At 37.3% G+C, this 144,179-nt stretch overlaps 3 protein-coding genes and 1 non-coding gene across 14 annotated transcripts; 3 read left to right on the forward strand and 1 right to left on the reverse strand.

Moving 5' to 3' along the window:
• Nucleotides 1-24,105: 24,105 nt before the first annotated feature.
• LOC133796511 (DNA repair protein REV1) lies at nucleotides 24,106-84,391 on the forward strand. 11 transcript variants are annotated; one of them, XR_009875481.1, is made up of 25 exons: nucleotides 24,106-24,489; nucleotides 24,965-25,109; nucleotides 25,695-25,810; nucleotides 25,900-25,976; nucleotides 26,296-26,771; nucleotides 27,127-27,267; nucleotides 27,573-27,705; nucleotides 27,801-27,889; nucleotides 28,065-28,115; nucleotides 36,016-36,219; nucleotides 36,490-36,609; nucleotides 36,708-36,800; nucleotides 37,109-37,168; nucleotides 37,236-37,322; nucleotides 37,500-37,583; nucleotides 37,703-37,775; nucleotides 39,338-39,406; nucleotides 39,619-39,711; nucleotides 39,829-40,077; nucleotides 40,170-40,243; nucleotides 41,048-41,622; nucleotides 42,336-42,462; nucleotides 43,205-43,298; nucleotides 43,728-43,895; nucleotides 45,375-45,967. XR_009875481.1 is itself a non-coding variant. In XM_062234093.1 (24 exons), the coding sequence occupies exons 1-23, from the start codon at nucleotides 24,251-24,253 to the stop codon at nucleotides 43,253-43,255; spliced, it is 3,360 nt and encodes a 1,119-aa protein (XP_062090077.1). In that variant the 5' UTR covers nucleotides 24,107-24,250; the 3' UTR covers nucleotides 43,256-43,298; nucleotides 75,192-75,392. The 11 variants fall into 11 exon arrangements, 2 of the variants coding, with proteins under 2 accessions (XP_062090077.1, XP_062090066.1); XR_009875471.1 differs by lacking the exons at nucleotides 42,336-42,462; nucleotides 43,728-43,895; nucleotides 45,375-45,967 and adding exons at nucleotides 42,231-42,291; nucleotides 83,800-83,970; nucleotides 84,111-84,391 and having other exon boundaries at nucleotides 24,107-24,489; nucleotides 43,205-43,352; XR_009875478.1 differs by lacking the exons at nucleotides 42,336-42,462; nucleotides 43,728-43,895; nucleotides 45,375-45,967 and adding exons at nucleotides 42,231-42,291; nucleotides 83,800-83,970; nucleotides 84,111-84,391 and having other exon boundaries at nucleotides 24,107-24,489.
• Nucleotides 67,700-68,421, forward strand: LOC133819015 (uncharacterized). Its single transcript, XM_062252158.1, has 2 exons — nucleotides 67,700-67,970; nucleotides 68,144-68,421. Exons 1-2 carry the CDS (start codon nucleotides 67,700-67,702, stop codon nucleotides 68,419-68,421), a joined length of 549 nt encoding a protein of 182 aa, XP_062108142.1.
• Nucleotides 84,392-118,209: 33,818 nt separating the features above from the next.
• LOC133813324 (small nucleolar RNA R71) lies at nucleotides 118,210-118,316 on the reverse strand. Its single transcript, XR_009884348.1, has one exon. It is a non-coding gene; the product is annotated as a small nucleolar RNA R71 (small nucleolar RNA).
• Nucleotides 118,317-119,039: 723 nt separating this feature from the next.
• On the forward strand, nucleotides 119,040-120,946 carry LOC133819026 (uncharacterized). The gene is made up of 3 exons (XM_062252167.1): nucleotides 119,040-119,487; nucleotides 119,773-119,946; nucleotides 120,036-120,946. Exons 1-3 carry the CDS (start codon nucleotides 119,040-119,042, stop codon nucleotides 120,944-120,946), a joined length of 1,533 nt encoding a protein of 510 aa, XP_062108151.1.
• The last annotated feature ends 23,233 nt before the right edge of the window (nucleotides 120,947-144,179 follow it).

Raw genomic sequence — 144,179 nt, forward strand, 5'->3', positions numbered from 1 at the left:
AAGTTAAGCCTTAGTACAACTTTCCATCCTCAGAAAGATGGGCAGTTTGAGCGTACGATTCAGATCTTAGAGGATATGCTACGCGCGTGTATACTTGATTTCGGAGGATCGTGGAACAAGTACTTACCACTGATCAAGTTCTCGTACAACAACAACTACCAGTCGACGATCGGGATGGCACCTTATGAGTTGCTATATGGAAGAAGGTGCCGATCACCGTTGCACTGGGACGAGGTAGGAGAAAGGCAGCTTCTAGGGCCCGAAGCTGTTAGGCAAGCTCAAAAAGCAGTAACGCTTATTAGACAGCGTATGCTTGCTGCTCAAAGCCGTCAGAAAAGCTATGCGGATACCAAGCGACGCGATGTGGAATTCCAAGTTGGAGATCAAGATATCTCCTATGAAAAAGTGTCAAGCGGTTCGGAAAGAAGGGCAAGCTTAGTCCCCGATTCATAGGTCCTTTTAGATATTGGACAAAGTGGGAATAGTTGCGTATAGACTAGCCCTACCGCCAGCATTAGCCGATAGTCACAGCGTCTTCCACATCTCGATGTTACGCAAATATGTGTCAGACCCATCTCACATCCTCAAGTACGATACGATAGCACTCCAGAAAGACTTAAGTTACGAGGAACGACCGGTTAGCATCCTAGATAGAGGGATGAAGTAGTTACGGTCTAAGAGCCTTCCTATAATCAAAGTCCTATGGAGCAATAGTTCTGAACGCGAGGCAACGTGGGAGTTTGAGGAAGACATGCAAGGCCGGTATCCGGAGTTATGTGATAAGTAAATTTCGAGGACGAAATTCTTTTTAGTAGGGGAGAATTGTAGAGTCCAAGAACTTTACTTAGCTAAGATAGATAGTAGTATGATAGTATTTATAGCATTATCTTTGTTACTATGGATTTTTGGTTCAGACCGGGAATTATTTGGACACTCATAGTAGTACTTATAGATTTTCTAAGTTTAATCTATAGTTTAAGAATATTAAGTTAACCTAAGGTTTGATTAATGTGACTGATATTAAGGATTATATATTTTATACTATAAGGTTTAGATATCAACCAATAGGATTTTAAGCACATGTTATGAATGGTGATTAAGGATTAAAGATTTTTGAGGATTAAATATAATAAGGAGTAAAGTTTGAATGTTATAGGGTCAGTCAGCAGCTTTGAGTACGTTGAGGGCTTAGTCAAGGCTGTTTACTCCATTCAAACTTAGCTAAAAATGTGTAATTTCGTGTTTAAATATTCAGCGTGTGCCGATATATCGCAGCTATAGGGGGCGATATATCGCAGCACGTAGATACGGAAAACACGAGACGATGCACGGTCGCCTCGGGCATACTGGCCCAGGCGATATATCACCTACAGGGGGCGATATATCGCCTCCTTCAGCATGGATTCAAACTCTTTTGAATTCATTTCCTTTCAGCCATTCAAACTCCTTCAATAGTCCAGCATCTTTTGAACGAGTCTTCAGCCTCTGCTGAACGATTATTCAAGTGATTTTCACCTAAAAAGCCATTATTTTTATTCAAGTAAAATCAAGATATTTTCATTCCCAAACTCTATAAATAGGACCTAGTACCCAGCCATTATTCACCATTTGCTCTAAGTTCAGAAGCTGCTAGTGTTAAGAGTGTAAACACCTGGTTTGGGGAAAAACTATAAGCTTAAACATCATAAGCTTATCAAACACTTTGGGAAGTGAGTTCTATAGTATTTCAGTGAAGGTTAGATTGATCTTGCAATCTTTGAGGTAAACCCAAAACTCTAGTTCCTTTCTGTATTTTATGTTATTTCCTTTCTCAAAACCTTCTACTCAGTCCCCTAACCTTATTCTTATTTTGGTTAGGGAATCCAAGCTCTTAAGCATATAAGTCGGTAAGTATGTTTTTTTTATGGTTTAGTCTTTCCATCTCTTTCATTTCATCTCCTTTCTTAGACTCACTCTTTCTTATGGTTTTAGGAGTGTTCCAAAAGTCCCAATTCAGTCCATAATCCCGGTAACTTTGGTAAGGAAAATAGGCTAGAATCTATATGTTTATGTTTATGTTATCTTATGTGTTATGTTTTCATATGTTATGAATATGTTGTTGATGTGTATGTTGTAGGCTTGGGCATATGCCCTATTTGACTAACAAGACCCCAAAAAGATTGTGGGCATAAGCCTATTTAGCTGGTAGGACCCCACTAATCTCATGGGCATAAGCTTGTTTAGTCTATGGGACCCCAAGTAATAATGGCCATTATAATAAGTGTATGTTATATGTGTTATGTTAAGTCTTTATGTTTTCTTATGAAATTATGTATGTGACTTTGTGTTAGATTTTCCTTACTGGGCATTAGGCTCACTCCTTTCTGTTTATGTGCAGGAAAATAAGCTTAGAGGCGGAAAGATTCGTGACGCTTGGAGGATGTGTATCGATGATGAATGGAGTCAAGGGGCCGAGCGTTAATCGATTCGAGGATGTAGTTTCGGTTTTATGTCTTTTTATATGTATTTTCCGCACTAATTATGTAATGTTTTATTATTTTAAATTATGTTTTTGTTTTAAAGACAATGGGATCCCATATCCGTTTTGGTATTTACTTTGTAAATAACTCTTATTTTGCAAGTTATTCAATAAATTATGGTATTTTCGCAAATGTAAGTTCTTTTAAGGATTTTATGTATAGTTTCGTTAATGGTCCAAATAGTCTAGATTAGTGGGTCATTATAGTTGGTATCAGAGCATAATCCCGGTAACTTTGGTAAGGAAAATAGGCTAGAATTAATATGTTATGTGCTTATGTTGTCTATATGTTTTATGTTATTAATGTGTTATGATATGTATATGTGTATGTTTGTAGGCTTGGGCATATGACCCATATGGCTAACAAGACCCCAAATGGGTTATGGGCATATGACCTACTTAGCTAGTAGGACCCCACTAATCCCATGGGCATATGCTTGTTTAGTCTATGGGACCCCAAGTAATAATGGCCATTATAATAAGTGTATGTTATATGTATTATGTTAAGTCTTTATGTTTTCTTATGAAATTATGTATATGGTTTTGTGTTAGATTTTCCTTGCTGGGCATTAGGCTCACTCCTTTCTGTTTATGTGCAGGAAAATAAGCTTAGAGGCGGTAAGATTCGTGACGCTTGGAGGATGTGTATCGATGATGAATAGAGTCAAGGGGCCGAGCATTATTCGATTCGAGGATATAGTCTCCTTTTATGTTTTTATGGTTTTTATGTGTATTTTCTGCATTATGATGTAATGTCCTTTATTTTAAACCATGTTTTGTTTTAAAGACAATGGGATCCCAAAATCCTTCTTAGTATTCTGTTTATTTGTAAAATAACTCTTATTTTCAAGTTACTCAATAAATTATGGTATTTTCGTAAAAATGTAAGTTTTATGTATAGTTTCGATAATGGTCCAATTAGTCTAGATTAGTGGGTCATTACATTTGTCATCTGAACTGCTTCAGGACCCAAGTATTTCCTTTCACCCATCTCATCTTAGTGAATGAATGATCTACACTTCCTACCATACATAATCTCATAAGAAGCCACTCCAATAGTCGACCTGTTATTGTAGGAAAGCTCTATCAAAGGCAAATACTTACTCCAGGACCTTTCAAAGTCCAAAACGCATGCTTGAAGCATGTCTTCCAGTATCTGAATCATCCTCTCAGACTGACCATCCATCTGAGGATAGTAAACTATACTTGATTTCAACTGTGTACCCATAACTTTTTGTAAACTTCCCCTAAACATGGAAGTAAATGTGGGGTCCTGATATAACACAATTGAATTCGGAACCCCATGAAGATGCACTATCTCTCTCACATAGAGATCTGCATACTGGTCAACTGTATAAGTCATCCTCACTAATAGAACGTGAGATGATTTCGTCTATCGATCTATGATAACCTACACTAAATCATGTTGACCCACTATCCTGGGCAACCCAACCACAAAATCCATAGTGATGTCCTCCCATTTCTACTCTGGGATATCCAAAGGCTGTAATAGCCCCTGTAACGCCCTGGATAGCCAAGACCGTTACACTGTGTGTTTATAAAGGTGCAAGACTTGCTAATCAAGTCATTTAATTCAAAACGTGTCACTGAAACTGTAATGCCCCGAATTTCCTAATAAGGGTTAGGACCTTGATTAGGAGGTCGGGAGGGCCATAATTGAATTACGATGCTATTTAATGATCATATGCATGTTCATGTGAATTATATTATTATATGATAGTAAATGCATGCATATGGTTGTATTTATGATCATAAGGGTATTTTGGTAATTTGGCCGCTGTGGGCGTAATTGTGTATTTTGGGTGCATGGTTGTGATTAATTAATATAGCCATATTATAAGGTGGATTGGTTCGAGCTATTCGGCATGAGACGATCATGAAATGTAAGTGTTCGGTCTAGTCATATCGGGTTAAAGTTCGGGGCTTGGGGTGAGTCTCAGGGTCATTTTGATGATTAGAACATTACTGGGAATTAAAGGGTAATGGGATTTGATTTATTGGCATTTGAGAATATTGATAATAGCGGGAATTGGAGAGCATTAATTATAATTAACGAGATAGGTTGAAAAGGATGGTTTAGCCCTTGGGAAGGCTTTAGAAACCTTAAGTGACCTAGGGGCATTTAGGTCATTTGGCTTGGATTTATATGAGCTTTTAGTGGGCTATAGAAAACAGAACCAAAAACAGAGCATCATTATCCTCATCCTTCTCCCTCACCCGTACACCATTTTCTCTCTTATTTCCCTTTGGAAATTTTGAAGCCAACTTGAGGAATTAAACTAGGAGATCAAAGGTGGAAGCTTAGGGACTTGATTCAGCTATTCAAGGGGATTCAAAATCAAGTTTGAGGTAAGTTCCAGCCATTAGTTTTATGGTATACTCTGTTTTGGCTTTAAACTTTCAGCTTGTGATTTCTTGGTAAATAGTTGGAATTAATGGAAGTTTGGTTGATGTTTAGCTTTGGGTTTTGATGAGGGTGAGTTGTGGATGATGTTTAGTGGTTGAATTAGGTGTTAGGTTGAGGTTTGGGACTGGTTTGAGGGTTTGGTTTCGAGGAGAAACGCAGGGGAAGCAAGCTGGTGGCCTGCTGGTTTGCGTAAAGGGCCGCGGCCTGTGTGTGTTTCTGGGGAGGATTTAGCCTCTGTTTGAAGGTGAGCCGCGGCATGGCTAGGGAGGGTCGCGGCCCATAGAGGCATTTTTGGCCAGAAAAGGGTTTTTGACTTGGGGATGCTTGCCATAGGCCTCGGGGTTGATCCTACTACTTGGTTAAGTGTGGATTGATGTCCCGGAGGCTAGATTTTGGTTTGGGAACCTATGTTGATCATTTTTATTGATGGTATCCTATATTTGGTTATGACTAGGTGACCGCTAAAGGACTAAAAGTTGATCGTTCTCAAGGGTCGTTCTTTTAATCATTCTAGCTCGAATCTGAGGTAAGAAAATTGCACCCTGTGTATATGTGACATGCATGGTTATTCTTGATGCATGTTGGTTGATTATTAAACGTGACATGCATGGCTGTTATTGATGCATGTTGGTTGATTATTAAACGTGACATACATGGCTGTTATTGATGCATGTTGGATTGTTAAGTAGATGCATGTGATGCACAAGAAACATGTGATTAGGACATGCTTTGTATACTTAGTATGATATCGTTCAGAGCTTGAGCCTCTGTGTTGTGCATGGTCCTAATTGTACAAGTACCTGTTAAGTAAGCATGATGAATACCTTGTTTATGGATATTGGACATGTGATATATGTTTGGTGGCATGGCTTACTTGTGTATGGCACTGACTTATTAGTCAGAATCGGCAATGGTGTCAGATCCGTCTGTGAGGCTGTGACTTATTAGTTAAGTTCACAACGGGTTGAGCACTGGTCATGTTTCATTGACCTGAGGGTCAGAAACGGCATGAGCGTCGAGGATGCAGGGCCGAATGAAGATTAGATCTAATCGATATCAGCATTGAATGGCTCTATGACATTAATGCTGGACCGACCCTAAAGTCGATGAACTTATAAGCGCTTGCCTGGTCTAAGACCAGATGTTCAGAGCCAGGGCATATGGCCCCGATGACTGTTTGTCCCATGGCTAGGGGACGCTGTTCCATAGTTACGACTCTAGAGTCTGGAGGAAGGTTATTGTAATGCCCTGAATTCTCTTATGTGTTTAATGGCGTGAATAGTAGGCGGGGAGGGCCGTACTTGCTTAATTATGTTATCAATTGATAAAATGCATGTATATGTTGATTATATTATAATATGATGTGAAATGCATGCATGTGAGTCCATATTTCTAATTACAGGGGTGTGATGATAATTTGGCCCGTTGAGGGTAATTTGTGTATTTGGGTGCATGATGTGATTTGTGAATGAGATTCCATTATTATGGAGATATATTCGAGCTATTCGGCATGAGACGGTTATTTTTAGTGGATTAGCGGTTTTGTCATAACGGGGTCAATTTTGGGGTAATAGAAATGTTTATTTGATGATTTATTGGGAATATTTGAGATCATGGTGAAATTCTGGAGGTTTTGACTATAATGTCCCCGGGGGTGCTTTCGGGACCCCGAGAATTAGGTTTTATTTGAGGTTACTTAAGCTTGAAGTAGCTGTCAGATAGAACGTACGATAAGAAAACTTCCTGTTCTCCCTTTTCAAAGTCCGTTTTACCGTTTAAGCCTATTTGACGAAATCTTGAGTTCTAGGAGTCAGAATCAAGTGAGGATCGAGGCATAGCGATCCTAGGAAATATTAGAAGCTTCTTAACCGAAGGATTCGACAGAAAACAACCCAATTGAAGGTAATCGAAGTTTAAGTTTTGAGTTTTTCCGAGTTTCTAAGCTTTGAATTGATTTTGTGAATTGTTGAGTTTTTGATTCGTTTAAACCTTGGGTTTTGAGGGTTTTGATGCATGGGGAAGCTTGGGAACTTTGTTTTGATGATTGGGGAATGTTTAGGTATGATTTTGGAGGTTTTGGAGTGTTAAAAACGCGGTTGGGAATGGCCCAGGGTGAAGGGTCGCGGCCCTGTTCTTGGGGCGCCGCGACCCTGACTTGAAGAAGCAGGTGGAGAACTTGTGCTTGCTGGGCGCCGCGGCCCTTGATGGAGGGCGCCGCGGCCCTTGCCTCAGAGAACCCTGGGGGCCGCGGCCCAAGGCACTAGGGCCGCAGCCCTTGCCCTGTTTTCACCCCGTTTGCTCGTTTTGACCCCGGGAACCTAGTTTTAGGCCTTGGGAGTGTCCTTACTACTTGGATTAGTTTGGATTGATCTCTTGGAGGCTAGATAATGGTTTGAGAACCCTTGATTATCATGATTATTGATGGTGTGCTATATGTGTTATGATTAGGTAACCGCTAGAGGACTAAAAGCTAAACCGTTCTCAAGGGTCGTTCTTTTGTTCACTCTAGCTCGAATCAAAGGTAAGAAAACTGCGCCCCAAGTGTGACATGCATGGATATTCATGAGGCATGCTGGTTGTGTAGATATGGACATGGATTGAATATAGAATGCTTAGCATATGTTGCTCACTTGTGCATGGTACTGACTCATTAGTCAGATTTGGCAAAGGTGCTAGAAACAACTGTGAAGCTGTGACTTATTAGTCAGGTTCGGCAGTGGTACTGGGCACTGGTCACATTACGCTGACTCATTAGTCAGGACAGCCTTAGCGTGTTAATGCAAGCCAACAAAGATTAGATCTAATCGACTATCAGCATTGAATGACTCAAAGAGCATTAATGCCAGCCCGACCTCGAGGGTCGATGAATGAAATAAGCGCTTGGAGGCTAGTGGCTTACCTAACAGCCACCCTCCCACTTGAAACAGTGACATGCTTGTCAGTCACCCAGTATGGTTTATCAGAACCTGTTGAAGGCTAGTGGCTTACCTAGCAGCCACTCTTCCATTTGAATTAGCGACTTGCTTGTCAGTCACCCAGTATGGTTTATCAGGACCTCATGTGATGTTCACTCATTTTCTTGGAAGCTTTATGCTCAGTGTGAGTATAATGATAATCATTTGATAATGTTTATGAAAAGTGTTATGTTTTCTTGCTGGGCTTTGGCTCATGGGTGCTATGTGGTGCAGGTAAAGGAAAAGAAAAGCTCACCTAGCCTTGAGTGGAGAGCTTAGGTGGTGATGTGTACATATGCGGCTGCTTGACTACCACGGCCAAGGAGTTCTCAGAGGAACTAGGGGGTTTACCCTATTTTTGCCGCTTAGGTCGGCGGGATTGTAAATTTAAAACTGTAATGACCACTTTGTACTGAGAACAACTTGTAACTGTTTTGATTAGCTCTGCAGAGCAGTTTGTAATGAAAATCTCCATTTCCTTTTTATTAGTTTTATACCTTAACCTGTTAATTACACTTAGAGCACGTTTTTGACCAAAGGACTCGGGTAGCGAGTCAAATTTCTGATCCACCGTTCATTGTAACTGTTCTGGGGTAACCAGGGCGTTACAGTTATGTTGGTGACTAATCACCATGCACCTATCCTGTTAAAGCTAGTGAGAAGCTCACTTATCTATTAAGCCCTGGTGATCCTATCGTCACATTGCTAAGGGTGTTGTCCCCATATTAATGACTTTGATATCTGTTAAGCTCTGGTGATCCTATCATCACATGGCTAAAGGGTGCTGTCCCCACATTTGTGACTTTTTGTGATGGTCACCTATTTGATTGGACTGTTGGTCTTGAATAAGTATCGCAATCACTGTTGATATTATATCATGTTATACTGTGTTTTCTTGCTGGGGTTCGGCTCACGGGTGCTATGTGGTGCAGGTAAAGGCAAAAGAAAGTTGGACCATCCTTGAGTTGGAGAGCTTAGGTGATAAGATGTACATATGCAGCTGCTCGTCCGCCACGGCCGAGGTTTAAAGGGGAACTAGGGTTAAACCCTATCTTGCCGCATAGAACGGCTTGTTGTAAATATTTTTCTGTAATAGACTCTGAAATTATATTTTTGGGATCCCAATGTATATATTAAACGTTCTAGTGAAATGTTACATCTTAACCAAAATTTTTAATCCCTAAACCGCTAAACACACTTAGTTACACGGTTTTGGCCAAATGACTCGATTATCGAGTTTAGCACTGTTTACAAGGCACACCGTAACGGTCCCTGGAGTTGGGGCGTTCTAGAAACTATAATGGAACTAGGGTTAAACGATTTTGGTCTCAAAAGCTTCATTTCTTATAAACAAACATTCTTTTTACATGGGATCCCAAAAGTAGTAAAGTTAAAGACCGTTTACAAAAGATTCAAGATTTAAATACAGTTGCTAGCCACTCTAAGGCAAAATAGACGAATAGGCTTTTCTTGTCCTGTTCCATTCCTCGGCCGTGGCGGCCGATCAGCTGGTTATGTACATTCAGCCCCAAAGCTCTCCATCTCAGGACTAGTCCAACTTGCCTTTGCCTTTACCTGCACCATGTAGTACCCGTGAGCCAAGGCCCAGCAAGAAAACACAAAAACAGAGCATAATCATTAAGCAGATAATCAGATAACTCATGCAGTATAAACATGTACTCAACGGTCTAAGCATTTATGTTATTCAAGTAATCAGCATACCAAGTACAACACTTCATATCAATAATCAATTCAAATATGATAACCAGGGTTAATGCCCTTAGGTCGCACCCTCTATTTATCCCACTGACTCCGGCCCGCTTAAACCGAGCTCAGTGAATATTAAGTTGTCCTTAGCTACCAGTGGCCGAGCCGTGCCCTGTGCGCAAGTATTATTTACGGCACCCTTAGGTCGTTTATCACATGTCCCATGGCATAATACCATCTATGACATCATACCGATATAGGGAGCTGTTTAACGCCCAAAATGTGACAACCACTAAGCGGTGGTTGTAGTATAATCGGGCGGTCGATCCAACAAGAGGTAACCTAAAATCAAAAGGTTAGTAGAAAATAACACAAAAAGTTAGTAACAAGAAGTAAATAAAATTGTAAATGGAAAGAGGTTTGAGATTTTGGTATTGTATTTTTAATAAAGTGATGAAATGAGATAAGTGAAATAAAGGTAAGATGTAATCAAGAGTTTGAGAAAATGAAAGGTTTCAAGAATCATCCATATGCTAGTTTAGTTACTTGGTTACTTGATTTACAAAAAATACACAAGTAAATAGTTCACATCCCAACATTTACTTGGAAAAGCTAACATTAAAGTCCATAGTCTTTTCTAACAAAAGTTCATTTGAGTTATAAAGTTCTTTACTTTAAAAGCACAATGTTAATCTTATGAAAAATCTAAAAATGACAAAATACCCAAGGGCAATAATGCAATAGAATATTAGACATAAAATTATGTATCAATATTACTTTTACTAATTAGAAGCACATAGAAAGAGCATGACTCATCCTATATACTATTAGCATAAGTAAATAAAGATAATAAAATAAAGATAGAGATGAAAGAACATAAATAACTCAAATATATTACATTAAGAACATAGTAAATCAAAGTAGCAAAATAACATCACTTGTATATGGAATCATCCCTAACCTTCCTCGGAAGATTAGGTCATTATGCTCATGATTCTCACAAAATTCTAAGAAGAAAATATGAGAAGAAAGTTAGTGGAAATTTTGCTATAGTTTCTCTACTCTAAAAATTACATACCAAATGTGAAGAAAGTGTCCCTATTTATAGATGGAGGGAATGACTAAAAAGAAATTAAACAACAAAATGGGGGTTTACAAAATAAATCTGAAATATTAATAATAAAATATGATTTTGAAAAATCAAATTTTATTATTAATATTAACCTAGCTATTTTGGTGTATGGTCATTTTCTCCTTTTTCTAAAATACCACAAAAACATGAGCTTAAAAGCTCAAAATAGCAATTTACAAAGCCCAATACCCACAAAACATGGTTGGTGACACAAGAGGGTTTTGACCCATTTTCAGCCAATGAGGGAGTGCCACGTAGGCAGGCTGTTGGGAAGATTTCGAATTAGGCTTGCTGGGCCTTTGTTGGGGAGAAACTGGCTTTGGTTCACGTTGGAGGCTGCTGGGATGAAGTTTGTACACGTTTGGGCCTGTTGGGCCTTCGTGGGAATTGGAAGCTTGATGCTGGAAAAAAAAGGCAAGGCATGACTAAGATATTGAGGGGTTGATCGGGTCAACGGCTGGAGCAAAGGATCCAAGAGATTGAAGTGCTAGGTGATGTGGCGGCCTCGGGTTGGCTGGAAGGAAGACACGTGGCGCTGGCTGGAGCGCGCCACCTGGCACTGGAGGGCTGGCAGCTTGGGTTGTTGGGCTTGGGCCAACGGGCCTGAGCTTCATTTCTTCAAAAATGCCACTTTCTTCATTTTATTTTTCAATTTTAACTATTTCTCTATTCTCCCTTTTTATTAGTGTCCAAATGCAATTTATTTCTTGAAAATTAAACATAAATTAAATTAAAATTAATATTTTCAATTATAAAATATATTACAATAAATTCATGAAAATATTAATTAAAACTTAATTTATTTTACACTTTAGAATTAATAAATTTGCATTTTTGAGCACTAATCAGGAGCTCTTAGCCCCATCACAAACGCATAACTGAGTGCAATTTTCTTACCTTTAGATTCGCTAGCTTTGTTCAATTTGATCCTCAAGCACGATCCCGCCTGAGCCCTAGCGTACACCTAGTCACAGCCATAGATCAGAATCATCACCAAACCTCAAATCCAAAATCTAGCCTCGGGACCAATCCCGAGCCCTCGGGAAGCCCTAATTCCACCAAACGGGGTGGTGGAATCAAACCCCGAGCCCCCGGGCAAAAACCCTAAGAAATAACCTAAAAACCCATTTCTAGGAACAGGGTAGCGCTACAACGCCCTAAGGAGAGCGCTATAGCGCTACAAACAGAGCCAAAAGGCTCAGGAACTTTAGGACCTAGCGTTGTAGCGCCCAGTGACTAGCGCTGTAGCGCTAGTCACAGCCCAGCACAGCTTTTTCTCCTTCAAATTTTCCCAAGCCAAATCTTCTCAAAACTCAACCAAACTTCAAAACAAGCCTCCCAACATCCTCAACTCATCCCATAAGTCCCATCCACACAAAATTCAATCACATGCACCCCAAATCAAGGAAATTACCATAACTGAACCTAAAGCTCAGAAACTCAATAAGAACAACAACTGAAACCACATAACTCAAGTGACCAAGATCAGAGCTTCTTACCTTAAACAGAGAAGTTCAACCTTAGACTATCCTCCACTCTTCCTTAGCTTTCACTCCTCAAAGCTTCAGCCTCAATTTCCCTAGAATCCCCACAGAATTCTGCTTAGAAAACCAATTCAACACCAATACCAAGAACTGAATGTTATCCTCAAAATCTTACCTCAATTGATGAGCAACCTCAGCTAGTTTCCCCAACCTGATCAAGATCCCAAGTACACAGTCTTAGCCTAAAGCTCCTCTAGATTTTAGCCCCAAATCTCTAGAAGAAATTGATGGAGAAGACCCAAACCGTTCTTGAAAACTGCCCTGCTTTTCCCTTATTTCCTTTTCCTTCTTTTCTTTCTTTTCTTTCCTTCAGACCTCTACTACCTTCTACACAATCCACTAAGGCATAAAGCCTAATAATACTTATCCCTTATAAGCCAAATGACCACTTTGCCCTCCCATAATTCCTAAGCCTTTAAATCAACCTAGGGGCACTTTGGTCATTACACCCAACTCCCGCTAATTCCTCGAGTGTCTCTAATATTTACCACTTACTTCCCGACACCTAACTAATCACCAATTATATTTCTCAATATCAAAATAGACCCCAATATATTCTCTAAATTCCCAGAAATACCACCACGCTTGCCCCGAGCCGGGTATAAATCCCCGCCGTGACTTTTTCGCTAAACCGCTCACTAAGATCTCCTCAAGTCACAGATTACAAATATATCCACATAATAATGTGGTCTCGACAATTTATCACAAATATATACAGTTATGCCCTCAACGGGCCAAAATTATGAATATGCCCTTCTAACCTAATCAAGGCCTACATGCATACTAGTACACATAGTCATGCATCACAAATATTCAAATAATCATATAACATGCTTTTAATCACTTAATTCACCTATAATCCCGTTATGCCCTCCCGACACACTAATCAAGGCTCTTAAGCCTTATTAGCAAATTTGGGTCGTTACAACTATCCCCTCCTAATGAGAATTTCGTCCTCAAAATTTACCTGAACAACTCGGGATACTGATCCCGCATCGCTGTCTCAAGCTCCCAGGTCGCCTCCTCGACCCTACTATTCCTCCATAACACCTTAACAAGATGAATCGTCTTATTCCGTAGTACTTTATCTTTCCGATCCAAAATCTGAACCGGTTGCTCCTCATAGGCTAGATCTGTTTGCAACTCCAAATCTTCATACCCTAACACATGAGTCACATCTGAGACGTACTTCCGGAGCATAGAAACATGGAATACATCATGGACTCCTGACAACGATGGTGGCAAGGCTAACTTATAAGCCACCTGACCGATCCTTTCCAGGATCTCAAAAGGTCCAATGAACCTAGGGCTTAGCTTGCCCTTCTTTCCAAATCTCCTCACCCCTCGCAATGGTGAAACTCGAAGAAACACGTGGTCCCCAACCTGGAACTCCACATCCCTACGCTTGGGATCAGCGTAGCTTTTCTGTTTGCTCTGTGAGGCGAGCATCCTAGCTTGGATCTTCTCTATAGCTTCACTTGTCCTTTGAACCATATCTGGCCCCAAATACTTTCTCTCACCCATCTCATCCCAATGAATGGGTGATCTACATTTCCTTCCACATAACATCCCGTAGGAAGCTACTCCAATCATTGATTGGTAACTATTATTATATGAAAATTCAATCAACGGGAGATACTTACTCCATGATCCTTCAAAGTCAATCACACACGCTCTAAGCATATCCTCCAACACCTGAATCGTCCTCTCAGACTGTCCATCAGTCTGAGGATGAAAGGCTGTGCTGAACTTCAACTGAGTCCCCATAGCCTTCTGCAAACCACCCCAAAACTTGGAAGTAAAGATGGGATCCCGGTCTGACACTATAGACTTAGGAACCCCATGGAGATGTACGATCTCCCTCACATACAATTCCTCATACTGATCCACAGTATATGTCGACCTCACTGGGAGAAAATGGGCTGACTTGGTGTACCTGTCCACTATCACCCACACCGAGTCATGAAGCCCTACAGTTATGGGTAAACCTCCCACAAAATCCATCGTAATGTCCTCCCATTTCCACTCGGGAATACCCAAAAATTGAAGCAACCCTGCTGGTCGCTGATGCTCAGCTTTCACCTGCTAACAGGTTAAACACCTTCAATCCATCTAAAATAGTACCATTTCTGACATATATCTTTATTACTATCTTTTCTCTATTTCATTCTACTATTTTTATGTCAACCCTTTTCAAAATACACTTACTGACTTAGCCGTCGACTATGTTCCCATCTATTGTAGAAAACTTAATAATCGACCGAACAAGTAAATCAAGCCAGTCATCATCTGTAAGTATTCAAATATAATCGAACTTATTTAGAACATTACTGACTTGAGCGTCGGAGGGTCGATGGCATCGCCATCGACCACCCTTTGTTTTTTAGGAAATACATCAAGTCAAAAGGAACTCTGCAAGGCACTTGACATGGCTTGATAACAAGCAAACCAAAACATCCCACAAGACTCACACCCAGCACCATACAAGACCAAGCAACTTGAGCTTTCAACGCCGGCCATAATAGGTACTCAACTATGTAGTCTAAATCTTTAACAAGTACTTGCAAACGACTTAGACTAGGGGAATAAAAGCCAAGTGCCAAGACCGATCTACTCTAAAAATAAGCAGCATGTTATCGATTATAGCATAACAACATAAATTCTAATTAGAACTTTTTGGAGCAACCTGGTGTTCTAGTGAACACACATACACTTGTTCATAATCTTTGTATAAATAAGATGCAGTCTACCGATAATAAGTTAAACATATCTAGAGTATAAAAATACGAAGTCAATATAACAAGGTTCAACAACCAAAATACAACATATCCTCAGACCTCTAGTAGTTACTGTCATTTACAACAAGCAAAAGTCTAAGTATCTTGATGCAGCCCATCAATAGGATCAAATGCCTCTATCTCATGATCAATGACCCCTAGCGATTCAGGCAGTGGTGGGAGCAAACCCTTGTCACAAGCAGCTTGCTCAACTTCAGACACTATTATATGCTCATAAACAGCTATGTCACCATCAACATCCCAATCCTTATATTTGCCAACCTTGTACTCTTTCATGATTTCTCCCCTTGTCTTCAGGATAGCCGACTCCGCTATGTCACCAAGTTGTTCATAATACTTCTGAGCACGCTCCAGATGCATGTCACGATCAATCTTCATAGCCTCAAATTTAGCGATGGCCTTTTCTAGGCTCGCACCATGGTCAGACTTGTATATCTCAAACTCTTGACGAGTAACGGTATTCGTATCTGACAAGAGACAATTCCTACGAGAAAGCTCCACCTCTTTCTTCTTTAGGTATAATGCACCTTGAAGAGCGCGGTATTCATATCTGACAAGAGACGATTCCTACAAGAAAGTTCTACCTTTTTCTTCTTTAGGTATAATGCACCTTTAAGAGCCTACACAACAAACAAAAGATTAGCACATTACAAAATAAGCTAGGTAAACTTTCACAAACAAATTTTATTTACCTTGAATGAATTATGGATTGTGTAGTCCGAAACACCAATTAGCCCCAACTCACTCAAATGTAACTCATCCAGAGGAAACAAGAATTTTTCTACTTCGCCAAAAATAGATCCAAGGTTCGAGCAGACAGATATGTCCTTCGAGAATGAAAGAGCAATAGATCCCTCGTCGACCGGTTGGAATTCGGGACGCTTCCTCTTCAAGAGAGTCGGATCTGGTCCTTTGTACCTGGAATTCTTTCCCGTCTTCTTACGCTCAAGGAACTGCGCCTTGGCAGCGTTAGAGGATGGAACCTTGAAAGTCATATCCATCAACACTTTATCTGCAAACGCCCGTTCCTCTTCAGTCAAATGACGAGTAAATGAAAACAGGGATCCCAACCGCTCAATAGATCGAATGAGCGTCAAAAATTTTGACGAGCAAGGAATAATACCTTTAGGATCCCGGTCTACAAGCCTCCGCGGCACACTAACTCGCAATTCGTTCTCTTCTAAGATACGCTCCCAGTGACGCTCTGTCGCTGGTATCGCAAGTATGGATTCAGTCCTCTCCTTAGCTAGAATACCAGGTGCCCCCGTAAGGTTGCACTCCCGATCTACAAAAAAGAAAAGATAAGTCTCAGCATTAACTAGAACACAAAAGAAAAATGTTCAAACTACATACCAAGGACCTTCCAATAAAAAGGAATGTCACGACGACCCTTTAAACCAAAGATTAAGTCTCCTTTAGCAAAGAAGAACTTTTCCTTCCATCTCCCACGAACGTTGGTGGTGAAACCAGTAATCAGGTGGCTTCGGCGCCTTCGGAGATTAAACTGGTAACTACCTTTATATGTGTCATGCTCTTGCAGGGAGTATGAATAACGAATTTCATTCCTGCAACCTCCAAATTATGTCGCTTTGCTAAGTACTGAAGTGCTACAAGTAACCTCCACGAGTTGGGCATAAGTTGACTCGGGGAAATTTCGTAAAAATCTAGCACATCTAACACCAAGTCAAAGATTGGAAACCTAAGCCCATCCACAAATGTTTGCTCATAAAAACAAATCCAATCTCCCATGTTCCAGTCAACCCTCTCATATGACTCTGGTAGTCTCAATCTGATAGATTCTGGAATTTGGAAAGAAGACCTTATTCTTTCCAAATCTTTTTCCTTAAGTATAGTACAATGATTCAAGCTCAAGACATATTGAGGTCGCCCTACCCCTTCATCTGGAGTAGAATCAATCTCTCGTCTAGATAAACCAAACTCGCTACTTGGCACACCAGTAAGGATTGAAGACTCTAGTGGTGACATAATGTGAGTTAAATCCTCCATTTCGTGACATGAATGGACACCAATGATTGTCACACTACCATTATCCGACATACCCAACCTCTTGATACTTCCAATCGACACCTCAATGATAAATTTTGAAATCCCTAAACCAAATGACTTCATTTCAGTATACACAATTTCAGCCAACAACCAATCTCACTAGTAAACAAATTTTGCAAAAGCTCTTTCCAGCCTACCATATTCAACGTTAACAAATAGGCTCAATGCTAAAAGCCCACTACTAAAAGCACACAAACAACAAATTCCCATTTTACTATAACATCTAAAGATCAAAAGAAGGGAAAACCAAAAGTAAAATCAACATGGAACTAGAATTTTTACCACTCAAGAGCACCAAGAACATCAAGAACACTTCAAAGGTAAAAAGTTGAAGCTAGAGAAAAATTACCTCAAAGGATTCTTTTCTCTCATTTGCTCCTCTTTTACCCAAGTGTGAAAAGTGAATATGAGAATAGGAGTCTCATCTTATATAGGGTCCAAAGTAAAAGCTCAAAAACTTGTGGCAAGATCACATTGGTCCATTAGTCCAAGGGCGGGAAAGTTAAAATCAAAATAGCTGAAACTCAAAATTTAATTGAAACAAAGTCCACCAAAGTGCAGTATTTCAATCAATATAGTTCGCTGAAATAGGTCCTACTTTCAATCGACATAAATAAATTAACCAAGTACCTAACATAGTTCCAATTAACACTATATTGGACACTATAATGCCCTCCAGTCTACACGGTACCAACTAGAAACTCACTTTGTTTCAGTTGAGTTCAAGAATGACAAGACCAATGTGCTTTAGCTCATTTTCCAAATAATGCTAGTGAGAATCAAAAACTTTAAAAGCCATGAAAAAAGGGGCTTCAGTCGACATATACTTACAATAAAATAAGAAAATTCCAATACCCCACTGTCAACAATATATCATCAATTAAATTCTTAAGTTTCTAGCAACTCATCAGCAAGGAAGTCATTTTCTAACTCTTTACTTTTCAGTCGACAATGAGAAAACAAGCCTTCAGTCGACACCACCAAAAATAGGTCTCCTATACTATTGAGATATAAAAATATATATCTCCATTATATCAAGCACCAAGGCCAAAATCTCACTTCCAGCCCTCAATCGACACCCCATTTTCCAGGAAAATATCTATTATATATATTATGAATGAATGGATTCGTACCTTTCCGTCGACACAAAGTCAGTTGCCTTCAATCTGTATTTCTCCATCAGCTCGAACAATAAAAGATATGACTCAAGTTCAACCCACCTTACCGACAAAGGGAGAATGAGCCCCCAATCGACACCAAATTTTTTAAAAAAGAAAAGGATAATCAAATCCCCTTTTGTATAAAAGCACTCACATATACAAAGCAAAGCCCTTGTGTAGTTGTGCCCCAGTAAACATTTAATGAATGACTCAATTAAAGGTCCAAAATGATGTGCTATCATCAAATAAAGTAAGGCTCAACATTGTGATGTCAACAAATGAACTATTACACATCATCACAATTAATTCTTTTTGCTTAATTAAATGCCCGTACGCACTATATATATATGATTAAGTGAAAATATGGCCCACATGAAGACATGTTAGATAATTGAACCAAAGATTAAAGAGGACTCATGACCCAGCACGTCAATCACATTAAAAGCTTGTACCAAGTGAACATATCACTTAGATCTATATGATAAAATATAATGGGTTTCCAAAAAACTTGATAAACTTTACATGTTTTCTTGTTCATAAAAAATGTACATGTAACGTCTAATAGTTGCATATTATGGCACTCCAAAACATAATCAAACTCTCTAAATAAAAATACTTTTAGTTAGAGAGTGGGGGACAAACTGTAGTGGCGAAAAATGGTACTAGAGGCCCACGGCTCAAAGAATACATTTTCAATCAAATAGAGCAACAACCTACAAACTTGGTAAAATGGCCCAAGAATAAATTTGCTTGGGTTCGTAAGCCCAGACCTATAGATATACAAACCCATTTAAGCAAAAATGCCAGCTACTTGAGTAGACAAAGTCAATAAGTAATTTGAAATCTTCTCCAAGCAATTGACTTTACAAGACTCGGTCTACACTCTCCTAACTGCAAAATGGAGAGAATCTCGGAAGACGTGTCACTCTATGCATCATTCGACCAAGCATTACGAAGAAAGGGTTGTTCAGTCTCCAAATGAGATTCCTATTTAAGAAAGAGATCATTCTCAGAGAAGGGAAACAGACTGCACACTAAACTCTCTTAATTCTCTCAATTCTTACTCTCTAAGCATTCTCTTTTCAATCAATCTCCGGCCTCCCGACGATGACCTTAGCTAAGTATTCTACTCTTATTACCAGCCTACTTGTTACGAACTATTTTACTAACTTGACCGACGGAGTCTCTTTGGCCTGCACCACTCTGGTGTCCCAAAGACTTTACAGCCTTTTTTCCCTTTTTGTTGTGTACAGGTTGCCGGTGCCCACCTTCGATCGATTCAATTGTAGATTCGTTCGTCTACAATACATATCATATCTTTATCCTCATAGCATAAATATAAAGATTCTATCTAACTTCCTTACCTCAGGTCCGAGCAAAGCAAAAAAAATTGAACAAACTTCACAACGAGCCTATAATCATAATCAAATAGTTCTCTTTAGCATCACATGGGATTTCTCGTGCCCAACACATATACCCCATGTGTGCATGGGCCATGCACACATGGTGCAAATTATACATAATTTCCAAACATGCACATTTTTCACATAGAATCACAAAAGAATAATGTCAATTCTACCTATTATCCATGCATGGTTTCTAAGTAAAAATTATATGTTTGAATAATAGGCATATATTTGAACGTAAAAGTACATTTGCATGCGACATGCATACATGGAAGCATTATTAAAAAGTGACGTTAAAAACGATAATTCCTATATGTTCACTTCTAACATTTTCAAGAAAACTCAGCAATATACTCTTCTACCATTATCTACTTAAGTCTCAAAGTTGATTAAACAAATTCAGTTAACCCCTTTAAATTTCTCATAAAATAATATTTACATTTATTATTTTAAATCGCTTAGAAACAACAAAACTTGAAATTATTTAGAAGTGCTTATAAAATTTCATGTTTCCTTTAAAAAATAACATTTTCTAACATAACAAAATTACAAGATTTGGTGTGAGAAAATATAATTTTAAATGTAGGAAAAATATATTTTCACTTGTATTATTTAAAACTTAATTTATGTAGTGTAAGCTCATTATTTTTAAACAAAATAATTATTTTTAACTTAATAACCTAAACTTTCAGCAACTATTTATTTTGTTTAAAAGTCAAAAGTGAATTTAAACCCAAATATATTCTTTATTAAAAATAAAGAAAACCCCACTTATTAATAATGTGAAAATTCATGATTACATTTTAAAAATATCATTTTAATAAACACATAAGTTAGGGTATTAATTTATTTCAATATAAACACATTATTTTTTTCATTTAAAAGACATTTCTAATTTTTACCGAGACTTCCAGCAACAAATTAATCACTCAAAATCATAAACTTGGATTAAAATTTATATTTTCTTCATAAAATATAAAAAACAGTAGATATTAATTGAGTAAAAATATCATTTTAAATGTGAATTAAAATACCCTTTTATTTACATAAAATCAACATATTATTTGGAACATCACTTATGCATGCAAATCATTATTTCACCAATTTTATCCACCAACTATACACAAAACCAACAAGCATATTTAATCATGAAATTCATCTTTACATCATGCTTCTCAAAACTCATACTTATAACCTACATGCTCAATCAACACAAATCCAAACACAAACCCTAGCATGCACCTATTAACATATTTTCACCCTAAGATAGAAACCCTAACACCATCTAGATATTTAAATCATAGGCAAATCTCAATATCAACATACATAAGGCATGCTACAAGAAAACCCTAGGCCGAAACCCACAACATACTTTCATTCCTTATTGTTTTCCAAAACCCAAGAGATTCCTAGCATGCTCCTAATGTCACAATTTATCACAAGATAGAAAAAGGATTAAAACTAACATGCAAAGAGATAAGAGACCCTAACATGTTCCTATTTTCAAAACAATGAACAAGTTCATAGAACACCAAGAGAAACATAAACAAAACCCAACATGAAATCTTTACATATGCCTTGGCCGAAACCTACATGAACATAAACATAAAACACCAACAATCATCATATTTTAGTAGATCAAAACCAAAACCCTTGTCAAACTTAATCATACATCTTCCTTAAATAACAAAGTAATCATAATCATAAAATCACCATGCATCATATTCAAGTATCTCAAGAACAACCCAAATCAACACATAACAAGGATTCAAATAGACATCAAAACCTCAAGATCCTTTCAATATAACAACAGAATTAAAAACAAGGTTTAGAGATCAACTACCTCCTTGATAGAAACCAAAACCCAAAATGGTCACCACATTCAATCAACCCCTAGGTTTCGAAATCCACAAAAGAAAGACATAAACATTAACATGAAAACTAAATTAAGAAGATGAGAATGTAGAAGAGAGGATTAAACCACCAAGAATCAAGACACTCACCTAGGTTCGAAATCTCTTCCCCTTTTTCTTTCTTTCTTCTTATCCTTCTCTCTCTAGCTCACGCTCACTCTCTCATTCTCTCTCTCTAGAATCTGGCAGCCACCAAGAGCAAAATGCTCTCTTTTCTTTTCTTTCCTTCCTTTTAATCTAACCTAGTAATAACTAGTCCTAATGGGGATGGGTAAGTTTCCCGAACCATTTCTCCTAATTAAGCCTAAAATCAATTATAATAAAAAGAATAGATAATTAGAGAAATGTCACAATTCCCTTACCCAAAATAGCTATAGTCTTCCAATTTAAGCTATTTGATTGAAAAAATAAATGGGAATAAAAATCTTCCCCTTTCCCCTTTCCCACTCTTGCCGTCCACCTCTCTATTTCCTCTTTCTTTATTTTTTTTTTCTAATTAAATAAAATAAATCTAATAAAAGGAAATAATAAAAAAAATATGCAGAAAATCTATTGCATGCACACCATACAACCATGTACATGCACACACACAATCACTAAGGTGCATCCCTACTTACCATGTACCTTGGTATATTCAATCAAAAACTCATTTTATTCACAAATTAAATTAATAAAATAAATAAAATAATTAACAATTAAATTCACACAATTTCTACCAAGCACTTCAAACAATAAAAAAAATAATTCATCATACTTAACAATTAAACAAAACAAAACACAAAACTAATAATAAAAAAAAAATTTGGTGCGCTACATGGATCTTCGTAGCGGCTACCACCAAATCTGTATTCGGCCTGACGATGAATGGAAAACAACCTTTAAAACGCCTGAAGGACTTTATGAATGGCTTATAATGCCATTTGGTTTGAGTAACACCCCAAGTACTTTCATGCGCTTATTGAATGAAGTTTTAAAACCTTTATTGGCCCCTTTGTTGTTGTTTACTTCGACGATATACTCATCTTTAGCAAGTGTCAGGAAGAACATATGGCTCAGATTTTCCAGGTTTTACAGGACAATAAACTCTATTTGAATCTGAAGAAGTGTGAGTTTCTTGTCTCTCAATTGCTTTTTATTGGGTTTGTCATTAGTGACAATGGTATTCATGTTGGTATGCACAAGATTGAAGTTATCCAAGACTAGCCCACACCTAAATCAATTACTGAGCTACGAAGTTTTTATAGTTTAGCAACCTTTTATCGTCGCTTCATTTGTAATTTTAGTTCGCTTATGGCACCATTGACAGATTGCTTAAAGGGTGGCAAATTTCATTGGGGAGCCTAACAAGAAGAGTGTTTTTGACTTATCAAGCATAAACTTTGTCATGCACCTGTCCTTGCCCTTCCCAACTTTGACAAGCATTTTGAGGTCGAAACTAATGCTTCCATGACCGGTATTGGCGCTGTTTTGTCACAAGATGGTTGCCTAATGGAATTTTTCAACGAGAAATTGAACGATGTACGCCAAAAATGGTCTGTCTATGAACAAGAGTTGTTTGCCATAGTTCGTGCTTTGCATCATTAGGAACCATACCTGCTACACCAAGAATTTGTCCTTCATTGTGATCATCAAGCCCTCCAATATCTTAGTTCCCAGCGGAATTTGAGCGGGATGCATGCTCATTGGGTCCTTTTTTTGCAAAAATTCATGTATGTGTTCAAACATCAATTTGGTCACCATAATAAAGCTATTGATGCTCTTAGTCGGCAGTCTCATCTTTTGACTACTTTGAACACTGAAATATTGAGCTTTGATGACTTCCCTTCTTTGTATCAAGATGACCATGAAATCCATGCTATTTGGTTGCAATGTCGCGATGGTGGTGTTTTCAAAGAGTTCCATCTCCATGCAGGTTACCTTTTCCATGGCAACCAACTCTGTATACCTCGTATCTCATTATGTGAACATCTTATTCAATAAATCTATTTTATTTATTACGTGCCTGCTGCACCCTGAGCAAGATAGTTAAACTTGTGTTTTTAGGGGTACAATAGTATATATATACAAGTATTATATGCTCAAATTATGTGTATATAATATATATATTTTTAAAAATATAAAATAAAAATTTATATTATTTAAAATATAATATCAATTACAAACTATTAAAATTGATTTATATATATATCTTACTAAGATTTAAAATAGAATTATAATTTATAATATTTTAAGTATTAATGATATTTTATTGTATATTTTTTGTAAAATATTTTTATATATAAAGGTAATTTAATAAAAAAATTGATTTAGAGTAAAAATAATTTGGTATATAATAAAATTAATGTTAAAAGATAATGATAATTTGATTAAAACATAATTTATAAAGGTGAGTAAAAATATTTTAGTCAAAATAATATAAATTTCATTCCATTCTCTTAAATTCCATACTTAATTACTGATTCCAATGTTTCAACTAAACGAAACAAAAATTTTGATTCCTATTACCAGTTCATTCCTATTAGCATTACCACTATGTTACTTTTGCCCACCTTCGTTGGCGTCACCCAAATGAATATGGGATACAGTATATAGTTAGGATATTCATATTTGCCGCTTCATTTGAATGACAAGACAAACCTTCATCAACACTCTAACAATGAGTTTAGACTCGGTTCGCTCGGCGGGCTCTTCCGGCCAAAAGTCTAAGCGAAGTCTGAATCCCTCCTGTTCCGATCTCTCCAGTAACAGTAAGAAGCAGAAGAAAGAGACGAACCAGAAAACCCTAGGTGCTGCTTGGGGCTCCAGTTCTCTCTCTTCCTCTCGCTCTTCATTCCGTAAATCCCCCTTCTCCGATTTCGGCAGGTCATTTCTCTTCTGTTTTCTTCTTATTCTTATATTTTTGTGTTATGATTCATTAATATTCCTTATTCTAGAACTGGAGTCAATTCGAAAAATTGTTTGGCCATGGATTGAACGTTCATGATCCCAAAACGGGAAATGATTTTAAAAATTACTCTGTCTAGTGGTCTTGGTTCAATTTCTCATGGCACATAGAAATGTGCGAGTGCTCTGCTTCCTATAGATAGATTGTTGGAAACAATTTGCATTTTTGTGAGTTTGAGGGTTTTCTGGGACATAAAACAAAATAATTAATCGATTTGAAAATCATGTGTTTCTCATAAATTTTGGTGGCGATAATTTTATTTATTTATTTTTTTTTGTGGGGATTTTAAATTTTAGTTTATGTTTATTTTTTAAATATGTATTTATTTATTTTATGCATTGTACTGGAATTTGATTGGTATTGGTGAATGCCTAATAATAAAATCTGATGCAGCTATATGGTAGAAAAGAATAAGAAACTCCATAATCAGTTCAATGGAGTGGCTTCAAATTCTTTGAACAGTAGCTCCAGTTCTGAGCAATCAATATTTAGAGGAGTTTCTATCTTTGTTGATGGTTTTACCGTTCCCTCCAGTCAGGTTTGATTACTTTCTGCTTACATTTCCATTCTTCTCTCTAAAATGCTGAGAAGTGATAATAGAAAGAAGAATAGGGAGTGGTTTGATTTTAAAAAACATTTAGATCTTAACATCATTTATTTCGTAATTTAAATTGATTCACCGTGTGCTATTGGACTAATTTAAGTGATTTATTGTAATTTTTGTTGTTCTTATCACCGGAGAGGCCAATGTTTTTAATAAAAATTATACTAATAAATATACAAAATATATAAATGTATATATTTTTTTAAAATTTTAGAGGGGCCAATATACATTTTTTTACATATTTGTCACCATTTTATTTTTTCAAAAATACATTGTACTAAAGATATAGATAAAGAAAGCTAGGGGAGCCATGGCCACCCGAGTCTCCCCTAGCTTATCACTATTATCATATTTCTATGTTTTTTTCTTCATCCTTTTAGTGAGAAGGGGATGTTATGGCAGGATTAAAATATTGAATTGGATTTATTGAAGCTTCAGCTTCCCCCCTCTCTTGATTTCCTATGATAAATTTGTTAAATGTGGTTCTATCTCCTTGTAATTGTAAAATTAACATTTCAGGAACTGCGGGGATACATGTTGAAGAATGGTGGAAGATATGAGAACTACTTTTCAAGGCGTCGTGTCACCCATATTATATGTAGTAATCTTCCCAGCAGTAAACTAAAAAACCTGAGGTATATCTATCTACATGTTCTTCAAACCTCGAAATATATGAACTATACACCTTATATATATCTGATCTTTTATTTTGTGATTCCATCAGGTCTTTCAGTGGAGGGCTTCCGGTGGTGAAACCCACTTGGGTTGTAGATTCTGTTGCAGCTAGCAAACTCTTGAGTTGTAGGCCCATTATTTCATTTTTCTTAATAACTTCTAATTTAGATTCATTTTGACATGATCAGTTTTGCTCCATTTAGCTTTAATATCAACAAATTAGAATTGCTTTTAAGATATTACGTAGTAATCATGATCTAGGGGTTGGATGGAGCAACATAAGGTGGCTTAATTTGAAGTATGTATTTTTTTTTTGTAGAGATACTTAAGGGTAGGAACTTCTCATGTACAAGTCCAGATTATTCTGTTGTGCTTGAGAGCTTTGAGTTGCTCCCTCTCTCTGTTATTTGTTATTACACTAGGTAATTCATTTTTATGATTCCAGGGGTCCCTTACCAACTGGTCCAGCTTGCTGACAACCAGCCAAGGTTGTCAGCTTTCTTTGCTACTAAACTCTCTGTCGAGGATTCTTGTCTTGTTAATTATGACAATGAGCTTACATCTAATAGAGGAAGTCTACTAACGGAGGAGGATTATTTATCTGAAGTTGGTGAAGAAACTGAATACATAAACCAAAATGGAGGAGAGTCTGATGATACTGCACATCAAAAGATTCAAACACTAATCGAGAAACCAACTATTGGAAGTGAAAAGTCTTTGGAAATGAAAATAGCACATACATACAACCTTGATGCAGAAGATGATAGCAGTGTGAAAGATTCTGTTCAAGGGGGTCCTTCTCAGCCCTCTGCCTCACTCAACAATTACTGCTTAGAGGCTTCACCAAACTCACCAGCTATTGGGTCTTATGGGTGTCATTCAACTCTCACTGATCCAAATTTTGTGGAAAATTATTTCAAGGTACTGATCAGCTTGTTTCAAACAATGTCTGCTGATTATTAGCCTCAACCCCCCTCTCTTTTGTTTAAAAAGCTATATTACCTCTTGGACCTCTGCTAGAAAAGGTAATTTATAGAATGCTGTGCCTCACGAACCTACATGCGTAGCTTAGATTTATTAATCTCTCTCTCTCTAGTTGCTGCATAGCTGCATTAGGTACGGAGTACTATGTAAATTCTGATGTTGCTGGATTATCTGGAATCCAGAAGTTCTTAGACATATACCAATAAAAAAATAATTATGTTGGATCTCCAAGTATAATGTTCATGTAGCTTCTGCCTCACACATTTACCTGTCTGAACTTTGTTTTCTGCAGAGTTCGAGGCTGCACTTTATAGGAACCTGGAGAAACAGGTACCGTAAGCGTTTTCCTTGCCAGTCTAAATGGATCAAGAATACCAATTCAAATCCTTCTTCAGCTGATTTGCTCAGGACAGCTATTATCCACATTGACATGGTACTATTAACGTTGAACCATATTCATTTTTATATTCTTTTTAATTATGAGGGTGGGGATAATGACTTCGTTGTACTTACTGTTCTGAAAATTTGTCTGATTATTTTTGCCTTGCTATTTATTCATAGTTCATCATGTTAACAAGTTGAACAAGATGTTCATGATCAAACATAAAATAAATTGTATAAAACACCATAGTGGCTAGGTTATTTGGGTTTGAAGCAATTTTGGAAATCCAAATATTAAAAGCTGCCAAGGCAATTTGGGTATTTGAGGAGTATAATAATCATTATTTGATGTTGCAGGACTGCTTTTTTGTCTCAGTTGTCATCAGGAATGATCATAATTTGAAGGATAAGCCTGTGGCTGTATCCCATTCGGACAGTCCCAAAGGAACTGCTGAAATTTCGTCTGCCAATTATCCTGCTCGTGTTTATGGTAGGGTTTTTACCAAGTTATCTCAGATAAAGTTACTTGTGCAATATATTCTGGACCACATTTGATATAATCAAAATTTTACTTGTACTTTTCAGGAGTAAGAGCTGGAATGTTTGTTAGAGATGCCAAGGCTCTTTGTCCTCACTTAGTCATTTGTCCCTATAATTTTGAAGCATATGAAGAGGTGGCTATTCATTTAACTCTATCATACTACACTACCTTCGAAATTATTCTCATGGTTATCATTAACAAATCTGATTTATGTAGGAGTGCTTTTTTTTTTGCCATGGCCAGTATTTGATATGATTCATTCATTTGTAAATTATTTTCATTATTTTATATGTTGATAATATCTGCAGGTTGCTGATCAGTTCTATAACATATTGCACAAGCATTGCAAGAAAGTACAGGTCTGCTTCTGGAAACACATCCTCTACATGCAGTTCATATGTTACTTTTTATTAGTGTTCTTTTTTAATCTAAACAACCTATGAAGAAAATAATTCTCTTATTTTATTATGAGAAGAATAGTATACATTTATAGGGCTGTACAGAATAAATGAAATAAATACTGTGGAAATACTAGTTTACAGTTGTATTTACAACTGTCAGATTTATTTCTATAATAAGATGATTGGGTATTTGTTACCCAAATATGATTTAGTTGTATTTTATTTATTTATGTTTTCTGTTATTGTAATTGCTAGGTTTATGGGATCACATTTATAGCATTGATCCTAGGGTTTGTATATATCTTTATATAATAGGAGTATGAACGTACAGTAAAAAGATATATAAAAAAAAGAGAAGAATTTCAAGCTTCTCTCTTCAAGCTCTGTTTATCCACATGGTATCAGAGCATTTTCTTTAATTTAGCCATGACAAAATATGGTATAGCCACCAACAAGGAAGCTACAGATGTTACCTCTGAAACTACAAGCAGTCGTGAGATTTCTGTCAACAACCATGGGACTTCTGACTCAAATAACCATGGTATTTCAGAGGGTTCTCTTTTGCCTATTACAGGACACAAACTTAATAGGCACAACTATATTTGATGGTCACATTCAGTCATGATGTTTGTAAGTGGCTGTGGCAAAGATGACTAGCTCACAGGGACTGCTATCCAACCAGCAAAGGAGCATTCAACATTTAAAAGATGGAAGGCTGAAAACATGGTTTTGTCATGGTTAATCAATCCCATGACTAATGAGGTTGGAGAAGATTTCATGCTCCATGAAACTGCTCAAGAAATATGGGAATCAGCAAAGGAGATGTATTCAGACAAGGAAGATACTACAGATGTTTTTGAGATGGAAGGCATAATTCTGGATCTACGCCAAGGAGACCTTTTTGTCACTCAGTATTATAGTCTCCTCAATCGGTATTGGCAGAGGTTAGACTTTTTTGAGAAACATGACTGGGACTGCAGTGGTTGTGCAGTCAAATACAAACAGATTTTGGCAAAGAAACGTATTTACAAATTTTTATTGGGGCTAAATAAAGACCGCGATGAGGTGCGTGACAAGATCTTAGCAACCAAACCTCTCTCAAACATGAGAGAGGTGGCTTCTGAAGTTCGTTGAGAAGAAAGTTGCAAGAAAGTCATGTTAGGTCCCAAAACAACTCAGCCTCAACCTGAGAGTTCGGCTCTTGCTGCTCGTGGTCAACACTTCTCTTCCAATAATAACCAGGAGGAAGGCCTTGGCGCAATCACTGCAAACGACCAAGTCACACAAAGGAAACCTGTTGGAAAATTAATGGCAGGCCTGCTGCTTGGAAGCCAAGAGAGAGTCGTGGACATCAAGCTTTTGTTGAAGAAAAGGAGGCTAAACTTGAACCAAGTTTATTTAGCAAGGAACAACTTGAATTACTCAAGAAAATGATCAATCAACCTAACCAAGGTGCATCATCTTCCAACAATGTAATTAGATTCGGTTCTTTGGCTCCAAAAGGTTATTTTCTTACTGCTCTAAAGGTGAGAAAAGAAAAAATAAATCAATAGATTGTGGACTACAGAGCTTCAGATCACATGACCGGAGATGCTACAATATTTCAAAATTACAAACCTTGTATTAGAAACATTACAGTTCGTTTGCTGATGGCTCTCTCTCAAAAGTGGTTGGCATAGGCTCCGTTATGATTTCTCAAGATATTATTCTGGAATATGTTCTTTTAGTTCCTAATTTGGACTGTAATTTGTTATCTATTAGTAAACTCACTCGGAATAAGAATTACGTTGCTAATTTCTCTCAAAATGGTTGTGTTTTTTAGGATTTGGATTTGGGGAAGACGATTGGTAATGCTGAAATGTGTTCAGGTCTCTACATTCTCAAGGTTGTGAATCATCCTGAAAGACAACCTCGCACAACAGTTTGTGACAAAAAATCCTATTTTGTTTCTGTTTCAATTTCCAATAAAGATAGTAATGTTATGTTGTGGCACTATCGCTTAGGTCATTCAAATTTTATGTACCTCAGTAAATTTTTTCCCTCTTTTGTTTAATAAAAATTCCAAGTTGTTCCAGTGTGAAATATGTTAGTTTTTAAAACACATTCGACACTTCTTATCCTATGGTGCCTTATAAGTCAACTCATTTTTTTCAATGATACACAGTGATGTTTGGGGCCGTCTAAAATAAAAAATATTATAGGTTCTAGATAGTTTGTTTCATTTGATGATGATCATACTAGGCTTTCTTGGATATTTTTATGAAAGAAAAATCTGAAGTAAGCCAAATTTTTATAAATTTTCATCATATGATTCAAACCCAATTTCATGTCAAAATCCAAATTCTGAAAACTGATAATGCAAAAGATTATTTCAGCACTTGGTTCGTTTTTATTAAAAGAGGGTATTATTTATCAAAGTTCATGTGTTGATACACCTCAACAAAATGGGATAGTTGAGAGGAAAAATAGACATCTTTTAGACATTGCGAGATCACTCATGTTCACAACAAATGTTCCAAAATTCTTTTGGGGGAAGCTTTTCTTACCGTAGCCTACCTCATTAATAGAATGCCAGCTCGGGTTCTAGGTTTTCAAACACCTTGTCAAGTTCTTCTCCACTCTTACCCTAACACTCGTCTTCTCTCCATTCTCCCACCCAAGGTATTTGGTTGTAATGTTTTTGTCCATAATAAACAACCAAACCAAAATAAATTTGATCCAAGGGCATTCAAATGTTTATTCTTAGGGTATTTGATAGACCACCATTGACTTATGTATACACTAGGAGGGGTAGGAGAGGTATTGGTAAGGCTACTTTAGGGGATAATTAGTTGGGGAGGTTAATAAGGTTGTTATGTGGGTTTGTATGGTCTGTGGGTGAGGTACACGGTAGTAGCATGGTTATTAGAATATAACCAAGGATGTGAGCCTTTTTGTAGTCTGTCGAGTAATTGGTGGGTGTAACCCTTCGGGGAGAGAACTAGGCTCTCGAAATCCTAGATATCAATACAGAGGCAATCATTTTCTTTCCTATTTTCTGGCTGTTTTCACTATTTATGCAGGGTTAACTTATCAAAGTTGTATCAGAGTTTTCGGTCTACATGGAGCCAAAGAAGATGGATTCTCAAGTTGAGCTTTGGGATGAGAAGTTTGAAGTTGTCGAAGCTGAGTTTCAGACGGGACTCACGGAAGTTTGATCTGATTTTCAGCAATTGTCGAAGGAGATTGAAATGCTAAAATCAGAGGACCAACACTTGGTTCACAAAGTTACCAAGTTACCCTATAGAAGAGTACAGTAACTAGAGGTGGACTTTCTGTCATCGATTGAACCAGCCCAATTGGCGTCTGTGAGCACTACTACCTTTTGTTCATTCGTATTTTTTAAATATAGTCCTTTCCCTGGTGTTTGCTTCAAGTATCTCAAAATTCTATAGACAACATTAAGATGTCCTTGAAAGATAGTGTGTGAAAGATAGATAAGCTTGCCAACCAACTGCCAGTATCTTCCTTTTGTCAACTAGATCTTCTTCGAACATTTTTGTTTTGTTCCTAAGTTCAATAAGAGTTTTACTAGGCTTGCTTCGTAGCATACCTATTTCTTTCAAGAGGTCGAGAGTGTATTTTCTCTTAGAAACAGAAATACCATTTTTGCTCTTTGCAAACTCCATACCTAGAAAATACTTTAATGCACCCAGGTCCTTAACCTCAAATTCCCTTGTCATCATTTTCTTGATCAGATACATTTCTTCGATATCATCACCAGTAATAATAATATCATCGACATAAACTATTAAGATGGTTACTTTTCCTTTCTCAGAGTGCTTAACAAACAGAGTATGATTAGTTTGTCCTTGAATGTACCCAAGATTCTTGACCACTTTTGAAAAATGATCAAACCAAGCTCAAGGAGAGTGCTTAAAGCCACAAAGTGACTTGTTGAGTCTGCAGACAGTATTCTTATTGAGAGTTTCCTCAAAACCTAGGGGTTAACTCATGTAGACCTCCTCTTCAAGATCACCATTTAAAAATGCATTTTTTACATCAAGCTGATGTAATTCCCAATCTAAGTTTGTTGCTAGTGAGAGTAAGACTCTGATGGTGTTGAGCTTGGCAACTGGAGCAAAGGTTTCAGTATAGTCAATTCCATAGGTCTGTGTAAATCTCTTGGCCACTAAACGTGCTTTGTATCGCTCGATAGAGCCATTGGATTTATATTTGATAATGAACACCCATTTGCACCCTACAATACTTTTATCGTGTGGTAGTTCCACTAGGCTCCAAGTGTAATTTTGTTTAAGAGCTTTCATCAAGAGCTTCTTCAATATTCCTGGAAATAAGAACACTTGACAAACTGGAGGTGAAAGCTTTGAATGAAGATGACAAATTAGAATAAGAAATAAACTTGGAGATAGGTTGTTGGGTACAAGACCTAGTCCCTTTTCTCAATGCAATAGGGACATCTAGATCAGATTCAGAATTTGAGTAATGGTTACTTGACACATTTGAGGATAGAAGTTCCATCACCGGATCGGGCTCTTGACTGTGGTGAGGATTCACAACTTGGTTATTTCTTTGAGAGGCATTTCTTCTAGTGTAGACACGTAGCTCTTGTTGTTGATTCAATTCAGGAAGACTTGTCCTTGTTTCTATGACTGGTTCATGTTGGTTGTCTAGAGCAAGATCAGATGGAACTGGAGTAGAAACAAGAACGAATGAATCATTGGGAAGAGAAGTAGAAACAAGGACAACTGAAATATTAGGACAAGACAGAGGAGTTGGAGTAGGTTGATTCAGCGGTAACTCTAACTCTAGGGTGTCCTACAACCATTGAGCTTCATGCTCTAGAGAAGGATGCTCCCCCTAAAGCGAGGGGGCGGATAATATAGAGTATCTTAAAAAAACTAACATCGCATGAGACATGTCTTTTTGGTGAGAGGACAATAGCACCGATAACCTTTTTGAGTTGGAGAATAACCAATAAAAATTGACTTAATAGCCCTAGGGTCAAGTTTGCTGCGATTATGAGCATGGATATGAACAAAAGCGACACAACCAAAGGTTTTGACAAAAAGAGTATTAGTGGAAACGTGGGGATAAGATTGGTGAAGTATTGAGTATGGTGTTAGAAAGTGAAGGGGACGACTTGGTAGACGATTAATAAGGTATGTGGCTATTAAGATAGCATCTCCTCAAAGATACTTTGGAATATTCATGGTAAACATGAGGGCATGGGCTACCTCCAACAGATGGCGATTCTTTCTTTCAGCGACACCATTCTGTTGAGGGGTATCAACTAGGGGTGAACATTTGACTTGAAAAACCCGAAATCTGAGCAACCGACTGATTCGAGCTCGAAAAACCCGCTTTTTTTAAAAACTTGTTGAATTCAGGTTAAAACTGATCTGATCCGACATGTGTTCGGGTTTGTGTTTTGTTGTAATCTCAGGTTCGGGCGTAACCCGAAATTTGAACTTAAAAATTCGAACTTTGAAAAATATTTAAAAATAATATTTTATCTATAATATCTTAACTACATACATAAAAACGATATACTTTCTCTTATGTGATATAACACTGACACTAGTTTTTACTTTTTTAATTTTTTAATATATTTTGAAAAACATAAAAACTTATCTATCATCATTTAAGACTTTTGACTTTACTTTTCAATTTTTCATTTTCTTTTTTTTTTAATACATTTTGAAAGCATAAAGCCAAAAAAACATTAATTACTAATATTTTAATATTTTTTTTTCTCACTTTCTCTCTCTTTGTTTACGTACATGCCGTCAAAAGATCATGCCCCAATTTTTTTTTCCTTCTTTCTTTTGTCTCTCTAAACTCTCGCTAGTCATCCTCCGTCTTCTCCACTTTCTCTTCTCTGAAACTTTTTTGTTCTTTTTTCAGAGGCTTCTTGACAGAAACTTTCATCCCCTCTCCTGTTCCAAGGCCAAAACCTCTACCGTCTTTGCATGAAGGTAAGCTTTTATTTCAGTCGTCCACCTTTCCCCTCTCTCTTTCTTCGTAGGCAGCAAGGTTCGACGATCATTAGTGACAGTACAGCTGGAAGTAAATGTTGGCTCGTGCTCTACTAAGGATCTAGGCTTGTAGAAACTATCAAATTTTTGGGTAAAACAATGGTAAAAAAAAAATTGACAAAAAATGGTATTTTTGAAAATCTGTCAACAAAGCCCACAATAGACCCAAACCCAAAGGCAGATATAAAATCCATTACTCGACCACACCCGACCCGATATAACTCGAAACCCGAAAATAAAGAAAATCCAAAATTTATTCGGGCGGGTTCGGTACACACTTTTCAAGCCCGAAACCCACAAAACCCGCCCGATGTGCAGCCCTAGTATCAACATACGAACTTTGATGGATAATTCTACTCTGTATAAGGTATGGTCCTAAAGTGGAATTAAAATATTCCTTGTCATTATCCGTACGTAACTTACGAATGCTGGTCTGAAATTGGGTTTGAATCATATGATGAAAATTTTGAAAGACTTGAAGGGTCTCAATTTTGTGTTTAAGAAGATAAACTCAAGTGATACGTGTGTGATCATTAATAAATGTTATGAACCAATATTTACCTTGAGAAGTGTTAACTTTGGAGGGTCCCCATATGTCACTATGGATTAGGGAGAATGTAGTCGTCGAAGTATAGGATTTTGGAGGAAATTTTTTTTGAGTGTGCTTTGCAAGTTGACAGATATCACAGCGTTAAGAAACAGAACTTTTATTAGTAAATAACGAGGGAAACAATGTTTTAAATAAGAAAAACTTGGGTGACCAAGTCTATAACGCCGCAACATTATTTTGCTATTATTGGAAACAGAAACAGAAGCAGAACTAAACATAAGAGGTTGGTGTCTCGATGAATGTGGACTCTGAAAGAAATAAAGTCCATCATGAATGTTAGCATTGCCAATCACCCTCCTCGACGATAGTTTCTGAAATTGACAAGAATTGGACACAAATTTAGCAACACAGTGATTATCAAACGTAAGTTTGCTAATAGAAATCAAATTACACGTCAATGACAACCAATTTAAGGAGAAGACCAGTAGATAATCTAACGGTGCCTATGCCTGCAACAATAGATAATGAACCATTGACAATTCAAACATTAGATTTAGTAGGACATGGAGTGTATGAATCCAATAAATGATGATAACTAGTCATACTGTTGGATGCACCGGAATCAATTATCATGGTACCTGAGCTACTAAGGAAGATAAAGTAGAATAGCAATTACCAAAGTGAGCAACACCACATGAACTTAAATTGGGCATAGAGGGCAAAGCATAACCCAAATAGGACTGATTGAGGAGTTTGTATAAGTGCTCAACTTGTTCTTTGCTGAATGACGGTGGAGCTGTATTGGTCGAAGTATTACCATCACTGGTAGATTGAGTTTGAGATTGAATTTTTGAGAAAGAGGAGTTGGAAAACTGCCAGATATTGACAGGAAGAAGTTGCTAGCCGGAAAAGGAGAAAAAAAAATTGTGAACAGTACCACCGTGAACAGTGTTTTTTTGTTTGTTGAGAAAAGGGCAGAAAGAAGAAGATTGAAAAAAAAAGTCCAATGCTGAACTACTCTGGCTCTGTTACCATCTAAAAAAACTATGAAGAAATTTTATTATGAGAAGAATAGTATACATTTATAGGGTTGTACAGAATAAATAAAATAATTTCCAAATCAACTAAATCATATAAACAAGGAAAGTACATAAAACTCTACATATACCACTACAGCTATAATCAAATCATTCTGATTTGATTTTATTCCAATTTTGATTTCCTTATCATATCTGTCTACATTTAATATAACAGTTAATTCTAAATGTAGGCTGTCAGCTGTGATGAAGCATTCTTAGATGTTACAGACTCAGAAGGTAAAGATCCTGAGATTTTAGCTTCAACTATAAGAAAGGAAATTTTTGAGACAACCGGATGCACTGCAAGTGCTGGCATAGCTGGGAATATGCTTTTGTCTCGCCTGGCCACCAGAAATGCTAAGCCAGATGGCCAGTGTTATATTCCTCCAGAGAAGGTACTCAATATATCTTGATATATGACTTGAATGGCCTGATTAACCAGTGGTTCAACTATGCTGTAGTCTCTATGTCACAAATGTAATTTATGTCATGATACAGTAAGGATGACAGCTTTGTCACACATTTTATTTTCTCATTTCATCATCTTGTAGTTGGTAGTGGTTGCTGTATTTTTTTTAATCTGTATTTAATAAATGTTATTTCTAATGATTAGTATTTTGCAGAATATTATGTAAATACCTTCATGATAAAGTTTTTGTATTTAGGTGGATGATTACTTGCGTCAACTACCAATTAAGGAACTTCCAGGAATAGGACATGTCCTACAAGAGAAGTTGAAAAAGCGAAACGTTCATACCTGTGCACAGTTATGTTTAATCTCTAAGGTATTTTCTAGATGGTTTTCAAGAGGTCTGCTGCACTATTTGAGATTATTCTATGATTAGTAATAAATGATTTACTGCTTGGGCTTCTACATCCTCAGGAATGTCTTCGAAAGGACTTTGGAGCAAAAACAGGGGAGATGTTATGGAACTATAGTAGGGGAATAGATACTAGACTTGTTGGGATGATTCAGGTTGGAATAAACATGATTTCAACTGACTAAATATATATGCATAAAAATATCTGGTTTGCCTCCTAAATTTGTTGTACAGTTCTCCAAGTCTTATTGTGGCCGTCCTTTCATTTTGTTGCTTTTCACATAACTGAGAAATGGACAAGTTGAAAGAAAGGAGTTAGGATTTCTTAACTGCATGTTTATCAAAGCAGTGTCATTCTGTTTTCAAACAATACCTAGGAGAACAGCTGATTATCAATTTAGCTTCAATCTTTTGATATGTCTAATATGTTTTATCTTTGCTAAACACAATTTGCAATATGCAGGAAAGCAAGTCCATAGGAGCCGAAGTGAATTGGGGTGTGAGATTTAAAGATCCAAAAGATGTTAGTTTACTTACTATATCACTTTTAAGTTTTTTGTGTTGAAAATTTTTGACACTCATTTTTCTAGAGTCAAAACTTCCTTTCAAGCCTTTGCAAGGAGGTCTCATTGCGCTTGCAAGGATGTGGAGTGCAGGGCCGCTCATTTATCCTTAAAGTATGTGCTTTTTCTCAAATTTCTTCTTAGTCATTCTAATCATTAATCACTGGATGCAATAAAGATGTTTAATAGGAGGACTTATGCTCTTTAAATTTACGAGAGATTTGTTATTTCTCTGTTTATGGTGTGACGATAAACTGACAGGGGTATGGTATTTGTGATTTGCTATATCAGATTAAAAAGAGGCGAAAAGATGCAGAAGAGCCTGCAAAGTATTTGGGTTGTGGAGATTGTGAAAATTTGAGCCATTCCCTTACGGTAAAATGTTTTCCTTACACAAAATATGCAAATAAGTGTGTTGCAGTGTATGCACATAATTCTGGTTTCTTTATTTTTATGTTTAGACTGAAATCTAACATCTGTAGGGGCTTATATAGGTTCCTGTTGCTACTGATGATGTGGAGGTGCTTAAGAGAATAACAAAGCAGCTATTTGGGCTGTTCAACATAGGTAATATTTTAGCTACAACATGAGGTGCATTGTTAAAGTTATGGGTAATTAGAGCACCAGAGCTGTAAATGTTGGTCAACCTAGGCTAAAAATGGCCTGTTTGACTAACAATGTGGGCTGGGCCATGTGGGCCCACATTTTGAAAATGCAGGCCCAACAAGATCCATTTGGGACGTGCTGTGCTCTTAACGGGCTTGCACCATTTTTCACATGTCAGTCTATTTTCGTGCTTTAGGGCTCAAATATTGACCCATTTCCAAGCCCATAGTCCTATGTTTGATAAGCCTTTGATAATCCTATGTTTGGTATGAGTTTTATCTTTTTTTAAGCCTTGAAAAGTTAATCTAGTGGGAATTAGCTTACTTTATGATAGGGTAATCTGAAATCCTTTCAAATGAGTGGGTTTCAAACATTCTCCTCAATCACAATAATGTAGGACCACATATAATTAAATTTAAATATTTGACGTAATATATTTAATTAATCAATAAATATAATGAGATTTTATATCTATTAATGAAAAAAATATATATTTTGACAATTAATTATATTATTTGATTTTCTTTTTATGTATAATTATTTTTAAAATTAAATATTAAACTGTTTTTCTTTTTATTGAAATTTTTAAATTAATTTTTCCAACTAAAGAATGTAGTTCAATTCCCAAGAGTCTAATATAATTTTCCATGTAAAATCAAAATTAGTTAAGTTTTCGGACATCATATTCTTCTACTTAATATTCTCATTAATGAGACAATTTTGAACTCCCCATATCAAATGAACCCAAGTTAAATGCACATTTTTGTTTAAATTATATATTTGGTTATTTTTATATGATTTTCAACAATTTTTTTTACATAAATTCATATTGAAGATGTTTATAATTATTAATTTTTAGAGCTTGAATAACTACCTATATACATTCAAATTTGTAACTCAAATCTTAAAAATAAATAAATCTATATGGTTTTAATTTTATAATTTACAGTTTTAATTATAGGACTATAAATACTCAAAGTTATATCATACTTCTATTATCATTATAACTTATTTACAAATAAATATTTATTATCATTATTAATGTCAAATTATCATGTTTAATGTGGATTTTTTACCTTGCTTGCTTTCGGGCTAGTTGTTCGTGCTTCCTTGCTGTGCTTTTGGGTTTGTCTTGTTGTACTGTAGCGTGCCTCTTACAACATTGTGTTGTGCCTAGACCATGCACATCTTTTTTCGTGCCGTGTTCGTGCCTTCCGGATTCATAGTGTCAAAGAAGCAAAATAATTATGTAGACTGATCTTCCATGTAGATATGGGCACTAGTTATTACTGCGTTTTTTTTTGTCTTTTTTTATTAGGAATGCAAAATGGATTATTATTATTTATGCTTTTGCTCAAAAGCAAAAATTTATAATTTCCTAAGGAAAAAAAGTGTGAAAAGAAATGATAATACCGTATTTTTTAATTGTAGTGCCAATGGTGTCATGGAAAGAGATAGTTTTCTACCTTTTAGTTTGTTTGCTTTCACACCTTACATTGATCTGTTCATTATTTTATACCCAGATGTTAAGGAGATTAGGGGTATTGGCTTGCAAGTTTCCAAGCTTGAGAATGCAGATTCATTTAGGCAAGGTACGTTGCTGAATCGTAATTGGTGGTGTTACCATAGCTATGCTCAGTATGGTTACAACATCATATGAACTTAGTCATTTTGGACAAAAAATTTGTTGTTGTGCTTTTGGCTTTTAGTTAGACAAAAACAGTATTGTGTTTTTTGAGACTTATTGGTAGTGATTAATTTCTCTCTGATGACCAAACTGGGCATTATTTTTATTGTTTTAAAGGGTCTGAGAAAAACTCTTTGAAATCATGGTTGAAATCTTCCTCGGTAAGTTCAGAGAAATGTGATTATGTACCAGGCAAGAAGACATTAGTAGGTATGTGAGATTTTTCTTCTGATTTTATCATTCCTTACCTATATGTATATTATAGGCAGTATAGGTACAAAGACATTTTGTTCTTGATCAATTAACTGAATGATGCCCATGTTACAGATTGTGAGGTACTGAGATCTGATGGAATTTGCGGACAGTTATATGAAGAGACCCTTGTTACGAATTCAGTGGATAGCAATCCCTCTAATGGGGAATCTAGCTTTAACTCAAATTCAGCACCTCCACCTTTTTCTCATCTTGATTTTGGAGTTGTAGGGAATCTTCCTCCAGATATTTTTTCAGAGCTAAATGAAATTTATGGAGGGAAGTTAGTTGATTTTGTTGCTAAAAGTAACAGCAAAGGCAAAGGTACCAGCCTTGCAGAAGCTCAAATTTTCTTGGTTATCATTTGCCTTTTTCAATTGTGAATGCTTCATGTTTTTGTTCTCATGTTTATTCAGGAAAAGTGAATGAGGGAGAACGGCTTCCCCTTCACAATCTGGTGCATAAAGACAAATTATCAAGTAAAGATGAGGTAAACTTTTCCACTTTGATTCTTTCTTCCTTGATTTGGCTTACGTATCTAGGTTGTGGCGTAGTCAGATCCTAAGCAGAAATTGAACACAGAAAAAGAAAAAAAATATGAATAATTTTTATTTTGTCCCTTCTCTTGTATATATATTAAAGAAAGAATACAAGAGCTTTTATAGAAAATAAGATAGATTTAAAATCTGACCTAATTTTATAAAAGAAATAAATTAAAATAAATCGTACAAAATCAGGTAACAGAATAGCACCATATCAGAAAAAAATTAAATTCCTTAACCAAGACTTTCCTATAATATTCCCACAGCTTCTTGATAGTTTTTGTTATTATTGAAGCCTCTTATAGAAGCAGAGGATGGTAGTGTTACCCCATTTAGGAGGGTGTGTCAGGGGGTTTAACATGTTAGGGGTCAGCGAGTGTCATTGGGAATGTGAAAAGAAAATGTCAATGTAGGCCATTATTTATGCTCCTTGTTTGTAATTTTGAATGCTTATATGTCTGTACACCAGAAAATTTTGCCACAAAATATTGCTGTCTGGAAGTGATCCTATGTTTTTGCATGCATGGGTTGCAACTTGGCTATATAAACCTAAAAGTTTTGTAGGATTGTCTTTCCTAGATCTCAGTAGAGAATGGGAGAGTTTCTTGTATTAGAATAGAATGCTTACATTCTGGTCTAATGTTGCTTTCATTTAAAGATACTTTCTGGGAGATCTCGTATGATTTCCCAAACTTTGTATTTCATTAATTTTTAATACAAAGTTGTTTCTTTTCAAAAAAAAAAAAAAACAGCCACAACCAATGCCTTCTGTGGGAGGATTGCATAATTTTCCCAGGCCAGATCTTGAGAATGCTGATATAATGCCTTCATCTTTGAGTCAAGTAGATACATCGGTGTTACGACAATTGCCTCAAGAACTGAGAGTTGATATACTTGAGCCGCTTCCTGCACACAGGTTACAAGGACTTCCTTTAAATTCTTCCTTGAGCCCTTATTCAGAACATCCATATCCACTAAATTCATTAAATATCAACGAGGCTGAAAATAATCTTGAGTCAACTGATTCTATGTCAAACAATGACCTCTGGGTCGGAAGTCCTCCCAAGTGGGTTGATGAATTCAGCGAGAACAATTGTGTAATATTGAATATACTTGCGGAGATGTATTACAAGTCAGGATCAAGTCGAAATTTATCTTCAATTCTACGATGTACTACTTTGGAATTTCAGCATATTATAGATGCTCCTGGGTATGAAGGTTGGGATGAAGCTTTACACAAATTTTCGGAGGTTGTCAAGCAGTATGTCAAATTAAAGATTGAGATGGATATTGAAGAGATCTATATTTGTTTCCGTCTGATACAAAGGTACAAATGGATTGCTAATTAAATATCAACCTGCAGGATAGAGCCATTTGTTTGTATTGACAGGTTTTTAAGTTAATTTTTCATTTGAATATATTGCATTTCAGTTCAGTATGTTTTTTTTTTCGTCCACTGTTATATGTTCTTACAACCACTAGAGGTTTTCTTTCCCATCTGTAGGAAAATCAATTTTGAACCTTTTATATTAATCTACTGTCACATTTACTGACATATCATTAATACCAAAAAATATTGAATTCAGCTTTCCATACAAATTGTTAGTCCCCACTGATAAGTTAAAAGAAAACGTACCTGTTAAATAGACTCCCGTACATATATAGATATTTATATATATTAGTTTGTGTTTTGGATTGCTCAAGGAGAAAAGAAGCTTTGGCTTGTCCACTTTTTTTTTTTTTGTATATTATTCAAGTTCCAATAAATATTTGGTAGGGATTTCTCATCAACCATTAGTGTATTGAGGGTTACTTTCATGCTACTGGCTTTAGAAGCGGTCATGTTTTACCTTATTTCAGCGTGGTCATGTATTACCTCACTCATGAATAATTTACTTTTTTTCCCTCACAGATCTATATTATTAATGTCTCCAGGTTCATGTTGAAGTCAAAGTTTCTCTTACATGTTTATGACTCTGTCTTTCCATATCTTCAGGTAAGTTGATAAATAGCATTGGTTCTTTTTTATAATATGTGTAGGTAGAGATGCATCTTTGTGATGTTTGGCCTGGTGGTCTGGCCTGTTCTCGTGAGCCCATGCTGGGTAGCTGGTTAGAACGACCTGACACTACCCATTAATTACGTGGTCTGTGGCGGGCTAACTCATGTAAGTAGAAAAGTTGACCTAACCTATCCCACACATCGGCAAGGATGCTGAGCCAAAAAGTGTTGGCTCGTGGGTCTGCCACGATGGGTTTGTCCGTGGTAGCTATAATATTCAAATATGCATTTTTGAATAGTTCGATTCATCGTTCAAATAGTCAAAATTCTTTGAAAGAACTCTTTCAACGGTTAGATTTGGGTATCAATAGATATTTTTCTACTTTTCATTTCTTATTTCACACTAGTTTCTTTGTTCTCCTAAAACTCTCTTTGCAAAAATATAATGGCTGTACTGAATATTTTTCTTATGTCAATCATCTTTCTCTGCAAATTGTCATGGTTCAGATTGTACCATTAGGGTGAACTTCATGTTTTTGATTCAATGTTGTTCCTTGTGATTTCTACCACACTTGTTGTATTCTTCGTAGCAATGATAATTTAACATATTACTGAGGCCATTCTACCTCTTTACATGCCTAAAGGCCTATCCCATCTCGCATTATATGTGCGGGCAAGGCCGGTCCAGTCAGCCCTACTACAGTGTCAAACCAGGGCTGATCCATCTTGGCACCATAGCAAGATGGGCCTTGGCCTAAGTCCACATTTGCATCTGTAGGAGATCAGGCCACCTTCAATTTTAAATGTTTTAGGTGTATTAAGAAGTAGATTACATTATGTTTACCTTTCTTTTTGCTTTTTATTGCACTCACTTTGTTTTCAATTTTCTTTCTTCAATAATTCGTTAGGCATCTGTTAGTGAAAGCTATGGAGGAAACTTGCACTTACCCTTTGGTTAGTGCTTGAATGTGATGCATCAACATCCCAAGTGGAGTTGGAAAGGTATTTTATAATGAAACTCTAACATCCTAAGGCTGGGTTGTTAGTCCCTTTGAGGTAAGTTTCTTGATGTTTTTTTTTAACCTCAAGTTAATGGTCAAATGTTTTAAGAGATTTCTTACTAAATTAGGTGTTACAACTCTTATTTAATTACCGGTAATTGTGTTGGTTTCCTAGATTTGTTTGAGTTTTCTAGATCTAGTTACTTGTTGTTTGGGTTCCCTAGTTTTCATGATCAAGGCTTTAATTAATTTTTTTAGTGGTTGGGTTCTTTGTATCTTTTGGTTATAAGAGAAGCAGCATGTGTATGGTTTCTCACCCCGAAATACATTAAGAAATTTGCAGAAACACATTTTCTTTATTTGTATCTTCTTTTGGGGTCATTTGATTTGGTATTCAGAGCTGGATTCTGACAATGGCTATGGCAAACAGGATTAAAGCACAAAAATTTGAAGAAAATGTGAGGCAACTGAAAAAGACAACAAAGAAAAGTCTGTCAGATTTATAAAAAATGGTGGCTGTTGTGAGATTGAAACTTGACTAGTTGTCGACAGGAAGCGAAAATTCTAACAACAAAAGCAACGATTACTAATAATAGATGTGAGTTGAACAGTTCTTTGAATGGTAGGAACTTTGTTCAAGCTCAATTCTCTAATGTAAATTATCCCAAATTTGTGATGGACAATAGTACCAAAACGAGACCTTATTTGATGGGAAGGCATTTCAAGATAATGACCAGATTTGGAAAAATTCTTGAAACCAATTCAAGAAATGCAACAAGAGTTTAGAGAAGCTCGAAGGGCCACTGCTTGATTCAACCGGTCAAGAACTTGGTGGTGGCTCCAATAGAAGGTGCAACGACAAGACAAATCAGAGTGACAGTGGTGAACGGTGAAGAATGTGGCATGACGTTGGCTCAAGGCAAGGGTGTTACTTGTTCGCTTAAAATGGGGTCTTTAGTAGCAATGTTGATGGGGGCGCCTGTGTAGGATTGGGCAACGACAACGACAATCAACGTGGTGGGCTGAGAGGCGTTCATGTTAAACACCAAGTGGTGGTGGCTGGATTTGCCAGGGTTTAATGTGTGTTTAAAGGGTCATTTCCAAATTTTTGGATTTTAATGGTGATAGATATTTCACACTAGATCAACTTACAAGTGTTGAGAAATTGGAGGCTGCTGTAATATGTTCTAAAGGTGATGCACTTTCTTGGTTTCATTGACTGCATCATAGGAGTTTGAGTTGAAGTTGGTCAGGGTTGAAGGTGCTAATGTTGCAGCGATTTCCACTATTGAAGGACGGGAACACATTGCAAAAGCTGGTCACTCTTAAGCAAAAAGGTTCTGTGGTGGCTGAGTATAAAAGACAATTTAAGGTGTATGCAATACCTTTGAATAATATTTTTGATGAAGTCCTTGAGAATGTATTTGTTAATGGATTGAAAGAAGAGATAGAGGGAAATTACAACTGTTTGAACCGGTGGGAGATGAGTACACAAGCATGATAGAAGGGAGAGAAGAGGGTGTTGAAACATCTAATGAACCCGTAGAGTTGTCTTTAACTTGGTAGGATTGTCCAATCTTCAAACGATTAAGGTACAGGGAATGATTAAGGATCAGCTGGTAATGGTGCTTGTAGATTGTGGGGCTACTCACAATTTTATCTCTTTAGAGTTTGTGAAGAAATTGAGTCTTACGATATGTGCAATGAGAGAATGTGAAATTCCCATGGGAAATGGATTGATGGTGAGGAATAAAGGCACTTATAATGGTACGGTTTTGAGAATTCAAGATAATGAAATTCAAGAGAATTTCTTGTCTTTGGAGTTGGGAAGTGCTGATGTGATCCTTGGAATTCATTGTGATAACTCTAGAAATTAGAGTTAATTCTGTGGGTTCCCTAGCTGAAGATAGTGTGTTTTAAGAGTAATAACTAATGTTTTGAATGTGTTGTGCATTCTTTTGAGTAGTTTAAGCAAATGTTAGTCTTGGGTGAACTTTTGAATTGAAGAATATTATTTTTGGTTAAATTGGTAATGGAAATGCTAAAAGTTGACTTAAGGTTCTGATTGTTATCACAGGGTCAAAGAATATATATATAAGAATTGAAAAAGAGGCGATGAATATGTTGGATTCCTGCGAATGTTGTAGCATCTCTGTGACAACTGGAAGAAATCAGCAGCTTAATGAGACACATGTCATCTCTGTGACAACTGGAAGAAATCAGCAGCTTGATGAGACACATTTCATCTCTGTGACAACTGGAAGAAATCAGCAGCTTAATGAAACACATGTTTTGAGGAGTTAGTAAGCCCAACAGTAAGACAAGCTGAAGAGGTGTTGAGGAAAGTGTCATACTATCCTTTTGTGCTCACCTAAACATCTTTGTTGCCCTAGAAAAAAGATAAAAAGAATTAAGTAGTCAGCCCCCAAGGATGTAAGAGGAGAACAAGGAGAGATGTCAGAATAATTAGGATCAATTAGGAATCAATTAAGTGTAATTTTAATTTAATTACTCAAGATTTCAGTTTCCTTTTTGGTTGTAATTCTCTTTTTTTTTTGAGGTTGTAATTCTCCTTGATTTAAGGAGATTTAAGGAAAGTTAGGGTTGTAATGTGCTATTTATACATCTGTTTTTCATGAGTAAAATAAAACAATATTCCATGGCCATTTATTTACATGGTATCAGAGAATATAGGTGAGCCATGGAATATAGACGAGCTATGACTGGGCAGAAAACTAACCCCTCGCTTCGGCACCAGGGGTAAATACAGGTGACGATTTCAGTTTGACTAGTGGCTTCGCCACTTTTGAAACGATCCAGTCTGCGTTCCAACCTCACCATTGACAAAATGAAAATTCCTCACAATTATGCCACCGATACATTTGGCTCATTCTCTTTCCAGTTGATGAATGACAAATTGAATGGTCATAACTACTTTGAATGGGCTCAATTCGTGAAGCATGCCATATGGCAGAGGAAAGCTTAACCAACTAACCGGAGAGTCACGAAAACCGGCAATGGGAGACCCAACAATCATTGATATGGTGATCAAAAAATTTGTTAGTCATGGCTTGGCTTATAAATTTAATGGAACCAGCCATAGCAAAACCCCATATGTTCTTTCTTGCTGCCAAGGATGTATGGAAGGCAGTATGGAAGATGTATCAAGATGTTGAAAACTCCTATCATATTTTCGAACACAACAAAGCCATGGAGCTCCAAACAAGGAGATTGGGTTGTTATGTGTAATTTTGGAGAATTAATATTTTTCTTACCTTTCATTAAGAGCTGAATAGGCATATAAATATTACTAAGGGTTTAACAACTCAGAAAAATAAAAGCCATAAAAATAGGATCTGTCTAACAATACTAACACTTAGTTCCTAGACTTAGGGTAACAACCTAAGACCGATTATACTAACCCAACTTTACACAATTTAATTCACACTCCCCCTCAAGTTGGCATATAGATATAAAAAATACCCAACTTGTTTACAAGAAAATCAAACGTTGGTTTAAACAAGCCTTTTGTTAAGATATCAGCAGTTTGATCTTCGGACTTTACAAACGGGATACAAATCACCCCTTCTTCCAAAAAATACTTCATCTCTCCTGGATCTTTGATTTCAAATTCTCTAGAGAGCTTATTTTTCATTGCCTCTAGTTCTTCTAGATTGTCTCCGGTGAGAAGGATATCATCTACATAGACAATAAGGACTGCAATCTTTCCATTGTTTGAGTAACGAGTGAACAAAGTATGATCTAATTGCGCTTGAGTGTAGCCTTGTTTCTTCACTACTTGAGTGAACCTCTCGAACCAAGCTCGTGATAATTGTTTCAACCCATAAAGTGCTTTTTTCCAATCTACAAACTTTAGTTCCAAATTTGTGTTCAAAACCTGGTGGTGGAAGCATATACACCTCTTCTTCCAATCTCCTATTCAAAAAAGCATTCTTCACATTGAACTATCTTAGAGGACAGTCTAAATTAGCTGCAATAGACAACAAAATTGAAACAGTGTTAAGTTTAGCTATGAAGCAAAAATCTCGGTGCAATCAATACCATAGGTTTGTGTAAACCCCTTGGCCACCAATCGAGCTTTGCGTCTTTCTAGAGTTCCATCTCCATTGAATTTGGGTGTAAAAACCCACTTGCAGCCGACTATTGGAGCACCCTTGGGAAGATCTTCAAGTCTCCATATTTGTTTTTTCTCAAGTGCACTCTGATAGACCTCCCCTCACTTGTGTGTACACAAGGAGAGGAAAGCGTGAAAGGAAGGCCAAGTCAGCAGCTGAGGTGGACTCGGCCGATAGTTAGTTAGAAGAGAGTTAGTAGAATGCGGAGAGGTGCACAGGCGTATGATGTATTACTGAGATTAGAATAAGAGTAAGGTTAGCTAGTTATTTGGGGTGTGGAGAAATTAGTAGGCTGTAACCTTGGGAAAGAATTCAGGCTCTCGAATTCCTGATTATTTAATACAAATGTTCAGTTTCTTTGCCATTATTTTCGGTATTCCAGCCAGTTGTTTACTAATTCTTGCAGAAAGTGCTTATTGAGTGGTATCAGAGCCAATACGATCTTACATGGGCCCAAGAAAAGATGCTCAAATCGAGATTTTGGAGGAAAAGATAGTCGATGCAATCGGATTTTTACCGGGAGATGACCGAGGTTTGCTCGGACTTTCAGAGGTTTCCGACGGAGCTTGATTTGCTTAAATCGGATGTTCAACGTATTCCAACACTGGAGAAGAAGATTGGCTTCGTGGTGGGCCACCTTGCGCAGCTGATGCAGGTCACTGGACGTCCAACTGTCGACACTATAGCTGCCAGTGACGATCGTCAACGTCGCGTGGTTGAAGGGGATGGGTTATCTACTCCGGCTAAGTCTTTTGGGGACCAATCCATTCCTCCACCATAGAACCAGCCTGATCCCTTTGGATTTGCACATCATTTTGGTTGTGACTATCGGCCACCCCGAATGGATTTACCGTTGTTCTCCGGTGACAATCCGGAGGGATGGATTTTCAGAGCGAAATGGTATTTTTTACTGGATCGATTAACCGAAGCTCACATGTTGGAGGCGGCCATCATAGGCTTGGAGGGAGACGCTTTAACGTGGTTACAATGGGAAAACCAACAACGACCAATTTCTTTATGGGCAACTTTGAAAAATTTGCTGTTATTGCGATTTCGAGCTGTTCCGGTAGGCTTCTTGTCTGAAGAATTGTTGTCTGTGCATTAGGATACCACCGTGAAAGAAAACCGGATTAAATGGGAGGCTATCGCATCTCGTGTTCCAGACATGCCAGAGCATATACTTGAAGGCAGCTTCGTGAAGGGATTGAAGGAGGAGATTAAGAGTGCCTTGCACATATTACAGCCCATGGGTCTGGCCCAAATTATGGAAACAGCACAGCGAATAGAGGAGAGCCATCAATTGGGTTCAACGGGCTAGCCTACATGAGTAACAGGTTCCAAGGTTCCAAGCCTAACATTAGCCCTATCATTCCATTTCGTCCATCGTTTACTCCATTTTCGGCCAGATCGGCATCGGCTATTTTATCATCGACACCCGCTCTTAGTCCTTCCAATTCCTCAAAAATGGTGGCAACTCCATCTATGAAACGATTGACTAAGGCTGAATACCAAGACAAAAAAGCTCGTGGGGTGTGTTTTAAATGTGATAAGAAATTTCACAGGGGCCATGAATGTGAACAAAAAGCTTTACAGGTCATGTTGACGATGGATGATGATGACTTGTCATATCCAATGGATTCTCCACCACCTACTCCAGAATTGGGTACCAAAAGTGTCGCAGAAGAAACTTTAGCCACTCTTTCTCTTATTTCCTTGGTCGGAATTACTTCAACTCATACCATGAAATTGGCTGGCCATATTGGACAACAACCAGTCACAGTGTTGATCGATAGCGGCGCTACTCATAATTTCATATCCATGGGCATCGTCTCGACGACAGGCTTACCAATCACGACTACATCTTGTTATGGGGTTCTTTTGGGCACAGGTGGCAAAGTAAGAACCGAGGGAATTTGCAGCCAAGTTGAATTGGATTTGGGAGCCTTAAGATTGGTGACTGATTTTTTACCGTTAGAATTGGGCAGGGCAGATGTCATATTAGGCATTAAGTGGCTGGAAACATTGGGCAACATGCAGGTTAATTGGCGTTCAATGGTTATGAAATTCGAGATGGGAGGCACTTGGGTTACTTTGCAAGAGGATCCCACTCTTTGCAAATCTCAGATATCCTTGAAGGCGATGATTTAGACAGTGCAGCGTGAGGGTCAAGGATTTTGGGTTCAATTAGGCACTTTGGCAGTGGATCAGAATGAAGATAAAGGCTCTATACCACCTGTTGAGACTTCCTTATTGCAGAAATTCGATGGTGTCTTTCAAGTGCCTTCGGGGCTCCCGCCCACCAGGACTAGAGAATAAACTATTACTTTACGAGAGGGTGTTGGACCCGTGTCAGTTCGACCATACTGTTATGCTCAAGCGCAGAAGGATGAAATTGAACGTTTGATGACTGAAATGTTGAAGGCAGGAATAGTCCAGCCTAGTACTAGCCCATTTTCGAGTCCCGTTTTATTAGTAAAAAAGAAAGATGGGAGTTGGCGATTTTGTGTCGATTATTGAGCCCTTAATCGCGAGACGGTCGCAGACAAGTTTCCCATTCCGGTCATTGATGAGTTGTTGGACGAGCTATACGGCGCCATTGTTTTTTTCCAAACTGGATCTGAAATCAGGGTACCACCAGATTCGGATAGCTGCTGCCGATATTGAAAAGACGTCTTTTCGAACGCACGAGGGACACTGAGTTTTTGGTCATGCCTTTTGGCCTTACTAATGCACCAGCCACATTTCAGGCTCTTATGAATGAGGCTTTTCGCGATTTTTTGCGCAAGTTTGTACTAGTACTCTTTGACGATATTTTGGTATATAGTCCATCTCAGGAGGCTCATGTTTGACACTTAGAATTGGTGCTGGAAAGGCTGCAGCAACACCAGTTGTATGCCAATAGGAAAAAGTGCTTGTTTGCTAAGCCAAGTGTGGAATATTTGGGCCATCTTATATCAGAAAAAGGGGTAGCATCTGGTCCTGCTAAGCTCTCTGCAATGGTGGATTGGCCGGTTCTGAAGACTATTCGGCAACTACGAGGATTCCTTGGACTGACTAGGTATTATCAGAAATTTGTTCATGGTTATGGCAGCATCATATGCCCTCTTACTGACCAGCTGCAAAAAGACGCTTTCAATTGGTCACCGGAGGCCTAAGAAGCTTTTTTTTTTAAAAGAAGAGACAGAGGTCAGGAAGACCTCCTCTCAAAATCAATAATAACCCTCACTTTTGGCGGAGGAATACCATGGAAACAAAAATACGACATATACAAAGCCTTAGAAAAAGCCTGAACAAGAAAGATTAGGACCACAAATACATCCATAAGAAAATAATACAAGGACAAAGGGACACCCACTACAGCCCAGACTACACTACCAAAAAACTCTTCCACTCTCTAGAGAGATCCAAAAAGGATAAACCCTCAAAACCCTTTGTGCGATACACCCAAGTAGCCACCCAGAATTTAATTCTTTCCCAAATGATTGAAGGAAGGCTAGACTTTTCGTCAAAAATTCTGCTATTTCGTTCTAACCAAATTGCTCAAAAAGTAGCTAAAATTGTGGCCCTCCATAGCTTATTCAAACGATTATTCCCCAATAAACCAGCGCATAACAATTGGGAGCAAGAAGAAGGATGGCACCAACTCACCCCAAATTCACCCCACACCTTTGACCAAATTGACTGGGCCAACTCGCAAAACAAAAATAGGTGAGATACAGATTCAACCGCCTTTTTACAACAAACACACCAACTAGGAGAGAGACTAAGATACGGACAGCGACGCTGTAGAACATCAATAACACTGAGTTTCTCCAAACACAATAACTACCTGAAAACCTTTATTTTAGAAGGAACTTGGCTTTTCCACAAGATCCTTGCCCACAACACATCCGCCCGGACATCATTGCAAATTAGCTTCTGAAAAGCGGACTTGCAAGAAAACAACTCGCTGGGATCGGCCTCCCAAACCCTCCTATCGTCCAAGATAGACGGTAACTGAACAAACTCCAAAACCCTTAGTAGCTCAATCAAAGAAGTTACTTCCCTATCGAAAAGAGGCCTTCTAAAACGAAAATTCCAATCCACCCCTTCTCCCCCGTCCTTAGAAACACTCAACTCGAAAATTGGAATGTTCTTAGCTTGAGAAATGATGGCCAAATTCGAAAACCTTTCCTTCAATGCTTGTCCTTCAATCCAAACGTCCTCCCAAAACCTCACCAAATCTCCGCGCCCCACTTTAAAGTGAACCATCCCCAAGTATTCGTCATAAAGAGAAGAGATGTCCTTTATTGACAGCTATTGACAGCCAATAGAATCAGAAAATTAGTTTGTTTCCTTACTTAGAATATTTTCATTCATTGTAAATATACAGAAATTAATTCCTTTATTATGTCTTTTGTGTATATATACTGTGTAACGAAATGAAGAAAGTAGACCATATATTTTCATCTCAAGCAATATCTATAGTTTTCTATATTTTTCACATGGCATCAGAGCCCTAAGGTTGTCTTCCTAACCTCTGGTTCGTGTCTAAGCCATCTCTGTCCTGTCCAGCGCTTTCGCTTCCCGCTGCCCTCACATCGCTCTTGGTCCTCAACGGAGCACTCCACTCGTCGCCCTAGTCGCTTGCCCAAATCGATTTGCCTTACCCATCTGTCAAGATCGTTGCTTGGTCTTTGAGAGAGTCCACTGATTGAAGGTCCTTGTCTGATACCTGTTTTTTTTGTTCACTTTTTTTTTTTTCGTCTAAGCCGATACCTTTTTTTTTTTTCTTTCCTCATATCGATATATTTTTTTTTTCCCTCACAATCCTTACCCACGTTGCCCACCCCATTCCATCAGCACATATATATATATATATCTTTATATATATTAAATCCCACACAAACAGCCAAAAAAAACCCAGTACCGTACGTCCAACTCAATTTTTTTTTCAAACCAACTTTTTTTCTTTTAAGCAATGTCTTTTAATGAAGAAGCCACCTCTCCAACCAGTGGTACCACCACTTCCCAAGTACCCACTCAATCTGGCTCCAGTGGTACAACCACTTCCCAAGTACCCACTCAATCTACCCACTCAATCTATAGTCACGACAGTGGTTCTATTCAAATTACAACTCACAAGCTTGAAGGAAAAAACTACTTGGAATGGGCACAATCAGTCAAAATTGTCATATGCGGTCGCGGTAAACTTGGCTATATTACTGGTGACCTCCCTGCTCCACCATTGGATGATCCCACTTACAAGGTATGGCAAGCTGAAAACTCAATTGTTCTTGCCTGGCTAATCAATTCCATGGATCCAAAAATTAGTCGCAGGTATCTTTTCTTCAAAACTGCCAAAGAAGTATGGGATGCTGCCAGAAAAATGTACTCTGATCTTGGAAATACCTCTCAAATATTTGAGATTCGAACAAAACTCAAAGAAATCAAACAAGGTACTCAAACTGTGACTCAATATTTTTCAGCTCTCCAAGACTTATGGCAGGAACTTGATCTCTATCTGGAGACCACACCATTATGTAGTGCATGCAGTATCATCCATCGACAAAATTTGGAAAAAGAAAGGGTGTATGAGTTTCTTACTGGGTTGACTCACCACCTTGATGAGGTTCGCGGTCGCATAATCAGTCGCTCTCCCCTCCCTGATACTGAAGAAGCTTTCTCTGAAGTTCGTCGTGAAGAGGCACGACGTCGAGTCATGCTCCATACTTCAGATTCCCAACCACTGGAAGGCTCTGCTCTTGCTGCCAGATCTGGCTCACGAGAGAAATTCAATCCTGATCCGAGACCAAACCGTAAGGGAGAGCGACCTTGGTGTGATCATTGTAAACGCCATGGGCATACTCGTTCTTCTTGTTGGGAAATTCATGGTAAACCAGCCAACTGGACTCCTCGACGTTCCAATGACAAGAAGGCCTATCAAGCTCAAACGCAAGACATCGATGGTACCTCATCCGACATCTCTCAGGGAACCACTTCCTTCCCCTTCAGTAAGGAACAAATTGCTCATTTATACACTCTTTTGAATCAGTCAGCTCCCCATAATTCCAGTGGATCTAATATTGCATCATGCTCTGTTGCACACTCTGGTAATTTCTCATCTACTATACAAAATTTTCAAACACCATGGATAATTGATTCAGGTGCTTCTGATCACATGACTAGTTTGTTTCACTTGTTTGACTCTTACTCTCCGTGTTCCAATAATTCAAGTGTCAAGATTGCCGATGGCACTCTTTCTCCAATTGTAGGAATTGGTACAATTAAATTGTCAAATGACTTATCTCTGAAATCAGTCCTTCATGTTCCTTCCTTAAACTGCAATTTAATTTCTGTTAGTAAGTTCACTGCTGATAATAGTTGTCTTGCTAAGTTTTCTTCTACTTCCTGTCAATTTCAGGAACTATCTTCGGGGAGGACGATTGGCAGTGCTAGGTTTCATGGTGGCCTTTATTTCTTTGAAGATCGTCGACGAATAACACAACCCTCTAGTTTGTCTTCCAATTATGTTTCTACTTTCAATCCTGTTTCTAATAAAGACAAGATTATGTTATGGCATTATCGACTTGGACATCCAAGTTTTTCATACTTAAGACATGTGTTTCCAGATTTATTTTTAAATAATAAAATTGAGTCTTTCCAATGTGATATTTGTCAATTTGCTAAACATACTCGATCTGTCTTTCCTCAGAAGATTTATACACCCACTAGTCCATTTTCATTAATTCATAGCGATCTATGGGGGCCTTCCAAAGTCACTACTGTCAATGGTCATCAATGGTTCATCACGTTCATAGATGACCACACACGCCTCACTTGGGTATATCTTCTCAAACACAAGTCTGAAACACATAATGTCTTTCGAACTTTCCATATGATGATTCAAACACAGTATCAAGCATCTATTCGTATATTACGAACAGATAATGGCACAGAATATTTCAATTCCGTTTTGGGCACCTATCTTTCCCAAAATGGGATCATTCATCAAAGTTCATGTGTCAGTACCCCTCAGCAGAATGGGGTAGCTGAACGGAAAAATCGCCACCTCTTAGAAGTAGCCCGATCCCTACTTTTCACTATGCACGTCCCTAAATCCTTTTGGGGGGATGCCATTCTCACCGCTGCCTATCTTATTAATCGTCTTCCTAGTCGACCTCTTCACTTTAGGACACCTTATTCTATTCTTTGTTCCTCATATCCTCATATTTCCTCAAACTCTCTGCCTGTTAAAATATTTGGGTGTACATCCTTTGTTCATGTTCACCCTCGAGATCGCACTAAACTTGATCCACGAGCGATAAAAACTATCTTCCTTGGTTATTCTCCCACTCAGAAAGGCTATCGGTGTTATTGTCCTCTTACAAAGAAAACTTATGTCTCACGTGACGTCACCTTTTTTGAAAATACTCCTTACTTTTCTCCCACTTCGCTTCAGGGGGAGATCCACACTCACGATGAAGCTCAATGGTCGTGGGGGTTAGACGTTCCTCTTGATTCCCATATACATTCTTTAGACTCAATAGACAAATCAAATGACTTGAATTCCCAAGTTCTTGACGTGAATTCTCAAGTTCTTGCTCCACCATCTGATTCAGATTCTAAGTCACCAAGCCTTGATCCATCCTTAAAATCAGTTGAAACAGATATTCATCCACAAAATCAACAAGAGCTCCATGTTTATTCTAGGCGACAAAGAAATAAACAAATCATGAATCCAAAGCACAGTCAAGAGACCAATCCGGTGGTAGATCCTCATTCTCAAGAAATGTCAGGTGATTTCCCTTCAAACACTATTTCTGACCTAGACATTCCTATAGCATTGCGAAAAGGAACTAGGTCTTGCCCTAAATATCCTATCTCCATGTTTATTTCCTATTCAAATTTGTCATCTTCTTTTAAAGCTTTTACTTCTAGCTTGTCAGACATTGTTATTCCTAGGAATATTGATGAAGCACTCGAAATTCCTGAATGGAGAACAGCTGTCCATGAAGAGATGCGAGCTCTTAAAAAAACGGAGACTTGGGAATTAGTGGAATTACCACCTGGAAAAGGAGTGGTAGGATGCAAATGGGTGTTCACGGTCAAGTTTAATGCAAATGGATCTATCGAGAGATACAAAGCACGGTTAGTTGCAAAGGGGTTTACACAAACCTATGGGATTGACTATACCGAAACTTTCGCTCCTGTTGCAAAACTCAATACTATCAGAGTCTTACTTTCATTGGCAGCCAATCTGGATTGGGAGTTACATCAACTAGATGTAAAAAATGCATTCTTAAACGGTGAACTGGAAGAAGAAGTGTACATGGTTCAACCTCCTGGATTTGAAGAAAAATCTCCCAAAATTGTTTGCAAACTCAAAAAATCTCTCTATGGCCTGAAACAATCTCCTCGGGCATGGTTTAATCGTTTTTCAAAGGTAGTCAAGGGTCTCGGCTACACACAGGGTCAGACAGATCATACTCTATTCATTAAACACTCAGGAAAAGGAGAGATGACTATCCTGATTGTATATGTGGATGATATAATAGTCACCGGCAACAATTCCAGGGAGATAACTTTGATCAAAGGACTATTGTCAAAAGAGTTTGAAGTCAAAGATCTTGGAACATTGAGATACTTTCTTGGTATGGAAATTGCTAGAAGCAAAAAAGGTATTTCTGTATCACAAAGGAAGTATACACTTGATCTTCTAAAAGAAACTGGAATGCAAGATTGTAAGGCTAGCAGAACTCCAATCGAACTGGGAAATAAAGATCGAATGTTTAAAGGGGAATCAGTTGACAAAGGCCGATATCAACAGTTAGTTGGAAAGCTCATTTATCTCTCACATACTAGACCCGACATTGCATTTGCTGTTAGTCTAGTAAGTCAATATATGCATGATCCATGTCAAGGACACCTTAATGCTGTGTATCGAGTGTTAAGATATTTGAAGCAAACTCCAGGCAAGGGTCTGTTTTTCAAGAAAACTTTTAAAAGAAATGTCGACGTATTCACTGATGCAGATTGGGCCGGATCGATTGATGACAGAAAATCTACATCAGGATACTGTACTTTACTTTGGGGCAACTTAGTAACATGGCGAAGTAAGAAGCAGTCTGTTGTTGCGAGGAGCAGTGCAGAAGCTGAATACAGAGCCATGGCTCATGGAGTGTGCGAAGCAATTTGGATAAAAAGGCTGCTAGAGGAATTAAAAATTAAGTATGAAGCTCCCGTCCATCTTTACTGTGACAACCAGTCTACTATTAGTATTGCTCACAACCCAGTTCACCATGACAGAACAAAACATGTGGAAGTAGACCGTCACTTTATTAAGGAGAAAATTGATGAAGGAATTATAAAAATTGAGTATGTCCACACTGATCAACAACTTGCAGATATTCTTACCAAAGGATTATCTGAAAAAATATTTGATTTTCTTATGAACAAGCTTGGACTAATCAATATCTATAGTCAAGCTTGAGGGGGAGTATTGACAGCTATTGACAGCCAATAGAATCAGAAAATTAGTTTGTTTCCTTACTTAGAATATTTTCATTCATTGTAAATATACAGAAATTAATTCCTTTATTATGTCTTTTGTGTATATATACTGTGTAACGAAATGAAGAAAGTAGACCATATATTTTCATCTCAAGCAATATCTATAGTTTTCTATATTTTTCACATCCTTCCACGGGCCCCTCACAGTAAATCTCCCCATCGACCTTATCGACCTTGTGTCCCACAAATTTTCCGCCCGGCCATAACGACTCACCACCACTTTGTGCCAAAGTGAATTACGCTCCAAAGGGAATCTCCATAACCATTTAAGAAGAAAGGCTTTGTTTCTTTCTTCTAAATGGCCTATTCCAAGACCACCCTGAAAAATGGGTTTACAAACATCTTTCCAAGCTACAAGATGCTCTGACCCCTTGTTATCTGCCCCATCCCAAAAGAAATCGCTCATCAGCCTTTCCAAACTCTTCAAAATATTTTTCGGAGCCCTGAACAGCGACAAATAATACACCGGTAAAGATGATAACACTGATTGAATCAAAGTCAATCGACCCCCTCTAGGAAGAAAGGCACTCTTCCACCCAGCTAACCGATTTGCACACTTATCCACAACTGGCTCCCAAAAAGACTTAAGTCTCGGATTGCCTCCCAAAGGAAGACCTAAATAACTCATAGGCCATTTTCCAACCTCACACCCAATACATGAAGCACGAGAAATCACATCCTCCTCCTCCACATTAAGCCCTAACAATTGACACTTTTGCAAATTGATTTGCAAACCTGAAATGGCCGAAAAGGCCTTGATAATATCTAGAAGAGCCTGAAGTGACACCTCGTCATTTAAAAAGAATACTGTATCATCAGCAAATTGCAGATGACTCACCTCTACCTTGTCCCTGCCCACCCTAAATCCTTCAATAACTGAATTTGCCTTTGCTTTGTCCACCAAACTACTAATAACATCCACCACAATGGTGAACAGAAAAGGAGATAAAGGGTCCCCTTGACGAAGCCCACGAGAGGCCCCAAATTTACCCCAAGGCTTACCATTCACAAATACTGAAAAAGAGACAGAAGTGAGACAGCCCCTCATCCACTTTCGCCAAAGAGCACCGAAACCTTTTTGTTCAAGGACAAAATCCAAAAAATCCCACTCCACACACTCATAAGCTTTTTTAAAATCTATCTTGAACACCCAACCCCTCTTCCCTTTACTCCGATATTCTTCCACTGCTTCATTAGCCACTAGAACAGAATCTAAAATCTGTCTACCTTCTACAAACGCACCGGGTTTCTGAAATAGTCTCTGACAGCACCCCTTTCAGTTTATTGGCTAAAACTTTTGAAATAATCTTATACACTCGTGACAAGGCTAATTGGCCTAAAATCATTCACGCAACAACTATTGAGCTTTTTTGGAATAAGACATAAGTAAGTATCGTTGGAACCCATCGGGATAGAACCGTCGGCTTGGAACTCCGTAAAAACCTCCACTAAATCATCCTTAATTACATCCCAATTTGAATGAAACACAGCCAGAGAAAACCCATCAGGCCCTAGTGCCTTATCTCTAGAACAATTAAAAACAGCTTGTTTGATCTCCTCCTCCTCAAACGGCCTCTCAATAAATGAACTTAGGGTGCCAGGAATTCTTCTCCACTCTAAACCCCGAATTCCATTCCAATGACGCACTCCCGCCGAATATAAATTAAAAAAAAACCTGACAATCTCGCCGGCAATCTCACTATCCCCGATTAATATACTCTCGTCCAATCTCTCAATTCTAGAAATGAAATTCTTTGAGTTACGAGCACTGAGGATACTATGGAAAAGTCTGGAATTATAATCCCCATGTTTGGCCCATTGGCACTTGAGCTTCAACCAATTTCCTCTCTCCTCTTCTAGAACCAAATTCTGCCACTCCCTCTTAACTTTACTTCTATCAGCTAAAAGAGAATCATCCCAGTTACCAGTTTCCTCCATCTTATCCAACTCTGAAATACGCCTTTCTAGTGCCTGCTTTTCCCATTTCCTATTACCATAGATCCTTCTGCTCCACAACTGAACCCTCCGTTGCACTTCTCTCAATTTTAACATAAAATTTTTCCCTGACCCACTTCTCATTGACGAACCATGCCACCATTTAAATAAATTTGAGCCAAACTCCTTATGCTCCAGCCAAATATTATCGAATCTGAAAGGTCCGGGACCCCAAAGAGGGGGGTTAGTATCCAATATCACCGGGCAATGATCCGAAACCACCCGCACACACACCTCTTGTCTGATGAAAGGAAAGAGCGTGGACCAATTTCTACCCAAAAGAAATCTGTTAAGCCGACAACAAATAGGACCCTTCCTGAAATCCGACCAAGTAAATTTCCCATTGTTGAGTCTAGGATCCACCAACTTGAGCTCTGTAATTAACTCATTGAAAATTTTCATGCTCCTCGTATTGGAAGTGCTGTTAACCTTTTCTTCCACCCGACGGACTACATTAAAATCACCCCCCAAACACCATGAATCCCCACAAATAACACTTAAGCCTGCGATCTCATCCCAAAACTCATCCCTATTACCATAGCGCGCTGGACCGTAAATCCCTGAAAACCACCAAGGAGGATTGCCCTCTGCTTGAACCAGAATGGAAACGGAGAAATTACCCACTAAAGAATCCAAAACCTTGACACATCTAGTGTCCCACACTACCAGAACCCCACCTGATCTCCCAACAGACGGTAAAAGTGCCCAAGCTCTGAATCTAGAACGCCAAATACTACCAACAAAGCGCCTATCCACTTGACTTCTTTTCACCTCCTGAAGAACAAGAATATCTGGATTAATTTTACACACCGTCTCTTTTATAGCCCTCTTTTTTTCGAAAGCACCACTACCTCGAACATTCCACGAAAGAATCCTCATTTAGACATACCACAACCCCGCTTTTTATTACTTCGTCCTCCATAATTTATATTAAAGGCCAATTTCTTCAATTCTCTTCTTTTCCTGACATCAGTCGAATCCTGCTTCGGCTTATCATCAACTTCCAAACTTTTTGACACTAATTCCACTCCCATCGCTTTTAGAGTGCCCTCAAAAGAATCACTAAGGACCTCTTGGGAACCTCCCTTTTTCTCACACTTAACATCTTCCTCAGAAAGATTAGAAGGACCGTTCATTTTCTCTCGGCTTAACTTTCTTTCCTTCCCACTCTTAGAATCCATATTTTCAAAGATGGGAAAATTTTCCAATCCTTCCTTATCTTCCCACAAACTGCGTATATGTTCAATAGTGTCCACAGAAAATTGATCTCCCTCCTCAATCAAATCTTCCTCATCCACATCTGAATTTCCACCATCCAAGCTTGCATCATCGAGGAAAGATCCCCCAAACTCCAGGCCCTTATCAATAGCTGCTTCTTGAAAACTCTCTGTATCAAGCCATCTAATCTCTGCCCCTTTATCCTCCTCCTCACATCCCTTAAAGTGCTTTAACATTCCCGAAGTTTTTTTCCTACGTTCATACACCAAAATATTGCGTGCCTGTGAAGATGCAGAGGGAACTTCCTCTAAGTCCTTAACAAGGACAGAATTAGAAATTTTCTTCTCTGGAATAGAGAAATCGGTCCAGTAAAAAACGGTTACTTTAGAAAATTCTTTTGGGCCTTTAGGATGAATATTTGACAGCTTAGGAGACAAAAAATGCTTCAGATTTCCTACTGGGTCCACTTCCGAAAGTTCCTTTGGGCCTTTAGAAATTTTTTTTGACAGCATCAAAGCCCAACCCTCATCTGACCTTTTGGCCCAAACAGTTCCTTTCCTCATCTGACCTTTTGATCCTTTAAAAAACTCAACCTCACGGCCCAGAATTCTAAGCCCAAACACAGCTGCTTAGCCCAACTTCCCCCACTTTTAAAGACTAACAAAACACCACACGTGTCACTTAAATGTTTCTCCCCCCATGCAGTCCAAACGATCTTATCACCTTATTTTTTTTCACACCCAAATCATTTTTAATTCTATTATAAATTCTTGACACCTCAATTGAGTTTAATACTTTCCTATTTGAAAAAAGCTTCTTTCTTAACTACTGCACCGTTTCTTCCAGCAATCAATGGACGAACGTCTGGTTCCTGAAAATCAGGGGAAAAATCGGTTACGTCTTGAATGCCTGTTGTCTCTTCCAGGTGACCCATCCTTGACGCCGGCGAATTGCCGATCACCACTGGACATGTCAGCGCCGCCTCCTGAGCATAGCACTCTTTTTCTGAACTGGGAAAACCTTTTTTAATTTCCCCAAGCTGTTCTCCTCTATCCTCAACCCCCTTTCTTACCCACAAACTTCGACCGCCTTCTTTGGGAAGAAAAGGCTGGCCACCCAATTTAACCAACTTTAAAACTATGAAACTTCCTTCGTACGGCAGGGTAATAGAACCTGGAATGAATCCCTTGGGATCTCCAACCAATCTCAGTCGAGCACAAGAAATATCCCTCATCTCTAACGTACCTTTGTCCACCGCCATTAAACCACCACAAAGATCCCTAATGACCTTGAACACGTGAATGTTCCAAATATTCAGAGGGATGCCTTCGATCCCAATCCAGTTTTGGAAACAACTAACTTTCCTATTTGCCATCTGATTTTTCCAATTCCAAGGCTGTATAAAAATCTGCTTGTCTCCTGCAATAGTAATCTCCCTTCTACATATTATTTCCTGCTGTAATTCTTCATTAGGGCACCAAGTAATCATTCTATCATCAGACACCAAAGTTGAGTCCACCTTGACTCCTAAAACTTTCTGATTCTTTCTAAAATCATCTTCCATTGATGCTGGCTTTTGCTACGGAACACTAACACAGCATGACCCTTTTTACCCAAATAATTTGTACTGTCATGGCTCCTAAACTTATCATCAACCTCCTTCTCTTCCTTCCCTGCTACCACGGAAGCCCACGACTTTTTAGAAAGATTGGTTTTTTGATTCTTCTCCATCTGTATAAATCCTGCATGTCTCCCAATCGACCCTTGAAGGCAATTTTTCAATTCCACCCAGCTTGATTCCCACCCTTCATCCGGGATAATGACATATCTAACAGCACTATGAATGAAGGAAGAAACTTTGAGAAAAGCTCCTCTGATGTTTCTGAAACATTCAATTGTCACCCTCTGATTGTTGTTCCTGAAAGAGCTTTTGAAACCTTTCCTATTGACATCCTTTAAGGACAACAAACGCCTTATCTCTTCAACCAACCACCTTGCGCCTTCTAAAGATAGCCTAATCTCGAATCCAGACAACCTTGTTCTTTCACATAATCGAACTGCCCCTCCATCATTGGTCAAAGTGACCATGAAAACCTTATGCTCTGTTTTGAAACTCCAATAACGATTAAGGGTGTTACTATGATTAACAAGAACAGAATCATTTTTACGTCCAATTCCAGTGGGGAAATGGATATTTTGCTTCACATAACCAGTGGGGTTATGTGAAAAAATCGTATTTTCTCTCATGCTCACGCTCCTGTGAACTGTTTTTAAAAAATTTGACTTAGCAATATCTAAATTAGATAGCACAAACAGAGAGTCACCGGAGGCCTAAGAAGCATTTGTCAATCTCAAGCAAGCGATGTGTTCCGTGTTGGTATTGGCTCTCCCTGATTTTTCAGCTCCATTTATACTAGAGACTGATGCCTCTGGGTCTGGTTTAGGGGCTTTTTTGATGCAAAACCAGCGGCCTGTAGCTTTCTTCATTCAAGTCTTGTCACCACGAGCTCGCACCTAGTCAGTCTATGAGCGGGAACTCATGGCCATTGTCTTAGCTATTCAGAAATGGCGGCCTTACTTGCTGGGCAGGAAGTTCTTAGTGCGCACAAATCAACGGAGTTTGAAGTATCTTTTGGAGCAGCGACTTGTTGCAACTGAACACCAAAAGTGGCTCACGAAGTTAATGGGGTATGATTTTGCTATTCAATACCGATCGAGCCTTGAGAACAAAGCTGCCGATGCCTTGTCACGCATTCACCAGGAGACATCTTTTGCTGCCACTTCAATCCCTACTATTTTTATACCGGATTTACAGACTCATGTTGCGGCTGATCCACATCTATCTAAGGTTATTCATGATCTAAGTTTGGGTCGTGAGGGAAAAGGGTATTCTATGCAGCAGGGGTGTTTGAAATTTTGAGGGCGTTTGGTTCTGCCTTCGTCCTCTCCTTTTATTCCCATGTTATTGCAAAAGTATCATGGCAGTCATACAGGGGGCCATTCGGGAGTGTTCCAAACTTTTCAACGCCTGGCAGCTGATCTGTATTGGCAAGGAATGCGAAAGGATGTTAAGAAATATGTGGCTGAATGCGCAACCTGCCAACAACACAAGTATTTGGCCCAATCGCCAGTGGGATTACTACATCCCCTTCCGATTCCTGAACAAATTTGGGATGATGTATCCATGGATTTTTTAGAGGCACTGCCTATGTCTAATGGATTTGATACTATCCTAGTGGTGGTGGATCGTTTGAGCAAGTACAACCATTTTATTTTGCTTCGTCATCCTTTCTCTGCTGTTACTGTGGCTACAGTCTTTGTTAGGGAGGTCGTTAAGCTCCACTGCATTCCACGTTCCATAGTTTCGGACTGTGACAAGATCTTTATGAGTTGTTTTTGGAAGGAATTGTTTCGTCTTTAGGGTACGATACTCAAGCACAGCACGACATACCACCCACAGTTAGACGGGCAATCAGAGGTTGTAAATCGTTGCCTTGAGAGCTATTTACGTTGCTTTGTGAGCTATTTACGTTGCTTTGTGAGCTCTAGACCAAGCCAGTGGGCAAAATGGATACCTTGGGCTGAGTATTGGTATAATACATCATACCACACTTTGGCGGGCATGGCCCCTTTTCTGGCTGATATTCTGGCTGTATATTAGCCGCCATTGGTGCGATTTGAGCAATCTACCACTACAGTTTCAGCTGTGGAAGAACAACTTCGAGCCCGCGATGACATATTGGATATACTAAAGGTTAATCTAAATCGAGCTCAACAGAGGATGAAGCAGCAAAAAAAGGAGAGATATTCCATTTGAAGTGGGAGATTTAGTGTATGTCAAGTTGAGGCCTTATCGCTAGCGGTCTTTGGCTAAACGCCGTAATGAAAAGCTTTCACCCAGATTTTTTGGTCCTTTTCCCATCCTCAAGCGCATTGGAGCTGCTGCCTATAGGCTTCAATTACCACCAGACTCAAGGTTGCACCCCGTGTTTCATGTTTCTTTGCTGCGTTCAACTTTGGGACCATAGCAACAAGCCACAGTTCTACCACCTAGTTTGACTGCTGAGATGGAATGGATATTGGAACCCGAAAGGGTGCTCAATATCAAGCCAGGGACTCAGAAAACCCCACCACAGGCGCTCATTCAATGGACTCATCTACCTGCCTTTGAGGCCACCTGGGAAGATTTTTCCACCATTCAGGAGCAATATCCTCACTTTCACCTTGAGGACAAGGTGAGACTTTGGGCAGGGGTATTGATAGACCTCCCCTCACTTATGTGTACACAAGGAGAGGAAAGCGTGAAAGGAAGGCCAAGTCAGCAGCTGAGGTGGGCTCGACAGATAGATAGTTAGAAGAGAGTTAGTAGAATGCGGAGAGTTGCACAGACTTATGATGTATTACTGAGATTAGAATAAGAGTAATGTTAGCTAATTATTTGGGGTGGAGAAATTAGTAGGCTGTAACCTTGGGAGAGAATTCAAGATCTCGAATTCCTGATTATTCAATACAAACGTTCAGTTTCTTTGCCATTGTTTTCTATATTCCAGCTAGTTGTTTACTAATTCTTGCAGAAAGTGCTTATCACACTCATCTCCTCAAGGACAGCCTTCCACTCTAGAACATGTAGAGCTTCCTGTATATTTTTTGGAATCTGAACATTCGAAATATTGGTGGTAAAAGTGACAAATGAGGATGAAAGTTTCAAGTTAACAACAAAGAGAGACAAGGGGTATTTAGCACATGAAGTATTCTCTTGTAGGTCGGCCTTTTGGAGGTTAAGTTACGCTCAGCTGGGTTCAGTTCGGGAGTGGACTAAATCTTTGTGGAAAAGTGTCTCTCCCTCTGAAGTAAAAGTGTTTGGTTGGTTGGTTTTCAACGATAAATTAAATGTCCACGACAATTTGCAAAGAAGAAGACCTTACCATTGCTTGTCCCCTGGGTGGTGCGTTTGTTGTAAGCAGGCAGGGGAATCCACTAGCAATTTATTTTTGGAGTGTCTTCTTTCAAGAGATGTGTGGGGAAAAGTCTTAGCGGAGTTTGGTATCCTTTGGTGTATGCCCTCTAACTGTTCTCAATTGCTTTTGACTAGGTTAGGGGGTGGCAAAAGGGTTTCACGTCTTTGGCAAACTACCGTGCTGGCAACCTTTTGGGCTACATGGCTAGAGCGAAATAACAGACTTTTCGAAGATATTTCCAATTCGGCGGAGTCTATTTGGGATAAGATAAAATTTTGGGTGGCTACTTGGGTGTATAGAAACAAAGGTTTTGAGGGAGTTGCATTCTCTGATCTTATTAGAGATTGGGGCAATTTCTGGATTTAACTTTTAGGGGTGGGGTCTGTTGTGAGTTTTTTATTTTATTTTATTTTTTTTGTTGTAACCACGGTTTTCCTCTGCCATAAGTGAGGGCTCTCAATTTTATTGGGAGGAGGTCAACCTTTTTGACCTCTGTCTCTTTTTTTTTTTTTTTAAAATAGCTATTGGAAGATCAGACTCAGAACTTGAAGGAATATGATTAGAAGAATTACCTGTTTCAGCTTCCTCTCGAGGTTCAGATTCTTGGCTTGGCAGGGACGCAGTAACTTCAGTTCTTAGACGAGGAAACTTTCGCGCACAAACACGCCCAAACTTGTTTCTATTCTGATCATTACATTGATTTTCCCGCTGTACCATAGTGTCAACCTCACTGTTTTCTTGCTGTATAACAGTTTCAATTGCACCAGATTTTGTTTGACTTATTTCTTGATTTTTTTCCAAACTTTTTTCCACACTAATCTCTTCAACCTGCCTTACATTTTCAGTTCCTAAATCAGATTTTAAAAAAGTCAGATCTAATGTAGGATCAGTAAAATGATTTGCAATATTCTTGAGATTGTGATGTGGATTAAGTTTAAAGTTTTCTTAAGAATAGGATCAAAACACTTGTACCCTTTTTTATTTGAAGCAATACCAATAAAAACACATTTTTTGGCTTTTGGATCAAATTTACTTGTATTTCTATTCAGATTCTTAATGAAAACAGTGTTGCCTAAATTTTTTATAGACATTTCATGAAACAAATGAGACTCGGGAAACAAACTTTGAAGGACTGATATAGGCGTTTTGAAATTCATAATTTTAGAAGGAAGTCTATTCATTAAGTAGGTAGCATGTAAGACCGAATCACCCCAAAGATATTTAGGAACATTAGCGGAAAAAAATAAAGCACGACTTATCTCAAGGAGGTGCCTATTTTTCCTCTTGGCAATGCTGTTTTGTTGAGGAGCGTCATTACATAACTCATTTGAACAATTCCTTTTTCAGCAAAGAAAGTACCTAAAACTTGTGCAAAATATTCACGCCCATTATCACTTCTTAAAATTTTTATACTCGTTTGAAATTGATTATGAATCATATTATAAAAAAATTTAAAAACACTTTCTACTTCTGATTTTTCTTTTAGCAAATAAACTCAAGTTACTCTAGTATGGTCATCAATTAATGTAATAAACGAGCATTTACCATTGCAAGTAGAGACTCTTGATGGTCCCCACAAATCACTGTGCACAAGAGCAAATAGTTTAGGAGTATAAACCTGTGGGGGGTAAGTACTCCGATGATGTTTAGCTAGAACGCAGATTTCATACTGAAAAAAAGAGGGATCTTTATTGCGAAATAAAACTGGAAATAAATGTTTTAAATAATGAAAACTAGCATGTCCTAAACGAAAATGCCATAAGTAAATCTCATCATCTTTGAAATCAGATGCAACTATAAACAAAAACTTTGTCGAGCCTCTTTATTTGTGACTGTTCCCTCATCTAAGATGTAAAGTCCACCACACTCCCTAGCATTTCCAATCATCGTCCCCAAGGCCAGATTCAAAAATAGACAAATTTTATTATTCCCTGCACACGGCTTATATGAAAATAAAAAACTAGAGCAGTTGGTCATATGATCTGAAGCTCCTAAATCAATGATCCAAGTAGTCTTAGGCGACTACAAACATAAGTGTAGAAAAACAACCTAGGCTGAGCTGTAGGCATAACTATAACCCTGATTTCTAGGGAACTGATTTCCTAATTTCTCCTAGTTTGACTTTGTGGATATAGCTGAATATTTGTATTAATAGCATAATATTTGTATTCATTAGGAGAGATTTTCTAGGTTCTTATTCTAGGAAAACTCTGAACAGTACGTATATATATGTGTATCAACACATAAGAAAATATATAGAAGCTTTTCTTTTTGATTCTCAGTAAACTTCATGGTATCACAGCTCTAGGTTCTGTCCTATTTCGAATTTTTTTTTCTTTACTCCTTCCTCCTAATCAAGATGGAATCCGAGCAGACATCTCAGGAATCATCTATTCCTAATAGCTCCTCTCGTCAGACAACCAATCCCTCTCTCAATGTCCCAGCAGCCTCCCGTCTCACTCCAGCCCCAGAAAATACCCTTGTCCCTATCACCACCCCCAAACTCAATGGCCATAATTAATCTTCAATGGTCTCAATCAATGATGATGTTCATCAGTGGGCGAAGCAAGGATGAATACCTCACTGGTACTGCTACAGAACCTGATCCAACCAGTGCTGAATCCATAGTTTGGAGGGCAGAAAATAACCTAGTCATGTCTTGGTTGATTAGTTCCATGACAACCGAAATAGGAGAAAATTTCTTGTACACCACCGCCAAAGAAATTTGGGAGGCAGTGCATGAAACTTTTTCAAGCAGTGACAACACGGCTGAACTCTTCTATGTGGAGAGTACTCTCCAAGACCTTCATCAAGGTGAGAATTCTGTGACGGCCTATTTTACCACTCTTATTCGCTATTGGCAGTAGCTGGACCTATTTGAGGTGCACATCTGGAAGTGTCCTGAAGACTGTACATACTTCAAAAAGATTGTGGAGACTAAGCGAGTCTTTGAGTTCTTGATGGGTTCGACAAATCTCTTGATGAAGTAAGAGGAAGAATTCTTGGAACGAAGGTGCTGCCAAGTCTACGTGAAGCCTTCTCCGAAGTTCGTAGGGAAGAAAGCCACAAACGTGTCATGTTGGGGCAGTCCAATCCTGTGGTTCCAAAAACTCCAGCACTTGCAGCAGTCCAAAACACTCAGCATGACTCCAGTGCCCTTGCTGCCCGTAACTCTCGTCATGACAATGACAATCGAACAAGGAAGGGACGTCCTTGGTGCGATCATTGTCGAAAACCTGGGCATCTCAAAGAAACTTGCTGGTAGCTACATGGGAAGCCGCCTAATTGGAAAGCTAATTACAATCGCGAAGCAAAAGGGAATGCAGCCTTCAGCGATGCATCACAGTCCGACAACTCTATTCCTTTCTCAAATGAACAACTAGAGGTTCTCCAACAACTTATACAGGGGGCGAATATCAACACCACACAGGTTACCCCAGAATAGTTACGGTGAACGGTGAACCGGAAATTTAACTCGTTACCCGAGTTCTTTGGTTAAAAACGTGCTTCTAGCTATTATTAACAGGTTAAGTTGGAAAACCAATCAAAAGGAAGTGATATATTTTATTTAGAACATAAAACTGTTCATGGGTCCATAAAAAACATTTACAAGTTATTTACAACTCAAAATGGTCATTACTATTTAAATTTACAACCTGCCGACCTAAGCGGCAAAAATAGGGTAAACCCCCTAGTTCCTCTGAGAACTCCTTGACTGTGGTGGTCAAGCAGCCGCATATGCACACAGCATCACCTAAGCTCTCCACTCAAGGCTGGGTGAGCTTTTCTTTCCATATACCTGCACCTTGCACCGCATAGCACCCATGAGCCAAAGCCTAGCAATAAAACACAATATATCACGAATATAGTATCAATAATGATCATAATCATCATTCAGGACTTTCAGTCCAAAACAGATGAGTGATAGTCACAAAAGTCACTAAGGTGGGTTCCGTTCTCTCTAGCCATGTGACGATAGGGTCACCGGGGCTTTACAAATAAGTGATCCTTTCACTAGCTTAAACAGGATAGGTGCTTGATGACTAGTCACCAACATAACCTACCTCGTGACCATAGAGTCACAACCATGGGATTCCACTCCCTAGCCATGTGACAAGTTGTCACCTAGGCCTTTGGCCCTGGCTCTGAGTAACTAGTCATAGACTAGACAAGCGCTTATAAGTTTCATCGACCTTAGAGTCGGTCCAGCATTAATGCTCCTAGATTCAACGCTGATATCGATTAGATCTAATCTTTTGTCGGCCCTGCGTTCAGGGCGCTTATGTCGTTTCTGACTCTCACGTCAGTAATATGCAACCGGTGCCGTCCTTGACCAATCAGTGCCATACACAAGTAAGCAAGTTCTGCTAAGCATTTAATATGCAATCAATGTCCACATTTATCAACCAACATGCCTCAACAACAATCATGATTGTCATACACACAGGGTGCAGTTTTCTTACCTCTGATTCGACCGAGAATGAATAAAAGAACGACCCTTGAGAGCGATCTGACTTTTAGTCCTTTAGCGGTTACCTAGTCATAACCAAATATGGGACACCATCAATAAAATGAACAACAAGGGTTCCCAAACCAAGATCTAGCCTCTGGGACATCAATCCCCACCAATCTGGGTAGTAGGAACAATCTCGAGGCCTAAAACCAAATTTCCGAGGTCAAAACACTCAAACGGGCTCAAAACTACCCAAGAGCCGCGGCCCCCAGCCACAACAGGAGCAAGGGTCGCGACGCCTCATACTCAGGGCCGCAGCGCCCAAGAACAAGGCCGCGGCCCCCCACCCAGAACCAACCATAAACCCGATTTCCTTCATCCCAAACTCTCCAAAAACATACCTAAACACTTCCAAATCCAAAAATCAAAGTTCCCAAACTCCCCAATGATCCAAAACCATCAAATCCCGAGGCTCAAACGAACCAAAAACTCAACAATTCACAAAATCCAATTCGAAGCTTAGAAACTCTAAAAACTCAAAACTTAAAGCTTAGATTACCTTAGATTGGGTTGTTTCTCGTCAAATCCTTCAGTCAAGAAGCTTCTAATCTTTCCTAGGATCGCTATGCCTCGATCCTCGCTTGATTCCGACTCCTAGAACTCAAGATTTCTTCGAAATTGCCTCGAACGGTAAAATGAACTAACGGGAAAGAGAAAAAGTGTTTTCTAACGTACGGTTCTATCTGACGAGCTACTTCAAGCTTAAGTAACCTCAAATAAAACCTAATGCTCGGGGTCCCGAAAACACCCCTAGGGACATTATAGTCAAAACTCCCAGAATTTCCTCCTGATCTCAATAACTCCTAATTTATCATCAAATAAACATTCTCATTACTCAATATCCCAATAAAAGACCCCGTTATGACAAAACCGCTAATTTACAATATAAGACTGTCTCATGCCGAATAGCTCGAATATATCTCCATAATAATGAGATCTCATCCATAACTCACAATATGCACCTAAATACACAAATATGCCCTCAACGGGCCAAATTACCAAAACACCCTAATAATCAAATGTGGACCCACATGCTTGCATATAACATCATATTATAATATAATTCACATAAACATGCACATTATCATTTAATGGCATAATTAAACAGTTATGGCCCTCCCAGCCTACTAATCCAGCCATTAAACCGCATTAGGGATTTCGGGGCATTACAAATTGTTACACTATGGAAATAGTTGGATTTGTGCTATGAGGATGATTGGGATTGTCGTTACCTCATCATAGTGTTCGTCACAAGAAATGAAAAGAGAAAGATAGTTTATGTTTTTCTTGCTCGTCTCAATCAAGATCTAGATGACGTATGAGGCCGGATTGTTGGAAGGATAGCGCTGCCCTTTATGTGTGAAGTTTTCTCTGTAGTTCGATGTGAAGAAACAAGACATAAGGTGATGATTTGATAACAAGTAGGATATGAAAGTTCAATTCTTGCGTCTGGAGGAGGCGATGTTGAGGTACGAGGAAGACCAACACAAAGAAACCTTGTGGTCATTGCAAGCGTCCATGGAATACATTTTGGAAGATCCATGGCAAGCTAAAAAAGAAAGTCACTAGGAGACAATTCCCAAATCCCACATTACTGATTCAAAGTGTGAACCGCTGCCACACAAAGGAATTGATAGATCAACTTTGTAAAGTTCTTCAGTTCCAAAACTCCACAAATCCTTCTTGTTCTTTTGTCCAAAAAGGTAATCATCTTGCTTTGTCATGTCTCAATGATGCATCTAATGTGTCTTGGATCATTGATTATAGAGCTTTCGATCATATGAGTGGTTCTGCTGAATTGTTCACTTCGTATCATTCATGTGCAGGAAATATGATGGCACTTTCTCAGATGTAGCCGGGAAATGTTCCATTGTTATTTCCACTACTTTTCTCCTTCATAATATTCTGCATGTTCCTAAGATTTTTTGCAATCTATTGTCAGTCAGCAAATTAACTCGTGATCAAAATTTTTAGACTAAGTTTTCCTCTTATGATTGTCAATTTCACGATTTGACTATGGGAAGATGATTGGCAGTGCTAGGCAAGTTGGAGGTCTATATTTTATCAAATAGGCAATGCTAGAGGACTTGTCTCAATTCTATTTCCAATTTTAACGAGAATGAAATTCTGTTATGACATTTTCGATTAGAACATCTCATTTTTCATTATTTGAGATATTTATTTCCCATGTTTTTCTTGAATAAAAATCCATCTTTGTTTAAATGTGAAATTTGTGAGCTCGCAAAACATCATAGCACTTCTTTTTCTTCTCAACCTTATGAAGCCACTAAATTATTTACCAAGATTCATTGTGATGTTTGGGGTCCTCACGAATTAAAATCATGTTTGGAAACAAATGGTTCATAACCTTTATTGATCATCATACTTGCGTTTCTAAGGTCTTTTTACTTCATGAAAAATTTGATGCTGCATTTGTTTAAAAGCCTTTTTAATATGATTCAAACAAAATTTCAAACATGCATTCAAATTTTTGGAAGTGACAATGGCAAAGAATACTTTAACAAGATTTTGGGAGAATTTTTTGTTGACAAGAGAATAGTTCATTAAAGTTCTTGCACTTGTACACCCCATCAAAGTAGAGTGGTTGAGAGGAAGAATAAGCATCTATTAGAAGGTGCTAGATCATTGAGGTTTTCAATTAATGTTTCAAAAAATTTATGGAGAGAGGCTATTCTTATAGTTGTTTATTTGATCTATAAGATGCCTTCAAAAGTATTAGCATTTCAAACTCCACTACAATGTTTCAAGACATGCATTGCTTCTTCTAGACTCTAATGATTTTCCACTTAAAATTTTTGGGTGTGTTGCCTTTGTTTATATACATGATCACAATAAAGGAAAGTTGGATCCTAGAGCTAGAAAATGTGTCTTTGTAGGGTACCCCCAAATCAAAAAGGGTAAGTAGGTGTTTTCATCCAGTATCAAAAAAGTTTCTTATCTACATTGAATGTCACCTTTTTTTTTAAGATGAGCTGTTTTTTTTTTCCATTTTCTCAAGTGAAGATTCGGATGCTGATTGGTTAATTAATGATTTTTTTTCCCTGATTATCTTCTTCCAAAAAAGTGCCAAAATCGCAAGGAAAACAGTGAATATGAAAATATTTTTCAAAAATCTTAAGAATCTGAAAATATTTTTCCTAATCCTTTTCTCTATATAAATTCTTGGTTGTATTGTAGATTATTATGAAGATTGTGTAAATATTTTGTAATAATTTGAATCAATTTTTTAGGGAAACAATAATACGTAAATATCGTGGTTCCTGATTTTTAGAGATTGTACAGTTGTATTATGCCTATTAATAGGTATTTGTTCTAATGAAAAATAACGAATGATTTTTCTCCAAACTGCATGGTATCAGAGCTTACCCAATGGTAATCTCATTAATCAAGCTTCGGTTGCCTCTTCCGGCGCCGGTAGCTTTAGTTTCAGTCAGTTGGAGCGTTGGTTGTCTTCTCTGGCACCGATAGCCCCTGTTCTTGGTAAAGTCGCATATCTCCAGTAAAATCAAGCCATTTGGCTCAGTCACCACATCCAACCTAGTCGCAAGCCTCATGCCCAGCTACCGTCTCCAGCCCAGTCAATAATATCCTGTAAGTGTTTACTTTCAGCATGTCGGCAGAAAATGGTTTCGAAGCTTCCTCTTATCCCTCTCTCACTCATTTGATTATTACAACGGGATCCTCCTCTCACAACGAGGCAATTTCTCTAGTCGCCAGCCACAAATTGAACGGTCATAATTACCTACAATGGTCTCAGTCAATAATGATGTACATCGGAGGAAAAGGAAAAGAAGACTATCTCACAGGGGAGATTGAAATTCCAAAAGTCAATCCTACGTATAAATCTTGGAAGGCGGATAATCTGTGAGAAAATTAGACTATTTTTAGGAACATTCCTAACTTAGAATGATTCTTGTAAGGCTGTCAAATATTCAAAGATTTAACAGCTATTCTTATTCTAGGAAACTTATTAATTTGCTAATTCATTTTCTGTATATTTGTGATTCGGTTCACACCTACTATATACTTGTATAAATATATGTTCACTGAATAGAAATAATATACATAAAATTTTTCCCCAATATTTGTGACTTGGTATCAGAGCCGAACCTACCCTTTCTCTCTCTGCCTTCTTCATTTCCCTCAGCCACCATGTCAAATGTTACCCAAGAATCCACTCCAGCCCAAGAATCCAGTCCAGCCATTCCTAATACTGTTGAATCCTCTAAAATTACCCCTGAATCTCACCCAGTTCAAATCACCACCATTCGACTTAATGGTGATAATTTTTTGAGATGGTCTCAGTCAATTCGGATGTACATGCGAGGACATGGGAAGATGGGCTACCTAACGGGAGAGAAGACTCCCAAGGACGACGATCCGATGTACGCTGCCTGGGACGCAGAGAACTCTATGGTGATGACTTGGCTTGTTAACTCTATGGAAGGAGAAATCAGCTCCAACTACATGTGTTATCCAACTACTAAGGAACTCTGGGACAATGTAAATCAGATGTATTCTGACTTGGAGAATCAATCTTAGATTTTTGAGTTGAATCTCAAACTCAGTGACATAAAACAAGGTGAGGATACTATTACTAAATATTTCACTTCTCTTAAAAGAATATGGCAGGATGTTGATCTCTTTGATACTTATGAATGGAAATCTACTGAGGATGGACGACATCATAAGAAAACTGTTGAGAATAATCGGATCTACAAGTTCTTAGCTGGCCTTAATGTTGAGTTTGATGAGGTAAGGGGGAGAATTATTGGTAGACCACCGCTGCCTCCTATTAGTGAGGTGTTCGCTGAGGTGAGAAGGGAAGAAAGTCGAAGGAACGTCATGTTGGGAAAGAAGGCTGCTGGAACTATTGTTGAGGGATCAGCCTTGGCTTCCAATATGGGAGGAAGCTTTAAACCTGCCTCGAAACAAATCTGATGAGAAACCACGGGTGTGGTGCGACTTTTGTAACAAACCTCGCCATACTTGTGAGACTTGCTGGCAGATTCATGGAAAACCAGCAAACTGGAAGAGCAAATCTTGGCGTGGACGTGGAGCACCTACAACAAATGAAGCTGAAACCAGCCCCTTTACTAAAGAGCAAATGGAGTATCTTCAAACATTATTGAAATCTACTCTGCAACCCTCTGGTAATTCTATTGCTTCTGTGGCACATACAGGTAATGAAAAACATGCTCTCCATTCTTTTCTTTCAACATCCACTTCGTGGATAATGGATTCCGGAACCTCTGACCATATGACCAATTCCTCACATATTTAAATCCTATAAACCTTGTTTAGGTACTAGTAAAGTTAGGATAGCTAATGGTAGTTTATCACCAATTGCAGGGAAATGTTTAATTAAAATATCTGAGGGAATAGATCTTAAATCTGTTCTCCATGTTCCCCAACTTCATAGTAATCTCCTATCTGTTAGTAAATTATCCAGAGATTCTAATTGTTGTGTTATTTTCTATGAATCTCGTTGTATTTTTCAGGACCGGAGCTCGGGGAAGACGATTGGCAGTGCTAGGATGAGTAATGGTCTCTACTATTTTGAGAATATTCTATCTAATAATAAAATTGCTCAAGGACTTAGTAGTATCAGTTCTTTTTCTGTTTATGATCAAATAATGATTAGACACTATTGATTGGGCCATCCTAGTTTCTCTTATTTAAAACGTTTGTTTCCTGGTTTATTTAAGAAATTAAATCAATTATTCTTTCATTGTGATAGTTGTTTACTAGCCAAGAGTCAACGTAAATCTTATATCCAAAAATCTTAATTGTCCTTCTAATCCATTTTATCTTTTTTTCATAGTGATGTTTGGGGACCTTCTAAGATCACCATGTAAAAAATAGTTCGTTACGTTTATAGATGACCATACTCATCTTTGTTGGGTTTACTTAATGAAAGAAAAGTCTGAAGTTGCAAAAAAATTTACTGATTTTTATTCTATGATTGAAACCCAATTTCAAACTAAAATCAGCATTTTAAGATCTGATAATGGTACAGAATATTTTAATAAAATTCTAGGCAGTTTTTTAAGTGGAAAAGGCATATTACATCAATCTTCATGTCCTGACACCCCTGAACAATATGGCTTAGTTGAATGCAAAAATAAACACTTGTTAGAAGTTGCTAGGGCTATGATGTTTACATGAATATACCTAAATACTTGTGGGGAGATGCCGTACTTACTGCCTCTTATTTGATTAACAGGATGCCTACTCGTGTTTTACAGTACACAACTCCTTTATCTTGTTTCAAATTTTTTTTCCTAGTTCTCGGATTTATTCTGAATTAACCCTTAAAATTTTTTGGTTGTACTGCTTATGTACACATTCCTAAAAGGTCTAGGTCTAAATTTGAACCAAGAGCTGAAAAATGTGTTTTTCTTGGGTATCCCTTAATAAAAAAGGATATAAGTGTTTCAATCCTCTTACAGAAGAAATTTATATTTCAATGGATATTTCTTTCCTGGAAACTACATATTTTTAGAAAAATTTAATTCAGGGGGAGAATTTAGAAGAATCAAATTTTTGGGAACTTGTTCCTTTACCGAATATTATATTGGATGCTTCTCCTTCTCTTAAAGGTGTTCAAACTATTGAAATTGGATCTGAAATTGGTCTGTTAGATAAAGAAATACTACGATTGATTAAAAATCGTCAAAATCTTTAGCCTGTGGTTTATACTAGAAAGAATGTCATTGAAAGAAATAAAGACCAGCAACTCATCTCAGAACCTGATCAATTTGAAGCCCTGAGTGATGGTCATCTGAATACTCCAGGTAACAATTCTCATTCTATTCATCATCTGCCTCCAAGTGTTACTAATCCTGAATCCGAGCCTTCTATAGAAATAGCACCAAGAAACATTAACTCAGATCTGCACCTTCCTATTGCCATTAGAAAGGGACCCGAGCCTGTACTAAATACCCTATTGCCAAATATATTTCATATAACCAACTGTCTGAAACTCATAGAGTATTTACCACAAATATTTCAGACCTTGTTGTGCCTAGAAACATACAAGAAGCACTAGAGGAATTAGCTTGGAAATTAGCAGTGTTTGAAGAAATGAATGCCTTAAAAAAGAATGATACTTGGGAGATGGTTGAGCTACCTAAGAAGAAAAAAGTTATAGGCTGCAAGTGGGTTTTTACAGTAAAAACCAAAGCTGATGGGAGTATTGAGAGATATAAAGTTAGGCTTGTTGCAAAAGACTTCACTCAAACCTATGGGATAGATTATTAAGAAACGTTTGCTCCTGTAGCAAAAATAAACTCTATCCGAGTGCTTCTTTCCCTAGCAGTGAATTCTAATTGGCTGTTACATCAATTAGAGGTAAAAAATGCATTTCTTAATGGAGATCTGGAAGAAGAGGTATTTATGAGTCCTCCTCCTGGCTTTGAGAAGAGTTTTGAAGGGGGAAAAGTGTGCAAACTGAAGAAGTCCTTGTACGGACTTAATTAGTCTCCAAGAGCATGGTTCGAGCGTTTTGGAAAGGTGATAAAACACAATGGATACACTTAAAGTCAAGCTGATCATACTATGTTTTATAAACATTCAAAGGAAGGTAAAGGTGCTATCTTAATTGTTTTCGTAGATGATATTGTGCTAACAGGGAGTGATTATTGTGAACTAGAAGCTCTAAAGAAGAAGTTGGTTGAAGAATTTGAAATCAAGAACTTGGGTGCGTGCATTAAAATACTTTCTTGGAATGGAGTTTGCTAGGTCCAAAGAAGGTATCTTTGTAAATTAGCAAAAATATGTCCTTGATCTTCTTAACGAGACTGGTTTGTTGGGGTGTAAGCCTGTTGAAACACCGGTTGAACCATACGAAAAATTGCAACCCGCTCAAGTAGTGAATGTAAAGGACAGAGAGTGCTATCAAAGGCTGGTTGGAAGACTGATTTATCTATCTCACGCACGTCCGGATATAGCATTCGCAGTGAGTATGGTGAGTCAGTTCATGCACTCACCTGGAGCAAAACACTTCAAAGCCGTTTACAGAATTTTGAGATACTTAAAGGGAGCACCTGGGAAAGGACTCATGTTCAAACCACAGGGCCATCTACAAATTGTGACACACACAGATGCACATTGGACTGGTAGTGTAGTGGATAGGTCTACCTCAGGCTATTGTTCGTTTGTTGGAGGTAACTTAGTTACATGGAGAAGTAAAAAACAAAGTGTGGTTGCTAGAAGTAGTGCTGAAGCAGAATTTAGAGCTGTTGCTCAAGGTATTTGTGAGATCTTGTGGACAAGAAGGCTACTTGAAGAATTGAAGGTATCACAGTCATCTCTTATGAAGTTGTACTATGATAACAAGGCTGCTATCTCAATTTCACACAATCCAGTTTTGCATGTTCGTACAAGACATGTGGAAGTGGACAAGCATTTTATTAAGGAGAAAATAGAGGATGATTTAGTGTGTATGATTTATATTCCTACTGAACAACAAGTAGCTGATGTATTCACAAAATGATTGTTTAAAAAACAGTTTGATTTTTTGAATAGCAAGCTAACTATGGAGGATATTTTTAAACCAGCTTGAGGGGGAGTGTGGGAAAATCAGACTGTTTTTAGGAACATTCCTAACTTAGAATGATTCTTGTAAGGCTATCAAATATTCAAAGATTTGATAACTATTCTTATTCTAGGAAACTTATTAATTTACTAATTTATTTTCTGTATATTTGTGATTCAGTTCACACCTATCATATACTTGTATAAATATATGTTCAAAGAATAGAAATAATATACATAAATTTTTTTCCAAATATTTGTGACTAATCATGGCTAATCAACTCTATGGATAACGATATAAGAGAAAATGTTCTATATTCTATAGCCAAAGAACTTTGGGATGCGGTTAAAGACTCCTATTCAAGGTCAGAAAATACATCTGAGTTATTCGAGATTGAAGCTGTGCTTTATGATCTCCGTCAAGAAGATAACTCGATCACTCAGTAATTCAACACTCTCACTTGTTATTGGCAACAGTTGGACATGTTGAGACCTATTCTTGGAAGTGTGCTTAAGACACTACTCTATACCGGAGTACAGTGGATAAAAAGCGAACTTGCTCAATAAGGATCTTGATGCTATCCGGAGTAGAATTATGAGTATGAAACCTTTTCTCAAAGTCAAAGAAGCCTTCTTAGAGGTTAGGCATGAAGAAAGTAGGAAATAGGTCATGATGGGTTCTCCTCAACCCAACTAGGAATCCTCTGCTCTTGCTGCCTGGGGACGATTTCAGGGTGCCAACCAAGACATTTGACAACAAAGGGGACGTCCTTGGTGTGAATTCTGTCATAGAAGAAACATGTTGGAAACTTCATGGGAAGCCTGCTGATTGGAATCCCAAGCCATGGAAAGATAAGGACAGAGAGTCATGGAAATGCTGTTGCTATCACCGATCCCAGAGGTAAAGAGGATGGGTCAGATTCATCACCTTTCACTAAAGAGCAGTTGAAGGTACTCAAGAAACTCTTAAGCAAGTCGCAAACTACTGTAGAGTCGAACGATAATGGTACAGGGTTGTTGGCCATAAAAGGTAATCATTCAATAGCTCTTTTGTCAATAAAAGATCCACTAACCATTGGATTCTTGAATCTGGAGCTTCAGACCATATGACTAGAGATGCAAATATTTTTTCCGAATTTCACACAAGTCTAGAGCATTATACTATGAAAATAGCGGACAACAAATCCTCCAAAGTTAAGGGCTCGGGTTCAGTGAACATAAACTTAAATCATACTTCTGTTCTCTATGTGCGTAAGCTAGATTGTAATTTACTCTCCATTAGTAAATTTACTCGAGACTACAATTGTGTGACTAAGTTTGATTCAAATTTGTGTGTTTCAAGAATTGGATTCGGGGAAGATGATTGGCAGTGCTAAGATGTGTTCAGGACTCTATATCCTACAAGATGACTCTCCAACCACCAGCCTATCTCAAAATTTCAATTTGTTTTCTTTAAATAATAATAGTCATGATATTATGTTAAGGCATTTTCGTCTTGGTCATCCAAATTTTGTGTATCTGTCAAAGATGTTTCCATCTTTATTTATTAATAAAAATCCAAACTCTTTTTGCTGTGAAAATGTCAATTTGTGAAACACACTCGAAATCACTATCCTAGAATATCATATAAATCTTCCAAGTCTTTTTCATTGATTCATAGTGATGTGTGGGGCCCCTCACGTGTCAACAATATTTCTAGGCAAAAATGGTTTGTATCGTTTATTAATGATCATACTAGGTTATCTTGGGTGTTTCTCATGAAAGCAAAATCTAATGCGAGTGAAATCTTCAAAAATTTTGATTCTATGATTCAAACTCAATTCAACACAAAGCTTCAAATTCTCAAAACAGACAATGTCAAAGTTTTTTTTATTCCATTCTCAGTCCTTATCTCACAAAACAAGGTATTATTCACTTAAGCTCTTGTGTTGATACTTCTCAACATAATGGAATTACTGAACGGAAAAATAGACATCTCTTAGAAGTTGCTCGCTCTCTCATGTTTTCCACCTATGTTCCTAAATATTTATGGGGTGAAGCTATTCTTACAGCTACCTATCTTATCAATAGAATTCCATCTAGGGTCCTCAATTTTCAAACGCCATGTCAAAAAATCTTGCAAGCATTTCCTCATACAAAATTTATTAGTCTTCTCGATCCTAAGGTGTTTGGTTGCACAACTTTTGTTCACCATCGCTCTCAAAATTGGAGTAAGCTTGACCCTAAAGCTATCAAATGCATCTTCATTGGTTATTCCTCTCATCTAAATGGGTACAAATGTTATTCTCCTCTAACTCGGAAAATGTACAACTCTATGGATGTTATATTTTTCGAAAATCATGCTTATTACAAATCTGAGATTCAAGGGGAGAATACTAATGAATCTCATCTTTGGGATATTACTCCGATTACGAATACTCAACCTCCACTCACTCATCATGAAGATCCTTCCACCTCTCAGCATCCTCCTTCCATCAGTCAAGACGTAAATTACTCATTTTCTCAAATCATCGAAGACACTCCAGATTCATCTGAGACTCTTGCTCCAAGTCAAGAACCAAAACTCTTGCTCCTAATCAAGAACCAGAAATCAAAGAAATTCGTGTTTATACGAGAAGGAAAAAATCTGGTATGGATATAGAACCCACAACACATCTGGAGCAACTCCATGAATCGGAACCAGGTCCTCACTCTCTAGAAACCCATTCAGGTTTGAGTAATTTTAATTGTGATAATGTTGTTTAGTTAAATGATGATTTGCCTATTGCATTGAGAAAGGGAGTTCGTACACGTACAAAACACCCAATTGATGACTTTGTGTCCTATAAGGTATTATCACCATCATATCAGGCATTTGTGTGTATTATTGATAATATACAGATTCCCTATACAATTCAAGAAGCTCTAACTAATCCATGATGGAAAAGAGCTGTAGAAGAAGAGATCAATGGTCTCGTGAAGAACAATACGTGGAGAAGCACAAATCTACCACCTAGAAAAAGATCTGTGGGTTGCAAATGGGTCTTTATCGTTAAACACAAAGCAAATGGTAGTATTGAGAGGTTCAAAGCGAGTCTGGTAGCTAAAGGCTTCACTCAGTCCTACGGAATTATCAAGAAACCTTCGCACCTGTTGCCAAGCTCAACACTGTACGTGTATTGTTGTCCCTTGTTGCAAACAAAGACTGGCCTCTACACCAACTTGATGTGAAGAATGCTTTCTTAAATAGTGACCTAGAAGAAGTCTCTATGGACATTCCACCAGGCTTTGAGAATTCTTCAAATAAGGACAGTTTGCAAACTCAAGAAGTCCTTGTATGATCTCAAACAGTCTCCAAGAGCATGGTTTGGCAGATTCGCTAAATCAATCATTCAGAATGGGTATACTCAATGTCAAGCAGACCACACTCTGTTCGTCAAATTCTCATCAGATAAAAGGATAGCTATCCCAATCGTTTATGTTGATGACATCATATTGACAGGCGGCTACAAGGAAGAAATGGAAAAATTGTGAAAATTCTTAGCTGAAGAATTTGAGATTAAAGATCTTGGAAATCTTCGATATTTTCTTGGCATGAAAATTGCTCGATCACAGAAAGGTATCTTTATTTCTCAACGAAAGTATGTTCTCGACTTATTGAAGGAAACAGGAATGCTTGGATGTAAACCTGCCTCTACACCAATGGATTCCGATAAGAAGATTGGTTCAGGAATGGACAAGACACTAGTGGATAGGGGGAGATATCAAAGGCTAGTAGGACGCCTCATTCACCTATCTCATAAAAGACCTAACATTGGTTTCTTAGTCAGTGTTGTTAGTCAGTTCATGAATAATCATATTGAAGAACACATGGAGGTAGTTATAAGAATCTTAAGATACCTCATGATGAATCTAGGAAAATGTCTTCTGTTCAAGAAAAGTGATAGCAGAGAGATCCAAGTCTACACTGATGCAGATTGGGCAGGAGATATAACAAATAGGAGGAGTACTTCAGGATATTGTACGAGTAATATGGAGAAGTAACATGGAGAAGTAAGAAACAGTGTGTGGTGTCTAGAAGTTGAGCTGAAGCAGAGTTTAGAGCTCTAGCTCTAGGCGTTTGTGAAGGAATCTGGCTGAAAAGATTACTTTGTGAAATGAGACTATTCGAAGGAGAGCCAATCAAGTTACTTTGTGATAATCAGGCTGCTATTAGCATTGCTAAAAATCCTATTCACCACAATAGGACGAAGCATATTGAGATTGATAGGCACTTCATCACTGAGAAGATTGAAAGCGCCACGGTTCAAACTGTCTATACTCCATCAAGACTTCAAACAACAGATGTTCTTACCAACGCTCTTCCCACAACTATGTTTAATGAGTTAACATGCAAGCTGTGTATGTTTGACATACACAGCCCTGCTTGAGGGGGGAGTGTAGATTATTATGAAGATTGTGTAAATATTTTGTATTAATTAGAATCAAGTTTTTAGGAAAACAATGATACGTAAATATTTTGGTTCTTGATTTTTAGAAATTGTACAGTTGTATTATGCCTATTAATAGGCATTTGTCCTAATGAAAAATGACGAATGATTTTTCTCCAAACCACATGTATCAATAAAGTATCGAGTGTTTCTCCTGTGCACCCCTACTTTTGGGTGTATCGGTGAGCCCCATTTCTGTTTTTGGTACCTTGATGATTTTCGGCGTAATTTTTTTTTTAATGATCGTGTACATTGTAATTATTTAAAACATACTGTAAATTTTTAGGAAATTTCGAATAGTTTATAATGCCGAAAATAGGGTTCAAACAGGATACTTTCTATGCACATAGAAAATAGTCACGCGTGCAACAAATTATTTAAACCATACTTTTGGCTCCTGAAAATTTGTAAGACGTTCTAAATAGCTACAATATACATGATCATTACAAAAAAATTCCCGAAAATCATCTAGATACTGAAAACAGGGGTGTACCAATACACCAAAAATATGGTGTGCATGGTAGAATTTCCTTAAAATATCAGAAACTATTCTCCAAAAAGTTTCATTAGTATGTAGTTGTGAGAAATTCTTGAGTGCGCCCCAAAAAAATGGGTGCACTTCATCGTGTTTTCAGCATTTGGATAGATGTAATCTCATTTTTTTATATGATAATGTATATTATAATTTTTTAAGACATCCTGTAAATTTTTGATAAATTTAGAATAATTTACAATGTTGTAAATAAAGTTTTAAATAATTTTGAAGCATATTTTCGGCCCTGTAAGTTATTCTATTGGATATTTAAATGTTTTTGTAATTTATGCTCCTTTTTTTAACTTACTTTTCTCTTTTTATATTATTTATGTGGCATTTGATTTAAATTAGTGTATGTATAAATAAAACAAACAAAACTGATGAGCAGTCACGCTTTCTTTTTTCTTGGTGCATGTCTAAGTTGATATTATTTTGTTACTTCCATATTTATGATTTGTCATGATTATAGAAGAGAATTGAACCTGTAAGGCCACCTTATGTCTCTCCTTGCATTCAGTTTCAGATCTCATTCTCTTTAATTGCAAGTATTGTTAAAATGTATTTCAGGTCGGACATACTTACATCATGACCACAACAACGGAACTGTTGCAGCTGCTGATGAGTGTCTCCATCTATTTCTCGTGATATTTTCCTAATTTCTCCGCTGTTCATGTCACTCCATTAGTACTGTGTTGTGGTCAACTTGTTACATGCATGACCCAGCCAGCCAAATTATAGGTACCTTTTCCCCTCAAATACAGTTCGAGTTTATAATATTTCCTACAGCTTATGTTTTCAAGCGTAGAGCTTTGTCTCTTCAGGCTGTATCATCTGGTTGCTAACTAAGTTTTTTTGTTTGTTTTTGTTTCGCATACAAGGTTTATGAAAGTTACTAGACTACGTAAGCCCCCAACTTAAAGAGTATTTTCTGCTCCGAATGCTATGGCATAAACACTCAAATTTTGTGGAGGAGGTAACTCGGCGGACTGGGTTCTGCCAAGAATTTTTGGAAACAGTCACTGATTTGTGTACAAAACCTCGTTAGATTGTTAAAAAAAAAATGTCATGAAGATGATCGGCTTATGTAAGGGACACGGTTCCTTGGGCCTCAATGCTTGTAGTTGTGGGAGAGAGAGGGAATTGTTTGATACGATGGGTGGGTGGGTGGGTGGGTGGGTGTGGTCCTTTTTGTAAATGTAAATATGGTCTGAATTTTTCTTTAGTTTTGGCCTGTGCTGGTTGATCGAGTCAATTGCAGTTACCAGTGCTGTACATATTGGAATTTGAGTTGCGTAGTACACACGACTTTCTTTCGCAAGTAGGAAAAGAAAATACGACAAGCCAAGCCAAGCCCTAGACTGAAGAAAGAGCATAATTCAATTATACGCCACGTATGGTTGTGATATTATAAATAGTCTCTCCTTTTTTTTTTTAAGATAAATGTCATGAAGATTTTATTTACTTGTAACATTTAAATTAATCATCACAGATAGGTTTTAGGTTTCCCACGAAACGAAGAACTTCTGAATTGTTGTGGGCATAGGAAGCAAATTATTGACCTTTAGTTTGAAGATTGAAAATGCGTGCTAGTCCTTTATTTATTAATTTATTATTTGGCTAATTAACCTGGCGCTGACCGTGTGTGTATATATATTTATTAGATACTGCAAGGATTTTGTTTAGTTTTGAAATAAATATTATATTTTAATTAAATAATTTATTTATTTTTATTTAAGTTTATGTTTGTTATAGTTTTCGAATTTAGGAGTGACAATAATAGATTATATATTATATATTTAATATAATATTAAATATTATACGAAAATTTTAAATTTAAGTTTATTGTTAGTTTAAAAAAATAATTTGTACTAATTCACAGTAGATTATATTATATGTTTAATATGCTATTATTCTAATAAATGAGTTCAAGTTTAATTAAATTTTATTTAAGTTATAAAACGTATGATTTTATAATTATTTATTATTTTAAAATAATTATCATTGTAAAATATTTTAAAAATATTATATTTTAATTTGTTTGATTAATTATAATTTTTAAATAATTATTATTGTAAAATATTTTATTTTATTTAAGTTTAAGTATTTACAAACTACCGTTAAATATAAGAATATTCAGTTAAATATAAAAATATTTCGTTAAAGTTAATATTAAAAAAAATAAAAAACTGTTCAAACTAAGCATTTTCATTATCTAACCATTTATTATATAGAAAAGATTTTAGATAAATTGACCTTGAATATTTAAAATTGCATAATTTTCTACTTAAGTATCAAATTTGTTTTAGAACGCATTAATTAAACTAACAAATTTAATTAATAATATGGGGACCCAAAAAAAAAACATGATAATATATGAAGTTAATGTCTTACATTCAGATTTTGTAATGGGCGATTTATTCTTCGAAATAGATGGGTACCTTACAAAAAATTCTAACGTTAATTTTTAGAATTGTTTATGTCAAGCACTGATTTCAAATTTTATTCTAAAGATTTTTATTTTGCAGAATATTAGTTTGGAGCATACTTATTAGGACAAAGAAATGCTATGAGTATTGAAAATTCTCCATTTTCATAAATTACTCGTGTTGGAATATTGAATTATTTGCAGTTTACCGATTATAACCATTGTTAATGGCTAAAATATTGAACTTTCTTGTCATCTTTTTTGCCCACATATATTTAATGAGGGTATGTTCTGTTACACAAACTTGAAATAAGTTATAGTCACAAGATATATTTGTCTGTGCGATCTACGTTTCGTTGCAATTAGGATAACAAGAGACTAATTTATATAAAAAAATTATTCGAAAATAAAAAATGACTGCACCTTGCAGCCAAAAAAGTAGTTATATATATATATATATATATATTACAATTTTTGTATAGGAGCTTCAGTTTAAACCATACCGGTAGGCCTCTCAGTATTTTTCGACCCGTGAACAGTTTTTGGTGCGACTTTTTTTTTAAGACCGTGTATATTGTAGCTATTTAGAGCATCTTGCAAATTTTCAGAAAATTCCGAATAGTTTATAGTACAAAAAACTAGGTGCAAACATATTATTTTCCACGCGTATAAAAAAAATTAGTCACGCGTGCAACACTGAAACACTGAAAGTCGTGCCTAAAATTATTCATGGGTCGAGAAACACTAAAAATCCTACCAATAAGACTTGAAATAAAACTCTTATAAAAAAATTGTCATATATATATATATATATCAGAATAACGACATACCCTCACAAAATAGTCCTACGAAGAATAATGACAGACCCTCACAAAATAGTTCTATCAATTCAAAAATCTAATGAATTTTAAGCTCTGATAAGTGGGACTACTTGTGTGTGGTTGAGTCTAATGAACAATCACATATAGGGGGCAGGTTGAAAAATGATATGATATATGATTTTTTTACTATTTAATTTTTTTTATGAGATTTTTGAATTGTTAATATTTTTATAGATTTTTTTTATAATTTTTTTTTACTTTTTAAATATATGGTTTTTCTTTCCCAAATATATAATTAAGTTTAGAATTAAGCCGTAGTTCTTTTTCATATTTAAGTTGTATTATTTTTTAATGGCATTTTGAAAAAGCCATATTAAATATTAATTTTTTTAAAGTTAGATCTATGATAATGCCATATTTTTATATATTAACCCCACATTTTGAAAAAGATTCACGTTTCTAAGCATGATAGAATTTTTTTTCTTCAATAAAACTAATATAATAATCAATATTACAAAATGATTTTTTTTAGATAATATTTTGTAAAATAGCTTTCAAATAAGAGATTTTGAGAATTTTGGACAAAAAGCCAAGTGCGTCTAAAAGACTATTTGCAAAAAAATTAACAAAAGGAAGTACTATACAACTGCAAAGCAACTATAAAAAATGTGTTTTTTAGCCAAATAACCTTAAAATTAAGATAAACACCTAGTAATACTATTAACTTAGGAATGAACAAAAACTCGTAAATTAATCAATTAATACATGTATATAGAAATATTCCGTTAATTAATTCTTTATGAGTAATGAAAACTACTAAACACATTCTATTCTCAAAATCAAATATCTATATTATTTTGTTTTCTGAAAAGAAAAGAAAAAGTCCTGAAAAATTATTTGTCAAACGTGTTCATCATTTTAATTTCAGACTAGTTTAGCTAGATGGGTAAAACAGTAGACTGTGTATATAATAAACAGTTTCAAACATTCTTCTTTTGAAAAGAATAATAGTTTTTAATATGGTCATACTCTTTCTTTTTCCTGACTAATCAATATAATAATAGTGTCATCTAGCTACCTAATATTCGTTATTTAGTCATACTTGTATACAGTTCACTTTAGTAAATAAAAGGCAAATTTTGAAAACAATATATTTCAACCAGTATAATGATCGCAAATTCTCGGGTGCACCCTAGAAGGGGCACACGAGTATACTTACTGGCGATTTTTTGTTCGGGAAATATTTTTGGTGAATTTTTTTTTTATGAGCATGTACATTGTAGTTATTTAGAGCTTCCTATAAATTTTTAGAAAATTTTGAATAATTTATAGTGCTAAAAGTAAGGGCAAATTTCTTTTTTATGAGCATGTACATTGTAGTTATTTAGAGCTTCTTACAAATTTTCAGAAAATTCTGAATAATTTATAGTGCTGAAAGTAAGGTTCAAACATGCTACATTCCACGCGCATAAAAAAATTCCGTAAGAACGGATATCGTCCATAGAGACTATTCACCAATTACCAATAATCATTTTTCATTTTCCATTCGGTGATTAAAATTAAAATAAATAATTATAAACTACGAACACAATTTAAATAAATGTAAATAGAACAGTAAATCAAAAGATAAAATTAATAACAAAAAGTCTAGGGAATTAATTTCATCAACTTTTCATTCTATTAATTTTATTATCAGTTCTAAATCTCTTATTCCTATTCTAATAGCAGGTTAACAAAAATTGATTCATATTTTTTTTCAAGATTTAAGATCTCAACCTATATGCAAGTTTTCTACATTTATGTGATAAACTTAAGCACATAGCATGCATTAAGAATGGTAACCTAATTGCTACACAAGGCATATAGGTACTATCATCCAATATGTAGCATATGTTTATATAACAATAGCATATTCCATTCGCATCTTTCGAGTTTTGAATCAAAATCATAAATCAAGAAAATAGTGATCAAGTATTTACTAGCAATTCAAGCGACTACATTAACTCTTAGATAGAGGATTTAGTTCATATCAGACATGACTCAAACAAAAGAATAATTATTCATACTCATAAAATTTAAAAGCTTGAAGAAGAAATAAAAATATGAAATTGCAGAAAAATAATGTCTCAAAATCAAAATTGCTATCAAATTCATAATAAAAATATAACCTAATTCTTTTCAAACCTTAAGTCTGAACTTATATATAATAAAAAAATGAATTCCTCTTTGTTGGCAAGGCGGGCCGGGACTTGGTCTTTCTTAGGTTGTGGCCCGTGTCTTTTCTAAGGCGTTTCAGCATTCGTCAGGGCCTTCAGATGCCGCGACCCGCGTCTTCTAAGGCCTCCTGAAATCGTCTCTGTTTCCTCTAGCGCCGCGGCCCTCTTGACCAAGTCGCGACCCTAAAACTCTAAGCAGATTAGGCAGTCTCTGACTTCGCTAAGCGGGGATTTGCTTGAGCAAGTCGCGGCCCTAATTCCTCGTCAATTTCCACTTTTTAGCTCTTTTCTACACCTCAAATCGTCTCAACTTCCCTCAGATGATAAGAACTAATGCCAAATGACTACAAATATCATAAAAATTGCCCATTTTTGTCCACCAACTCCGTTTCTTTCCATCCACATCCCGCGATTCATAGCAAAAACCTGAAAATAAAACAAACACAAACATAATACCATACAAAACTCACATTTTGACTCGAAAATAAGACTAAAACACACTCTAAAACTACCCTAAACTAGACTTATCACCATATCATGCAACAACTCATCATCCTCGTCATCAAGTGTTAAGTCATTCAACTCCTGTTGCATATTGCATATTTCAATGAAGTACTTATTGGTGGTGACGAATGTGGACCCACTAAACTTCAATGTTACATCATAAAATGTCTCCAAAAATATCACAAAAACTGGCGCATCCTGCCAATGTTTTTCGAATGGTGGTCCCTCCTTTGGCTTCCCATCTTTGTCAACCTCATTAAAATAATTCGAATAATTTCCATCACCTTCCATTCTTTCAAATTCCTTTCGAAATTTGAGTGCACAATTAAGCATGAGGAATGTCGAGTTCTACCTTGTTTGGACATCTAAATAGAGAAGTCACTTGCATTCGATCCCTTCCTCTTTCACACATTCCTTAAACATTATGAGCCTAGAAGGGGAAAACCTAACATATCTCACATCATTTCTAACTGCAGCAATGGACTAATGTTTTTTCTTCAATCCTTCACTGACAATTAAGTTTACTATATGAGCACAACACCTCATATGTAAGAACTTTCCTTCCAAAATAAGTCATTTCTCTTTCTCTCTGAACTTCCTCTTCGAGTACCTAATGGCAACATCAATTGAGGAAGTGTGTGTCTACTGTAATATTAAACAACTTAGATATAGCCCAATTCAGACATCGCTCGATCTCTTTGCCAATAGTTTCCCCCTTATGATCTATCACTTGGCAAAAGGTAATAATTCTTTTTTGGTATACTCAATTATTATCAATCATGAATTGATGAACATGTAATTCATATTTTGGATGGAAGTCCATATGTCTGTAGTAATAGATAGCCTCTCATTGCTCAAAACATTTTTCAATGTCACATTCTCTTCTTCATATAACTTCAAAACATCCCTAGCAACTGTCATTCGAGAAAGGATCACAAACTTAGGTTGAAGAGTTTTCACAAATTTTTTAAAGCCCTCGCCCTCAACATGTCTAAATGGTAACTCATCTAACACAATATATTGTGTAAGGGCTATCCTACAAGCTCCTTTGTTATAATCCAATGCTACTAAGTCTGTTTCTCTCTCCTTTCCTCCCTTAACCTGTTCAAAGCTTACAATCTTTTTTTTTTGGGTCAACTATCCTCCATGGACTAAGCTCACAAACGTTTTCTAAAATGGTTCCATAGATGACTTGTCCCATGTTTTCTCGTGTCACAAAAAAAACCAGATCCACAATAGTTACACATACACTTAGGAGGAGAAGGCTCTTCTAAAGGATTGGTTGTTGATGGGGGTGGGGGAGGAGGAAGGTCTTCCTTGGTGAAATGTTCCCAAATGGAAGACCCTTTTGCCTTTTTCGTAGGGAGGGGAGGCTTAGTACTAGAAGAAGATTTACCCCTATTCCTTCTACCCCTAAGTTGACCTTTATATGTGGGGTTATCAGTGGGAGGAGGAGGTTGATCTTAATTCTCTTCCGCGTGAGTTTCATCGACTTCCTCAATATCCATCACCTAATACAAAAGATTTAACAAAAAAAAAAAAACAACTAAATCTAATCAACAGAACAACACATAAGCTTATAATCCACTACAACTGAGCACCACACATTCACACACAAGCCTAGAATTCACTACAACTAAGCAGCATACATTCACACACAAGCTTAGAATCCGCTAAAAGAAAGATTATAAATTTACCTCAAGCTTTTGAGTAGATGCGAACTCTTCAAATTTATCGACAACTCCACACCTGCTTCTCAAACTCACCACCAACTTGTAAATTCACAAAAATAAGCAATGAAATTTTAGCATATCACCTTAGAAATATATATACATTCAAATTTTACAAATCAACTAAAAGTTTCTGTATAAACAAAATTAATTATCCTCATTTATTAAAAAGCTAAATTAGTAACTAACTTCACTACTAAATAATTAAATTGATTAAATAGATCCTAAACAAAATAATTTTAAATAAATTTATGGGCGCCTTTCAAGAACACACATATAGGTAGACACACAGATCAACTAAAAATTTCTCTGTAGTGTATAAACAAAATGATAACATATTGTACTCAACTAACATTTTTAGTAAAAGAAAATTATTATCCCCAAAATTTTAGTTTAATGATGTGGCAATAAGAGGTGACAGGTGGCAACTCATGACTATCAAGTGGAGCATTAATGGTTAATAAATGTGTCAACCAAGGGAAGTGTTTTACCCGACCAGATAAGAATTTACCTGGTCAGGAAGTGATTTACCCGACTAGATATGAATTTTCCTGGTCAGGGAGTGTTTTACCCGACCAGCAACATCAAAAAGGAGATTTACCTGACCAGCAACATCAAAAAGGAGATTTACCCGACCAACTACATCATAAAGGAGATTTACTCCACCAGTAGCATCAGAAAGGAGATCTACCCGACTAGCTACATCAAAAATGAGATTTACTCGACCAGCTATATCAGAAAGAAGATTTAGCCAACCGGGTATGTCAGAGTCTCAAGAGTTAGCTGCCCAATGACTTCTTTACAGGATCTCAGTAACAATTACAACCAGAATTGCCCGTAACTACTGCACAAATCTCTTAGATATCCCGAAGTAATAGCTATATCCCGATCATAGTAGCACCGCACAATGATTGAATAACATTCGGTATGAGTTGCATCAGGTGGATTTTTTTAATCACCAATAAATGAATTAGAAAGGGAGGAAGCGGAAGCTGAATCAATTCTAAAAGTTTGGAACCCATGATGATTTCTTCTGGGGCACAGATATCCTCAAAACGTCATTTCTTGATTTCCTCCTCAGTGAGATGATGAATTGTGATGGAGGGGGGAATGGTGCGTTTGCATTGAAACTTGGTGCATGCCTCATCGTATTTTTTGGCAAGGGTCTTAGAGCTTTTGGTATTATTAATGGTTGGAGACGAAGATGAAGCGTTATTCGAAAACCTCCTAGAACGTTTTGAAGCCATTCTTGAATGATTGGTATGAGGGAAATAATATTTGAAATAGAAAAAAGATGGAAGCCTAAAATGTCGAGTCGAATTCAGAAGATACAAAAAGAGAGAAAATCAAGAGATAATCGGAGAATGGAAATTTTGGGGAAAAATAGAAAATTGAAGAAGAAAGAAAGAATGTAAATAGACGTGGCAGTTATAAGAGAGAGAAAATTTTCCTGCTTGATTGACTTGGGATTTGAAGGATGAGATTGATAATAAATGCTCACAGGAAGTTTACGCACACGTGCAAATAAAGGAGTAAGTACAGAAGAGAAAAACAACAGTTAAGATTGAAAATTCCCTTCATCCATTATTGAGTGACTCAAATGGAAAAAGACAAGGGGCAATTGTATGGGAGGAATTTTACCATAGCTGATGTGGCATAATTAAGTAATCAAGAATGAAAAGAAAATACTGATGAGCTCAATGTGCTTCCACAGATTGATGAGCTCTGAGCTCAATATGATTGCATGGATCGATGAGCTCTGCGCTCAATTGATTGAATAGTTAGATGAGCTCTGCACTCAATTGATTGGATAAATGAGCGCTGATCTCAGCTGATAGAATAATGTGATGAGTGAGTAGCTCAGATAATTAAATGTACATAAGAGCTCGAGAGTCATCGATAGAGCATTTAACTGAATGTTTGAACTCTCAGAGCTAAAGAAGAAAGAGAAGAATGAAGGGTAAATAGAGTTGGACACCTGGACCAATCAAGATAATTGTGTTTAACCTTTACCCTTTATTATTTTTCTATAAATAGATAACAGAGGGACCACATTTGGGACCATCGGGCTTTAATCCAGTTAAAATTTGTGAGGATTGAGAGAATGAACATTGTGCTGACTTAAGTGTCGGTGTCTCTTTTCCAGGTACACTCCTTATATTTTTTCTACTCATTCCATGGAAGAACACATTTATTCCACTGGTTAAGCCAATGGAATGCGTAGATTAACAGTGATCAATATCAACAATCCAGTGATCCGAAGTTCACAAGCATAAAAGATTCATGTGGAAGATTTTGATCGAAACAATATATTTGTGTCATTCTTTTATAATATATGATATTGTTTATTTATTTATAATTTAAATGATAATTGAAAAATATAATAAAAATAATTAATATATTTTCTAAATAAAACTAAGCAAACGTGCATTACATGTTCTTTTTACCTAGTATATATATATATACATAGGACAATTCTTCTATAGGGGCTTCACTTTAAGCCCTACCGGTAGGGCTTTCAGTGTTTCTCGACCCGTGAACAGTTTTCGGCGCGACTTTTTTTTTATGACCGTGTATATTGTAGCTATTTAAAACATCCTGCAAATTTTCAGAAAATTCCGAATAGTTTATAGTATCGAAAACTAGATTCAAACATGTTGTATTCCACACACACAAAAAAATTAGTCACGCGTGTAACAACATGTTTGAACCTAGTTTTCGGTACTCTAAACTATTCGGAATTTTATGAAAATTTGCAGGATGCTCTAAATAGCTACAATATACACAGTCATAAAAAAAAATGCGCCGAAAACTGTTCACGGGTTGTAAACACTGAGAGTCCTACTGATAGGGCTTAAAGTGAAACCCCTATAGAAGAATTCCCATATATATATATAGATATCAAAATATTATTCGAAAACAAATCATAATAGAATTTATGAATCATAATTATATTTTGCATTATTTTTTTTATATTCAAATAAGTAAATTAACTATCAACTTATCATCTAATAGTTAGAAACAAATTAGTAGTATTGACTGCCTTTTTCGCTATCAACTTAATTTGAGAGTTTAAAGAAAATAATAGAAAAGAACACAAGGGTTTTATGTGGTTCAAGCTATAAAATAGCCCTAGTCCATGAGTATATGATATTTAGTGAGTTTGGAGCTTTTTTAGCAAGCTTCAATAGTAGTTCTCTGACAGCTTATATATTGCACTGAGTTACAGATTTTCTCTCTCTAAAAATCCAAACCCCTTACAAGGAGATACTCCAGCCCTATTTATAAATGTTGGGGTCATTAATATTAATCATCTATCATTGATGCAATTTTTTTATTATGGGTTATTAATGCTGAATTAATAGAAAAATGGTTGCACTAAATAGAGACTACGGCCCAGGCGGATTACACGAGGCCCATTGTAGAAAATCGGATACCAACTTTATGAGGAACATATCTCTGACTGTCAGGGTGCGGCCCACGTTTGCCCATGTCAGGTGGCATTGTGGGAATGTCGATTGTCGAGAGTACGAACTCGACACCAATAATCGAGGCTCACCAAAAGTTTTCAGATGACCTTATGGTGGCCCATACCCACAGTGACTATCACCTAGCATCTACCCCATGTCCAAGGACGAAAATCCTAGTCTTGAGAGATGGGCGAGTGAAGAGAGCCTCTCGGGACATGGCCTCAAATGGAGACATCCTCGCCTCGAGAATAGACCTCAGGGCGTGGCCTCACTTGGAGACATCCATGACCTGGAGATTGGCTCGAGACGTGCTCGGGATGTGGCCTCACTTGGAGACATCCTCGCCTCGAGGACAGACCTCGGGACATGGCCTCACTTGGAGACATTCACGTCTTGGCCAGTTTAGGTTTCTTGAAAAAGTTCACACTCCGAGAACCTAATGACTTTCCTTGTCACTAATTACTCCTAATTTTCCCGTGTTTGATGGTGAAAACATAAACCACAAATACATATAGATCTAGTGATTTTTTTTTTTCAATCATTACTATTGATTATGAATTTCATCCCTCCTTGTACGAAGGAATAGATAGCCATATAATAAAGTATGTAGCACATTTTTTCGTTATTCAAACACATATTTTTCATTATTTTTTAATAAATATATTATCAAATCAATATGTTGCTTCATTTGGTTCAATTTTTTATAGATAATTTTATTACCACAATATAAAAAATGAATGGTCAGATGTATGACTTCCTTTTATATAAATTTATATAATATTCAAATTGATGATGATGTTAGTTAGTTAAATGGCAGCAGGTTCAAAAGTTTGTACTAGCTAATTTCATTTCTTTTGTTTTTTCAAAAGAAAACAAAATATTTCGAAGTTATATATAATAATTCCGGTGTTTGAAACAATCTCATCTTGAAAAAGTATAATAGTTTTTAATCAATGGTCATCGATATATAGTAGTGTTATATACAGCTACCTAAACTTCGTAGTTTATTTATAGTCATACTTGTATACCTAAGTTCACTTTAGTAAAGATTGGCAAATTTTGACAACCATATAATTCAACTTATATATAAAAAAATATATAGATAAAGTATTACAAGGATAAGAGAGAAAAGGTATATATCTCTACTATTTATATATAAATGGATGACCTTCTTTTGTTTTCTTCTTTTATTTATTTTTATTTCTTTAATCCTAAAATCATGAAATCTGTACATACTACGTATTACATTATTTTGTTATTTACTGAATAAATACAAAATTTACATGAAATCTCCTCGTTTAAGTTTTCTTTTACACCTCTAAAAATAAATATTTATTTGTAATTGATTGATTTGCAAGGTAATTATTATTATTTTTTTTAATAGGAGAATGACACATTTATTTCTTCCAAATTAATAAATTATTTGTGAAATTGTAAATAGTTTAATTAAATATTTAGAAAAATATTAGTTTACAACCAAGTTATATTTTCACAAAATATTAATTTATTAAACAAAGAAAAATTATCATAGAATTAGAGGAGTGTCAAAATACATAATAATAATAAAAAAAAATCTTAAATTCAATAAATAACATAGTCAATTCAATTTCCAAGCCCAAGAGAAAAAATTATTAATTATGAATTATTTGTTTATATTATTATTTACTTTCTTGATTTACAAAAATTCAAAACAAAAATATATTTATTTACTTATTCATTTCTAAAGCACTTTTAGTCTTCTGTCAAAGAGCAAAATGCCAAAGAACACTTACATTAGTTGTAAACAAATCCAAACAAACAATAGAATAAATTAAAAAAATAAAAAGAAAAGGGATTCATGTTGGGAATTAAATTCTCCTAATTGTTAATGGGTTGCTCATGCCTTAGCCATAAGCTATTAACTGGTATATATATACTCTTATAGGACAATTCTCCTATAGGGGTTTCACTTTAAGCCCTACCGGTAGGGCTCTCACTGTTTCTCGACCCCTGAACAGTTTTCGATGCGGTTTTTTTTTATGACTATGTATATTGTAGCTATTTAGAGCATCTTGCAAATTTTCAGAAAATTCCGAATAGTTTACAGTACCGAAATCTAGGTTCAAACATGTTGCTTTCCACGCGCATAAAAAAAATTAGTCACACGTGCAACAACATGTTTGAACCTAGTTTTCGATACTGTAAACTATTCGAAATTTTCTGAAAATTTGCAGGAAGTCCTAAATAGCTACAATATACATAGTCATAAAAAAAAAATCCCGCCAAAAACTGTTCACGGGTCGAGAACACTGAGAGCCCCACCAATAAGGCTTAAAGTGAAACCCCTATAGGAGAATTCCCCTCCTCTTATATACTAAGACTGGATATATCATTCTCGGGAAATTCACCTAACCATTTACTTAATTTTCAAGTATATCCTTTTTTTTCCTTTTTTTTTTTTTTTATATTAGTTGCAGAATTCTATCCAACAAAGATTTCTTTTTAGTGTGAATATAGGTAAACTGTTAAAAATTTTTGTTATATATTTACTAACCAATTACTTACTTTATTATATATATATATATATGAGAATTTTTTTACAGGGTTTCACTTTAAGCCTTACCGGTAGGGCTTTCAGTGTTTACAACCCGTGAACAGTTTTCGGCACGATTTTTTTTATGACTGTGTATATTGTAGCTATTTAGAGCATCTTGCAGATTTTCAGAAAATTCCAAATAGTTTTCGGTATTGTAAATTATTCGAAATTTTCTGAAAATTTGCAGGATACTCTAAATAGCTACAATATACATGGTCATAAAAAAAAGTCGCGCCGAAAACTATTTACGAATCGAAAAACATTGAGAGCCCTACCAATAGAGCTTAAAGTAAAGTCCCACATATATATATATATTCCTTATATATTAATTTATAAAAAAGTAATAGTTTGAATTTTCTTTAGAATATTTCAAAATCTTGCAATTCTTTTGCTTATATTAATTATTGATTAGACTACTTCAACTTTTTCCATACCCAATAGAATAATCATTTTGAATTTTTTTTTATGAATACTTAAAATTATAGTGGTTAATCAAAATGGAATTAAATCAAGAAATTTGTTATATTGTCTATATATATATTTGGTTGATTTCTTTTGCTCCACATCATTTTCCTTTACACTTATGTACTACATATGATAGTTTTATTGCAATATAACTATAAATCGGCAAAAGTGATTTTGTTACGTTGAATTTACAATATAATATCTTAGTTTTTGTTTTATGCAAAATCAAGTGGAATAACAAATAATAATAATAATAATAATAATAATTAAAATCAAGACATGTATTCATATATTATGAGGAGACAATAAGTAGCCTAATTGCCTGTAGACAAAGCCATTAAATATTGGGTTGATAATGTTTTTTGTGTTGCAATTCATATTAAGTGACAAAATTATGTTATTATCAATTAGTATAAAAAAATTAAGTAGACATTGTGTAATATATTTTCTTATATGCCCACTTCCAATAATTATAATACTAGATACTTATGTATTAATATATTGATAGAAAGGTACCTTTTTTATTAGAGCATTTTTAATGGATGCTCTACTTCATTATTTAAAATACACTTCAAAACACATATTTTTTTATTTTACCTCTAAGTTTTACATTATATTATACATCAGTTTCTCTTTATATTTATCCACATCATTTAAATATTATATTTTTAAACATATTTTATTAATTAAATAAATTAAATGATTGAAAAAGAAAAAAAAAGAAATAATAAATATATACTAAATGGAAAAGAGAAAACTTATAAAAAAAATAGTAATATTAGAATATTATATAAATAATATGTAAATGTAGATATTGATTAATTAAAATTTATACATAATTATTATAAATATATGTATAAATCAACTAATAGAAGATATTTTTGTGAGTTTTAACTAAATATTATAGATAAAATGTATTATAAAGACTCCATTGAGAGTACTCTTGATAATGTTTACTTTGGATATAAGTAAATAATTATTTTTATTTGATAGTAGCACATACTTGTACGTGTATACAGTAGTTTCGTCGAATTCGTGATGAATTGGTTCCACATTTGTAAAAGAAAAAAATAAATTCCTTTATTTATGAAAGCAATTATTTTCAATAGAAGAATGCATATATTATTTGGTATTTGTAGAACAAGGAATCAAATATCTTACGTGTACAATTTATTTTTCGAATTAATCGGTCTTAGTAGATTATGGTGTTCTAAGTTTGGCACCATTTCAACCAAACAAAAAGTGACTATACAATAACCATATACGTCTGGAATGATTCCGCCAATGGAAAAATAAATTTTATTTGTAAGAAATCACCGCTATTGCTCCTGCCCACTTTTTGCTGTACAAACAATGATATTTATATAAAAAGAAAAAGTAAAATTATTAAAAAAAAAAGATAATTGCAATAATTAATTAGTCACTAGGTGTTACCCAATTATTGCGTGTGTGGCCTGAAACGGGTGACATGAGAGAGAAAGATGGCCGAGTTGAGGGAGTAGGTGAGTCGGCTAAGAAGGTAACACGTACGTAAGACTTTATGTAGAGCTATTTGGTCATAAAGGTTAATTACATACAGTTTGAAAAAAGCCAACTAAAACAAATGTGGATACAAAGAGACTTAAAATCGAAAGAACAACAAAAAAAAAAAGTACACAACACAAAAAGGCACCAACTCATACTATATTCCTTGTCTGACGTTTGAAGATATGGGTACATCATTCAATAGTCAAAGCCATGGGCTTTCTTTATAATTTTAATTTCAAACTCCATCTGTTTATTCAAAGCGTCTGAAAGCAAAATCACACCATCGTCACCAAAAGTCAAATCAACGATATTACCAAACATGTTAAAATATTGTTTGTTTATAGATAAATGTTGTACTATTCTTCTGGCCGTATCGCCTACGCTCTATATAAATTACACTGTCCCCCATAACCCATATAAAAAAAAACCATCCTATAGCTACCAATTTAATTTTGAGAGAGAGATTTGTTTGTAGAGAGCCTCTCAAAGTAAGAGAAAGAACTACGTACGTACCCATAGCTAGATTAACCAGAATGAAGTCTCAGCAGAACTCTCTCATTATAAGAACCTTCAATGTTGCATTCACCATCTTCTTTTTCTTTCTCTTGCTCTCTTTCTCGATGCACGTCGACGGGTCTAGACTTCTGAAAGATAAGCATTCCAGTTTTTCCTCTCTTAAGAGCTTCGTTATAAGCCAAGCTTACTCTGGTCCAAGCCGTAGGGGACGTGGACACTGATCGATCTATCGATGGAGACTGACTACTAGCTAGCCTTTTCATTTCAATTATTACTACCTGGGCCTTGCTTCAAATAGCTTCTTCCTTACACAATTTAAGTTCTGTTCATATAATAGTCATCACGACTAAGGCGCGCGCCTCATTCATATCGGAAACTAGAGCCATTAATTGGATCGACATCGTCAAGCTGCTCCATTCATCGTCATTATTATTTTCTTGGCCAACAAATGATTTGTTCAGATGATCTTTTCTCTTTAATTTGTTCCGTTTGAGAGATTTTTATTAGTTTCTTCCCTTTTCTTCTCTCTCTCTTTTTTCTTTCTTGGAAAAAGATATAGATTTGATTTTAGTTTCAGTTTATTTATTTTTTATATCAGTTAGATCCTACACGTACGATTGTACTTTTCATACATACTGTAAATTTTCGATTTTGATACACGTATTCTAATCCATAAATTACTACATAATATGTTGAGAATATTGTGTATAAACTAGTATTTGTTATCAATTTAATCATTTTAATGTTAGAATTAATTAACAATCATACATATTTGTATAATTATTAAGGTTGATAATACAAACGGGATCATGATTTATGATGAGATTTTTATGATATACACTAATTAACTAATTAGTTAGCAAGATAATCTTGTACTAACATCCAATATTTTATAAAAGCATTATAGGTCTGTTTGGCATAGTTTTTACTTTTACTTTTAGACATAAGAAGAAGAGAAGTAAAAATTTGAGCTTTCTAATTCCTGGTATATACTGCATAAAAGCTTTGATAAAATAAATATCAAATTTAACTATAAATATATGTTTATAATAATAATAATAATATATGTTATGTCTGAACTCATTTGAAAATTAATCATTCTTTTCAGAATTTTTTTTAATTGCATACATATATAAATTATTATTAATTAATAAATAAAAAATCATAAAAATCTAAACGTAATTAACAAAAAATCTAAAATTTTAAATTAAATATTCAAATATAAAAATCTAAATGTAGTTAGAAAATGAGATTCTATATATAAAACAATAATAAGAAAAATAAAAACTAAAAAAAATCGTACGTAGATGTTTTTAGAAAAATTAGATAGAATACTTTTTAAGAAAAAAGAAATCGTATTATATAATTGTTATCTTCACAATTTAGGATAAAGATGTAATTTATTTATTTTTTTATAAAAAATATGGGTAAAATAGGTATTATGAAAGATTCATTAAAACAAGAAAATAACTTCCCATGTTATTTTAGAAGTCCTTCCTGAAAAAGCTGGTGAGTCAGTGCTTTTCTTAAAAGCTCTTTCTATATTTCATCCAAACACACCTAAAAGTAATTTTAAGACTTCAAAAACTCTTCCAAGGCCATGCCAATCAGGGCCTATATCTATTCTCTACAAAAAATGTTGTTTTTACCGAAAACACTATACCGATAATATGTTCTCGATAGAAACATTTCAGAACCGCGCCAAGGCTATGCGGTATTTTTTCATTTTAGTTGATATACCGAGAACATGTTCTCAGTAAAAGTCCTTTATATTCTTCTTCCCTGAAACAAAGGTCATTTCCTCTGAAACATAAAAACCCAAAACCGTTTCTCTCCACCATTTTTTGTGTATTCTCTGGATTTCTGGCTCCAATGGCTAGTTTTTTGAGAAATCTTCTCCTCCAAAGAAGATTTAGTCATCAATAGGGTCTATCAAGGTATGTATTTGCATATATTTCATTTTATTTTGTGTATAACTTTATCTATTTTTTTTTCCTGTTTTGGCCATCTCTACTCCAATTATGGGGTTTTTTCTTTCTTTCTTTTCAGATTGTTAAGGTATTGCATTATTCACAAGAGTTCTTCTAGGTATCCACGAATTTTATTTATAATTTTTTAGTTTTTTTAATATTTTTGGCATAAATGCATTTGGGGTTTTATGTATAACTTTTTTTGTGAAAATAGAATAAATAAACTTATATTTACATATTTTTAATATATTTTTATTTATCATATTATATATATAATATTTGATTATGCATTTATAATAAGTAAGAATAATAATTAGAAATAAAAATTAGGTAAAAGTTTAATGATATCCAATTTTTAGGATATAATGTGTAGTATTTTAGTGAAATACATATATAGCTTAAGGATTTAGTTAGTGTAATTTTTTGGATAAATAATTAATTTATTAGCAATTAGTTTGTGTTGGATTAAGTAATGATGAATGTGAGTAATAAAATTAGTATGGAAATTTATTAATTTAATACTTTATTTTTTGGTATATAATTTGACTTTTAGTTATAAAAATCTGTTTGTATGGAAGTAGAATATTTGAGTGTTAATTTTTTAGATTGGGTTAAATCATTTGAGTGTTAGATTATTAGATTGGGTTAATAAAGTTTGATGATTAGAGTGAGCTTTGTTTCTTTAAATTGAATTTTGTTGTTGTTGTTGTTATATTTTTTTATTCTTAGTATTGATGAATATTGATACTTTGTTGTTTTTGTTGTTAATTTTTAGTAAAATTATGATATTTTGAATAAAAAATTGAATAATTAATAACATTAAGACTAATAGTTATAAATTATATAGTCATTTGCAATGTATATGTATTGCTTTGTGTATGTTCTATGGGACGGGATATTTTTTTATGTGTTATTTGCAGATTTTTAAATTTTGAGATATATGAAAATACAATCGTTATGCTGCCAAATATTTTTTAGAATTAAAAGTACTCAATAAAATTTCTAATTTAATAAATAGTGAATTGATAAGTAAAATAATATATATTTAATTATGATTAAATTAAATTAACAATAACATTATGCAACCAAATTTTAATAAAAATAAACATTAATCTTGAATATTAATTAAATAAGTGATAAATCCTAGAGTAATTAAATAACTTATAACCGAATCTTAGAAATTTTGTGTAAATTAATAAAACTATTTAATAAAGCATAAGTAAAATATATAATTTAATAAATACTGAATTAATATGTAAAAAAATAATATTTGTTAGTTTTGATTAAATAAAATTAACAAATATATTATTAGAAAACTAATTTTAAACATCATCTTAATAATTATTAAAATTAATTTAATTGTAAAAGATTAACCATTAATTGTAATTAAAATTAAAATTAATATTTGCAATTATAAAAAAATATGTCAAATTTAAATAATTTTAATAATATTTACACTCAAATATATTAGAGTTAGATATCATAAAACAACATAATTAACTTCAAAGAGCATAAAACATTATAAAATAATATTTAATTTTATTTGTTTTTCTTTGGTAATAAGAAATTATTACCAAAGATATGATAGTGTGTTATTCTCACCTAGTGATAATTTTTTATTTTATTAGTGTTTATCACAAGAAGCCTTAGACCCGTTCAGAGAGGGTGAGTCATTGAAGACTCTTAAATTTTCCTCTCTCTGAATTAGGACACACACACAAATTGATTGTAGTTTGATGATAAGTGTTCCATGTAGTGCTACACTTATACAATGTCAATCGACAAGACCTGGATTAATTTGACAGATCGATTATCTGATGAGTATGAGGCTGGTGTGATGGATTTTCTTCAGAGAGCTGGGCAGTGCGTTGACTCAAGGGGATTGGAGAAATGTCCGTGTAGGAAAAGTGTCAACGTTGAATTTCAGACGACTAATGTATTAGAAAATCATCTCTTTGTAGATGGTTTTCTATGGAAATATACCAATTGGCATTGGCATGAAGAGGATGAAATAATACCGATGAGGAAAGTGATAGATCAAAATGATGAGGATGAAATGATGGATGTTCTCAATGATGTTATGAAAAATGACAATGATGAATATGAAGAGAATGAGCGCGATCAAGAGATACCTATAGCAGACTACAGGGGTGGGCAACATTATAACGATTTGTTTGCTGAGATCGAGGCTCCATTATTCCCTGGGTGTCAAAATTAGACATCATTGAATTTCCTAGTGAAGTTGATGCATTTCAAAGTGTTGGGCACAATTCCCAACAAAATATTTGATGGAATGCTGGAGTTGTTACGTGATGCATTTCCAGCCCCAAATAAGCTTCCAAAATCGCATTATGCAGCGAAAAGGTTGTTGCGAAAACTTGGATTGGGCTACGAGTAATCCATGTCCGCAAGCATGATTGCGCATTGTTTTGGAAAGAACATGCTGGAAAAAGCAAATGTCCTATTTGTGGGGAGGATCAGTGGGTGGACAAGAACACCAAGGGTAAGAAAGCGCCTCATAAAGTGATGTGCTATTTTCCTTTAACCCCTAGGTTAATGCGAAAATATGCATCGAGGTACATTGCTCAACATATGAGATGGCATCATGAGCAACGTATAAAAGAAGATGGTGTATTGCGTCATCCTGCTGATGGGAAAGCTTGGAAGGACTTTGACTGAAATAATCCAACGTTTGCAATGGAACCCAGGAATGTGCAGCTTGGATTGGCTGCAGATGGATTCCATCCCTTTGGTAATATGAGTCTTTCTTATAGTATGTGGCCGGTTGTGTTGACGACATATAACTTGCCACCATGGTTGTGCATGAGAGAAACTAATTTCATGTTGAGCTTATTAATTCTGGGACCTCATTCGCTAGGAAAAGATTTTGATGTTTTCTTAAGACCATTGATTGATGAGTTAAAAGAATTATGGGTGATCGGTGTACAGACTTGAGATGCAGTCGATGGTAGTTTCTTCACCCTTCGAGCAGCTTTGATGTGGACTATAAACTATTACCCAGCAAGGAGTAGCCTTTCTGGATGGACTGACCAAGGTTATCATGCTTGTTCTACTTGCAATGTAGCAACACCATCTATTCGTTTACAAAAGAAGGTTGATTTTTATGGTCATAAACATTTTTTACCAATCAAACATGCTATTAGAAGGGACAAGAAGACATATGGTATTGTTGAAAAAAGACTACCACCAAAGCCATTAACAATGTAAGATATGTTCACACAAATGAGTTTTATACTCAATTCTCTTCCTGGTAAGCATGTAAGATATGGTGGCAAAAAAAAAGTGTACAAAAGAGCAAGTAGGTTGGCGGAAAAAAAGTATATTTTTTGAGCTCCCATATTGGGCCAACATAATGTTGTGACACAATCTAGATGTTATGCATGTTGAGAAAAATGTGTGCGACAGTTTAGTAGGCACAATAGTTAGGCTGGAGAATAAGACCAAAGACACAGTTAGTGCCAGAGTTTACTTGGAGAAGATGAAGATGAGACCAAAGTTACAGCTGAAGAAGTTGAATGGTCAGATACAAAAGCCTGTGGCCAAATTCACTTCCACTGTTGAAGATCGCCAAAAGTTTTGTCGATTTCTTAAATCATTGAAGTTTCCAGACAGTTTTTGATCTAACCTAGGGAAGAATGTGATTGATAATGAAAATAAGATCATTGGTTTGAAATCGCATGATTGCCACATCATTATGCAATGCCTTTTTCCAGTTGGTGTGCATGCATTCCTAGAGAAATCGATTAGTACAACTATTATTGAGTTATGCACTTTCTTCAAGCTCATTTGTGCGAGAATTTCAAAAGTCTCAGATTTAGAAAAGTCAAAACTTCAATCGTTGAGACAGTTTGCGAGTTAGAAAACATTTCCCCCCTGCTTTTTTCGATATCATGGTCCATCTTCTAATACATTTACCAGAAGAAGCAATACTTGGAGGATCGGTTCACATGAGGTGGATGTATTTGAAACGCCCTGGTTACTCCAAGACCGTTACTGTTAACTTTGAACTGTGCTTAACTCGCTAATTGGGTTCTTTGGTTATAAACGTGCATCTAAGTGTTATTAATAGGTTAAGGTGAAAACCAGTCAAAAGGAAAGGATATAATTTATTTAAAACATAAAACTGTTCATGGGCCCATAAAAATGTTTACAAGTTATTTACAATACAAAATCGTCATTACAATTTAAAATTTACAACCCGCCGTCCTAAGCGGAAAAAATAGAGTTAACCCCTAATCCCTCTGAGAAAATCCTTGGCCATGGTGGTCAAGCGGCCGCATATGTACACATCGCCACCTAAGCTCTCCACTCAAGGCTGGGTGAGCTTTTCTTTCCCTTTACCTACACCACATAGCACCCATGAGCCAAAGCCCAGCAATAAAACTCAATACTGCATATATATAATATCAAACGATGATCATGACAATCAACCAGGACTTATAGTCCTAAACTGATGAGTGACAGATGTACAAGTCACTAACGTGGGTTCCGCACCCTTTGCAAGTGAGTGATCGAGTCACTAGCTTAAACATGATAAGTGACTAATGAGCGAGTCACCAATATAAACCAAGGGAGTGACCATGGAGTCACTACTATGGGTTCCGTACCCTTAGCCATGTGACGATGGAGTCACCTGGGCCTTCTGGCCCTGACTCTGAGTAACTAGTCATGGAACTAGGTAAGCGCTTTTAGTTTTCATCGAACTTGGGGTCGGTCCGACATTAATGCTCATGATGAGTCATTCAATGCAGATATCGATTAGATCTAATCTTTCATCGACTCTGCATTCATGACGCTTATGCCGCTCCTGACTCTTAGGTCAGTAACATACGACCAATGCTCAAAACTACTGTCGAACTTGACTAGTAAGTCACAGCTTCACAATCTCATATTTAACATTCATGGCATGCCCTAACTACATGTTTCTCGTGCATAAAAAATACGCAAGATTTGCTAAGCATTTAATATGCATTCAATGTCCACATTTCAACACTCAACATGCCTCAATAATAACCACGCATGTCATATATATAGGGTGTAGTCTTCTTACCTCGGGTTCAAGCAAGAATTAGTAAAAGAACGACCCTTGAGAACGATCAATCCTTTGATCCTTTAGTGGTCACCTAGTCATATCCAAATATGGAATCCCATCAATAAAATAAATCATAAAAAAGGTCTATAATCTAAAACCTCACTCCCGAGACCAATCGCGTGCTCTCGGGACTCCTAAACCACCCAAACGGGGTAGTGGAACCATCCCCCGAGCCCCCAAAGTCATCCCAAACCCTAAAAATAGGTTTGCTGGAAAGTGCACTAGTGCTGGGGCGCTGCCCCAAAACAGAGAGAGTCTCACTCTCTGCCCTGCCTAGCACTGGGGCACCAGAAGTGGCGTTGGGGCGCCACCTGAAGACCAGAAAATCTCTGGTTTTCTCCCCTGCGATTTCCCCTGAAAACCAAGCTTCAAAACCAATCCCAAACATCATCCAAACCAATATTTTAACCCCAAAACTTCATTCACACCACAACCTCATCGAAACCCAAGAAAACTTTCTCAAAAACTTCCATTGATTCTCAACTAATCATCTCAAATTTCTCAACTGAAAACTTATTAGAAAAACAGAGTATTGCTAAGGTTTCATGGATGAATTCTTACCTCAAGCTGGATTTGAGTCCTCTTCAATGGATGAATCAAAGTTCTAAGCCTCAAACCTTGATTTCCTAGCTTGGTTCTTCAAGTAGGCTTAAAAAATTAGAAAAGAAAAAGAAGGGAAGGAGAGGTATGGGAGAGAGATGAGTTATGCTCTATTTTTCTTATACTTTCTACAACCTTTGAATGATATATATCCTTTGCCAAATGACCATATTTCCCCTAGGTTATTCAAAGTCCTCTTAAGGCCTCCAAGGGTAAAATTGTTATTTCCCGCCTATCTCGTTAATTATAATTAACACCCTCAAATTCTCGTTATTCTCAAATGCTAATAATTCATATCCCATTACCCTTTAATTCCCGGCAACGTTCTAATCACCAAATCACCCCGAGACTCACCCCGAGCCCCGAAACTAACCCCGTTATGACTAGACCGATAACTTACATTCAAAGATCGTCTCATGACGAATGGCTCGAACAAATCCACATATAATGTGGTATTATTTATAACTCACCCACATGCATGAAAATACACAATCACGCCTTCAGCGGGCCAAATTACCAAAATACCCTTATAATTAAAAATGAACCCATATGCATGCATTTATCATTATATAATAATATAATTCACATAAACATGCATATAATCATTAATAACATAATAAATCAATTATGGCCTTCTCGACCTCCTAATCAAGGTCCTAAACCTTATTAGGAAATTTGAGGCAATACAGAGCAGTTGACAATGTACACCTCGCCCCTAGAGCTATCTAACTCATGGTTGAACTACCACACCCTTGCCTTTACCTGCACCACGTAGCACCCGTGAGCCGAGGCCCAACAAGAAAACTATATAACATAGCATAGACAATTCAGACAGTCAAACGATTCATGAGATATCAACCAGACATTAACAATCCACAACATTCACATAATCAGCGATAGTAATTGACAAATCAATAATCTCTTAACCAAGTGTTTAACATGCCACAATCACCAGATTCACACAGTAAGCATATCATTCAACAACTAGGGTCACCGCCCTTAGGCCGCACCCTCTATTTAAGTCACTGTCTTTGGCTCACTTAGGCCGAGCCCAGTGTTCAACCCACTGACTCTGGCTCGCTTAGGCCAAGCTCTGTAACGACCCGAATTTGCTAATCGGGCTTAGGGCCTTGGTTAGTGTGCCTGGAGGGCAATAAGTGGTTTAATATGCTTATATGTGAATTTATGTGTATATATGATTATGATGCATGCTTAATTGAGTTAAATGTGCATGTGGGCCCCGTCTAGATATTGGGGGCATAAATGTGATAAATGAAATATATGTTGTATATGTGTGATATGTCTGTACAGCACGATCCGAGACAGTCCTGGGGAGCAGTTAGCCAGAGAGTCACAACGGGGTTGAGATTCGGACTCGGGGCGAGTCGAGGGGTAATTCGGGTATTAGTTGAGTTATGGGATTATTGGGACATAGAAATAAATATTTGGAGATATATTTGAGGATAGAATGCCTAGGTGGGAATATTTGGGGAATTTACCATTTTTGCCCTCGGGGACGTTTTGGTACCCCGAGCCTTGAGGTAACCTTTAGACTTAAGTTATATAAAACAAAGAAAAGAAAGGAACTGTTTAGAAACTTGTGAAACCGACTCATACTTCCCTTTATACTGAAGTTAGTTTGTGCTTATCTCTCTCTCACTCTCTAAGACAACACTCAAGAGCCTAAAGAAATTACCAAGGAATTGAAGGGATTTTAGCTGGGATACTTTAGGAACTTGAAGTCTGGGAATTTGAGGATCATCACAGGAATTAAGCTCAGCAAGAGGTAAGTTTTCCATGGTAGTTATGTTCAAGTTTCAGCTAAGTTTTCAAGCTTTGCATGTGGGTAGGATTTAGGCTGTTTTTGGGTGTTCTAGTTGTATTTTGGAGTAGATTTCTGTTGAGTTTTGGTGCTAATATTGAGCTGGAATGAAGGTGTTATTATCTGGGATTATTAGCTTAGATTTGGTAGGAATTGGCTTGAAGAAAGGATGAAAAACTGATGGGAAAATATGGGTTCGTCGTGTGGCGCCGCGGCCCTAGGAGGGGTGCGCCGCGGCCCGCATGCGCGCGCAGCCATGGGAGGCTGAGAAAATTCAAGCGCGCCGCGGCGCTTGCAGGGCGCGCCGTGGCCCGCGTAGGGGTCAGTGGAGAGCTAGCCTCTGTTTTGAGGCTAGCCGCGGCTCTAGAGGGTGGGGCCGCGACCCTTAGTGTCAGTGAGGATTTTAATGATATTTTTGACTTGGGAACTTAAAGGGTAAGGCTCGGGATGGATTTTATCATTCGGATTGATAGAATTCAAAGTCCCGGAAGTTAGGGCTATGGTTTGAGATTATTTGTTGGGTTAGAGTTTGATGGACGGATATTGTTATGTGTTGTGACTAGGATTTCGGCGAGGCTCATGCTAGTGGACTGTGCTCGGGGCATCGGTGCTCAGGAAGCTCGGAACTCAGGTAAGAAAATTCCTGTTTCCATAGAGCTTGTGTGCAGGGCTGAGCCCAATATATTGAATGGTAATGACATGCAGGGCCGAGCCCTATAAACTAAAATTGTAGAGCATGGCTCTCTATCTGTTTATGCTTGAATTCTGTGCTTGTTGCTATACCATGTTTAATATTATATGTGTGCTCGGCAAAAGCCGGGAACGGTGTAGACCGGGAACGGCGTGGGGCCGGGAACGACATCAAGCACGATGAGTGCAAGGCCGAGAACGGCTTGAGGCCGGTAGCAGTGTTGAGCACGTGGGGTGCAAGTTGCCAGGGCGAGTCCCTAACAGGATACCTGGGATATCCTAACGGCATGGTCCGCGAACCCAGGGCTTGGTAAACGCCTGGGACGGCTAGGCCGTATGTGTTTAGCCTTTGGTGGCCTGTATATATGTTTGATTTATATATTGCATATGTTATCTGTTTTGGGTTTTCTTGCTGGGCTTCGGCTCACAAATGCTCTGTGGTGCAGGTAAGGGTAAAGAGAAGATCAACCAACCATGAGTGCAGCTGGCGTGAGGCGGCGTGTACATGTCCAGCCAGCCTGGCTGTCACAGCTAGGGGATTTTGGGAGATGCTTGTAAATGAACTTAGATTTTGTCGATTAGTCGACTCTGTTCACTTTTGTATTGTAAATATTTTCTAAACTATGTTTTGGGATCCCAAGTGTAAAGTTTTATGATTGGATAAGGAAAACTACTTTCTCTAATGTTTTCTTTTTAAATTATGGCTTAGTTACACGTTTTGAGTTAAAACCTCGGTTAGCGAGCTGAAAGCACGATTTAAAACACACTTGGTAACGACTCTAAGGAAGTAGGGCGTTACAAGCTCAGTGATTATTTAATTAACCTCAGCTACCAGTGGCTGAGCCCGTCCTGTGCGCAAATATATATTCCAGAACTCTTAGGCCGTTTATCACATGTCCCCATGGCCTAATACCATCTCATGACATCACATACAAATATAGGGAACTCTTAGTCCCAACATATTCACATAATCGGGTGCAGTTTCTTACCTTTGGTTCCGAGCGCTTTGGCTAACTGAAGTTACACTTGAGCACAATCCCGATCCGAGCCCTAGCGAATATCTAGTCACAACCATAAAATAAAACCATCATTAACTCAATTCTGTAACCCAACTTCAGGACCAATCCCAAGCCCTCGGGAATCCCAATTCCACAAAATGGGGTTGTGGAATCAACCTCCGAGCCCCCAAGTGAAAACCCTAAGAAAAACACCCAAAACCCACTTCTGAAGGCAGGGCAGCACTACAGCGCCACAAGGTGGGTGCTACAGCTTTACAAGCACAGAAAAATGCCCCCCCAGAAAATCAGGCATAGCGCTGTAGCGCTCCAATGCTAGCGCTACAACGCTACAACTAGCAGCATTCAACTTCTGGGTTTTTCCTTCAAACTTTCCCAAGCCAAATCTCTACCAAATCACTCTAAACCTCAACTAAACCCAAAATTGACCTTATAACTCACTAAAACTCAACCAAATAAACCCATCAACATCAAAAACCTAGCTAAAAGCATAATCAAACACATAAACTAAACTTGAGCTCAAAAGCTCAAGAACACCATCAGAAAACCAGAAACCCAGAACTTCAAAGTCATAAATTGGTTACCTTAGCTGAGAGAATTCAACCTTAGGTTGTCTTTATGCTCTTCCAAACTTTAGCTCCTCCAACTCCCAAGCTTATGTCCTTGAATTCTCATCCAAAACCCGAGTTCAGAGATCAACCTCAACACAACCCATAAATCTAAAATCAATATTTAAACCTTACCTTAACTTGAGCTAAATCCAGCTGAATCCCTTAGCTTCTCCAAGGATCAACACCCCAAACCAAGCCTAGACTCCCTCTGAGTTCTTAGCTTCAAAATCCAGAGGAAAGGGTGAGAGAGAGAGAGCAAATCGTATGAGAGAGAGAGGGATATGTTTAATGCTCTATTTTTCCTTCTTTCTTTCTTTCCTGCAGTTTCTCAATCTTTCTACAACTTCCACTAAGACCAAAAGGGCAGAATAAGACTTATCCTCTCTTAAACACCAAAAGACCCTTTTGCCCTCCCAAATGTAACCAAGTCTTTAATTACTCTAAGGGCATTTCGGTCATTATTCTCAATTCACGCTAATTCCTCGAGTGTCCCTAATATTTACCACTTAATTCCCGTCATCTAATTAATCACCAATTATCTTCCCCAATGCCTAATATTCTCCAATATATTTTCCAAGTTCCTAGAAATACCCCCAGGCTCCCTCGAGCCAGGTATAAATCCCCACCGTGACTATTTCGCTGAACCTCTCACTAGGATCGCCTCAAGCCACAAGCTGCAAATATATCCACATAATAATTTTGTCTCAACAATTTATCACATATAATTACATTTATGCCCTCAACAGGCCAAAATTACAAACATGCCCTTATCAACAAAACAGGGCCCACATGCATATTTAATACTCATAAACATGCATCTAATCATATCCATATACTCATATAGTCATGCATGCCACATAATCATGCATTTAATCATTTATTCACATAAATACCAATTATGCCCTTCTGGCACACTAATCAAGGCCCTTAAGCTTTATTAGTAATTTTGGGTCATCAAAGATTAGGACCCTCTTCAATGGTGGAACACAATCCTAAGCCCTCAAGATCCATTTCCCTAGCTTGAATTCTCAAGAACAACTCAAAAATTCAAAAGAAAAAGGAGAAGAAAAGAGGTACGGGAGAGATGAGATTATGCTCTGTTTTGCCAACCTTCTACAACCTTCAATGGCTTAAATATAACATACGGTGAAAATACCTTTTTTCCCCTAGGTCATTTAAGGTTTTCTAAAGACTTCCCAAGAGTAAAACTGTCCTTTTCCACCTATTTCGTTAATCATAATTAACACCCTCCAATTCCCATTATTCTCGATATTCTCAAATACCAATAATTCATATCCCGTTACCCCTTAACTCCCGGCAACGCTCTAATCACCAAAATACCCGAGACTCACCCCGAGCCCCAAACTTAATCTTGTTATGACCAAACCGCTAACCTACACTCAAGGATTGTCTCATGCCGAATAGCTTGAACAAATCCACATTATAATGTGGCCTCAACAATAGATCACCGACATGCATACAAATGTACAATTACGCTCTCAACAGGCCAAATTACCAAAATACCACTGTGATGAAATGTGGACCCACATGCATGCATTTAACATCATATTATAATATAATTCACATAAACATGCATATAATAGTTTAATGGCATAATAGATCAATTATGGCCCTCCCGGCCTACTAATCTAACCATTAAACTGCATTAGGGATTTTGGGGCATTACAACTATCCCCTCCTTACAGAAATTTCATCCTCAAAATTTACCTGAATAGCTCGGGATGCTGACTCTGCATATCTGACTCCAGCTCCCAGGTCGCTTCCTCAATCTTGCTGTTCCTCCACAATACCTTAACCAAAGGTATCGTCTTATTCCTGAGGACCTTGTCCTTTCTGTCAAGTATCTGGACTAGCTATTCCTCACAGGAGAAATCTGCCTCAAGCTCCAGATCTTCATAGCTCAAAACATGAGTCACATTAGACACATACCTCCAAAGAGCTGAAACATGAAACACGTTATGCATGGCTGACAATGCCGGAGGTAAGGCCAACCTGTAAGTTACCTGACCAATCCTCTCCAGGATCTCAAATGGACCTACAAATCTAGGGCTCAGCTTGCCCTTTTTCCCAAACCTTCTCACCCCTTTCCATGGCGAGACTCTAAGGAAGACGTTGTCTCCCACTTGGAACTCCATGTTCCTGCGCTTGGGATTTGCATAACTTTTCTATCTACTCTGAGAAGCGAGCATCCGAGCTCTAATATTCTCAATGGCCTCACTGGTCCTCTGAATTTCCTCAAGACCCAAGTATCTCCTTTCCCTGATCTCATCCCAATGAATGGGAGATATGAATTTCCTACCGTACAACATCTCATAATGTGTAACTCCAATGGTAGACTGATAACTGTTGTTGTAGGAAAACTCTATCAAAGGTAGATACTTACTCCAGGATCCACCAAAGTCCAGCACACATGCTCACAGCATGTCTTCTAATATTTGAATCATCCTCTCAGATTGCCCATCTGTCCGAGGATGATAAGCAGTACTGAACTTCGACTGTGTTCCCATGGCCTTCTGTAGACTTCCCCAGAAAGTAAAAGTGGGGTCCCGATCTGACACGATTGACCTCAATGCTCCATGGAGGCGCACGATCTCTCTCACATAGAGATCTGCATACTGGTCAACTGTATATGTAGTCCTCACTGGCAAGAAGTGAGCTGACTTGGTATAGTGATCCACTATAACCCAAATAAAATCATGCTGACCAACAGTCCTGGGTAATCCCACCACGAAATCCATCGTGCTGTCCTCCCATTTCCACTCTGGGATATCCAGAGGCTGCAATAACCCTATTAGCCTCTGATGCTCAGCCTTGACCTGTTGACATGTCAAGCACTTAGCCACATATTTAACTACATCTCTCTTCATCCCCGACCACCAATACAACATTCTCATATCCTGATACATCTTCGTGGTGCCTAGATGCAAAGAATAAGGAGTAGTATGAGATTCATCCAGAATCTCTTGCCTCAATGCAGTGTCTAACGGAACACATATCCACCCCTTGTATCTCAACAAGCCCATCTCAGACACTGTATAATCTCTGGATGCTCCAACCAAAACATCCTCTCTGATCTTGATCAGCTGTGGATTACTCAACTGACCCTCCTTAATTCTCTCCAACAGTGTAGCCCTCCTTAATTCTCTCCAACAGTGTAGACTGTAGCGTAATATTGGCCAACTGGCCCACCAGCAACTCTATACCAGCTCTGGTCATATCATCTGCTAACTCTCTGGCTATCAACCTCGCACTATAAATCTGTCCCAGACCCTTCTGGCTTGAGGAATCAGCTACCACGTTGGCTTTTCCCGGATGATACAAAATCTCACAATCATAATCTTTTACTAATTCCAGCCAACACCTTTGTCTCATATTCAGATCTTTCTGTGTGAAGAAGTATTTCAGACTCTTGTGGTCTGTATAGATCTCACACTTCTCTCCATAAAGGTAATGCCTCCATACCTTTAAAGCAAAGACCATAGCTGCCAAATCTAAATCATGAGTGAGATATCTCTGTTCATACTCCTTCAACTAACGTGAGGCATAATCAATTACCTTCCCTGACTGCATCAAAACACATCCCAAACCCTGATGTGAAGCATCGCAATAAATCACAAATTTCTCCTGATTTGTTGGAAGACTCAGAACTGGAGCTGTAATCAATCTTTGCTTCAGTTCCTGGTAGCTATTTTCACACTTGTTTGACCACACAAATTTCTGATTCTTGCGTGTCAGCTCAGTCAATGAAGTAGAAATCTTAGAGAACCCTTCCACGAAATGCCTATAATAACCTTCCAATCCTAAGAAACTTCTGACCTCAGAAGTATTCTTTGGCCTTGGCCAATCTCTGACTGCCTCAATCTTTGCTGGATCTACCTTATTCCCCTCCTTACTGACAACGTGCCCAAGAAAAGACACTTGAGATAACCAGAATTCACATTTCTTGAACTTTGCAAACAATCTATGCTCCCTCAGTCTCTGTAGAACCAACCTCAGATGGTGTTCATATTCTGACTCTGACTGAGAATAAACCAGGATATCATCGATGAAGACGATCACAAACTGGTCCAGATAATCCTTGAACACTCTGTTCATCAGATCCATAAAAGCAGTCGGGACATTAGTCAATCCAAAAGACATGACTAAGAACTCATAATGCCCATACCTGGTGTGAAAAGAAGTCTTCAGTATGTCTCCCTCCTTGACCCTCAACTGATAATAACCAGAACGAAGGTCTATCTTTGAGAATACCTTTTTACCTTGCAACTGATCAAATAGATCATCTATCCTTGGCAAAGGATACTTGTTCTTAATTGTTAACTTATTCAGTTCTCTGTAATCAATGCACATCCTCAGAGAAACATCCTTCTTCTTCAAAACAAAATTGGCGCTCCCCAAGGTGAGAAACTAGGTCTAATAAAACCCAAATCCAAAGCTCTTTCAACTGTACTTTCAATTCTTTCAACTCAGCTGGGGCCATTCTGTAAGGTGCTCTAGACACTGGCTCCGTCCCCGGTGCCAATTCTATCACAAACTCAATTTATCTGTGTGGTGGCAACCTTGGTAAATCTTATGGAAACACATCCAGGAATTCACAGACTAATATGGTCTCTTCTGGTCTCACTGGCACGACCTAAGTGGTGTCAACCACACTGGCTAAGAATCCAATGCAACCTCCTTACAATAGATCTCTATCCCTCAATACAGAAATCATATGTATGCGGGGTCCATGCACAGTGCCAACAAACACAAAAGGATCCTCACCCTCAAGCTCAAAGGTGACCATCTTCCTTCTGCAATCAATGGTTGCCCCATACTGATAAACGAGTTTTAGGCTCGTTTATGGTATAGTTTTAGGTTGGTTTTCGTTAGTTTAGGATTACTTTATTGCATAATTATGCTCGTTTGTTCATGTTTCAGGTTTTCCTTGTTAAGTTGGTGAAAATAGTGAAAAGCATTGAAAGTGGAAGAAAAATATAGCTAAGTTGGAGAAAATCATGTTTTTCGTGGTCGATATGTGCGAGTTTTGTTGTTGTCAATAGCGCAACAGTGCTATCAAAGGAGCGCCATAGCGCTAGGAAGGACATGAAGGAGTTGATCGCCTCTGGAAATAGCACCCCAGTGCTAAAAAAAGGTAGCGCCACAGCGCTATCAAGAACTGAAAGGCAGCGCCCCAGCGCTACATGGAGGGCAGCGCTACAGCACTGGTGAACAAAATTTTAGGCGTTTTGGCTCTGACTTTAGTGCTACAACACTCCAGACACAGCGCTATAGCGCTGTATACATGTTTTTCAGATTTTAAACCACTTTTTGAAGGGAAAAATGGTCAATTCATTTGGGAACATTGGAGGGCTATTTAACAACATTTTTCTGCGAATTTTAGGGGAGTCTCAGTTTTTAAAAACCCTAGATTAGAAAAGGCCGCGGTAATTAGTTTTCTGTTTTCATCTGAATTCTTTAGGTTGATTTTATGAACAATTATTTGCATTTTATTTCCATCATGTTATTTATGAACTAATTTCTTTTATCTAGGGATTAATGTAGTCGCTGAGATTTCTATTTAATTTTATTATGATATTCTATTGATACTTCTTCTCTATTCTAATCTATATGATGTTTGTTTAATGCTAGTAAATACTTGATCACTATTTACTTGGTTTAATGGTTTTGATTCAAAATTCAAAAGTTGAGAATTGAATATGCTATCATTGTATAGACATAGGTTGCATATTGGACGAAAGTACCTGTATGACTTGTGTAGTAATTAGGTTTCCATGTTTAATGCCTTTTATATGTTCAAGTTTATCACATAAATGTAGAAAACCTGCATATGGATTGGGATCTTATATCTTTAAAAAGAATAGGAATCGATTATATTAACCTGCTATTAGAATAGAAAGAAGAGATTTAGAATTGATTATTAAAATTAATAGAATAAATAGTTGATGAAATTAATTCCTAGGTTTTTTATTATTGATTTTAATTAGTTGATTCATTGTTTTGTTTCCAGTTCTTTAATTTTTGTTCATAGTTTGTAATATTCCTTTAACTTTTAATAATTCAATTAAATTTTAATTCACCAAATAGAATTTGAAAATCAATTATTGGTATTTGGAAATCAGTCCTCGTGGGATCGACACTCTATTTATCATATATTACTTGATTCGACCACGTATACTTGCGTGTACAGATTTTTCAGATCAAGTTTTTGGCGCCGTTTCCGGGTACATAATTGTCAATATCATAGTTAATTGTTATTTGTTCTAATTTGGTTATTTTATTATATTTAATTTCTGTTAACATTTATTTGGATCAAGGTTCTATTGTGTTTCAGGAATTGTTGGTATATGCGAAGTAATAGACAAAAGGAGATTATACCAATCGATATGGAAATTGAAAGAACGTGTAGACAGAACCAGAAAAAAAGAGAGGAGATTGGAGTTTACCATGGCTGACAATTTGGGAAACGGTGCTAATAATGGTCAAGGGGCTGCCGAGGTCCCAAGGGAACAAGGACCAATAACTTTGAGAGACTATGTACTTCCTACTGTTACAGGAGTGCATTCATGCATTAGCCCTCCAACCATTGTTGCAAACAATTTTGAGATTAAGCCAGCCATCCTCCAAATGGTCCAAACAACTTTTTATTTTGGAGGTATGCCAACGGAGGACCCCAATTTACACATAGCTAATTTTCTGGAGTTATGTGCTACGCTCAAGATGAATGGGGTGAGTGATGATGCTATAAGATTGAGGCTATTACCATTTTCACTGAGGGATAGGGTGAAGAGTTGGCTGATATCCTTTCAGGTGAATTCTATCACTACATGGGAGAAGTTAGCTCAAAAGTTCCTTGCCAATTTCTTTCCTCCAGCGAAGGCTACAAAATTAAGGGGAGAGATCAATAATTTTTATTAGTCGGAAGGAGAGTCATTGTATGATTCTTGGGAGAGATTTAAGGAGTTGTTAAGGAAGTGTCCACACCATGGAATAGAAAAGTTGATGTTGGTGCATAATTTTTACAATGGGTTGAATGGAACAACGAGAACAATCATAGATGCTGCGGCGGGAGGTGATTTTATGAGTAAGAGTGCTAGTGAGGCGTATGAGCTCTTAGAGGAGATGGCGATGAATAATTATCAACGGCCAACTGAAAGGGGGAAACCAAAGAAGTTGCTGGAATGATGGAATTGGACACTATATCCATGCTTGCCGCTCAAGTAGAAGCCTTGACAAAGCAACTACAAAAGACTACACTCCCATCTCAAGCTATGCAAGTTCAAAACTTGTGTGAATTGTGTGGTACAACTCATCCACCCAACCAATGCCCTGCTCTAGATATGAATAACATACCCATGAAAGAAGTACACGCTATAGGGAATTACCAAAGACAACCCAATAATCCCAATTCTATGGCCTACAACCCCAGTTGGAAGAACCATCCTAATTTTTCGTGGTCCAATACTCAAAATACTCAACAACCTTACCCTCAACCTCAGCCACAATATCAACCACCATAAAATAGACCACCATATCAACAAAAACATGCGCAACTTCACCCTCCACCTGGATATTATCAACCACAAAATAGACCACCTCACCCAATGCCAATGAAACCAGCTGAACCTCAACCTGACGTACTTAACCAATTTATGACTAAAACCAGGGCATCCATAAGGAGTTTGGAGACTCAAATAGGGTAGTTGGCTATTTTAATGTCGAATAAAGCTCAAGGAAATTTTCCTAGCACTACAGAAGTTAATCCTAAAGGACAGTGTCAAGCTATTACTTTGAGGAGTGGAACAAGGTATGAAGGGCCAAACAAGAATCAGTCAGAAGAAGAAGGTTGGAAGGGAAATACACAAGGTATAGAACAAGAAAAGTCTAATGAAGAAAAGGTTACTGAAGACCTTAGAAAGGAAGAGGAGGTACCCCCTATGAGTATTGACCATCATGTTAGAATCCCATATCCACAAAGGTTACGCAAGCATAATTTGGACAAGCAGTTTGCAAAGTTATTAGAGGTGTTCAAGAAGCTACATATTAATATACCGTTCGCAGAAGCATTAGAACAGATGCCCAGCTATGTAAATTTTATGAAGGAGATTCTGTCTAATAAGAGAAATATGGGTGATTATGAAATAGTAGCATTAACGGAAGAGTGTAGTGTGATTTTACAAAGGAAACTTCCTCAAAAGTTACGAGATCCTGGTAGTTTTACTATTCCATGCACAATTGGGGAGTTTGAATGTAAGCATGCACTTTGTGATTTGGGGGCAAGTATTAATTTAATGCCTTTGTTAGTATTTCGTAGACTTGGTTTAGGTGAAGCTAGGCCAACAACAGTAACATTGCAGCTGGAAGATAGATCTGTGAAGCATCCACGTGGTATTATAGAAGATGTGTTGGTTAAGGTGGATAAGTTTATATTTCTGGCTGATTTTATAGTTCTTGATATGGAAGAGGATGAGAATGTTCCTATTATCTTGGGGAGGCAATTTTTAGCAACTGGGCAAGCGTTGATAGATGTGCAGAAGGGAGAGTTAAAGCTAAGAGTACAAGAGGAAGAAGTAGTATTTAATGTGTTCAAGGCTATGACTTATCCTAAAGTAAGTGACAGTTGTTTCTCAATTGATGTGGTAGAAGAAGTAGTAGGAAGAAACAAATTAATTGAAGATCCTCTTGAAATAAGTCTTCATTTGATGATGTAGATGATGAGGACAATGAAGAGGCATTGAGTTATTTGAATTGGATAAAATCATATGAGCCGTGGAAGCATAAAAAGTTTGAAGAATTGGGCGAAGGATTAGAAAGACCATTACCATCTATTTTGAAACCACCTGTGTTAGAATTGAAAGCGTTACCGGAACATCTACGCTATGCTTATCTTGGAGAAAAAGAGACTCTTCCGGTCATAGTTTCATCATTTCTTTCGGAAGTAGAAGAGGAGAAGTTGATGAGGGTGTTAAGGGCTCATAAAACTGCTATAGGGTGGACTCTTGCTGATATAAGAGGAATCAGTCCATCGATAGTTATGCATAGAATTCTTATGGAAGACAATGCTAGACCTACTAGTGATGCTCAACGAAGACTTAATCCGACAATGAAAGAAGTGGTGAGAAAAGAGATTTTGAAATGGTTAGATGCTGGTGTGATTTACCCTATTTGTGATAGTGCTTGGGTGAGTCCAGTCCAAGTAGTACCTAAAAATGGTGGTATGACCGTGGTGAAGAATGAAAGTAATGAACTGATTCCAACAAGGACTGTGACGGGTTGGAGGATATGTATAGATTACTGGAAGTTGAATAAGGCAACTAGGAAAGATCATTTTCCTTTACCTTTTATTGATAAGATGTTGGATAGGTTGGCGGGGCATAACTACTATTGTTTTCTAGATGGGTACTCAGGCTATCATCAAATTTTAATTGCACCGGAGGATCAAGAGAAGACAATGTTTACATGTCCTTATTGTACTTTTGCTTTTAGAAGGATGCCATTCGGGTTATGTAATGTACCAGCCACATTTCAACGGTGTATGATGGCGATATTCTCTGACATGGTTGAGAAGGAGATTGAGATTTTTATGGATGATTTTTCGGTGTATGGGTCTTCTTTTGACTAGTGTTTGACTAATCTAGAGTTGGTTTTGAGGAGATGTGAGGATTCACATTTAGTACTTAATTGGGAAAAGTGCCACTTTATGGTGAATGAAGGAATTGTATTGGGGCACAAGATTTCTAAGAAAGGCATTGAAATGGATAGGGAAAAATTTCTACGATAAAGAATTTGCCACCTCCAGTTTCAGTATAAGGAGTAAGGAGTTTTTTTGGGCCATGTGGGATTTTATAGGAGGTTTATCAAGGATTTCTCTAAAGTCTCAAAGCTGCTGTCCACCTTGTTAATGAATGGGGTTCCGTTTGATTTTGATGATAAGTGTCACTAAGCTTTTAAGATACTTAAGGAGAAATTGATTTCGACACCTATAGTTGTAGCACCTCAATGGGATATGCCATTTGAATTGATGTGTGACACCATTGATTTTGCAGTTGGGGCAGTGTTGGGACAAAGAGTTGACAAGGTATTCAACACTATTTATTATACAAGTCGTACCTTGAATGATGCTCAAATTAATTATGAAAGTACAAAGAAGGAGTTGTTGGCCATAGTGTTTGCCTTTGATAAGTTGAGGCCATACTTGATTGGGAATAAGGTTGTTGTTTACACAGATCATTCAGCGATAAAATATCTTATGACCAAGAAAGATTCCAAGCCTTGTCTTATTCGTTGGATTTTGTTGTTGCAAGAATTTGATGTGGAAATTAAGGATAAGAAGGGCACAGAGAATTTGGTGGCTGATCACTTGTCTGGATTGGAGGTTGATGAGGAGTCTATTGATAAAGAAGTTCAGATTAATGATACTTTTCCTGATGTGCAATTATTTGAAGTAAGTGTTTATAAAGATGTTCCATGGTTTGCAGATTATGTAAATTTTTTGGCTGCAAGGGTTATACCTCCTGAGATGACAAGGCAACAATTGAAGAAATTCTATTCGGAGGTGAAGCATTATTATTGGGAGGGAGGAACCTTTTCTGTATAAAAATTGTCCTGATCAAGTTATTAGAATATGTGTGCCCGAGGAGGAGATGTTGTCCATCTTGACTCACTGTCATACTTTGCATTGCGGTGGTCATTTCGGAGGAATAAGGACAGCAGCAGAAGTTTTGCAGAGTGAGTTTTACTGGCCTACATTATTTAAAGATGCTAATGTCTTTGTTAAAAGTTGTGATCGTTGTCAACAGACTGGGAATATATCAAGAAGAGATCAAATGCCAATGACTGGTATTTTGGAAGTTGAGTTGTTTGACGTATGGAGAGTAGACTTTATGGGACTTTTACAGTCATCGTATAATAACAAGTACATTTTGCTTGCGGTGGATTATGTTTCTAAATGGGTAGAAGCTGCAGCAACTCTGACTTGTGATGGGAAAGAGGTACTTAGATTCCTTCACAAAAATATCTTTACTCGGTTTGACACTCCCAGAGCAATTATTAGTGATCGGGGAAGTCATTTTTGCAATAAGTCGTTTACTGCTCTTTGTGCTCGATATGGTGTTCATCATCGAAAGGCGTTGTTTTATCATCCAATTGCAAATGGCCAAGCTAAAGCGTCGAATAGGGAAATAAAATGTATCTTGGAAAAGACAGTAAATACTTCGAGGAAGGATTGGTCAAAAAAGCTCGATGATTCACTTTGGGCTTATCAGACTGTATTCAAAACTCCGATTGGTATGTCACCATATCGATTGGTGTTTGGTAAGGCATGCCATTTACCGGTGGAATTGGAGCATAGAGCTTACTGGGCTGTGAAAAAGTTAAATCTTGACCTCTTTATGGCGATGCAAAATAGGCTTATGGAGTTAAATGAGCTTGAAGAATTCCGAAATGAAGCTTATGAGAATGTGAGGATCTATAAAGAAAAGTCGAAGGCTTTTCATGATAAGTGAATATTGAGGAAAAATTTTCAACCAGGAGATAAAGTGTTGCTATTTAATTCCAGACTTAAGCTTTTTCCTGGTAAATTGAAGTCGAGATGGTTAGGACCGTACACGGTAGTTATGTCACTTCCTTATGGAGTAGTGCAAGTTCATAGTGAGAAGACGGGACATTTTAAGGTAAATGGTCAGAGGTTGAAGCATTATTTGGAGGGTCCGGTGGAAAAATGCAAGTCTGTGGTGATTTTGGAACCACTTTGATTTGAATACAAACAATAGTCCGGCTAAAAGACGTTAAAGACAGCGCTCTTAGGAGGCATTCCTAAGTTTATTTTTATTTCTTTTGCATTTTAAATTTATAATTTTTGTTTTTATTTGGTTTGGAACAATGTTTAGGGAATTTTTTTTTAGTGATTATTTTTAGTTTTAATTAGAATTTTTTTGATGTATTGAATGAATTGTGAAAAACGTGAAAAAAATGCAAAGGTTTGCAAGAACAAGGTTAGAAAAATGATAAATTGTGATGCAATAGCGCTACGACGATGTATTCATAGAGCTATAGCACATTTTCTAGAGAGGAAGGGTTTTTTGAATTGTTCAATAGCGCTACAGCGCTGGTCTGGTGGCGCTATGGTGCTCTTTCCAGAACTGAAATGCCCAGAAATTCCTTTGTAGCGCTACAACACTACACTTGTAGCGCTACGGCACTGAGTCACGAATTTTTTTTTTCCAAAACTCTCATTTTTCTTCTTCTTTTTCCGTGTTCTTTCCATCCCAACACCCCAAAGCTTCCATAGATCTTCCATTATAGCCTCTTTTCAGAAAATTTCACCATACCTTCCACTATTCTTCTTCATTTTTCTTTTCTATTTCACCTCTTTTGTCCTTTGCTTAATTTCTTCCCTCTCAAACCAATTCCAATTCCCTAATCACCTTTTGGAACCCTAAAAATTCAGAGTTTTCATTTCTTGTAGAAGATTAAAATTTTCAAGGGGCTTTATTCAATCAAGCACAAGGGAGGCCATTTCAAGGGTGTGTAAGTGTTTTCAATCCCTCTTATTCTAATATTTTTGTTGCATTTGGGATTGGGTTCCATTTTTATTTGTCTTTGGTGGATATTGCTCTTTTGTGTTGTACTTTGGAGAATTTGGATATTGTGTTTTGTGATATTGAATATATAGGGTGGTTGTGAAGAGGAAAATTGTTTAATTTAAGGGGAGGTGCTGTAAAAAAATTTCAAGGTTGGTGTTATTGAGATTGTAGATAATGGCTCCTAAAAGTAGAGTGGGAAGGAATAAGGATAAGGGGAAAGGGCAAGCTTCTGTTTCTAAAACCAAGGATGATAGTTCGAAGCAAGAGTATGATGAAACTAGGTTTATTAATTATCAAGCTCAAGAGCGTTATGAAAATTTTGTTAGAAAAACCTTGATTCCTGAACGTGAGGTGGAATATCCGTCTGACCCATTTAATCATCAGATTTTTGAGTTAGTTAGAGCCAATCTTGCGGCTCGAAAGTGGGACAATTTTGTGACTAAATTGGCGCAGGCCAACGTATCATTGGTGTATGAGTTTTATGCCAATTTAAGAGATAAATACCATGATATAGTTTTTGTTCGAGGTAAGAAAGTGCCTTTTACTGCAGAGTCTATTAATAGGGTTTTCAAGGTCCCGTACATAAAAGAGCAAGAGGAGGAATATACAAATTTTTTGAAGGGATATATAGATTATACTGCTGTGGCTGACAAATTATGTTTTGAAGGTGCTCCTTGGAACATATCTGGTTCTATACCTAAAAGTATAGTGTCTTATCAATTGAATATTGAAGCCAAATTTTGAGTCTTCTTTGTCTGTGATCGATTCATGCAGTAAGTCATGTGTCTGACATGACTAAGGATCAAGTACTTCTGATGTATGCATTGATGATCGGGATGACTGTTAATATGGGTTTATGGATTAAGGAAAACGTTGAGTACATTGAAAAGGGCCATACAACTAGAGGTTTGGGCCATGGATCTGTCATCACCATGTTATGTTATAAGGCTGGAGTTCTGGAGTTTGTGACTGATATTTATCAGTCGTTGCAGCAACCTTTGTCAATTTCTCTGATGAAGGATTATCTCGAGCTTGTTTTATATGTGCCACAGGCTAGGAAAATGGTAAGTGCTGTGTCAAAACGGCGGTGGAAGAAGAGGCTGATCCAGTGATGCAGGGAGGTAGTAGTGATCAGAGCATTCAGCACGTCAGTGATAAGTTGGATTATCTTATCTAGCAAAATCAATATATGGTTCAGCAGCAGCACATGATGAATCAATATATGGGCCAACGGTACGAATATGAGGTGAACCATGTGGCTCGCTTAAACAACCTGGTGAGTTGGTGATCTTTGAATGAATTAGATCAAACTTATTTTGCTCCACCACCACCATATCCGCCGTATTCTCCATTCCACTCTCCGCCTTCGCCTCCGTCATTTGTTGGTTTTCCAGAGCCTCCGCCTTCGCAGTCTCAACCATTCGAGGGACCTTCCTCTCAGCCACCACAGCCGCCATACGGAAGTGGCTGGTCAGGTAAGTCTCTGTTCTCATTCTCTGTGTACTTAACATTGGGGACAATGTTCAGTTTTACGTTTAGGGGAGAGATTTATTTCTTGTGTTATTTGCTGCATTTGCGTTTGTTTGTTTTTTTTGTTCATTTTGAGTCATGTTTTAGAGTATAAACCGAGTTGATACTTATTGCCATTTGAATATGATTGACTGTTTTGTAGTATAATCCAAAGGAAAAGTTGTTGTGCTTCTAAAACCAATCTGTGTGTTGAGTCAGATTACTTTGTTTTTCACTGTGATTTGTTGACATTAGAGATCTATTGCTCATACATTGCGAATGTTATAATTAAGTTATTTTATGCATGTCAAATTTGGATTATGGATTGAAAAAGTTGAAAGAATTCTAGAACCTACTTGCTTACTATTTGAGATGAAATTTGAAAACAATGCATATTTAGGAAAATGATATAGGCAATTTTTTTTGGACTGGTTGTGCCTTTCAAGCTAACCCTATTAAATTTTATCCTTAGTCAACCCTTTTGAGCTTTATAACCATTTTCTTGATTACCACATTCTTTTGAGCCAATCTGAGAATTAGATTACCATTTACTCTTTTTGACCCATACCATGAGCATGAAAATTATTATATGAGGGGGGTGAATGTGTAATGGGATGTTGTATTATGTGTTATTCAGAAATTTACTTGTGATTGAGAAAGAAAAAAAAAAGAGTAAAGAAAGAAAAGGAAAAGAAAGTGAAAAATGATTATGTTCCCAAATAGTTATCTATTGAAAAATCAAATTTTGGGGGAGTTTATTAAAAAAAAATATATTCTCAATCATTGCACAGAAAAAGGGGTAACAAGGGATGAGTGGTGTGAAATTGCTGAGAAAGCTTGTCTAGTGGAATGCTTGTGGTATGATTAAGCCTCAAAATGTCTCTACCTATACCTAAGCCTTCTATTACAACCCTTATAAAGTCCAATTAATTCTTATTTGTGCATTTGTTTATATTAATGGAGAATAGTAAGTAATGCAAGCATATGGAAAATTTGGTTATGGGGTTAGCTGGTGAGAATTTGATGTGGATAAAGTGGTTCAATTATTTTATTTGCGAGTTATGAGTAAATGAGCTTTAATGTTGATAGATTGTAGTGAAAGGGAGAAGTGATTGAGACTGAAAATCTAGATTAATGTTTGAGATAACATGATTGTTTTTTCTCGATAATTATATATGCATAGCAGTTTTGAGTGTTTGAATTGGCAACTTAGTTTGTGTAGGTTTGAGTCTAGTTAGATTCTTTACTCGAGGGCGAGTAAAGGTTTAGTTTGGGGGAGTTTGATAAACGAGTTTTAGGCTTGTTTAAGGTTTAGTCTTAGGTTGGTTTTCGTTAGTTTAGGTTTACTTTATTGCATAATTATGCTCGTTTGTTCATGTTTTAGGTTTTCCTTGTTAAGTTGGTGAAAAGAGTGAAAAGGATTGAAAGTGGAAGAAAAATATAGCTAAGTTGGAGAAAATCATGTTTTTCGTGGTTGATATGTGCGAGTTTTGTTGCTGTCAATAACGCTACAGCGCTATCAAAGGAGCGCCATAGCGCTAGGAAGGACGTGAAGGAGCTGATCGCCTTTGGAAATAGCGCCCCAGCGCTAAAAAAAGGCAGCACCACAACGCTATCAAGAACTGAAAGGCAGCACCCCAGCGCTACATGGAGGGCTCTAAAGCGCTAGTGAAATTTTTTTTAGGTGTTTTTGCTCTGACTTTAGCGCTACAGCGCTACAACACTGTATACGTGTTTTTTCAGATTTTAAACCACTTTTTGAAGGGCAAAATGGTCTATTCACTTGGGAACATTGGAGGGCTATTCAAGAACATTTTTCTGCGAATTTCAGGGGAGTCTCACTTTTAAAAACCCTAGATTAGAAGAGGTTGTTATAATTAGTTTTCTGTTTTCATTTGAATTCTTTAGGTTTATTTTATGAACAATTATTTGCAGTTTATTTCCATCATGTTATTTATGAATTAATTTCTTTTATCTAGGGATTAATGTAGTCACTGGGATTTTTATTTAATTTTATTATGATATTTTATTGGTACTTCTTCTCTATTATAATCTATATGATGTTTGTTTAATGCTAGTAAATACTTGATCACTATTTAGTTGGTTTAATGGCTTTGATTCAAAATTCGAAAGATGGGAATTGAATATGTTATCATTGTATAGACATAGGTTGCATATTGGACGAAAGTACCTATATGACTTGTGTAGTAATTAGGTTTCCATATTTAATGCCTTTTATATGTTCAAGTTTATCACAGAAATGTAGAAAACCTGCATATGGATTGAGATCTTATATCTTGAAAAAGAATAGGAATCGATTATATTAACCTGCTATTAGAATAGAAAGAAGAGATTTAGAATTGATTATTAAAATTAATAGAATAAACAGTTGATGAAATTAATTCCTAGGTTTTTTTATTATTGATTTTTAATTAGTTGATTCATTGTTTTGTTTCCAGTTCTTTAATTTTTGTTCATAGTTTATAGTATTCCTTTTACTTTTAATTATTCAATTAAATTTTAATTCACCAAATATAATTTGAAAATCAATTAGTGGTATTTGGAAATCAGTCATCGTGGGATCGACACTCTATTTATCATATATTACTTGATTCGACCACGTATACTTGCGTGTACAGATTTTTCATATCACATACCTCACCAACCAATCCATACCCAGAATCATGTCGAAGTCAGTCTTAACCAACTCTATCAAGTCGATTGACAACTCTCTGCCCTCCACTATCACTGGCAAAGATCTGACCCATCTCCTGGATACTACTAACTCCCCAGTGGGTAATAAGGTTCCAAACCCCTCAGCATAATAATCATATGGTCTACACAATCTATCAATAATTCTACTAGCAACAAAAGAATGTGTAGCACCAGAATCAATCAAAACATTATAAGAGGTTCCAGCACTAAGAAGCTGACCTGTAACTAATGAGGGTTAAGCCTCAGCTTCTGCTTGTGTCAATGCGAACACTCGAGCTGGGGCCGAGCTGTCTGCTTTTCTTGGTTCTTCCTTTCTTGCCTTAGGGAAATCTTTCTTGAGATGACGCACTACTCCACACAAAAAGCAGGCCCTTGCCCTACATTCTCCCAAATGACACCTCTTATATCCAGGGCATTCAGGATAAGTCTTCCAGGCCTCACTACCACCCTGGCGACCAATTGAAATACCACGAGGTCGCCTATCAAGACCTGGAGTTGGGAAGGTGTCAGGAACCTTCCTATTTTGATCACTTGGGCCTCCACCCCTACCAGAACCCAAAAATAGAGAACTTATTCTCCTGAACTCCTTTCTGGCTGCAGTGTCTCGCTAGATCTTGTTCTCTGCACTCTCAGCTATGAGTGCCTTCTCGACCACCTGTGCATAGGCAGTAACCCTAGCCACAATGGTAATGTGAACATCTCGGGCTAGTCTAGGCTGTAGCCTCTGGAGAAGCCTCTCCCTTCTGGTCCCGTCAGTGGGCACCAGCTCTATGGCAAACTTTGCCAATCGATCAAACTTCAGGGCATACTTAGTCACTGATAAACTCCCCTGAAGTTACCTGATAAACTCCTCAGTTTTTGCCGCCTTGATGGCATCATTGTAGTACTTCTCGTTAAACAGAGTCTGAAACTCTTCCCAACTCAAGGCATTAATGTTTCTGGTCTGAGATATAACTTCCCACCAAATTCGAGCATCTTCCCGAAACATATACGTGGCACTGGCCACCCTCTCATTACCAGTCACCCTCATGAAGTCTAGGATGGTGGTAATCATGCTCATCCATTGTTCTTCCTTTGCAGGATCTGCACTGCCTTCAAAGACTGGAGGTTGCTGCTTTATGAACCTTTCATAGAGAGGCTCCCATTTGTTACCAACCTTTGGCTGCTACTGGAACCGATACAGGAGGTGCCTCAAATACATTGGGTATTGCAGGAACCTGCTGTTGTCTCAGGAGGCAGAGTTCTTCTCCCTGCCTCAATATTGTAGCATGCAACTCATTAAATAACTGCTACCAGTTCTCAGGACCTGGCTGTGGAATCTAGCTCTGGTCATTCTCCTGAACCTGATTATTATTTTCGCCTTGATCACCCTAGCCAGCTAGTGAATCTAGCTATCTTGGAATCATTCTTATCAACTTAACCTTGCTGCAATAGTCAATACGGCCAATTAGGCAGTGATAACTAAACCTTTTGCTGCCTCACGGTCCAAGAATTCCACAGTTATACATATATACAAATGGATACATGATCATAGCATTTAGCATTTAACATGTATCAAATAATAGTTCACAATGAACAATACTAATAAGCATGTTCGGGCAGTATCAGTACTAATAAGCATGTTTTTGTTGATGATGCAGTATTCAAGGCACAACCTTATCAAGGTATCTCATGTAAACAGGTAAAGAATTTATAATATATTTAAGTAGTTAAATATATAACCACATAAATAGTTACCAAACTATGAGTCGAGCTTGACTTCAGTGATGAGTGTACATGCCCATTCAGTCTACAGGAACCCTAAACCTTGGCACGCTATGATACCAAGTTGAAATGCCCTAGTTACTCCAAGACTGTTACTGTGAACTTTGAACCGTGCTTAACTCGCTAATCGAGTTCTTTGGTTATAAACGTGCATCTAAGTGTTATTAATAGGTTAATGTGAAAACCAGTCAAAAGGAAAGGATATAATTTATTTAAAACATAAAACTGTTCATGGGCCCATAAAAACGTTTACAAGTTATTTACAATACAAAATGGTCATTACAGTTTAAAATTTACAACCCGCCAACCTAAGCGTCAAAAATAGGGTTAACCCCTAGTCCCTCTGAGAAACTCCTTGGCCGTGGTGGTCAAGCGGCCGCATATGTACACATCGCCACCTAAGCTCTCCACTCAAGGCAGGGTGAGCTTTTCTTTCCCTTTACCTGCACCACATAGCACCCATGAGCCAAAGCCTAGAAAGAAAAATCAATACTGCATATATATAATATCAAACGATGATCATGATAATCATCCAAGACCTATAGTCCTAAACTGATGAGTGACAGATGTATAAGTCACTAACGTGGGTTTCACACCCTTTATAAGTGAGTGATCGAGTCACTAGCTTAAACAGGATAAGTGACTAATGAGCGAGTCACTAATATAAACCAAAGGAGTGACCATGGAGTCGCTACTGTGGGTTCCGTACCCTTAGCCATGTGACGATGGAGTAACCTGGGCCTTCTGGCCCTGGCTCTGAGTAACTAGTCATGGAACTAGGCAAGCGCTTTTAGTTTTCATTGAACTTGGGGTCGGTCCGGCATTAATGCTCATGGTGAGTCATTCAATGCAGATGTCAATTAGATCTAATCTTCCATCGGCTCTGCTTTCATGACACTTATGCCGCTCCTAACTCTTAGGTCAGTAACATACGACCAGTTCTCAAAACTACTGTCGAACTTTACTAGTAAGTCACAACATCACAGCTAGTTCTGATACCATTGCCGATTCTGACTAGTAAGTCAGTGCCATTCACAAGTAAGTAAGATTTGATAAGCATTTGATATGCACTCCATGTCCACATTTAAACACTCAACATGCCTCAATAATAACCATGCATGTCACATATGGGGTGCAGTTTTCTTACCTCTAGTTCGAGTGAGAAATAGTAAAAGAACGACCCTTGAGAACGATCGACCTTTTGATTCCTTAGCGATTACCTAGCCATAACCAATTAAAACCTCCATTAATGAAAATCAACAATGAAAGGGTCTTGACCTAAACCTCACTCCCGGGACCCCGAATTGTACCCAAACGGTGAGTAGATTCGATCACGAGCCTTAAGGATTGAAACCTCGGGCCAAAACCCTTAAAAATGCCCAAAACCAAAATCTGAAGAAGCAGGGTAGTGCTGTAGCGCTACCCCACTAGTGCCCCAACGCCCAAGACAGCCAAGAACCTCCCTGAGTAGCACTGTAGCCCCCACTTGTGGGTGCCATAGCGCTACACACGCCAGAAATGCCCAGAAATTTTCCCCTTTGACTTCACCATTTCCAACCTGAACCAAAATCTTCCAAACCTCGTTTTAAGTCCCAAATGAACCCAAAAACCATCTACACATGTCCTAGGAATCACAACCCAAGTAACCCTAGCCAAAAACTCCCATCAATTCCCTTTAGCCAATCTAGAAACCAAGCTGAAAACCAAACCAAAAATAGAGCAAAGCTAGAGCAAGGCTAACCAAGTTTTCTACATTGATGACCTTAAAAATAAATCTCACTGGAAAGTCATCCAAGTAGTGCATCACAGAAATGTGTGGGACATCCCACTAGTTGAAGAACAAGTGGATGATGTTGAAGTAGATGTTATGCACGACACTAGTTCCTCTGATTTCCAATTATTCGTTGATCTTGGCCCGTTGCCACAAATCAGCTTTGAATGTACTGGGGCTCCATTACAATTTGTTGAGATAGATAATGTTGCAATTGAGGAGGAGAGGGAGGAGGAAGAGGGATGAGGAGGAGGAGGAGGAGGAGGAAGAGGAGGAGGAGGAGGAAGTTGAATATAAAGAAGAAGATGATGAAGAGGAAGATGAACACATAGAAACCGATGGTGATAGTGAAGATTATTATAGTGATGATTATGTGGTAATTTTATAATATGTTGAATTAATTATTTTTAACAATAATTGATTATTATAGTTATTATGTTTAGTATAAATGTAATTTTAATATCGATTAATTTGACAGATATGGCTGATTTTATTGCTCGATCTCACGGGGGTGATGGTGGAGGATGCGATCCTCACGTGGACCGTTAGACATCCTAGCTGATTGTGAACGAGGTATTACATTACGCATTGATACACTCCTTAAATTTTAACAACTAATACATATAAATTTTAAAATACTAAATTTGCATACAAAAGCGCCTCCAAACAAACGTGGACGCCACAAAGGATTTAACACACAGGAAAAAAGGGAGGAGTTGGGGCATCCTCTCCCTCTCGAGTGGGATGTGCGAGGGAGAACATATAAAGAGATCAGAGATTACAGCTCAAATTTCTCAAGAGAGCTGGGATCACTTGTTCGACAATACACATATCCAGATTATCCTCAATGGTCAGAAGTACCAAATGCGCCACTACAACAATTATGCCCATATATTACATTAAAATATAGCATATTTTAATAAGTGTTATTGTCGCATGGTAATAGAAAAAGACACGGAAAATGGGCAGTAAATGAAATACACAGGCGCCAAATGAAACACAAAAGCAATCTCTAAGGTTGAATCCCTAATTACTCTACACGCCTCCTCTGTTTCTCTCTCACACTCAGTAACTCTCTCTCTCTCTCTCACTCGTTCAATCTTTCTTTCTTTCTCTCTGTGTTGTTGCAGGTGTGTAACAAGGTGATGGGGCCTGCGGCTTGGGTCGTGTGACAGGGAGGCTCGACTCTTGGGTCTACGGCGTGGCTGGCTCGTGGGTGCGACGGTGCTTGCGGCGGTGGGTCTACGACGTGGCTCGACTCGTGGTTCTACCACGGTCTTGTACCAGCTATCTGTTGTCTCTACAATCTGTTCCTGTTGTTCGTTGTCTTCCTCCGTCTCATCTACTACAACTTCCCTCCCCATGTTTTGCCGACTCCGACGGAGATTGACTTGCAGAGCAATGGTCCAGCAGGCTGTACAGGGAGGAGCTCCAGCTGCTTACGCCCAAGAAATGGAGAGGCTAACCATTAAAGAATCCCTTCTTCTTGCTGTGAGTCTCAAGTTTTAAGAATTTGTGTATTGTAGTTGATAAGACCTAGCATTTGAACTTTGAATTTGGGATTATTTATTTATTCAGTTTAAGGATTCTTGGGGTTTTTCCAAGCTTCAATTTTTATGGGATTTTTACTTGTTCAAGCTAATCAGGTCGCCATTCTTGAGGGTCGGTGGGATTTTTTTCAGGGCTAATGTCTTTCACGCAGTAGTTGAGGTGAGTCTTTCTTTGATTTAGAAAGCGATTTTTTCATTCTTTGTTTCAATTTGAAAATTTATTTGAACAGCTGATATTCCTTTTATACAGTATCTTTATTTTATGTCTTGATTTGATGCCCACGAATACTTTTAAAGCGTTCAAAGTCTTGGAGAAAGTAGTCTAGAATAACTTGGGCTTCACTAAAACAAGATTACTTCAGACAATTTTGATAAGAGTTAACAGTTTCATTCTTGGTTATTGACGATTCCACTGACCGAAGTCTATAGTTGCCTCGATAAATTGCCCCAGGTCTATCCACACATCATAGACTTCTTCTCCAGAGTCAAGTTTATATTATGTGGTCATACTAGAATTTTCTGTTGAAATTTCACCGTACTCCACTGTCTTCAGCATGCCAAGCGTCTTTAGAGTTACAATTATGTATCTCTGCAAAATTATGCATTAGCTGCAACACTGATTATAGAATCCATTTAATAACATATGCTATTATCTTTAAACGATCTGAAACCATGTCCACAAGCACAAATCTGGGTTCATTGCATTCATACAAAGAGGCATTGATTTCCTTTTGTTTCTAGCTTAACTCGGTCAACCCGTTTAGAAGAAGGGTCGGTGGTGCTAGAGTTAGCATAATTTGACTTTAAGAATGGGTAGTGAAACATTGAAAATGTAGAGTCCAAGAACTTTACTTAGCTAATTGTTTAGTAGTATTATAGTATGTTTAGTGTTATCATTGTTACTTTGGATTTTTGGTTCAGACCGGGAGTTATTTGGACACTCATAGTAGTACTTATAGATTTTCTAAGTTTAACCTATAGTTTAAGAATATTAAGTATAACCTAAGGTTTGATTAATGTGTCTGATATTAAGGAATATATTATTATATTATAAGGTTTAGACATCAACCAATAGGATTTTAAGCACATGTTTTGAATGGTAATTAAGGATTAAGTATTTTTGAGGATTAAATTAAATAAGGGTAAAAGTTTGAATGTATAGGGTCAGTCAGCAGCTTTGAGCACGTTGAGGGCTTAGTCAAGGCTGTTTAGTCCATTCAAACTTAGCTAAAAATGTGTAAACTCGTGTTTAAATATTCTGCGTGTGCCGATATATCGCAGCTATAGGGGGCGATATGTCGCAGCACGTAGATACGGAAAACACGAATCGATGCACGGTCGCCTCGGGAACAAAGGTCCAGGCGATATATCGCCTATAGGGGGCGATATATCGCCTCCACCAGCATGTTTTCAATTTCGTTTGAATTCTTTTCCCTTCAGCCATTCAAACTCCTTCAACAGTCCAGCATCTTCTGAACGAGTCTTCAGCCTCTGCTGAACGATTATTCAAATGATTTTCACCTAAAAAGCCATTATTTTTATTCAAGTAAAATCAAGATATTTTCATTCCCAAACTCTATAAATAGGACCTAGTACCCAGCCATTATTCACCATTTGCTCTAAGTTCAGAGGCTGCTAGTGTTAAGTGAGTGTGAGAGTGTAAACACTTGGTTTGGGGAAAAACTATAAGCTTAAACATCATAAGCTTATCAAACACTTGGGAAGTAAGTGAGTGCTATAGTATTTCGGTGGATGTTAGATTGATCTTGCAATCTTTGAGGTAAACCCAAAACTCTAGTCCTTTCTGTATTCTATGTTATTTCTTTTCTCAAAACCTTCTACTCAGTCCCCTAACCTTATTCTTATTTTTGGTTAGGGAATCCAAGTTCTTAAGCACTTAAGTGGTGGTAAGCATATTTTCGTTTAATGGTTTAGTCTTCCTATTCTCTTTCATTTCATCTCCTTTCTTTAGACTCACCCTTGTTCATTGTGGTTTTAGGAGTGTTCCAAAAGTCCTAACTCAGTCCATTTTATCCCGGTAACTTTGGTAAGGAAAATAGGCTAGAATTAATATGTTATGTGCTTATGTTATCTATATGTTTATGTTATTAAAAGTGTTATGATATGTATATGTGTATGTAGGCTTGGGCATATGACCCATATGACTAACAAGACCCCAAATGGGTTATGGGCATATGACCTACTTAGCTAGTAGGACCCCATTAACCCCATGGGCATATGCTTGTTTAGTCTATGGGACCCCAAGTAATAATGGCCATTATAATAAGTGTATGTTATATGTATTATGTTAAGTCTTTATGTTTTCTTATGAAATTGTGTATATGACTTTGTGTTAGATTTTCCTTACTGGGCATTAGGCTCACTCCTTCCTGTTTATGTGCAGGAAAATAAGTTTAGAGGCGGAAAGATTCGTGATGCTTGGAGAATGTGTATCGATGATGAATGGAGTCAAGGGGCCGAGCGTTATCGATTCGAGGATGTAGTCTCCTTTTATGTTTTTTTTTTATGGTTTTACATGTATTTTCCGCATTATTATGTAATGTCTTTTATTTTAAACCTTATTTTGTTTTAAAGACAATGGGATCCCAAAATCCTTCTTAGTATTCTGTTTCTTTGTAAATAACTCTTATTTTCAAGTTACTCAATAAATTATGGTATTTTCGTAAAATGTAAGTTTTTATGTATAGTTTCGATAATGGTCCAATTAGTCTAGATTAGTGGGTCATTACAGTTGGTATCAGAGCAAACGGTTCCTTCGCATGAAGTTCTCCTCGATACACATGCTCAAAGCTCCGAATCAGACCGCCAAGTAAGTGTTTAAGTTACAAGTTACAAGTTACTTTGTCTATGTGTATAGCTAACAACTTTAGTGTTTATGTTTCAATTAAAAATGAATGGAGCTTTAACCTACCAAGATATCCGAGCCATTAAGGCCTTAAAAAGAATAAGGGAGCCAAGAAACACCGTAGGAGCCTTAGAAAGGATTACACGAAGGTTGCTTTTGTTTCACCAAGCAATAGGTGGCCTTCAAGAGGCTAAACAAATAATGCTAAGATCAACAGAACAATATGTATTAGTGATTAGGTTGTTTAAAGATTTCCATCCTGTAATAGCAGCCTTAGAAGAAATATGGGAAGAAATGAATGATGAGGATGAATCACCATTAGCAATAAGATACTATTTCCTCTTAGTTAGGTTCACCGCAAAATTTGAATTTCAATTCACCAAGGAGCAAAAGAATAGGATTCTCACAAACCTTCCTAGAGGGCATTTTGATGCTCATGATAATGATGACTATGAGGCTATAGATGATGATATGTTAGATGACGGATCAGATGTAGAAAATCCCGATTTTTAGATTAGTAGTTTTTATTTGTTTTATTTACTTTTATGTTATGATTGTAATAAGTGAAATTGTTTTCCAAATGAATAAACATGCTATTTGAATATCATGTGTGAGTTTGAAATTTTTTTTTTCACAATCATAATAAATACTAAATAAAATGAATAATGACTGAGTTCGGTGAGGGTGGATACGAATCAATGAACCTAGTTTCCTTGTTGAGAGTTAGGGGGCCTTAGTAGTGGGAACGATTTTACTGATCCCAGCCCTCCCTCAATATGGTTAACTTTGGAACAAAGATAAGTTTCGAGCCTGAGAATTAAGTCATATAGGATTATTAGAAACACACTTAGAAAATAAAGATGACTTGTTTTTCTAAGTATAGAAACCCACTCTAATAATAAATAAAGACCTATATAATTTTTCATAAAAAGTCATAATAAATAGGTCCGAGATATGTTTGTTTTAGAATAAGTTTTTGCCTTAGAGCCTATTAGGAAAAAGTTCTAACATGTTTCTTTTAACTGTTAGAACTCTGCTACGATGTCTCTCCGAAGATCTGCTCGCACCAACGGGAACGCTTCCAACGATGTTCCAGCGACCAATGCGGTCCCTACCGTTCGCCGAAGGAGAGTACGTGTTACTGCTCGCCGCAACGCACCGGCACAGCCAGCTGACAACACTGCAGAGATTGCCAGACTACGACAGCAAGTCGAGGAACTTCTGCAGCAACAACGCCAACAGGCTCAATCTCAGCCTCAGCCTCCGCCACAGCCGCAGCCGCAGCCACAGCCAATGGCCCCAGCACCCCAACAAGTTGGTCCGTATGGGGGATGGCCTATGACGAACTACGCTCCTTATCCTGTTCAGCACATGGAGCCAGTGTACGAGAGGTTCCGCAAGCAGCACGCTCCGAACTTCGAAGGGACTACGGACCCCTTTGAAGCAGAAGAATGGCTAAGGAATGTGGAGCCGATCCTAGCCCACATGAACCTTAGTAATGCAGACCGCATATCCTGCGTCTCATCTTTGCTCAAGAAAGATGCCAGGATATGGTGGGACTTGGTCCAGCAATCCCACGATGCTGCCACCATGACATGGACCCGATTTGTGGAGCTCTTCCACAAGAAGTACTACAATTCAGCAGTGCTTGCTACGAGAGTTGAGGAGTTCACCAATCTGAAGCAAGGGAATTTAACAGTGGCGGAATATGCTCGTCAGTTCGATCGCTTAGCAAAGTTCGCAGCAGAGTTGGTTCCAACCGACTATCTAAGGGTGAACAAGTTTGTTAGAGGACTTCGCCCGAAGATCGAGATGGGGGTTAAACTAGCAAACCCGGGAAACACTTCATATGCCGACGTTCTTGAGACGGCAATTGAAGTAGAAAGGTTGCAAGCCAACGTGAGCAAAGAAGAAGCCAGCAAGCCGGAACCTAGGCAGCAGAGCCAACCTCAGGCCAGTCGGAACAACAATCAGTCCAGCAACAGTCAGTCCAACAACAACGGTAACGGACAGAAGAGAAGGCATCCTGACAACAAGCAAGCCGACAACAATAAAAGGGCACGACCAAGTAATGGGGGAAATAGGTCGGGCTACGTGGAATACCCGCCATGTGCCAAATGTCAGAAGAAGCATCCTGGAGAATGCCGTGCCAACACCAAGGAGTGTTTCAACTGTGGTCAAGAAGGGCATCGTAAAAGAGACTGTCCTCAGCAAAAGCCGGAAGGAAAGAAGGACGAAAAGATGGTTCCTGCTCGGGTTTTTGCTTTAACCCAAGGAGAGGCGGATGCTAGCAACAAGGTGGTCACAGGTCAGGTTTCCATCCTCAATAAATTATGTCATGTATTATTTGACTCGGGAGCCACCCATTCGTATATTTCGTTAGGAATGATAGATAAACTAGACAAACCTAGTGAAAGATTTAGAACTAGGTTTGCAACCGAGTTGCCTTCGGGCAAAGTAGTTCTATCATCACGAATTGTACGAGGCGTACCAATCAAGATTGAGGACAAGGAACTAGAAGGAGACCTGATAGAGCTGGTGATCAAAGACTTCGACGTCATACTAGGCATGGATTGGCTAGCACGGCATGGCGCAACGATCGACTGCAGACGCAAGAAGGTGACATTCGATACTCCTGACGGCCAGAAACTGTGCTTCATGGGACAAGCTTCAGGACTACGCACACCGTTAGTATCATCTCTCAAAGCTCAGAGAATGATGGAGAAAGGATGTCAAGCATTCTTAGCCAACATCACGAATGTGGAGAAGGAGACATCACTCAAAGTTGGAGATGTTCGAGTCATACAAGAATTTCCAGAAGTTTTCCCCGATGACTTGCCAGGATTGCCGCCAACTAGAGAAATAGACTTCACGATAGAATTAGTACCGGGCACCGAGCCTATCTCTAAGGCACCATACCGGATGGCACCTACGGAACTCAAGGAGTTAAAGACGCAGCTACAAGAACTCCTAGACTTGGGTTTCATTAGGCCAAGCCATTCACCATGGGGAGCTCCGGTACTATTCGTGAAAAAGAAGGACGGAAGTATGCGCATGTGCATAGACTACCGTGAGCTGAATAAAGTAACGATTAAGAACAAATACCCGCTACCTCGGATTGATGATTTGTTTGATCAACTCCGAGGCGCGACTGTATTCTCTAAGATCGATTTACGGTCCGGGTATCATCAGCTCAAGGTAAAGGGGGAAGATATTCCTAAGACAGCCTTTAGGACTCGTTATGGACATTACGAGTTCTTGGTTATGTCTTTTGGTCTTACTAACGCGCCAGCCGCGTTTATGGACTTAATGAATAGGGTCTTCAAGGACTACTTGGATAAATTCGTCGTTGTGTTCATCGACGACATTTTAATTTACTCCAAGGATGAAGTGGAGCACGAGGAACACTTGAGGATAATTTTGACGCGATTGAAGGAGCACCAACTCTACGCAAAGTTCAAGAAATGCGAGTTTTGGCTCTCACAAGTGGCGTTCCTCGGGCACATCATATCGAAAGATGGAGTTGCAGTAGATCCATCGAAGGTAGAGGCCGTGAAAGATTGGCCTAGACCAAAGAACGCGTCGGAAGTAAGAAGCTTCTTAGGGCTAGCTGGTTACTATAGAAAGTTTGTAGAGGGCTTTTCTAAAATAGCCACTCCACTCACCAACCTGACCCGGAAGCAACAAAAGTTTAACTGGAATGATAAGTGTGAGGAAAGCTTCCAGTTGCTTAAGGATAAGCTTTGCTCAACACCAGTACTTAGTGTCCCAACACCCAACGACAAGTTCGTTGTCTACTGTGATGCATCAAAGTTAGGATTGGGATGCGTACTGATGCAAAATGACAAGGTGATAGCCTACGCGTCACGTCAGTTAAAGGAGTATGAACAACGCTATCCAACTCACGATATGGAGTTGGCAGCGGTGGTCTTTGCGTTAAAAATCTGGCGCCATTATCTTTACGGAGAACGGTGCGAGATTTATACGGACCACAAAAGTTTAAAATACTTCTTTACTCAGAAGGAGCTTAACATGAGGCAGCGCCGGTGGTTGGAATTAGTAAAGGATTACGACTGCGAAATCCTATACCACCCGGGGAAGGCAAACGTAGTTGCCGATGCACTTAGCCGAAAAAGTTATGGGAACTTAGCAGCCTTATCCGGAATAGAAAAGCCACTACAGCAGGAGCTTATCAGTGCCGGAATAGAAGTGGTTATAGGCAAGCTGGCTAACTTGTCTATCCAATCGAATCTGCTAGAAGACATACGGAATGGTCAGAGACATGATGATTCACTAGCAACGCACATGAATGCAGTCCGAGAAGGCAAGACTACAGATTTCTCAATATCCAGTCAAGGTTTATTGAGATATAAGGATCGGGTATGCGTGCCAGACGATCAGAGTATTAAGAAGACGATCCTAGAAGAAGCGCACAGAACCCCATACTCGGTTCATCCAGGGTCTACCAAGATGACTCATGACATCAAGGCAGTCTATTGGTGGCCAGGGATGAAGAAGGACATAGCGGAGTATGTATCTAAGTGTCTGGTATGCCAACAAGTGAAGGCGGAGCATCAGCGGCCTGCAGGATTATTGCAACCGCTTAGCATACCGGAGTGGAAGTGGGACGATATAGCCATGGACTTCGTGACGGGTCTGCCAAAGACAAATAAGCAGCATGATTCTGCTTGGATAGTCATAGATAGACTAACCAAGTCGGCTCATTTTCTGCCTGTTAAGACTTCTTATACGGCAGACCAATATGCAGACATCTACATTCAAGAGATTGTACGATTGCATGGAATCCCCAAGACGATAGTATCAGATAGAGGATCAGTGTTTACGTCAAGATTTTGGAGAAGCTTACAGCAAGCCATGGGTACTAAGTTAAGTCTTAGTACAGCTTTCCATCCTCAGACAGATGGGCAGTCCGAGCGTACAATTCAGATTTTAGAGGATATGCTACGCGCATGTGTACTTGACTTCGGAGGATCGTGGAACAAGTACTTACCGCTGATCGAGTTCTCGTACAACAATAGCTACCAGTCGACGATCGAGATGGCACCTTATGAGTTGCTATATGGAAGAAGGTGTCGATCACCGTTGCACTGGGACGAGGTAGGAGAAAGGCAGCTTCTAGGGCCCGAAGCTGTTAGACAAGCACAAGAAGCAGTAACGCTTATTAGACAGCGTATGCTTGCTGCTCAAAGCCGACAGAAGAGCTATGCGGATACCAAGCGACGCGATGTGGAGTTCCAAGTTGGAGATCAAGTCTTCCTGAAGATATCTCCTATGAAGGGTGTCAAGCGGTTCGGAAAGAAAGGCAAGCTCAGTCCCCGATTCTTAGGTCCTTTTGAGATATTGGACAAAGTGGGACCAGTTGCGTATAGACTAGCCCTACCGCCAGCACTAGCCGATAGTCACAACGTCTTCCACATCTCGATGTTACGCAAGTATGTGTCAGACCCATCTCACGTCCTCAAGTACGATACCATAGCACTCCAGAAAGACTTAAGTTACGAGGAACGACCGGTTAGCATCCTAGATAGGGGGATGAAGCAGTTACGGTCCAAGAGCTTTCCTATAGTTAAAGTCCTATGGAGCAATAGTTCTGAACGCGAGGCAACGTGGGAGTTGGAAGAGGACATGCAGAGCCGGTATCCGGAGTTATTTGGTAAGTAAATTTCGAGGACGAAATTCTTTTTAGTAGGGGAGAATTGTAGAGTCCAAGAACTTTACTTAGCTAATTGTTTAGTAGTATTATAGTATGTTTAGTGTTATCATTGTTACTTTGGATTTTTGGTTCAGACCGGGAGTTATTTGGACACTCATAGTAGTACTTATAGATTTTCTAAGTTTAACCTATAGTTTAAGAATATTAAGTATAACCTAAGGTTTGATTAATGTGTCTGATATTAAGGAATATATTATTATATTATAAGGTTTAGACATCAACCAATAGGATTTTAAGCACATGTTTTGAATGGTAATTAAGGATTAAGTATTTTTGAGGATTAAATTAAATAAGGGTAAAAGTTTGAATGTATAGGGTCAGTCAGCAGCTTTGAGCACGTTGAGGGCTTAGTCAAGGCTGTTTAGTCCATTCAAACTTAGCTAAAAATGTGTAAACTCGTGTTTAAATATTCTGCGTGTGCCGATATATCGCAGCTATAGGGGGCGATATGTCGCAGCACGTAGATACGGAAAACACGAATCGATGCACGGTCGCCTCGGGAACAAAGGTCCAGGCGATATATCGCCTATAGGGGGCGATATATCGCCTCCACCAGCATGTTTTCAAATTCGTTTGAATTCTTTTCCCTTCAGCCATTCAAACTCCTTCAACAGTCCAGCATCTTCTGAACGAGTCTTCAGCCTCTGCTGAACGATTATTCAAATGATTTTCACCTAAAAAGCCATTATTTTTATTCAAGTAAAATCAAGATATTTTCATTCCCAAACTCTATAAATAGGACCTAGTACCCAGCCATTATTCACCATTTGCTCTAAGTTCAGAGGCTGCTAGTGTTAAGTGAGTGTGAGAGTGTAAACACTTGGTTTGGGGAAAAACTATAAGCTTAAACATCATAAGCTTATCAAACACTTGGGAAGTAAGTGAGTGCTATAGTATTTCGGTGGATGTTAGATTGATCTTGCAATCTTTGAGGTAAACCCAAAACTCTAGTCCTTTCTGTATTCTATGTTATTTCTTTTCTCAAAACCTTCTACTCAGTCCCCTAACCTTATTCTTATTTTTGGTTAGGGAATCCAAGTTCTTAAGCACTTAAGTGGTGGTAAGCATATTTTCGTTTAATGGTTTAGTCTTCCTATTCTCTTTCATTTCATCTCCTTTCTTTAGACTCACCCTTGTTCATTGTGGTTTTAGGAGTGTTCCAAAAGTCCTAACTCAGTCCATTTTATCCCGGTAACTTTGGTAAGGAAAATAGGCTAGAATTAATATGTTATGTGCTTATGTTATCTATATGTTTATGTTATTAAAAGTGTTATGATATGTATATGTGTATGTAGGCTTGGGCATATGACCCATATGACTAACAAGACCCCAAATGGGTTATGGGCATATGACCTACTTAGCTAGTAGGACCCCATTAACCCCATGGGCATATGCTTGTTTAGTCTATGGGACCCCAAGTAATAATGGCCATTATAATAAGTGTATGTTATATGTATTATGTTAAGTCTTTATGTTTTCTTATGAAATTGTGTATATGACTTTGTGTTAGATTTTCCTTACTGGGCATTAGGCTCACTCCTTCCTGTTTATGTGCAGGAAAATAAGTTTAGAGGCGGAAAGATTCGTGATGCTTGGAGAATGTGTATCGATGATGAATGGAGTCAAGGGGCCGAGCGTTATCGATTCGAGGATGTAGTCTCCTTTTATGTTTTTTTTTAATGGTTTTACATGTATTTTCCGCATTATTATGTAATGTCTTTTATTTTAAACCTTATTTTGTTTTAAAGACAATGGGATCCCAAAATCCTTCTTAGTATTCTGTTTCTTTGTAAATAACTCTTATTTTCAAGTTACTCAATAAATTATGGTATTTTCGTAAAATGTAAGTTTTTATGTATAGTTTCGATAATGGTCCAATTAGTCTAGATTAGTGGGTCATTACAGAAAAAGGCGGTAACAATATAATAATCATAATCATCTGATGGCCAATTTTGAATTATGACATGTCTTATTTCAGTTTTGGGTCCGAGCAGGAAGAGGGCATCAACTTAATCGATTTTAGACTTGCATTTGATCCATATATAGGCATAGGTATTGCCATATTGTCTTTAATGGTAAGCATTTAACTTGAGAGGACTTAACTTGCGGCTCATTAGATTATTTTGCATATGCTTTTTTCTTTTTGAACTTTCTCTCACTCTTTTCCCTCGTTGAAGAATAGCAAAATAAAAAGGGTAATCTTTATTTCTCCTTCGACATTGACAAAGAGTTTATGATTTTTGTTAATATTTTTCTACCAGTTTTTGGCTTAGGTTTGGTTGTGTTATATGAAATTGATTTAGTTTATTGGTTAGGCTTCTTTGTTTGATGCTTTTGATAATTAATATGGCTTTTTTAAGAG

The sequence above is a fragment of the Humulus lupulus genome, chromosome 1 (genome assembly GCF_963169125.1).
Source record: "Humulus lupulus chromosome 1, drHumLupu1.1, whole genome shotgun sequence".
NCBI lineage: Eukaryota > Viridiplantae > Streptophyta > Magnoliopsida > Rosales > Cannabaceae > Humulus > Humulus lupulus.

Coding starts and splice junctions, on each gene's coding strand:
- LOC133796511 (XM_062234093.1), top strand. CDS start 24,251: ATGACAAGACAAACCTTCATCAACACTCTAACAATGAGTTTAGACTCG. Junction 25,110..25,694: donor TTACCGTTCCCTCCAGTCAG/GTTTGATTACTT, acceptor TTAACATTTCAG/GAACTGCGGGGATACATGTT. Junction 25,811..25,899: donor AGTAAACTAAAAAACCTGAG/GTATATCTATCT, acceptor TGATTCCATCAG/GTCTTTCAGTGGAGGGCTTC.
- LOC133819015 (XM_062252158.1), top strand. CDS start 67,700: ATGATGTTCATCAGTGGGCGAAGCAAGGATGAATACCTCACTGGTACT. Junction 67,971..68,143: donor TCTCCAAGACCTTCATCAAG/GTGAGAATTCTG, acceptor CTCTTGATGAAG/TAAGAGGAAGAATTCTTGGA.
- LOC133819026 (XM_062252167.1), top strand. CDS start 119,040: ATGTCGAATAAAGCTCAAGGAAATTTTCCTAGCACTACAGAAGTTAAT. Junction 119,488..119,772: donor AGTAGCATTAACGGAAGAGT/GTAGTGTGATTT, acceptor CTGATTTTATAG/TTCTTGATATGGAAGAGGAT. Junction 119,947..120,035: donor TCCTAAAGTAAGTGACAGTT/GTTTCTCAATTG, acceptor TTGATGATGTAG/ATGATGAGGACAATGAAGAG.